The sequence below is a fragment of the Bufo bufo genome, chromosome 5 (genome assembly GCF_905171765.1).
Source record: "Bufo bufo chromosome 5, aBufBuf1.1, whole genome shotgun sequence".
Lineage (NCBI taxonomy): Eukaryota > Metazoa > Chordata > Amphibia > Anura > Bufonidae > Bufo > Bufo bufo.
This window is the reverse complement of record NC_053393.1, coordinates 44,266,754-44,380,263: the sequence shown is the minus strand read 5'-3', so window position 1 is coordinate 44,380,263 and position 113,510 is coordinate 44,266,754. Positions and strand designations below refer to the sequence as shown.

The window sequence follows — 113,510 nt, the reverse complement described above, 5'->3', positions numbered from 1 at the left end:
CCTGAAGATGTCACGGCAGAGAGTGGGGGAAACCCCCCGCCGTGCGATGTTAAAGGGATAATGGGAAGCTGCTAGGCCAGGACAGGAATTAGGGAGCAGGTCACCTCCTAATGCGTCCCTAACTCTGACCCTGACTCCTAACCGTATGAGCCAACCCAGATGGTAGGCGGGCTCATACTCCAGAACCTCGGGTCCCTACTATCCCTCAGGAGATCCCTGGACTAGGAGTAGGGTAAGACGACCTGTTCCTCCTAGACACGGACGAACAGGAGTCTCACTGGCCAAGCTGCAAGGAAAGGGAAACATGTACAACATATGGATATGGCAGGTGAGTGAAACAACTTCCACACCTACCTGCCACAGACACAGTGACTGGAACCCGTGCTCAAATGCTGATGTCCACACCAAACATAGAGGGAGACAGCACACACATTAAACACACAGGAAGCCAGATCCATAGCTGCAATAAGGTTAGACACCACACAAACAAAGCTTAACATCAATACATGTTTTATGACCACAAGGGTGGCCCTCACTGGACAGATGGTATAAGACCAGGAGGATGCCTCCAGCATAAGGCATGGCTGGAGTACCCCTCAGCTTCAGGGATCCAGCAGAGGCTAAATAGCCCAAGTAGCCACACCCACACAAACTAGGAAAGGAGTTAACTCTTCCAACACCAGACAAGGTAAGTGTCACTAAAAGGGGAAGTGAACACATACAAATGTTGCTAGAAGCAACCGCATGCCTTTACAGCGAGCCGCCTAGCAACCAACTCGGGCTGCTACACTGCCAAACATAGTTATGTTGCCAGCGGCAACCACACGTGAGACAAACATACAAAGTGTTCTAACCTGCGGTAGACAACAAGCAGACCGCTGACCACTGCATGCGACACAAAGAGCCACGACCATGGGCTGTGACAGAAGACTACAGAGGTGCCATTTCTGGAGCGAGAACAGTTTTTTCCCAGTCCTTGGACAAGTTGGAGTTTTTTCAGATGTTTTCCCTTAGACTTCTCTACTGTAAAATTGTATTCAAAAGTATGTGTGAAGGAATCCTTAAAGGGGTATTCCTGTTAGATCAGTGGTTCTCAACCTTTCTAAAGCCGTGACCCCTTAATACAGTTCCTCATGTTGTGGTGACCCCCAACCATTACATTTTTTTCCTTGCTACGTCATAACTAATTTTGCTACTGTTATGATGACCCACCAACAACACGCACAGACACCAATACACCAAATGTTAATTCGAATACACAAGTATTCATTCATAACCACAGAACTTTAGCATAAATACAAAATATTTGTAAACCAAATAAATAACTTAAAAATAAATAATAAACAACAAATACCCCCTAAAAAATAAATCGGTGGTGCGCACAGTACCCCTCAAATAAATAACTCAGTGATGCTCACAGTACCCCCCCCCAAAAAAATAAAATAAATAAGTGGTGCTCAGGGTACCCCTCAAATAAATAAATCAGTGGTGCTTCAGGTCTCCCCCAAATAAATAAATCAGTGGTGCTCAGGGTCCACCAAATAAATAAATCAGAAGTGCTCAGGGTCCCCCAAATAAATAAATCAGCGGTGCTTCATGTCCCCCCAAATAAATTAAGCCTTGCTCAGCCAAATAATTAAAATAAAATTAGCCAGGCTCAATTAAATCATTGGTGGCAGTGGTGCTCAGCGGTGGTGTCATTAACGAAAAAACTCGGACCTCAGCAGACAGGCGGCCCGACTTACCCGTCCAGACGTCAGGCTCCTTCAAGCACAGGCAGTGATAGGACATCACTTCCTGTGCGCGAGGATAAGGGGCCGCTGCCGTTGTGCGGGCGACCCACAATAGGAAGCCTCAGGCGACCCCCCGGAAAGGGCCGATCGACCCCCAGGTTGAGAACCGCTGTGTTAGATTAAGTTCTCCCCTATCCACCCCATAGGGGATAACAATTTGCTCAGTGGGGGTCCTACCACAGGGGTCCCGTACACCCTGCAGCCCTGTGTGGCCGGTCGCTGTAGGCGTTACGGGGCCCCATTCTCATGATTGGTGGTGGTCCCAGTGGTAGGATCCCCCTTCCCCCTCCATCCTAATCTAATAGTTATACTCTATAAAATAACTTAATTTACCCGGCAAAGGGGTCGTCTCCCTTCAGCACATGGCATCTATCATGTAAAGAAAGTTAATACAAGGCAATTACTAATGTATTGTGATTGTCCATGTTGCCTCCTTTGCTGGCTGGATTCATTTTTCCATCACATTAGACACTGCTCGTATCCAGAGATTCTGACCACCATATAATCCAGAAGCGGTGGTCGTGCTTGCACACTATAGGAAAAGGCGCCAACCTCTCTAGTGGCTGGGATTGCGGGTGTATACATAGGCACGCAAGCACAGTGGCTCTGATCCTGGCTGCTGCGGTGGTCGTAACCCTTGGAAATGACCCCGTGAAAGGTAATCTGTTACCAGTTTTATGCTGCCCTCGTCGGAGACCCTGAAGAAACACCAGCACCTAAAGGGGTTGTGTTATCTCAGACATTGGTGGCATATCCTAGCAATAAGCCACTAATGTCAGATAGGTGCGGGTACCAGAGATGGGGCCTGCACCTATCTCTAGAACAGGGCCCCCAAAGTGAACAAAAGCACACACTGCATGTGTGGGACGGTCTCCATTCACTTCTATGGGAGTTCACAAAATAGCCAAGCAAGCCATAGAAACATAGAATGTGTCGGCAGATAAGAACCATTTGGCCCATCTAGTCTGCCCAATATATCTGAATACTATGGATAGCCCCTGGCCCTATCTTATATGAAGGATAGCCATATGCCTATCCCATGCATGCTTAAACCCCTTCACTGTATTTGCAGCTGCCACTTCTGCAGGAAGGCTATTCCATGCATCCACTACTCTCTCAGTAAAGTAATACTTCCTTATATTACTTTTAAACCTTTGCCCCTCTAATTTAAAACTGTGTCCTCTTGTAGCAGTTTTTCTTCTTTTAAATATTCTCTCCTCCTTTACCGAGTTGATTCCCTTTATGTATTTAACCACCTCAGCCCCCAGTGCTTAAACACCCTGAAAGACCAGGCCACTTTTTACACTTCTGACCTACACTACTTTCACCGTTTATTGCTCGGTCATGCAACTTACCACCCAAATGAATTTTACCTCCTTTTCTTCTCACTAATAGAGCTTTCATTTGGTGGTATTTCATTGCTGCTGACATTTTTACTTTTTTTGTTATTAATCAAAATTTAACTATTTTTTTGCAAAAAAATGACATTTTTCACTTTCAGTTGTAAAATTTTGCAAAAAAAACGACATCCATATAGAAATTTTGCTCTAAATTTATAGTTCTACATGTCTTTGATAAAAAAAAAATGTTTGGGTAGAAAAAAAATGGTTTGGGTAAAAGTTATAGCGTTTACAAACTATGGTACAAAAATGTGAATTTCCGCTTTTTGAAGCAGCTCTGACTTTCTGAGCACCTGTCATGTTTCGTGAGGTTCTACAATGGCCAGACAGTACAAACACCCCACAAATGACCCCATTTCGGAAAGTACACACCCTAAGGTATTCGCTGATGGGCATAGTGAGTTCATAGAACTTTTTATTTTTTGTCACAAGTTAGCGGAAAATGATGATTTTTTTTTTTTTTTTTTTTTTCTTACAAAGTCTCATATTTCACTAACTTGTGACAAAAAATAAAAACTTCTATGAACTCACTATGCCCATCACGAAATACCTTGGGGTCTCTTCTTTCCAAAATGGGGTCACTTGTGGGGTAGTTATACTGCCCTGGCATTCTAGGGGCCCAAATGTGTGGTAAGGAGTTTGAAATCAAATTCAGTAAAAAATGACCTGTGAAATCCGAAAGGTGCTCTTTGGAATATGGGCCCCTTTGCCCACCTAGGCTGCAAAAAAGTGTCACACATCTGGTATCCCCGTACTCAGGAGAAGTTGAGGAATGTGTTTTGGGGTGTCTTTTTACATATACCCATGCTGGGTGAGATAAATATCTTGGTCAAATGACAACTTTGTATAAAAAAATGGGAAAAGTTGTCTTTTGCCAAGATATTTCTCTCACCCAGCATGGGTATATATAAAATGACACCCCAAAACACATTCCCCACCTTCTCCTGAGTACGGAGATACCAGATGTGTGACACTTTTTTGCAGCCTAGGTGGGCAAAGGGGCCCATATTCCAAAGAGCACCTTTCGGATTTCACTCGTCATTTTTTACTGAATTTGATTTCAAACTCCTTACCACACATTTGGGCCCCTAGAATGCCAGGGCAGTATAACTACCCCACAAGTGACCCCATTTTGGAAAGAAGACACCCCAAGGTATTCCGTGAGGGGCATGGCGAGTTCCTAGAATTTTTTATTTTTTGTCACAAGTTAGTGGAAAATGATGATTTTTTTTTTTTTTTTTTTTTTCATACAAAGTCTCATATTCCACTAACTTGTGACAAAAAATAAAAACTTCCATGAACTCACTATGCCCATCAGCGAATACCTTGGGGTCTCTTCTTTCCAAAATGGGGTCACTTGTGGGGTAGTTATACTGCCCTGGCATTCTAGGGGCCCAAATGTGTGGTAAGGAGTTTGAAATCAAATTCTGTAAAAATTGACCTGTGAAATCCGAAAGGTGCTCTTTGGAATGTGGGCCCCTTTGCCCACCTAGGCTGCAAAAAAGTGTCACACATCTGGTATCTCTGTATTCAGGAGAAGTTGAGGAATGTGTTTTGGGGTGTCTTTTTACATATACCCATGCTGGGTGAGATAAATATCTTGGTCAAATGCCAACTTTGTATAGAAAAATGGGAAAAGTTGTCGTTTGCCAAGATATTTCTCTCACCCAGCATGGGTATATGTAAAATGACACCCCAAAACACATTCCCCACCTTCTCCTGAGTACGGCAATACCAGATGTGTGACACTTTTTTGCAGCCTAGGTGGGCAAAGGGGCCCATATTCCAAAGAGCACCTTTCGGATTTCACAGGTCATTTTTTACAGAATTTGATTTCAAACTCCTTACCACACATTTGGGCCCCTAGAATGCCAGGGCAGTATAACTACCCCACAAGTGACCCCATTTTGGAAAGAAGAGACCCCAAGGTATTCGCTGATGGGCATAGTGAGTTCATGGAAGTTTTTATTTTTTGTCACAAGTTAGTGGAATATGAGACTTTGTATAAAAAAAAAAAATTAAAAAAAAAATCAGCATTTTCCACTAACTTGTGACAAAAAATAAAAAAATTCTAGGAACTCGCCATGCCCCTCACGGAATACCTTGGGGTGTCTTCTTTCCAAAATGGGGTCACTTGTGTGGTAGTTATACTGCCCTGGCATTTTCCAGGGGCCCTAATGTGTGTTAGGTAGGTAAATGACCTGTGAAATCCTAAAGGTGCTCTTTGGAATATGGGCCCCTTTGCCCACCTAGGCTGCAAAAAAGTGTCACACATGTGGTATCTCCGTATTCAGGAGAAGTTGGGGAATGTGTTTTGGGGTGTCATTTTACATATACCCTTGCTGGGTGAGAGAAATATCTTGGCAAAAGACAACTTTTCCCATTTTTTTATACAAAGTTGGCATTTGACCAAGATATTTCTCTCACCCAGCATGGGTATATGTAAAATGACACCCCAAAACACATTCCCCAACTTCTCCTGAGTACGGCGATACCAGATGTGTGACACTTTTTTGCAGCCTAGATGCGCAAAGGTGCCCAAATTCCTTTTAGGAGGGCATTTTTAGACATTTGGATACCAGACTTCTTCTCACGCTTTGGGGCCCCTAGAATGCCAGGGCAGTATAAATACCCCACATGTGACCCCATTTTGGAAAGAAGACACCCCAAGGTATTCAATGAGGGGCATGGCGAGTTCATAGAAATTTTTTTTTTTTGGCACAAGTTAGCGGAAATTGATATTTTTTATTTTTTTCTCACAAAGTCTCCCGTTACGCTAACTTGGGACAAAAATTTCAATCTTTCATGGACTCAATATGCCCCTCACGGAATACCTGGGGGTGTCTTCTTTCCGAAATGGGGTCACATGTGGGGTATTTATACTGCCCTGGCATTCTAGGGGCCCTAAAGCGTGAGAAGAAGTCTGGAATATACATGTCTAAAAAATTTTACGCATTTGGATTCCGTGAGGGGTATGGTGAGTTCATGTGAGATTTTATTTTTTGACACAAGTTAGTGGAATATGAGACTTTGTAAGAAAAATAAATAAAAATTCCGCTAACTTGGGCCAAAAAAATGTCTGAATGGAGCCTTACAGAGGGTGATCAATGACAGGGGGGGGTGATCAATGACAGGGGGGGTGATCAATGACAGGGGGTTGATCAATGACAGGGGGGTGATCAATGACAGGGGGGTGATCAGGGAGTCTATATGGGGTGATCACCACAGTCATTGATCACGCCCCTGTAAGGCTTCATTCAGACGTCCGGATGCGTTTTGCGGATCCGATCCATCTATCAGTGCATCCGTAAAAATCATGCGGACGTCTGAATGGAGCTTTACAGGGGGTTGATCAATGACAGGGGGGTAATCAATGACAGGGGGGTGATCAGGGAGTCTATATGGGGTGATCAGGGGCTAATAGGGGGTTAATAAGTGACGGGGGGGGGGGGGGGTGTAGTGTAGTGTAGTGGTGCTTGGTGGGACTTTACTGAGCTACCTGTGTCCTCTGGTGGTCGATCCAAACAAAGGGGACCACCAGAGGACCAGGTAGCAGGTATATTAGACGCTGTTATCAAAACAGCGTCTAATATACCTGTTAGGGGTTAAAAAAAACACATCTCCAGCCTGCCAGCGAACGATCGCCGCTGGCAGGCTGGAGATCAACTCTCTTACCTTCCGTTCCTGTGAGCGCGCGCGCCTGTGTGCGCGCGTTCACAGGAAATCTCGCGTCTCGCGAGAGGACGCGCCGGCGCGTCCACCCAGAAGAGCAGGGCCGCCGCAAAGACGCAATCCTGCGTACGGCGGTCCTGAGGAGGTTAAAAGTTTCTATCATATCCCCTCTGTCTCGTCTTTCTTCCAAGCTATACATGTTAAGGTCCATTGGAATGGAGAGTGCACCGCGCATACATGGCACCCCTCCATTCACCTTTGAGACTGCTGGAAATGGCCGAGCTAGCACCCACTTTTTTTCAGGACTCCTATAAAAATTAAGGGAGTGTGGCTTTTCTAGAGATAGATGGGGTCCCACCTTTCTGACATGGCGATATGCAACCAATGTCTGACGTGAGACAATCCCTTTAAAGGGGTTATGCCATTTCTGACATTGGGGGCATATCGCTAGGATATGCCCCCAATGTCTGATGGGTGCAGACCCATTCATTCTCAATGGGGCAGAACAGGATGCGGAGAGCACACTATGTGCTCTCCGCATTTCCGGAGCACGGCCCTGAACCTCTGGGACGCAATTGCGGACAAGAATAGGCAGTTCTATGGGGGGGGGGGGGAGCACAGGGCCAACATATGCACTACCACCCGATGACACATTGGGGCTCCCAGCACCTCCATAAAAATCTGATATTTATAACCTATTCAGTGAATAGGTGAATTTTTTTTATTTTTATGGAATAACCCCTTTTAAAGCTGGACAAAAAAGGCAAAAAAAAAAATTACATTTCATCTGACAAAGAGAATTAATTTTTGTAGTTCTTAAAGTTCCCACTTGGTGGCACTGTTGTCAGTGTTTTTTTTTTATATAATGAATTTGTTCTCTAGTTTCCTAATTTTCAAAGAAAGGTGTGTGTATAGAGCGATCAGCCCTGATATTAAAACCACTGACGGAGAAGTGAATATCACTGACCTTCTGGTGACAATGGCTCCTGTCAAGTGGTGGGATGCATAAGGCAGCAAGCGAACAGTCAGTTCTTGAAGGAGGAGAAAAAAAAACAGATAAGGGTAACCTGCACAGATCCCATCCAACAGGCTCCGTAGCACAAACTGGAAACGTTAAAGGGGTTGTCTCATCTCAGACAATGGGGGCATATCGCTAGCATGTGCCCCCATTGTCTTATAGGTGCGGACCTGCACCTACATCGGGAATAGAGCACCGTAAGGGGGTGGCTGGAGGACGCCGGTCTGGGCACCACCAAGCGCACTCCCCATAAAAGTGAATGGGAGCGCACCGCGCATTACCGGCCACCTCTCCCATTCACTTCTATGGGGTTCAGCTATTTTCGGCGGCCCCATAGAAAATAAATGGACGACGGCTGCGCATGCACAGTGCGTCTCCACCACTTTCGGGGCTCCATTCTTGATATAGGTACGGGTCCCACCGCTGGGATACGTATCTATAAGACAGTGGGGGCATATCCTAGCGATATGCCCCCATTGTCTCTGATGAAACAACAAAGGGGTTTTCAAAGACCTATATACTGATGACCTATCCTCTAGATTCGTCATCAGTATCTGATCTGTGGGGGGTCCGACACACAGGACCTCTGGTCTGATCAGCTGCCTTCTCAAATAGCTGATCAGAGGCGTCGGACCCCCACCCATCAGATATTGATGACCTATCCAGAGGAGAAGTCATCCGTATATATATCTTGGAAAAGCCCTTTAAGGTTGGCTATGATAGAATGTTGTCAGAACACTCAGGGCATTGCAGCTTGTCCATGCTTATCTCTTTCCTCTTCCAAAAGTGCCTACAATGGACATGTGAGCAATGGAAGAAGGCGGCCTGGTCTGAGGAATCAGGTTACATGTTGAGGGTAGCCGGGTGCTAGTGCATCGCTTACTTGGTGAATAGATTGCACCAGGATGCACTATGGGAAGAAGACAAGCCGGTGGAGGGAGTGTAATGCTCTGGGCAATGTTCTGCTGGGAACCTTGGGCCCCGATATCATGTGGATATGACACGTACCACCAGGGCCGGCTCAAGGTTCATGTGGGCCCTTGGGCGATAAATCCCAGTGGGCACCCATGAGGCATTTTTTTACATTTACATGTCCCCCTGTGGCTCCCACACGATATAATGACCCCCAGTGGCCCCTATACAGTATAATGACCACTAGTGGCCCTTCACACAGTATAATGACCCCCAGTGGCCCTGCATTCAGAATAATAACTCCCATTCGCCCCCCATTCAGAATAATGACCCCCCAGTAGCCCCCACACTGGGGGAATACTGTATGGAGGGGGCTCTGGGGGTCATTATACTGAATGGAGGGTCATTGGGGATCATTATACTAAATGGGGGACACTGGGGGTCATTATACTATGTAAAGGGCCTTCACAGTATAATGACCCCACAGTGGCCCTCCATTCAGAATAATGACCCCCCAGTCGCCCCCACACTGGGGGTTATAATGTATGGAGGGGGCACTCGGGGTCATTATATTGAATGGGGGCTCTGGTGGTCATTATACTAAATGGAGGGTCAATAGGGATCATTATACTAAATGGGGGGCACTGGGAGTCATTATACTAAATGGGGGGCACTGGGAGTCATTATACTGTGTAAGGGGCCCTCACAGTGTAATGAATGACCCCCCAGTGGCAGAAATCGCAGCAAACCGCAGGTCTGAATTGACCTGCGGTTTGCCGCGATCGCCGACATGGGGGGGTCACGGGACCCCCCCACGCATTTAGCCTAGGTGCCTGCTCAATGATTTGAGCAGGCACCAGGTTCCGATCACTGCCAGCCGCACGGCAGTGATCGAAAATACACAGGGCGTACATGTACGCCCTGTGTCCTTAAGTACCAGGGCACAAGGGCGTACCTGTACGCCCTATGTCCTTAAGAGGTTAATAGAGTTCCTATGTTTGTGTGTTAAAGACAAAAGCAGAGTTATTTACAGTGACTTCATGTTTGCATGTCATATAACTGTTATATATATTGTGTTCACAGAAGCAGAAAAGATAATGTGACTTTAAGATTCATTATATAAGGTAAGCTCAATGACACAGCAGAAACAACAGAAAGCATAGAGTTAAACTGTTGTTGCTGGGCAGGAGTCTTAACCAATTACAGCCAGCCTCACACACAGCCTGTGTGGGAAATCCCACTAGCAGGAGCTGCTAGAATCATTACACCAGAGGAGAGAAGCTTAACAGACATTCACTCCACTAAGAGCTGTGTTTTATGGAAGCAGAGAGGCCAAAATAGGTATTTAAAACAGTTATATAATGTTACTACTGTTAATATAGTGATTAGAACTGTATACTGAACTGGTTATATGTATGTTTACTTACAGTTCCACCATACAAACGAACTACTGAGCCATACAATCATTTATCATTTACTGCCCACTCAGATCCAAACTCTATAGTTTTTCTAGATCTCCACCTCTAAATTAATGAGGGCCGTATTACGACAAGGACACACTTCAAGGAAGTGGATTCAAATAGCTTTCTGGATTTCAGTAGCTGCCATTTCCACAAATGTAAAATGAACATCCCCTACGGACAGATAAGACAGGTCCACAGGAACTGTTCAGACAACAAAATCCTGGCTGATCAATTAGACACATTACAAAAGAGATTCAGGGATAAGGGGTACCCAGAAAAATCTTATACGAGACTCAAGATCTCGAATTTTAAAAGATAGTCGGGTAGACTGCTTGAGACCCCGTACCACTACCCCTGGAACTGAACCACGGAATATACAGTTCAATTTTTTCACCAGGTATAATTCTTTCCACAATTCCATAAAACTGATATTTCAAAAACATTGGGAAAAAATCATTGGGAAAATTATCCCAACTAAACCTAGCATCACTTTCCGACGTGCCCACACCCTAATAAACATACTGGAACCCTCCTCTCCCAAACTTACCACTCGTAACCAGGGCTCCAATACTAACAATCTTATAGATCTACTCGAAGGGTCTTTCAGGTGTGGGTCTAAACGTTGCTTGTGTTGTCGTAGTATTTCTGATTATAATAATGTAGTGACCGTCTCCAACACTGGAGAATCCATTCCCCTTAAACACCATATGGACTGCAACTCCAGGTATGTTATATATATGTTGGAGTGCCCCTGTGGCCTACAGTACATAGGCAGAACAACACAAACAATGAGGGAAAGACTCAATAACCACCGTTCTAATATTCAGCGGCAGTACTTGAAACACGGGGTGTCCAAACATTTCTCTGAAGCACACGCGGGTAACTTCTCGGGCCTGAAATTAACCCCTATAGATATGGACCTTCAACTCTATACCCAGTTGTGCAGATGAGAAATGTATTGATTCTACAGGTTTAACACGCTTTCCCCATTTGGTTTGAATGAAACCTTAGAGTACAGTCACTACTAAACAAGTACGAAACGATCCGAACCCCATCTGATGGGAATATAAGTGATAATGGGGTGAATAGTACGAACTGGTTGAATCCATGAGAATTACTCCCCTAAGAAAATCTCTTTCCTGATGAAGTGATCCAGAACAATCTATACTAACTATATATTGACACCTTGTATACATGATTTTATATTTTATATTTGATTGTACTTTTATCTTTTTTATATTTGATGTTTATTGTCATGTACTGTTGTCATTTACTTGAGGCGGTCTCAGTGGAGGAAGGGATGGCATTCACATCTATTGATGTGGAGGCGCTCTATTAATCCATACCCCACCACTTGGGGCTCAAAGCTGTCGAGGTATTCCTTACCATGAGAGGCTGTCAATATTAAGCTCACAACAAATTGGTATTACAGCTCTTACACTTTAGCCTTACGTCTAACTACTTTGTTTTCGATGGTACCTTCTACCACCAGCTCAGGGGCATGGTGATGGGGAGTTTGTGTGCCCCGTCATACGCCAACTTGTTCCTGGGCTGGTGGGAGAGGAATATGATCTTTGAGGATATACCCAATACTTTTACCACTGATGTAGTCACCTGGAACAGGTTTATCGATGATATCTTCCTCGTTTGGAAGGGCAGTAGACACGATTTAACTGAATTTGTGCAGGAACGTAGTATTAATGAAATTGGCATGAGATTAACCTTTGACTTCCAGAGTAATGCCCTCCTTTTCCTGGATATCGAGATCAGTAGGGATCCAGGGGAGTGGGGGGCACCAATCAGAATGTTTAATAAGCCAATGGCCACTAATTCACTTTTAAATTGGAGGAGTCATCATTCTTTGCCCCTTAATCGAGGTATTCCGGTGGGGCAATACCTTAGGGTGCACAGAAATTGCTCCATAATAAGGTATTTTAAAGAACAAGCCGATGACTTGCGAAACAGGTTCTTGGAAAAAGGCTACCCAGACCCGGTACTGAGGACAGCCTACAGGAGAGCACGACAAAGTAATAGGACAGAGTTGCTGCATCCCAAAAACGGATGAAATTAGAGACTAAACAAATTTGTTTAATAGGGACTTATGATTCAGCAGGGAAAGAGGTTAGACTGATCCTTAATAAATATTGGGGTATTTTACAGCTGGATCCGGATATGAAGCTCAACAGAAGATGGGTGTTGCAACAGGACAACGACCCAAAGCATAGAAGTAAATCAACAACAGAATGGCTTAAACAGAGGAAAATACGCCTTTTGGAGTGGCCCAGTCAGAGTCCTGACCTCAACCCGATTGAGATGCTGTGGCATGACCTCAAGAAAGCGATTCACACCAGACATCCCAAGAATATTGCGGAACTGAAACAGTTCTGTAAAGAGGAATGGTCAAGAATTACTCCTGACCGTTGTGCACGTCTGATCTGCAACTACAGGAAACGCTTGGTTGAAGTTATTGCTGCCAAAGGAGGTTCAACCAGTTATTAAATCCAAGGGTTCACATACTTTTTCCACCTGCACTGTGAATGTTTACATGGTGTGTTCAATAAAAACATGGTAACAATTCTTTGTGTGTTATTAGTTTAAGCAGACTGTGATTGTCTATTGTTGTGACTTAGATGAAGATCACATTTTATGACCAATTTGTGCAGAAATCCATATCATTCCAAAGGGTTCATATACTTTTTCTTGCAACTTTATGTATAAATATATTCTTATCATTTTACATTATGTGTTTTGCCAGTGTAGGGAGAGGTTGCATTTTGGATCAGGGTCAGGCTGTTAGGGACACCAAAACCTAGGGCCACAAAAGTCTTTTTAAGGACCTGTATAGGTGTGCTATCGATAGGTGTGATATAGTGGGGTGTGATATACTTAGAATATACTTTCTAACATAGAAATTATATTATAGTGCATTTGTATTGTGCAGCAGTTGTGTGCGGTTCTGCTGCGATACCGCAGCTAGATAGAGGGACAAACGCTATTGGAGTAACTAATTACAACGGGTGTGATATCCTGTTGCCCCCCAAAAAACTGCTTGAGGGCTGTAATATACCTTCTTCCACAAAATCCTGATTGAGGGGTGCTATATACCTGTTTCCGCCAAATACTGATTGAGGGGTGCTATATACCTTCTTCCACAAAATACTGATTGAGGGGTGCCATATACCTTCTTCCACTAAATACTGATTGAGGGGTGCTATTGCTATATACCTTCTTCCACCAAATACTGATTGAGCTCTGCAATACACCTGCTTCCACAAAATACTGATTGAGGGGTGAGATATACCGGTTTCCGCCAAATACTGATTGAGGGGTGTTATTGCTATATACCTTTTTCCACCAAATACTAATTGAGGGCTGCGATATACCTTCTTCAACAAATACTGCTTTTCTCTACGGACTTAGGCAGAGGGTCATTTAGAAAATGACCTGCAGAGGAAGAGGCAGACCGTTCTTCACGGATGGTAGGGGTCGGGCAGGTGCACCAGGCCAGAGGCTAAGTGGGAAGTTGGAGAAGGCGCGTGCGATTGCTTCAAAGGACGCACCAGAGTTGGTTGAGTGGCTCACTCAGCCTTCCGCTTCTGCACCCTCCTCACTCTCTGCTGTGTGCACCCCCAAAGACACCACCACCACCATAGCCCCTCCACTCGAGTTAGAGGAATTATTTTCCCATCCATTCCCTGACCTTACCGATGCGCAGCCATTCTTGGCATCGGATAAGGAAGAGGAGGTAACAACGGCCGCCATCCAGCGGTCTGACGACAGTACCCAGATCAGCCCACGGAGGGTGGTCCCCGCTCTTGCTGCCTACTCCGAGATCTCTAATGTCAGTGGTGGGGAAGGTGACCATGATGACGTGTCGATGGACGTCACGTGGGTGCCCACAACGGCTGACCGCTGGCTTGTCGGAACTGCTACCCCGCCAACTACTGCCATATAAATTGGTGGACTTGGAGGCCTTTAGAAAATTTGTGGCCATTGGCACACCACAATGGAAGGTCCTCGGAAGGAAATATTTCTCCCAGAAGGGCATCCCTGAACTATATGGCCACGTTCAGTGGCAAGTTAATATATCTCTGGCACACAGTGTCAGCGCCAAGATACATCTGACCACAGACACATGGTCTAGCAAACACGGGCAGGGAAGGTACATAACTTTTACTGCCCACTGGGTGAACATTCTGACGGTCACAGGCCGATCAGTGGCTAACCCCGCTCAATTTCACAGTTGGTAAAGTGGTGTGCGACAATGGTGCCAATCTTCTAAATGCGTTGAAACAGGGCAAAATGACACACGTGCTGTGCATGGCACACGTCCTGAACTTAGTCGTGCAGCGATTCGTTGCCAAAGAATGGTCCTTGCCTTATGTATATACAGCGGCATAAAAGGCCTTTTATGTCAGGTGAATGCCTAATTTTTGGGGCCTCTAGTGGCCGACAGTTACATATTTATCATGTGACCGCCTAATGTACCTCCAGCCACAGAATCCAAAGTTCTTTGCTGTCAGGTGAATGCCTATTGCCTAATTTTTGGGCCTGTACTGGCCGACAGTTACATTTTTTATCTCTAGCCACATAACCACACCCTTGTCTCCCTCTCATTATGGTGGCGTATGAACCGCAATCACCATAAGGACCTTCTAATGTCACAGGGTCATGTGACTGTGCCCCCTTATTCCCTGCACTGTGCCCTCTTACCACACCCTGTGCAGTGCACCTAGTCATTACCTGTGCTGTGCCCTCTTATACTCTTTTATCCGGTCACTGTATGGCGGTGTTATCCGGTCACTCTACAGAGGTGTTATCCGGTCACTGTACAGAGGTGTTATCCGGTCACTGTACAGAGGTGTTATCCGGTCACTGTATGGCGGTGTTATCCGGTCACTGTACGGCGGTGTTATCCGGTCAATGTATGGCGATGGTATCCAATAACTGTATGGCCATAACTGTATCCCTTTCCCTGCCCACGCCATCCTTTTTTAGACCTGGCATGAGCCGGAAAAATATGCAGATTGCGGTGCTAAGGATCTTTGCGCCACAGTCTGTGTCAGAAATAAGCCTAACATAGACGTATTTCTATATAATAAATGACTAATTGTATTATCATTCAGGGGTAGGGCTAATATCTTTATATTATATAGATTATAGTGTATTATACTGTGTCCTGTATTTCCCAGTAGAAAATGATCCTTGGGAAACATAGTCCTCATCCGCGACCACCAGGACCAGTTAGCGCTCTGTCAGTACATGGCGGCCTCCCCTCTCCGCCACGCTGCTCCGATGTTATTCTGATACTAGGGCTGGGTTCACATCCTATTTTTGCCATCCATTTAATGCATACCAAAAATGTCTGCGTTAACAGATGCATCAGACTGATGCCGTACAGTGGCGTCCGTTCACCATACAGTTCCATGGTAGAAATAAAATTTACATTAACGTATGCATTTTTTTAATGGACTCTGCAGGATACAAAAACGGAGAGTGCTGCACATTTGGATACATCAAATTGATAGGAAATAAAAAATTTCTAGGCTCCAGCAGGGCACATTTTTGAGCGTTTCCCTTTAAGACGCATAAAAATGGCCCCTGATTAAAATACATATTTTTTGTGGGAATTTTTGCCAATGATCCCCCTCTGGTATGTCACTGTCCATGTTGTGGGACTATTTGTGTACTCATAGTTTGATTTGGTGGCTGCAAATATGACCTGAAGGTTTTTCAGGTTCGCCTGCTATTAAAGTCAATGGGCACGATGTAAACACGCGGTTCGTGAACATTTGAACGCAAATTGTCCTGGCTCATGTTCGTCCATCACTACCCACAACCTCCCCCAATGAAATTTAATGCTGCAGCTCGGACATTATGCGTTCCACCGGTGGAGCGCACATCCGTTCCCCGAGGTCACGTGACCGGAAGTTCCTATCCGATACGTAGCTATAGGCTCTGAAGCCGCCGGAGAAGGTGGGGGCCCAGCGAACAACGGAATAGGACCACTATCTTTGAGCCATATATCAAGATTCATGTACATACTTCAGCCTAATGTTTAATACAATAATAATAAAAATGGACATGGACCGGTGGATGCGCGTTCCATGGGTGGAACGCACTTCCGGTTTCAGGTCACATGATAGGGAGGAAGCGGTCCATCACGGCCTCCCTTGTGTGCTTACCTATAAAATGCTGCTTATTATCTGTTTTATTGTTATGGCAATATGCTCCTGAGGAAGGGGTTTTTATACACCCCGAAACGCATCGCGCTTACCCAATAAAGGATACCTTGTGCAACGTCTGGAGTCCACCCGGTCATCTATTTAGAGAACGACAAGGGGATCTAACACTCTACAGGCAATCTCGGCGAGGGGGGGGTCTGGCTTCAAGTGTCTTGAGTTTATCTTGCTCCACCTCCCCCTGGTGAAGTGAGTAAAAACATACGACTGTACGCATTATTCTATTTCTAGCCCTAAAACGTTTAAACGCTTTTTACCCCTTAATTACACTGGGCTGCAATACATATGGCCACACTTCCAAATACGTTTTAGGAGGGCCCTATAAGTCGCTATTTGATATATAGATCAAATATTCCTCACATTTCCTTTTACTACTTGGCGCCCCGCTGGTCTTCTTTCTTTTCTTGCATCTATTACTCGCCGCGGCATGCTAGTCAGGCCGTTTGAACTTTGATTCTATTTGGTTCGAGCAGCCTCACAACTTTGCTTCTTCCTACGGTTTAACCACAGAAGAAAAAAAAAAAAAGAGAGCAGTTCTGCGCAGTCTCTACTTCTGGTTAGTCCGTCCTTGCATGTGATGTGCAATCGCACAGAAATCCTTCCTCCTCTGCGTCTGTGAGATTGCACGGTTTTTCTTTAGCCCTCGGGATACTTCAGACCCAAATGTTATAGCCTTTCCTCAATGCCGAGTGATCCTCTAGGTGTTCAATACTTTTCTTCACTTCAGCAAGAGGTCCTATAAAAGGATATACGCATAGTGCTCGCCGTGTTTATGATACACGATTTAAGACTTGCTTCATTCACGTAAAATTTCATAAAAACTCATAGCCCGACCCGGGTTTCGCACCGCTTCACCATCCGTGCTTGTAAACCTTCTGCTTGCGGCATCGTACCCACCTACTTCCTTCCTAGTCACATGATGCACTTTATATGTTTACAAATATACACTTCATTTAAAGGGAGTCTGTCACCTACCTGACCGGTTTCAAATAGGTGACATTGTTTAGTGGGGCACAAAGACATGAGACAGATGTTACCCGTGTTTAGTCCTTCAGATGCTTCAAATTGCCCAAAAAGTCGTTTTTATCATATGCTAATGAGCCGTCGCAAGTGCCCAGGGGCGGAGAGTTTTCTGAAAGTGCCCAAGTTCCTCCGCCTCACTCGCGCCTAACTCCGCCCCTCAGTAAGCTCAGGCCAGCTCTGTGGCTCTGTGACATCATATTTCCCTATAGGCTGTTCGCGTATCACTGCTGGGCCCGGGCATGCGCAGTGTTCTGCCCACTGTGGTCAGAGGCACGGAGATATGCAGTGCGCATTCGCCAATTTCACGCCAGTGCATGCGCACTCCATATCCCTGTCCCACCATGGTGATCGATCATGTGACGGACCATGTGATGAGCACAGTGACGTCACCACAGGTCCTTTTCCTCACAGATGAAGACAGAAGAGAAGCCGGGCTGTGCGCACAAGTGGATTAAGGAGAGTTAAATTATTATTAATTATTATTTTTTTTTTTAACCCCTCCAGCCCTACTGTACTATGCATTCTGTATTAAGAATGCTATTATTTTCCCTTATAACCATGTTAGAAGGGAAAATAATATAATGATCGGGTCCCCATCCCGATCGTCTCCTAGCAACAGTGCGTGAAAATCGCACCGCATCCGCACTTGCTTGCGGATGCTTGAGATTTTCACGCAGCCCCATTCACTTCTATGGGGCCTGCGTTGCGTGAAAAACGCACAAAGAGGAGCATGCTGCGATTTTCACGCAACGCACAAGTGATGCGTGAAAATCACCGCTCATGTGAACAGCCCCATAGAAATGAATGGGTCAGGATTCAGTGCGGGTGCAAAGCGTTCACCTCACGCATTGCACCCGCGCGGAAATCTCGCCCGTGTGAAAGGGGGCCTAAGCCTTTCCTTATATTTCTAAGATGTTCCCCTATCCTTACTTTTAATTTCCTCAGAGTTCTACCCATGTATTGTAATTTACAGGGACATTCAAGCACATACTGTATATTACGCCTATGTTTTCACAGGATATGTGTCCTTTTATCTTAGTCTTAAAAAAAAAAAAATTCTCTACGGCGTGAGCTGTGGACTAATTTGTCCTTAATAAATCGGTGCTCTTCTAAATATAAACTGAGGATTATTTGGAAGGATATTGCCCAATATTGGATCGTTGTGCAATATTCTCCAATTTTTTCGAATAATTTGCTTTAGCGATGGACAAAGACTCAAATACTGGGTAGAGAAGGCAATCTTCTAGCCTTCAAAATAAAATGTTTTTGTTCATTCTCCATTCCTATATCTCTATCCAAATAAAACTTCACTGCCTGTACGCCCATGTCTTTGGGAATAATGGTGTACAGGGAAGCGACATCGGCCGTAGCAAGTATCATATCTTCCTCAAAGATTTCGTTCTCCCTTAAGAACTTCAAGACAGCACTAGTATCTTTGAGGAAGGAAGGCGTTTCTCTCACGTATTTCTGCAGGAACACATCAATGTATTCAGAGACTCTACTGGTGATAGATTCTATACCAGAGACTATTGGGATGAAAAACCTAGTATTTAAGATTTTCAACATTTCTATTTCATAATGCTGTCTGTCATATACCACAATGCCCCCACCCTTATCTGCCGGCTTAATTACGATTTCGTCATTCTGTGGGATGTGAAAGCGGTTTCTATGTATCAAACACAGTGTCCCAATACAGAAGTATTTCCCGTGGCAACGCTAACTGTAAGAGGCAATACCTTATATCGTAGCATAGGTTCGGATTAATACATATAGATTTAGGGAGCACATGCAATTTCCATGTATTGGAGGAGTGTCAAGTAGTAGTTAGAATAGGAAGAGATTGTGAGAGTAGTCACTCCCTGTCCAGGAAACACAAGGTTAATGAGCTGCCTGTTGAAAAGACTACACAATAGTTTTTGAATCAGTCATTCCCTGTCCAGGAAACAAAAGGTTAATGAGCTGCCTGTTGAAGGGATACTCCCTGTCCAGGAAACAAAGGGTGAATGAGTCTGTTGAAAGGACTATGTACATGACCGTTTTAAAATCAGTGATGAGTTCATGGTGGCAAACTCTGTTTGAATGTTTTAGTATTTAAATGAAGTGTATATTTGTAAACATATAAAGTGCATCATGTGACTAGGAAGGAAGTAGGCGGATGCGACGCCGCAAGCAGGAGGTTTACAAGCACTTACACCAGACACGGATGGTGAAGCGGTGCGAAACCCGGGTCGGGCTATGAGTTTTTATGAAATTTTACGTGAATGAAGCAAGTCTTAAATCGTGTATCATATACACGGCGAGCACTATGCGTATATCCTTTTATAGGACCTCTTGCTGAAGTGAAGAAAAGTATTGAACACCTAGAGGATCACTCGGCATTGAGGAAAGGCTATAACATTTGGGTCTGAAGTATCCCGAGGGCTAAAGAAAAACCGTGCAATCTCACAGACGCAGAGGAGGAAGGATATCTGTGCGATTGCACATCACATGCAAGGACGGACTAACCAGAAGTAGAGACTGCGCAGAACTGCTCTCTTTTTCTGTGATTTTACAAGTGGAGTTTCGGGATTACTCTTTATAGTTCCCGCTGCATTTCACAGATACTGGATTGGATATCCGACTTCTTTATTTGTATTCCTACGGTTTAAGCTTTTGGAATCCCTTGGCGCCCCCTTTCCCTCTTCATCCCTTCCTTCTAAACCCCCCTCTCCTCTTTTTCCACCCATTCTAGCCCCCCTCCTTCCAATCTTCCCTCTCTCTCTCCCCCCATCTCTTCCTCCCATTCTTTCACCCTCCTTGTCCCATCACTCAACCAATTCCCCCATTTACGCTCCCCTTTTTTCTATTTTATTGCAATGTATTTAAATGCAACTCTAAAACGCTGACAGCGGGAGAACGGGGAGCAGTAAGAAAATCGTGATCTGGACTCCGTATCTGCAGGACTACTCATGTGTTACTGTAGATAATGGTTCAAAATTGGAGTAACAAGATTCTCTTTAAAGCAGGGATGCCCAACCCGCGGCCCTCCAGCTGTTGCAAAACTACAACTTCCTTCCTGCCTGAACAGCCTACAGAACAATTGGAGCTGAGGTACCAGGCTGGTTCCAAATTTCATACTACAGGTGAAACTCTAAAAATTAGAATGTCGCGCAAAAGTCCATTTATTTCAGTAATGCAAATTAAATGGAATTGCATTAATGCAGCTTAAAATTAGAATTTTGTGAAAAGGTTCAGTATTCTAGGCTCAAAGTGTCACACTCTAGTCAGCTAATTAATCCATATCCCCTGAGAAAAGGGGACCTCAAAATTGTGACTTTGGGGTTTCATAAGCTGTAAGCCGTAATCATCCAAATTATAACAAATAAAGGCTTGAAATATCTCGCTCTGCCTGTAATGAGTCTCATATTAGTTTCACCTTTTAAGTTGCATTACTGAAATAAATGAACTTTTGCACAATATTCAAATTTTTCGAGTTTCACCTGTATATGACCTCTGATTATTATTATTTTTTTACATCAGTCCTGGCATAACCCCTTCAATGATAGGTCATCAATATCTGATCAGCGGGTCCAACACCCCACACCGCCACTGATCAGCTTTTTGATTGCAGCTCTGGAGCCCCACCGCCCCAGTCATTGTTTAGCGGATACAGCTAGTAACAGCAGCACTGCTCCCACTGAGGTGAATGGGAACTACATCCACTCCGTCCAGAACTACAATGAAACTGCTGATGTGGGGTGTGGGACCTGGGGAAAGGCCATCAATATCAATTCCTAGACAACCCTCCCTTTAAGCGGTTAAAAGGATTTGTCCTGTTTTTCCAGTCCTTTCTGTTGGAAGACCCTTCCCACCCAAAATGAGCTGCATGCAAGTCCCAACAACAGATGCCTCCTGATCATCACTCTCCCGGACCTCCATACCGTCGACCATGTCTGCCAAAACGCCACATTTTTTACCTAAACGCACCAAACTGGTACACGGACAAGTCTCCTAGTAAAACATTTTTATAAATAATTGTAAATCTAGCTCAGTTCTGGTTCTCAATCTGCACCTGAGGGAGAACATGGAAGCGGTGACTTGAATTGATGTTGTGGGCAACACCTTCGTTGCATCACTTTTGATGCATCTCCTCCGAAGTTCTCATTATGATGACTTCCTTGGGTTCTGACGCTTTTGAATATCTTTATAGCTTAAAGAGGTTGCCCCAAGAAAAGAAACATATCCACTATCCATGTATCTGTGGAGGTCCTTCTTCATTCCCTATGGGACTGCCTAACATGGCTGACGACTGTACACGGCTAGTTCCGGCAGTGTCCTAGGGTGAGAAGCTTTAAACCGACACAGATTAACCATAACATTAGAACCACCTGAAGATTATTGCTGCCCAAACAGCTCTGACCAATCGAGGCATAGACTCCTCAAGACCTCTGAAGGTGCCCTGTGGTATCTGGCACACGACAGTAGCAGCAGATCCCATAAGTTGTGAGGTAGGGCCTCCATGGATTGGACTGTTTTTTTTTTTTAAGCACATCCAGCAGATGTTGATGATGATTATGATGATGATCGGACTGAGATGGGAATTTGGAGACAAGTCCCCACCTTGAACTCTTTGTCATGTTCCTCGTTCCTGGACAGTTCTTGCAGTGCAGCTGGAGCATTATCCTACCTAAAGAGGACACTGCTACGATGGGGGTACTTGTCTGTACAGTGTTTAGGTGGGTGGTATGTGTCACGTCCACATAAAACCAGTACCCAAGGTTTCCAGCAGAACATTTCCCCGGGCATCAGACTGCCTCCACCAGCTTGTCTTCTTTCCATGGTGCATCCTGGTGCCAACTCTTCACCAGGTAAGGGATGAACACACACACGATGTAACCTGATTCATCAGACCAGGCCGCCTTCTTCCACTGTTTCATCATGTGCCCATCGTGGACACTTTTAGTGGTGGACAGTGGTCAGCATGGACTTTTAGACCGCAAGCTGCGTGTTTTAACACTGCTTGTCCGTCCTTGGACCACTTCTGGTAGGTACTAATCAATGGATACCAACTCCACCACACCCAGTTATGGAGATGTTCTGACCTGTTGTTACATTTGCTCATTTTTCCTGCTTCCAACAAATGAACTTCAAGAACTGACTCTTCACTTGCTGCCTAAAATATCCCCCCCACCCCTGGACAGGCGCCATTGTCACCAGATCATCAATGCTCTTCATGTTTTAATGTAACGCCCGACCGCCGTACATACACCACCGAACAGTGCTGCATATAATCTGGGTGATCTGGTGCTGCATCCTGATTCATACTCAAGTCAGATTCAAAGCTGCAAAAAAAAATAAAAAAATGTTGCTGTCCTCAGGCGGGTTCTTTGGCTGCAGCCTCCTGGTTCAATGTATAGGACTCTTCGGTAATCTCAGAGAACAGCCACAGCGACAAGCCTCTCCGTAGGAATCGTCAGAACTATAATGAACAGGCAAGTTCTGTTCGAGCCAAAAGCAACAGAGCTCTAAATGCAGCTCTGGATGTGACTAGAGTAGAAGACAAGATGTAAGACAAGGGTTCTTCATGCAGAGATCCTCCATCCCCCCCCCCCCCCCCCCTCAAAGAAAGAAAAATAATATATCCTATAGTTGAAAAAATGGTAAAGAGGTGCGATAAGCTGCAGAGCCCGACCGGCCTCAACTACAGACAGCACCAAAGAATCCAATTAAATACATTTTAATAAACAAATTTCAGTTTGTCTTTCCTCCTTACAACAATGGAAGGAACATTTTATCTTCAGTCCATCCCATCTGCTGACACAGGAGCCCGCAGAGCATTGCACCGGGGTGCATCCACCCTGTGCGCAAATGTGGTATCAGAAGGAAATGTAAATGATCGAAGCCCCTTAACAACACTTTGTTGATCTCTTTTGCATTTCCCCAAAGACAGGAGAAGTTTTCAGCATAGAAAGAAGTGGCGGATGTGCCGTCCAGCCCGTGGGAGGCGCCAGTGCCGTGTCAGCGGTCTCCTGCGCTTCCCGCCTTCTTGCGCAAGTTCTTTACGGGTTAAAGTTCAAAAGTTACAGAAATAAGACATAAAAAAGATAAGTTCTGTGTAGCACGTGGCTTGCGAGTCCTCACTAGTCTCCCAGCCGAAATCCTTGACCCCAGTTGTGCCGTCCTCCGCCTCCTGCTTGATCGTCTGCTGCTCGTCTGGCACTTGCAGGTGGGACGCCAAATCCTGATACTCCGCCTCTTCGGCTTGGAAACCAACGGTACCTGACGAGAAGAACAAATGCTATGGATACTGATAATCCGGAGCAGGCCGGGATCGCCACGCCGTCAGGTTGCATCCACTACGCTGGCCACTGGGACATCATACATTCTAGCTGAGGGTTTGCTACAATTGTGTACAGTCTTCTGGTGGGACAACCCTATGAAGCTCACAGAGGATTGCCCAGACTGGGTGTGATTTTAGCAAACTCTCAGCTGCGAGATTGATTAGGCTTGCACAGGTCTCAGATGCAGGATTAGAATAATTTTCATTCACTGACAGCAAGCTGATCTGAATAATAATAAAAAGGATGGAAAATTAAAACGATACACTGCCTGGGAAGGTGAGGAGCTACTCACAGGATCTGAGGTGTGGAGAGGAAACTCCTGCCCCCGAGGTCCATTGGATATTTGAACATTAGGAAGAAGTAAAGATGTCCGACCAAATTCCCGATCAGCTCATTGACGATCCTGAAAGAAGGAAACACGACTGACGATTTGGACAAGACACGACACTTCATCTTTTCACAATTGAGACAGTCCTAAGTCTACCAGATACAGTCATATTTTTAAGAGATGTGGAATTTTAATATTGAAACCTTAAAGAGGTTTTTACGGATGATCTATCCTCTAAATAGGCCATCAGTATCTCACTGGTGGGAGTCCGACACCAAGCTCAGCGCCATACATTATGTAGTGGCTGTGCTTGGTATTGCAGCCCAGACTCTTACTTGAATAGGACTGAGTTGCGCCTGGGTCATGTGACTGATGTATGTGATGTCACTGACCTGGGTAAAGGCTACTGCGATTGTGGCTGCCTTCTCAAAGAGCTGATTGGTGGCGGTCCGGGGTTTCGGACCTCCACCGATCAAATACTGATCAGTAAAAAAAAAAAAAGTCTCGGAAAAGGTGTAATGTGTAATGGTAACGCCCCCGTTGCTCCAAGAGGCTCAATTGCATATGTTAAAACATCAGTCTTCTCAGAAATGCGGACACATCTGAACATGGGACATGTAACAGGTCAGCCAGTGTCATAGGGACAAAACTGCTGACAGATGCCATTTAAGGACCTAGCGGATGGCACATTTTCAAAAACTCTACATTACTGGACAGTGGGTTGAAGGAGCATCTCTGTGTAAAATGTAATGTGATGCTGATGGCTGCTCTGTAGTGAAGTCCCAATGTCAGCACATTTAGCGCTAGAACCCGTTTGACTGTCGGCCATTCACCTTCACACCAGACCAGTACATAAGGACAGCATAACCAGTTTCTTCTCCGATACTTACGATCCTCCGATAATGTAGTTGAATCCGAGAATGACCCAGGGCAGATAGCACGCCTAATGTACGGGAGACAGGAGACAAGACTGAGCAGTGCTGATTGTACGTACTAGATCCATCATCACAAACCCCAGCGCACACTAAGGACCCTCAGTCAAAAGCTTCCGTCATGCTCTCACCTGAGCCCCTAGCATGGCAAGTAAATTTGGCTAAACCAAATATGAGCGCGATACCAAGCACAGCTGCTATACAATGGACGGCGCTGGTAAGCACAGAGAAGGCTGCAGGCTCTCAAACATCTAATCGGCGGGGGTCCGGAGTGTCGGACCCCACCGATCAGTATCAAAATCCCAGAAAACCCCTTTAACTTTTCCATAAACTTTTTTTGATATATCAAAAGTTTAGATCGGTGGGGGTCTGTGCGCTGTGACCCTCGCGATCTCTAGAACAAGGGGAGATATGGCGCTCTCTGTCCTCGCTGCGGACCGGTCTCGAGTCCATCCTCTGCAGCGAGTAAAGGGTGCGACATGTGTGCACTTCTCTCCCCTCGTTCTAGAGATCTGCGAGGGTCTCGGTGCTCCCAGCAGTAGCACAAGAACGGGGACCTCCCACTGAACGCAGCACCACCAGGCTCTGCCTCTCCATTATTTTCTATGGGAATAGTTGAGTAATAGTAACTTCAAATTACCGAAATACCCCTTTAGGGTTAAAGAGCATGCCCCTACAGCTTGACAGTGGCTCGTATTATTACCATATATTGCTGCACAGGTATTATGTTGTCCGATTATTTTTCAATAATCTCTCACTGTGATGGGCACTACAATCAGTACACTAGTGCGATACTTTACCATTACACCCACCCCTCAAACAGGTGCTAAAGAATAGGCTTCCTGGTTCTGTAGGGACAAATGGTACCTCCTAGGGCACCTAGGAGAAGGGGATCATGTGATGCAGGTTTGGATTCCTACTTCTGCAGCTGATCGGAGGGGGTGCTGGGTGTCGTTCCCCCACAGATGTGAGAATGACGACTTATCCTGAGTATAGGTCATCAGTATCCAAGCACTGGAAAGCGCCTTTTAGGCTCCATTCAGACGTACGTAGTGCATGGCGGATCCGCAATACACCCGGCCGGCACCCCCATAGAAATGCCTATTCTTGTCCGCAATTGGAGAGGCTCTATTTTTTTCCGGAGCTGCGGACCGGAAGATTGGGGGCGCGCTCCGGTAATGCGGATGCGGACAGCACACTGTGTGCTGTTCACATCTCTTCCGGCCCCGTAGAGAATGAATGGGCCCGCACACGTTCCGCGCAATTGCGGAACGGATGCGGACCCATTCTACGGACGTCTGAATGGAGCCTAAGAGCGATCACTCCAGAGAACTGCATCCTTTGCACTATGGTGGCTATTCACACTGACAAGTGACAGAATGACAGCCCTTATACGGACAGGTCCTCTGAATTCCACGACCGTAGCACCTCTGTATCCACTGGCGAAACCTCCTTCCATTAGTAAGAGTCGTCTCAGCATAGATGGATGACCCACGTACCTTAAATCTTGTTCCGAACCAAAAGGACACGATCATGTCCCTGTTCAGCTGGGACCAGACGTACAGAACCGACATGATCAGCGGGATCATCAAAAGCTGCAAGACACGGATGTAACAGAACACCATGAGTCTGACATAAATCACAGGCACACAAGTAGGGGTGCAAAGCTTTCTCATTATGGGGCTTCAGTCACAACTTTTCAGGGGCTCCCCCGGCTTAGAGGGGTTGTCCAGTTTAGAAAAACCATTTTCATACACCCTATTAGGTAATTCTTGCACTCAGTGGAGAGCGGTTGTAAAGAGTGCCTCTTGCTTTGGAGGACCTGTCCTGTGTGTGGACAGGCAATGCTTCATTTCCCCTGCGGAGGCGCTGCAGGGAAATTGAGCACTTATAATTAGGATTGCTGGGGGTCCCAGCAGGATACTCCATCACTGTCCGATCAGTAAGACTGCTGTGATCCAACCAACCAGAACACGGAGAGTTGGACTGCCGGGAGCGGAGATCTCTCTGAGCTCAGCAGTTGTAGCAGAAGCCTAGCTATGTGCATCAGCCACTGATCTAGCGGGTACTATGGCAGCACGACATCGGTATGACAAACATATCCGGAATAGACCCTCGATCATGACGGATTTATATGTCAACACACAACACACTAATCTTACCTGCATATCCATTATAACGCCCGTTATCTACCATGGCAAAGTCAAGGAAATCCTGCTAAAAGGGACGGTAAATCAGGTAGTTCCCCTTTAAAAGGAACCCTTCGCTTGCTTTTGGGTTGCTAAACCACCAGTATGTCTAAAGATGCTCCTGTGAAACCAGGACATTGCGGCATTACCTAGAAAAAGGTGCCCCCAGATCTTCCTAGGCCAGCGACATCTCATCCATCGGTCACATGGCCTAGGTGCAACTCTGTCCCATTGAAGTGAATGGGGCTGAGCTGCAATACCAAGCAAAGCCACTATACAATGTACGGCGCTGTGTTTGGTAAGCTGTGAGGAGACCAGAGCGATCCCCTATTCTGAGGCTAGGCCGTCAAATTGCAAATATATAGGCCCACAGCCTGAGGCTGCACTACTGAGAGACTACAGACATACTGAGATATTATCATGGAGACGTCACCAGACACACCAGTGTCACCGCTATTCCAATCAGAGTGGACATAGGATACTGCTTTATTAACTGGTGGGGACCCAGTAGGAGTGTCCAGGGAGGGGGTATTCCTCCTACACAACTAGGGGGTCCCTCATAAGTAAGGTGCAGTGGGATGTGCCATATATGTCTGATCTGTAAGGTCGCCATATGTACAGAGGAATCATAAAGCTTTGCTTCTAGGAGGGAAATATCTCCGCACATAAGAAGTCTGACCCAGCCTGTACGGCAGAGCACGGAGAACGTAAACTACAGCAAAGGCTCCGAGTGCATGGAGGCTTAATGGAGGCTCATCTTGCATGAATCCGGACGGAATGACGGGTTTTCCTACAAAACGATTACCGGCAGCACCCTATAGACAGACGTCAGACTGGGCACACCAATGGTGTACTGTGCCTTTAAAGGATACAACGATGCAGATCCAGTTGAAGAGGAGCATGAACAAATAATCAGCAGGTCGTCCATCAAACGCCCCTGCAAGACAGAAGTGAAAATGGAGATCGAGACATTAGATAAAGGTAGTTCCACCAAAAGGGCAACTAATATAGAGGGGAAGTGCATATATAGCAATTCCCTAATACCCCTGTATCACTCCTCCTCACCTTTGCCCCCACAGATGCAGATGACAGCAGCCTGCATTCTGTGCACCCTATACATACACTTATTGGTTCCTATAGATACTGTGTCAGGTGCAAAATGTGCAGCAGAACATTATGAGAATCCCCCCTCCCCCGATTTAATCTGCTCGTGAGCTACAACCCCTGGACCCTCTATGGAGATCTAGGGGTCCAGATGTTGCAGCCACAATACAGACCCTAAACCACAGTTCTGCTGCATATGAACTCGAGCCTACGAGTGACTTCTGGTCCGGTTCTAGTTCTTTACCTGTTTCCAGTCTCGATGAATACTGATATAGGAAATACAGATTCACCATGTAGAGAAATCCCGAGCCGGGTCCAACCGGGAAATAAAACGTAGAGGTGATCGGTCTCCATATCTGTTCAATAAAGAGAAGAATAACACATTACATGACAGGTCTGGTCTTGAATGACGTCAAACTGTGGACTTCCTCATGTGGTCAGTTTTCAGTGGTCACTACTCAAGTAATCACAGCAGTCCTCTCTCCTGACTACTACCCCAGTAATCACAGCTGGCCTCTCTCCTGACTACTACCCCAGTAATCACAGCTGGCCTCTCTCCTGACTACTACCCCAGTAATCACAGCAGTCCTCTCTCCTGACTACTACCCCAGTAATCACAGCGGGCCTCTCTCCTGACTACTACCCCAGTAATCACAGAGATCCTCTCTTGTTACTACTACCCCAGTAATCACAGCGGTCCTCTCTCCTTACTACTACCCCAGTAATCACAGCTGGCCTCTCTCCTGACTACTACCCCAGTAATCACAGCGGTCCTCTCTCCTTACTACTACCCCAGTAATCACAGCGGTCCTCTCTCCTTACTACTACCCCAGTAATCACAGCGGTCCTCTCTCCTTACTACTACCCCAGTAATCACAGAGATCCTCTCTCCTTACTACTACCCCAGTAATCACAGAGATCCTCTCTCCTTACTACTACCCCAGTAATCACAAAGATCCTCTCTCCTTACTACTACCCCAGTAATCACAGCGGTCCTCTCTCCTTACTACTACCCCAGTAATCACAGAGATCCTCTCTCCTTACTACTACCCCAGTAATCACAGAGATCCTCTCTCCTTACTACTACCCCAGTAATCTCAGCAGGCCTCTCTCCTTACTACTACCCCAGTAATCACAGCGGTCCTCTCTCCTTACTACTACCCCAGTAATAACAGCGGTCCTCTCTCCTTACTACTACCCCAGTAATCACAGCAGGCCTCTCTTCTTACTACTACCCCAGTAATCACAGGAGGTCTCTCCTTACTACTACCCCAGTAATCACAGCGGGCCTCTCTCCTTACTACTACCCCAGTAATCACAGCGGTCCTCTCTCCTTACTACTACCCCAGTAATCACAGCCGTCCTCTCTCGTTACTACTACCCCAGTAATCACAGCGGTCCTCTCTCGTTACTACTACCCCAGTAATCACAGCGGTCCTCTCTCCTTACTACTACCCCAGTAATCACAGCCGTCCTCTCTCCTTACTACTACCCCAGTAATCACAGCCGTCCTCTCTCCTTACTACTATCCCAGTAATCACAGCGGTCCTCTCTCGTTACTACTACACCAGTAATCACAGCGGTCCTCTCTCCTTACTACTACCCCAGTAATCACAGCCTTCCTCTCTCCTTACTACTACCCCAGTAATCACAGCCGTCCTCTCTCCTTACTACTACCCCAGTAATCATAGCAGGCCTCTCTTCTTACTACTACCCCAGTAATCACAGGAGGTCTCTCCTTACTACTACCCCAGTAATCACAGCGGGCCTCTCTCCTTACTACTACCCCAGTAATCACAGCGGGCCTCTCTCCTTACTACTACCCCAGTAATCACAGCGGGCATTTCCCCACTTTCCCAGTAGTCAGAGCAGGTGCCCAACCCCTTAAGAAAAGTAGCCCCCCAGCAGCCATAGACCCATCCCACCCTCCCTCCCTTCCAAATGCAGCAGTTTTTGTCTGGCCAAAATCCGTCACTCATGCCTGAAACCGGTCGAATCCAATTATAGTCTGTGGGGTCCTGTGGTGAACGGCAGTAACTGGCTATACCGAATACAGTGAAATCCGGTAGTCTCTTCTTCTGCCAAAACAGACTACCGGATCAGGCAGCACAGATGTGAACGCACCCTACTACTTCTACTTGGGAAGGTGGATCTACAACTTTCTAATTTATTATGCATTTTAGATCCTCACCATTTTCAAACTCTATTCTTGCTGTCAGTGAACAAGAACTTTTATGTTTAAATCCAGAGGCTGAAAACCTGTCCTGACAAATGCCCTATGTCAGCTGAGCAGGTAACCGCCACAGCAATGGCGCATGTAACTACACCGGGGGGGCTTCTCCTCCGCTCACTGTCAGTGTATGACTACTTATCTAGGCTCCATCTCTCCAGAAGACCTTTCACTCCATCTGCAAGTGAAAGTTAGAAGACACTGGGGTAGATTTTTCAAAACTGGTTTAAAGGTAAACTGGCTTAGTTGCCCATAGCAACCAGATTCCACCTTTCAGCGCTCCTTTGGAAAATAAAAGGTGGAATTTGATCCGTTGCTATGGGCAACTAAGCCAGTTTTCCTAGCTAGCTTGATAAATCTCCCCCGTTGGCTTCACAACAAGTAGTAAAGCAAGCCTATCTTCTCCAGTCAAAACACGGCTGCCACACTGACATCTAGTGGCCAATATAAAAACTGCACTACATCACAAAAACACTGAAAAGTATGTTTTTCACCATTTTTTTTTTTAAGTAATCAGCTTCCTTTAAACAAAGCATGAACGTCACTTTTCTTCACTGCTTTCGATAATTGTACAGTAGGCGACATTTCACCTGCTGCTCTGTCCCCAGGGAAGTGTATGGCATCCGTCTGCTTCCTGACATGTAAATTACAGGGGGCAGAAAGTTTCAGATGTTCTCATATAGAACGGATGGCGACGAGCAGTCATGGCGCAGTCTTCTACATGTCTGGTGCCACCTGCTTAGGGTCCATTCACACGTCCACAAATGGGTACGCAATATCGGGAACGGGTGCGGACCCATTCATTCTCAATGAGGCAGGAATGGATGCGGAGCGCACACTATGTGCTCTCCGCATCTCCATTTCCGGAGCGTGGCCCCGAATTTCTGGCCCGTGGCTCCGCAAAAAAAATAGAACATGTCCTATTCTTGTCCGCAATTGCAGACAAGAATAGGCGGTTCTATGGGGGTGCCGGCCGGGTGTGTTGTGGATCCACAATACACTACGGACGTGTGAATGGACCCTTACACCGAGGGCTGCAGTGGAAGGAGGTTGGCTTATATATGTCACCATGAACCTGTCACAATGGCGCCATTCTTCTGCCCACCCAATGATCGGGCTGAGTAGCAGGCCACTATGGCTGCCCCCTTACATAGCAGAGGGGTCTTTGTGTTACTGCAACCTCTGTACCCGCTAGAGATAAACCCCCATGATAGTGCGTCTTGGGAGACATCACCGAGAAGGTCGCACATGCTCAGTTCCATCCTTCAACTGTCTCCTGAGCTGTGATAGGGAGAGCTGAGACACGCCCCCTTAGCTGCAGCAGAAAGGACACTCCCCTTGAGCTGCCAGCTTGGTATAAATCTAGCAGAGCAATGAATGGGGAGATCTCTGGATCCATGTGAGGTACAGGGCTGGTTCTAGCTTTGTTAGAAAGAGATTGTCATGTACTATATGATTTCTGATTCTCATTTGCTATATTAATCATGGGATAGGCCCTTCAAGAAGCAAAATGCACCCCCCCCCCTCCACTAAGGATTTCTGCCTCTGACGTACACCATATACAATATGTGTACATTTCCAGAGAAGAAAGTGATGGGGCAGAGCCACAGGCGGTACAGAATAGGTGACAAATGTATGATCGCTAGGGGCCCAACCTCCGAATCCCGAAAACATAAAATAAAATTGTGATTGCCCCATGAAATTACCTACAGTAAAATATACTAGCAAGTTGAAGGATAATTAGGAGACATACTGATAGACTAAATAATAAATCAGAAAGAACAATATAAGATGTCCAGTAAAATGGGATGATATATGAGAGAAGGAGACTAAGTCTCTAGACATGATGTGCAATAGATAGAAATGGTAACCCAGCAGACTAAGTTGTAGCGCATGCGCGGCCAGCGGAGATGACATATACAGACTCCGACAAATAGAGGAGGTGACGAAAGAGGGGGATGTACTCCGCTGCCACCAATGATATTGGAGGATCCCTGACGTCACACATCCCTATTGGACATGACGCGGACAGGCCCCCACTGATGACACGTCAACAGAGGTTATATAACCTGCCGATAAACGAGCGCGCTCACCCACTGCCCTAACCCCTGAAGACGCTGGTACTCGGCGAAACATGTCAGGGGGGCAGCGCAGCTTATTCGTTTTAATACAGCAAAGCACTCAGTGAAGCCTCTATGAATAGTAACTGGAATAGTAAATGCTGAAACATTGTACCCGATGAGAACGGGCAGCGCAGCGAGTAGAGAAACAATGTATTCATCCCGGCTATGAATGAATAGCAGGAACATACAGGAATACTGAATGGTGAGAACTGAGGGACTAGCTTGAAATTTTAAAATCACTTATTTTATTAAAACTGTTTATTAATAGGAGACTAATAAAAGTTAAAGGGCTTCTGTCACCCCACTAAACAGTTTTTTTTTTTTTTGGTTACTTATTATGCCTATACTGCGATTTATGCATACATACTGTAATTAATCATTTCTGTTCAGTAGATTATGTTAAAAACGTATTTTTTAAATATGCAAATTACCTCTCTACCAGCAAGTAGGGCGGTTACTTGCTGGTAGCAGCCGCATCCTCCTATTCTAAAGACGCCCCCTCCGCATGCTGATTGACAGGCCCAGCGGACGGGATCTCTCTCTGCTGGCCCTGTTTGTATTCAAAATTTGGCGCCTGCGCCGTACCCGTCTTCAGTCGGCGCAGGCGCACTGAGAGGCGGACGCTCGCTCGGTCGCTCCTTCCTCAATGCGCCTGCGCCGGGTGTAGTTGCGACATCATCGGCGCAGGCGCATTGAGGATGGAGCGACCGAGCGAGCGTCCGCCTCTCAGTGCGCCTGCGCCGACTGAAGACCGGTACGGCGCAGGCGCCAAATTTTGAATACAAACAGGGCCAGCAGAGAGAGATCCCGTCCGCTGGCCCTGTCAATCAGCATGCGGAGGGGGCGTCTTTAGGATAGGAGGATGCGGCTGCTACCAGCAAGTAGCCGCCCTACTTGCTGGTAGCAAGGTAATTTGCATATTTTAAAAATACATTTTTAACATAATCTACTGAACAGAAATGATTAATTACAGAATGTATGAAAAAAAAAAAAAAAAAAAAAACGCAGTATAGGGATTATAACTAACCAAAAAAAAAAAAAATGTTTAGTGGGGTGACAGAAGCCCTTTAAGTCTTAGTGTAAATAAAGGTGTAGGAACAAGAGGCGTTAATGTATTAATACTACTGGTGTCCGCCAGGACTAATCAAGTATAAACACTGTATCCTCCACCATTAGGGGAAAAATGAGTGAGCTATTGCAACCTCTGCACCCCTACTCAGGGGCGGAGCATGACAAAGGGACTCAGTGAACACCCCAGCCCCTGTGTCACGCTCCGGCAGGCCTCGTGCTACACGTTTTTTTATTCGTCCTTTAAAGGGGTCGTCCCATAATTTCTATCTGATCAGGAAGGGGGTCCGACTACTGGGGTCCCTGACGATCACTAGCATGGGGACCCATTTCCCCCACTTGAATGGAGCAGTCAGTGATGTCCAGGCACTCCCCTATGTAGTGGCAGCGCACACGTGTCCACGGTCAGACACTTATCTCCTGCTGTAATGGGACATCACCTTTAAGGAAGGGGCATGGGGGGCGATTCAGAGGATGAAGGTGGAGCTCAGCACAGATGCATCAGGCTCTGTTCACACTGTGCTTGCTGTTTCCTGATGTATAGCCATACACTGCCCATAGGTTCCCATGTTAATGACCACACACAGGAGAATGGGACCTATAGATAGGACGTTGTTTCCTTGGAAACCACAGAAGTATCAAAGCAGTTGATACAATGTAACTCAACATGAGGGAGCTCAATCACATGACAAGACAGGCGGGTACACACAGCGGGGGAGGACACTGGTCACCCCCATACAGGAGTGACAATGGTTGCAACCTGTGACTCTCAAGGCATGCTGGGACTTGTAGTTTCCACAAGCTGCAAACCAGTCGGTCTGTGCAGAAGCCAGTGACATTACCTGGAACTTGTGCAGGAAGTTCTCCGGCCACAGGATCAGGTACATGGGATTTATAAGGCCCAGCTTCCCCAGTAAGGGGACAGCGATAGAGCTGGCGAACCAGTACCGGGTAATGAACGGGATGCTGCGGAACCAGTCCCCGAGGTCCGACATGGTGAGAATGGCGGCGGCGGCAGCAGCAGACACACCGGGCCCGGCACCTGCGCCCAGCACTGACGTGTCAGCTCAGAATTCGACTGTCGTGCTACGTCACCGCCGTTTCCGGTCAGCTGTCATCGGCAGACCCCGCCCATACAGGATGGTATCCTGTCTGTGGGAGGCGTGGCTGTGACGAGCAGGTCATGTGGTGTATTCGAAGACAGCGTATCACGTGTTTTGACTAGAGCGCGCGATGAAAAGTCACGTGGTGTTCTGTAGCAAAAATCCTTACTTCGTGAAAATACCTTACCCCTCGTGACTTCCGGGGGTTTGGTGTGCGGAGGGAACGCCGGGAGTTGTAGTTTTACTCCTTGGACGCGCTCTGTCTGGTATTGCTGAAGAATGATAGTATTCCTGGTGGTCTACAGTGATTAATAAGTGCTTTCCCTGGGGTGGTCCAGGTTGTAACTGCTCTTTTAGGGCTCTTTCACACCTGCGTCCTTGTCTTCCGGCATAGAGTTCCGTCATCGGGGCTCTATGCCGGAAGAATCCTGATCAGTTTTATCCTAATGCATTCTGAATGGAGAGAAATCCGTTCAGGATGCATCAGGATGTCTTCAGTTCCGGAACGGAACGTTTTTTGGCCGGAGAAAATACCGCAGCATGCTGCGCTTTTTGCTCCGGCCAAAAATCCTAAAGACTTGCCGCAAGGCCGGATCCGGAATTAATGCCCATTGGAAGGCATTGATCCGGATCCGGCCTTAAGCTAAACCTCGTTTCGGCGCATTACCGGAGCCGACATTTAGCTTTTTCAGAGTGGTTACCATGGCTGCCGGGACGCTAAAGTCCTGGCAGCCATGGTAAAGGGGAGCGGGGGAGCAGTATACTTACCGTCCGTGCGGCTCCCCGGGCGCTCCAGAGTGACGTCAGGGCGCCCCAAGCGCATGGATCATGTGATCGCATTGGACACGTCATCCATGCGCATGGGGCGCTCTGACGTCACTCTGGAGCGCCCCGGGAGCCGCACGGACGGTAAGTATACTGCTCCCTCGCTCCCCACTACTACTATGGCAACCAGGACTTTAATAGCGTCCTGGCTGCCATAGTAACACTGAAAGCATTTGGAAGACGGTACACTTGCGTTTTTCCGGATCCGGAGTGTAATTCCGGCAAGTGGAGTACATGCCGGATCCGGACAACGCAAGTGTGAAAGAGGCCTTAGTAGGTTTGTTTCTACTGTTGTGTTTTTCTTAAACCCATTGCATACCGGAGCTTTTTTTTCATTTTCTTCCCCATCTTCCTTATGCCATAACGTTTTTAATTTTTCGGTTCACAGAGCCGTAGGAGGGCTTATTTTTTTCGGGACAAGTTGTACTTTCTAATGCCGCCATTTAATGTGGGAATCGGGGGAGAAAAATCCAAATGTCGTGGAAATGATAAAATATATATATATATTATTCCACCGTTATTACAGGTATTGTCCCTCTGGTGTTCCCTTTGCGGTAGGGCTGCAACGATTAATCAAAGTTATCGATAATATTCGATAACGGGATGCGTTGTCGATGAATCCCGTTATCGAATAATCAGCCGATTCGTTGCTATGCGGGCGGTTTACATTAACTTTAAATCAGCGCATCTTTATTACCTTACAAATACAATGAAGCTCCAGTAACAGGCAGAGCGGGCGGCGGCGTAACGTCACTTACTCATGTCATGCGCCTGCTTCATTCATAAAGTGGGCAGAGCAGGCGCGTCACATGAGTGAGTGACGTTACGCCGCCGCCTGCTCTGCCTGTTACTGGAGCTTCATTGTAAGGTAATAAAGATGCGCTGATTTTAAAGTTAACGTAAAAGTTACTCCCGGGCCAGGGCTGTTATGGAGGGGATCTGTGGATGGCACTGTTATGGGGGGATCTGTGGATGGCACTGTTATGGGGGGGATCTGTGGATGGCACTGTTATGGGGGGGATCTGTGGATGGCACTGTTATGGGGGGGATCTGTGGATGGCACTGTTATGGGGGATCTGTGGATGGCACTGTTATGGAGGGGATCTGTGGATGGCACTGTTATGGGGGATCTGTGGATGGCGCTGTTATGGAGGGGATCTGTGGATGGCACTGTTATGGAGGGGATCTGTGGATGGCACTGTTATGGAGGGGATCTGTGGATGGCACTGTTATGGAGGGGATCTGTGGATGGCACTGTTATGGAGGGGATCTGGGGATGGCACTGTTATGGAGGGGATCTGTGGATGGCACTGTTATGGAGGGGATCTGTGGATGGCGCTGTTATGGGGGATCTGTGGATGGCGCTGTTATGGGGGATCTGTGGATGGCACTGTTATGGGGGGGATCTGTGGATGGCACTGTTATGGGGGGGATCTGTGGATGGCACTGTTATGGAGGGGATCTGTGGATGGCACCGTTATGGAGGGGATCTGTGGATGGCACTGTTATGGAGGGGATCTGTGGATGGCACTGTTATGGAGGGCTGACCCATGCCCTTCATTCTCTGGTCAGTACGATTATAACGATACCCCGTATGTGTAGGTTTTTTATATATACATAGTGTAAAAATAAATTCTAACTTTGAAAAAACACTCACATTTTTTTTTTAATGCTGTACCATTATTTTTCATATACAGTGCCTTGCAAAAGTATTCACCCCCCTCGACTTTTTTCGTATTTTGGTGTCACAACCTGGAACTAACATGGAATGTTTGAGGATTTGCATCATTTAGTTTACAGAACATGCCAACAACTTTGAAGATGTTTTTTTTTTATTGTGAAGCAAACAAATAGGTCAAAATAACAGAAAAGGTCAATGTGCATAACTATTCACCCCCCTAAAGTCAATACTTTGTAGAGCCATCTGTAACGGTCACGTACACACACACACAGGGGGAAGGATAGTGACCACTGCGCTCCACCCTCACCCCTGGCCCTGCCTACTTGCCTCACGAGTCCTGATGACAGGGGACAACTGGACGACAGTCCCTAACTTAGGATATGTGCAGGGAAGACAGACAAGACAAAATACGGAACATGAACGGACCGGGTCAGAACCAAGAGAGCTACGCAGTACAAAGGATTAAGCAAAGAATGGTCAGGAGAAGCCGGGGTCAAATACCAGGAGAGCAGAGAAGTACAAGAGGAGTCCTAAGAGAGTAGTCAGGTGGGAGCCGAGGTCACAATACCAGGACGGATGCGCAGTACAGGAGGAGCAGGCAAAAGGATGGTCAGGGAACAGGATCAGGTAAGTATTCAGCAGTCCAACAAATAGCCAGGAACCTAGAAATTAACAGGCAACCTGTAGCCAGCAGGCTGCCTGTATTTATAGTGGGGAGTGAGGGTCATGTGACGTGGCCAGCGTCACATGACCGACAGACCAACCAGTCGAGCACCGAGTGATCAGCTCGGCGCTCAAGGCAGACTTAGGAGCAAGGAGCCACCCAGCTAGTAAAGCCGCCCTGGGAATGAGGTCAAACACAGATCCTCATTCCCAAAGCTAAGCAACAGGTCTGCGGGCAATGGGGGACCGAGTGCACCTTCGGAACCCCGTGACAGTACCCCCCCTTTTACGAGGGGCCACCGGACCCAAGACTTCAGGCGATGGCTTTTCAGGGTGTTCTAAATGAAATTTACGAACAAGTCTAGGAGCATGAACCTCCCTGGCAGGTACCCAAGATCTCTCTTCAGGTCCATACCCCTTCCAGTGAATCAGGTACTGCAAGGAATTACGCACTTTCCTGACATCCACTATTTTAGACACCACATACTCGACAGCATCATTAACAAGAACTGGCGGAGGTGAGGCTTTTGATGGTACTACCGGTTCAAAATATTTTTTAAGCAGCGATTTATGGAACACATTATGAATGTGGAATGACTCGGGCAGCTCCAACCTAAAAAATACCGGGTTAATCACTTCCGTGATCTTATATGGTCCAATAAAACGAGGAGCAAATTTTTTAGAAGTTACCTTGAGAGATAGATTCTTGGAGGACAACCATACTTTATCCCCAACCTGAAAGTTTACCCCCCTTGAACGTCTCCTATCGGCCTTGAGTTTTTGAGAACATTGAGCCTTTTCTAGGTTCGATTGAACCCGGGCCCAAACTGTGCACAGTTCGGAGGAGAGTTTATCAGCTTCAGGGTTAGAGGAGGAGACGGACGACCCAGAATGAAAACGGGGATGAAAACCATGGTTACAAAAGAAAGGGGAGACCCCAGCAGAAGAATTGACACGGTTATTCAGAGCAAATTCAGCCAACGGAAGGAATTTGACCCATAATTGCTGGTCATCAGCAACATACAACCTCAGGAATTGTTCCACAGACTGATTAAGGCGTTCAGTCTGCCCATGTCAGGATGGTAGGCGGAAGAAAAAGACAATAAAATTTTACATCTTTGACAGGAGGCCCTCCAGAATTTAGACACAAACTGCACACCCCTGTCAGAAACAATATTTTCCGGGATGCCATGTAAATGAACAATCTCTCTCACAAAAATAGACGCCAGGGTTTTAGCATTCGGAAGTTTAGACAGGGGAATGAAATGAACCATCTTGCTAAACCTATCGACCACTACCCAAACCACAGTCTTACCCTCTGCCAGCGGTAGGTCAGTTATAAAGTCCACCGAGATATGGGACCAGGGTCTACTGGGAATGGGTAGGGGTCGTAGGTTACCAGCAGGGCGAGTCCTAGGTGTCTTAGACCTGGCACAAACCTCACAGGCTGACACGTAGGACTTAACATCCCTGGTCAGAGTGGACCACCAATAAGATCTAGAAACCAGATCCTTAGTGCCCTCAACACCCGGATGTCCACAAAACGCAAAATCGTGACACTCCCCCAACAGCTGGAGACGAAATTGTACGGGAACAAACAACTTATCTGTTGGGGTGGATACCGGTGCCAGATGTTGTTCAGCCTTAATGCGAGCCGAGATATCCTGGGTTAGAGCTGCTAAGAAGATGTTTGTTGGTAGGATGGATTCAGGCGGCGTCTCAGTGGGTTGAAAAGCATGGAAGCTCCGAAATAATGCGTCTGCTTTCACATTTTTACTTCCCGGCCTGAACGTAATGGAGAAATCAAAACGGGTAAAAAAACAGAGCCCATCGGGCTTGTCGGGGATTCAACCTCTTAGCTGACTCGAGAAACATTAGGTTTTTATGATCAGTGACAACAGTTACTTGATGCCTTGCCCCCTCCAAAAAATGCCTCCACTCCTCAAATGCCCATTTAATAGCCAGCAGCTCCCTATTCCCTATGTCGTAGTTTCTCTCCGTGGGAGAGAATTTCCTGGAGAAGAAGGCACACGGTCTTAGGTTAGTGAGGCTAGCAGGACCTTGTGAAAGGACTGCTCCTGCGCCATCCTCGGACGCATCCACCTCCACAATAAAAGGTTTCTCCTGATCAGGCTGGATCAGAATGGGAGCGCTACTAAATGCCTTTTTTAAGGTTTCAAATGAAGAGATGGCCTTGGTAGACCAATTCTCCAAATCCGCCCCTTTCTTCGTAAGGTCGGTCAATGGCTTAGCGATTACAGAAAAATTCATGATAAATTTACGATAGTAATTAGCGAAACCCAAAAACCGTTGTAAAGCCTTTAAGGATGAAGGCCTTACACATTCCTTAATTGCTAAAACCTTACCAGGATCCATCTTAAAGGCGTGAGGAGTCAAAACATGCCCTAGAAACAGTATCTCCTGAACACCAAAGACACATTTCTCTTGCTTAGCGGATAGCTGGTTCTCCCTCAACACCTCTAATACTTGTTTGACATGAGACACATGAGATTCGAAATCTGGAGAGAATATCAAAATGTTGTCAAGATAGACAATAATAAATTTACCTAAGAACTCCCTGAGAATATCGTTCATTAAGTTTTGGAACACAGCTGGGGCATTGCTGAGTCCAAAAGGCATCACCTGATATTCAAAGTGTCCTATCGGAGTATTGAACGCTGTCTTCCATTCGTCTCCCTCCTTGATTCGGATTAGATTGTATGCCCCTTTCAGGTCAATCTTGGAAAACCAGGTTGCCCCCAGAACCTGGTTAAATAAATCCGGAATCAATGGGAGAGAGTATCTATTTTGGACAGTGATCTTATTCAATCTCTGGTAATCAATACAAGGCCTAACACCACCATCCTTCTTTTTAACAAAGAAATTTAAATAATTTGTGTGTTGCCACCGGCAAAGGCATTTTTAGGAGATCCGGTGACGTACCGGGGCTCTCCATGGGGCTGCCAGGAAGCCCGGTGAGGTCACCAGCACTGATGGGCGGGATTTAGCTCTGCCCTAGCCAGTAAAACGGCTAGGGCAGAGCTAAAGCCCGCCCCTCAGAGCCGGGGACATCACCGGACAAACGGTGTTATTGAAAACAAAAAAGCCCGTGCCCGGCGCGATTTAGCGCAGGGCACAGGAGCGTATCGGAGCATGAGATGCTCTGATGCTAGCCTCAGGGGGGCTGTCTGGGTGAAAAAAAGGGTATGTCCGGGTTCAGCTCTGAACCCGGACAACCCCTTTAAGTCTGACCACAGACTTTCTATTAGATTGAGATCTGGGCTTTGACGAGGCCATTCCAACACATTTACATGTTTCCCCTTAAATCAAGTGTTGCTTTAGCCGTGTATTTGGGGTCATTGTCCTGCTGGAAGGTGAACCTCCGTCCTAGCCTCAAATCACACACAGAGTGGTACAGGTTTTGCTCAAGAATATCCCTGTATTTAGCACCATCCATCTTTCCCGCCACTCTGACCAGTTTCCCAGTCCCCCCAGCATGATTCTGCCACTGCCATGTCTCACTCAGGGGATGGTGTTCTTTGGGTGATGTGATGTGTTGGGTTTGCACCAGACATAGCGTTTTCTTTGATGGCCGAAAAGTTCAGTTTTTGTCTCATCAGACCAGAGCCCCTTCCTCCATACATTTTGGGAGTCTCCCACATGCCTTCTCGCAAACTCACAACGTGCCTTTTTGTATTTTGCTGACAGTAATGGCTTTCTTCTGGCCGCTCTGCCATAAAGCCCAACTCTATGGAGAGTACGGCTTATTGTGGTCCTATGTACAGATACTCCAGTCTCTGCTGTGGAACTCTGCAGCTCCTCCAGGGTTACCTTAGGTCTCTGTGCTGCCTCTCTGATTAATGCCCTCCTTGCCCGGTCCGTCAGTTTTGGTGGGCGGCCGTCTCTTGGCAGGTTTGCTGTTGTGCCATGTTCTTTCCATTTAGTTATGATAGATCTGATGCTGCTCCTGGGGATCATCAAAGATTTGGATATTTTTTTATAACCTAACCCTGACTTGTCCTTCTCAACAACATTGTCCCTTACTTGTTTGGAGAGTTCCTTGGTCTTCATGGCAGTGTTTGGTCAGTGATGTCTCTTGCTTAGGTGTTGCAGCCTTTGGAGCCTTTCAAAAAAAGGTGTGTATATGTAATGAAATATCATGTGACACTTAGATTGCACACAGGTGGATATCATTTCACTAATTATGTGACTTCTGAAAGCAGGGTGGATTTGATTTAAATCAAACCGATTTAAATCACTAGTCAGTAAGGCTTGATTTAAATCATAGTTTTTTTACATAAAGATTCATATTTGGACAATTTTTCTGTTGTACTTAGGAAGGAGAAAAATAATCATTACCTTAATAATAATAATTTAAATAGGATTTATTCAACTGAAACAATAACATTACAGCATGTTATTTGCTTAAACATCCATGTTTGTTAACTAATTTGGCTAAAGAAAATATATATATTTTAAGAAACTTAGACTGTCAGCCTAGCCTACACGAGAAAAGCTTAATAATGTCCTCTGTAGCTCACTCGTCATCTTTATCTTCTTCTTTGTTCATAATCTGGAAAATAAAAACAAGCTTTCCTGCTTTAATCGGGACCCAAACGATTTCTCAATTTAGAATGAACGAGTCCAAAGGAAGAGAATATTCTTTCAACGCCCGCAGAAGAAGCTACTGCTGTTAAAAGTGAAATCATTACTTGAACAGTCTCTAAATCCAAGTGCTTAAAGGGAACCTGTCATGTGGATATTTGATTATAATCTAACTACCTCATAATATACACACAAAGATGCCATATGCTAATGAGCTGATTCGAGTCCGGCGTGATGTCATTGAGTCCAGCGTATATTTAATTCAGAGCTATAGCCACTCCCCTGCCCACCTGCTGCTGATTCATATGGAAAATAACTGTCATTCAGCAGCAGGTGGGCAGGGAGAGTCAGAAGCTCATGAATATTCATGACTCATCATTATCAGCTGGAGGTTTTCAATACAAGATGTTGGCAGATTGACTGGGTCAATTAAAGAAAGTGACCCAGCATTGTGCTAAGAGAATCAATCACTTATTTATGTTGCCCTTAGTTAGGACACCATAAAACTGGTGACAGGTTCCCTTTAAGTGACTTCCACCAGTTCACTGGTGTGACTTTCTTTAAAATATCTTCAGCAAACATATATATCTTGAATGGTTCCCTCTTGGCTTTGAAGTTCATTATAGTTGGCATTACAGATGGATGATTGCTGGATACCCATGTCATGGCTAACTCCTCTTCCTCAGGACTTAAGTTTTGACCCTGATACTGGATATTGACAATATTATATATATAATATTCTCAACTCTTTTCATGTTATAAATTCAGTTTTGAGAACTGCAAAAGTAAACCAAGCATCTGTGATAATATCTTGTAGGCAGAGAAACTACCCAGTAATCTTACAAAAACCTCTGGAAGAGCATTGTGAATGGATTTATGGAATTTAACAAAAAATTAAACATATACAGCCTTATTCTACATAATTAAAAAAGTAATCTTTATTTCATAATGAAATAACCTTTTCGATGGTAATATATTTTCCTCAAAAAGCATTTTATATAAAAAAATCTGATTTAAATAAAAAAAATCTGATTTTTTCGATTTTTTTAAAAAAATCATAGATTTTTATCCACCCTGTCTGAAAGTAATTGGTTGCACCAGAGCTTTTTATGGACTTCCTAACAAAGGGGGTGAATACATACGCACATGCCAATTTTTTGTTTTCTATTTCTAAGCAATACTTTTATTTATATATTTTTCTCATTTCACTTCACCGACTTAGACAATTGTGTTCTGATCCATCACATGAAATTCAGATTAACAAAACATTGAACTTAAGGCTGTAATGTAACAAAACATGAAAAAAGTCAAGGGGGTGAATACTTTTGCAAGGCACTGTAGATCATTAATGGTACTAGAACTGCTTATTTCTTTCCCACCTGCTGGCCGAAATAAGAATTGCAGCTCCAATACCCTGGGTCTCTTCAGAGAGACCCAGCATATTGAATTCAGTCACTGGCATCCTCATTGGCCGTAGAGTATGCCTGTAAGAAGCCCACACTAGATCATGGAATCTAAAGGCTTTAATAACTGTGATGGGCATTATTTCCAGTTGTGGTCATTAGCCATGGGTCTCTGCTGTTTGAAACAGTGGAGACCCGCCAGCCATGGGCCCACTGCATGCATGAGCAGGCGTCATATTTGCCCATGGCTCGAGCGCTGTACATGTACGGTGCAGGTAGCAAAGATTTAAAGGGGTTGTCCAAGCTATATTTATTGATGACCTATCCTCAGGATAGGTCATCAATATCAGTTTGGCTGGAGACCGCCGATCAGCTTTTTGAAGAGAAGGCACACGCCGTGCCAGCGCGCCTCCTCTTCACTGTTTACCTTCGCGCTGTTTTTACACCTAGCCATCCCATTCATTGCAATGGGACGGATCATTCCCATACACTTGTATAGGAGTGATCTGTCCCATTGAAATGAATGGGATGGCTTGGGTTTAATTACACCTGCTCACCGCAGCAGATGCAACGGCGAGAAGGTGAACAGTAATGAGAAGACGGCGCGCGCCTTCTCTTCAAACAGCTGATCGGGGGTGCCAGGTGCCGGACCCCAGCCGATCTGATATTGATGACCTATCCTGAGGATAGGTCATCAATAAATATAACTTGGACAACCTCTTTAAAGGGGTTGTTTGAGTGTTTACTACTGATGACCTCTCCTCAGGATAGGTCAGTAGTAGCCGATTGGTGGGGGTCTGACTCCCAGGACCCCTGTTGATCAGCTGTTAGGCCACATTCATCGGTCACATGACAAAGGTGCAGTTCATCCCATAGAGGTGAATGGGGCGGAGCTGTAATACAAAGCACAGCCACTATACAATGTGTGGCGCTGTGCTTGGCGAGCTGTGAGTGGCTGGGGTGCCAGGTCTGGGACCCCCACTGATCACATATTGATGACCTATTCTGAGGACACGTCATCCACTCTCTCTTCAGCTGCCCCTCCAGTCCAGGCACTAGCACACCCTCTCTACCATATGTTCCCTTTATGACGCTGACACAGCTGCTGCTTTCTCCAGCACCACCATTACTTCAGCCCTTGCCTCAGTCGCCTCTCTCACACAGATTCCCTTCTTGCAGGCTACTTCGGTATCTCCGGGTAAAGACCCTGTGTGCTGCAGTCGTGTACTATGGCGATGGCGGTTTTTCTCTAGCCTTTGTCACGGTCAATCTCAGGCTACTTTCACACTAGCGTATTTTGCGGATCCATCATGGATCTGCAAAAACGCTTCCGTTATAATAATACAACCGCCTGCATCCGTCATGAACGGATCCGGTTGTATTATGTCTAATATAGCAGTGATGGATCCGTCTTGAACACCACTGAAAGTGAATGGGTGACAGATCCGTTTCCTACTGTGGCAGAGAAAACGGATCCGTCCCCATTGACTTACATCCTTTTATATTCAGAATGCATTAGGGCAAAACTGATCCATTTTGGACCGCTGGTGAGAGCCCTGAAACAGATCTCACAAACGGAAACCAAAACGTCAGTGTCACAGTAGCCTTAGCGGACAGTCCAGCAGTGTCCTCACCGATGGCTGCAGAGATTTTTTCCCATCACCCTCAGCCTCCATCAACCCTTTCACGACTGGATGCTTGATGGTGGGTGCCATATTCAGTGCCTGGGTTTAACCGAGTTTTTACCGCAGTAGGTCTCACGTAGTCCAAGTCCTTGGAACATGGTCTTAGCTTTTACAGGAATAAAGGCGAGTCAGGTTTTTTAAATTTTTTTGTGCAGTTCTAATCCCCAATTCGGACATTATCTTTCTTCCACAAGCTCTGGATTACCCCTGACGGGACCACTGAGCCTTGCCTGATCATCTTCTTTACTTTGCAGGCCCTTTCCTTCTCAGGAACCTTGCTTCACTCCCCATCCGTCTTAGCTGCCCTAGTACTTCTCTGACTTAGGGCTCATGCACACAAACGTATTTTCTTTCCATGTCTGTTCCATGAATGGTTCCATGTCGTATGTGGAACCATTCATTTCAATGGGTCCGCAAAAAAATAAACGTAAATTACTCAGCGTGCATTCAGTTTCCATATGTCCATTCCGCAAAAAATAAATAAAAAAATAGAACATGTCCTATTATTGTCCGAATTACGGACAAGGATAGGACTGTTCTATTAGGGGCTAGCTGTTCCGTAAAATACAGAATGCAAACGGACGTCATCCGTATTTTTTGCGGATCCGTGTTATAATATAATACGGTCGTGTGCATGTGCTTAGCCTGCTGTTTGTTCTCCAGTCTCCCAGGACCATCTCTCTCTCTCTCTTCTTGTGATTTTCCTGTTTTTTAGTGCAACTACCAATGTGGACTCCGTTCAGTAATACTATCAAGCCACAGATGGAGGAGGAGCTCTCTGCAAAACCCCTATCTGGTGTGGTCTGCTTGGTGACTGTTTCCTCCTTGCAGTACCATTTTCACTGGATGCCCCTTTGTCCTGGGTTTTTTCTCCGAGAGTTTCCCACCTGGTGGATTGATTCATTTCCACAGCCCTGACCATCTAGGTCCCTTTGCGGTCGATCCACTTCTCATTGGAATCTGTACTGCAGTCTTTTCTTTGGTGACCCGTTTGGTCTCCTCCATTTGACAGTTACCTTTGTGGCAGTGTGTTGTCTTCTTGTTCATCCTGGGACATGTTCTGAGCACTGTTTGTTCTCCACCCAGACCAACCTCCTTCAGCCGGTCTGACTCTACTTCTACTTGCCCTCCTTGGCATCCATCCTCTCTACTGGCGGTCTGTCTGGTGCCATGCGCTATGTGTGGGAGCCCTCATGTAACCGCTGCTTCCAACACCTGGTCAGAATGGCCTAGATGGAAAAATGATCTTCCTGCTTCTTTTAGTTTAATGCTGCACCTCTCAAAGTCTGCCTGTCTTGGAGTGCGTAGTAGACGCATGGCTAGCAATCAACAATTTCTTACCAAGAGGTACACTACCCAAAAGTAGCTTCTGAGAGTTTTTATTTTACCCTCTTGCAGTGAGATCCAGTGTCTAAGCAGACCACAACTGTAATCATTTACATATCTGCCTGAGATATAACTGCATGCAGAGTTCTGCAGCAATCTGACATTTCTGTCCGTGTGTGGGTATATATATATATGTGGAGAGGCAAAAAGGAAAAAATAGCTTTGTCATTTAGGGCACAAAAATATTTCAAGCATTCTAGATGGCTAGCCCCAAAATAAGCCTCTCAGGGCATCCGCTGCTGGGAACGACCAGCAGTAATCTTCCAGAGACCCAGGCAGCAAGTGTTCAATCTCCCTACAGCACCACCGCAGGGGAACTGAAGTATTACACTGTTCATTCAAGTCACTGGGTTGTGCATATAATTCAGGGACATGCTGGGCCCTCCAGAGACGCTCTCCTCTCCGGCTACTAGATGAAGGGTCTTAATAGCGAATCCCCCCCCCCCCCCCCCTTCCCAATTCTCTAACAGGGTACATGAAAATGTGTTTGTCAATCAGGATCCCCCATCTGCTAAAACAAATAGACACAATGCTCGCTCCCCCTTCACAAAACACAACCGAGCCGCTCCTCCTTTATACAGGGTCAATTTAATAAACTATTATACTTTTTTTTAGATTTACAGCGTTAATTTGATAAAAAGAATGTGCCTTCTGTGTACGCGACTCGAGGCCTCCAAGGATGGAAGGGGTCATATTGTACAGAAAACCATATGAAGAGGGGAGGCGCAATTTCACAAATACTGGTAATAAAATTACAAAATCAGACAAACGGTCACATAGATGTAATATACACTGCAGGCTCTGGTGCCAAATGCCTAAAAATATTAATAGTAATAATGCAGAGTTTAGTTTTTTTGTGCAGAGATAATTTTTCTTTTAAACTTTTTGCACCTCAATAAATAACGAGTTGAGAGTCTCACAAAATCTTCCTTTAAGGTTTAAAAAACAAAAAAGGGGAGGGGGAATACATTTTTGGTCCCTGATAAAGTGGCATCTCCTTAAAGGGGTTAAGGGGAGATTTTGTTTCTTAAAAAAATTAAAGGGCATCTGTCAGCAGTTTTGTGCCTATGACACTGGCTGACCTGTTCCATGTGCGCTTGGCAGCTGAAGACATCTGTGTTGGTCCCATGTTCATATGTGCCCGCATTGGTGAGGAAAATTATGTTTAAATATATGCAAATGAGCCTCTAGGAGCAACGGGGGCGTTACCATTACACCTCGAGGCTCTGCTCTCTCTGCAACTGCTGCGCCCTCTGCACTTTAATTTACAGCACCAGACAGTGAAAACATCATCACACCTGGTCCTGTCAATCAAAGTGCAGAGGATGCGGCAGCTGCAGAGAGAGCCGATCCTCTAGGTGTAATGGTAACGCCCCCGTTGCTCCTAGAGGCTCATTTGCATATATTAAAACATCATTTTTATCAGCAATGCGGGCACATATGAACATGGGACCAACACAGACGCCTTCAGCTGCCAAGCGCACATGTACCAGGTCAGCCAGTGTCATAGGTACAAATCTGCTGACAGATGCCCTTTAAAGGGTCAGAATGGCATGAAAAAACATCACCAATTCTCGACGTGCCCATTCCAATGCTTACCATGTACCCTGCTGGTCTCTACGTCCTCATCTCTATTGACACACAGGAAATGCCTGATCAGTCCAAGGCTGAGGCAAGTCCCCCCCCAGTGATTGGCAAAGCAGACATTTATTTCCTTTGTGTCAAGAGGGACCAGGAAGCAGAGACCGGCGGGGGGACCTGGGAGTGACAAGGGATCGGCGATTCATTTTGTTATGCCATTCCTTCCATTTAACAAAATGAAATTTATAGGTCAGACAACCCCTTGAAGGGGTATATCCAGTAATAAAGTCTATGGGACTGACGGATTTAACACTGATCACTTACCCGGTGGATAGGTGAAAATCGCTAATAACGCAATATAACTGGACTACCCCTTTAACTAAGTGGTTCTTAATAATTATTTTTTTTTTTTTTCAGAAACTGAAAAAAATAAAGTCTATCAAAAAGTCTAAGAACCTGAAAGAAATAGCTGTGTTGTGTACTAAGGTCACGTGATTGTATCTGTCCAATGGCAGTGGCTATGGGAATAAAAACGCCACAGTAACGTGAAGCCATTGGACTATGCAGTCACCCCGGAGCATGGGGACCATGAAGATTTTTTTTTTTAAACCCCATATTTCTTGCAGGTTCCTGATGGTTTTTGAAAAACAGACAAAAATCACAATAACCCATGGGCGGGTTTGATCATTTCTTGCTTACGCTCGCCTCTAAATCTACAAAAGGCGCACTAGGAATGTACAAGGAAATGCAGGATATTTGTCACAGGGCACAAGAGTGACCAGCCGCAGACTCTACGCTGCAAAAACATAACCCACACAGCAGCAATAAATACGAACACCGACGGGGCAGGAGATTCACAGGTAGCTGGGGATCATGCCGAGTGTCAGGCCTGCTCGCTTGGTATGTGCACGTGGTGAGCGGAGACCCGCGCCCGACCGTTCCACTCAGAAAGGATGCCATCTTGAAATATCAGATTCTTCGAAGGCAGGGGAACACCAATGTCTGACGAGCCCGCCTGTGCCAGGACGTTGGAGGTGCCAGTCTCAAACATGTTTTCACCTGCAGAGTTGCTTTCCTATAAAAAGATCGGTGAGATGGTGACACAGGAAATGGAACGCTTTCCCCGTTATTAGTTTTAACTTTGCCTTTAATAAAAATTCACATTGCACACATTGGATTGTGGCCTTGACGAGCCCTGAAGGACATCACCTCAGTAGCACACAGCAGCTCCTATCTTCTTAGTAATCACTGGGGCGGGGGGGGATCTTGGCACCGGGACCCCCCTTTACAATATAAATACGTATAAATGTTACCTGGAATGATTGAACAAAGCTGAGAACCTGGAGGGAAAGTTTCCGGCTGGAGTGAAGGAGATGTTGAAGACTATGGGAGGAAAGCGAGAAGAGAGAGAATGACCGGTCAGTGGGGACTTCCTCCACAGATTGGGGTCTAATCCTAACCTGTTTTGTGGAGCCATATCAGTTACCTATAGACTAGGGCCTGAATATGGAGGCAATGTCATCCACCTTTCTATATCTACACACATTCCATATGTAACAGTACTGGGCAGCACTGGTGCCCTGCAGCGCTGGGGTAGTGGGTTTAAATTCAACCAAGGACAACATCTGGATGGAGTTTGCATGTTCTCCCCGTGTTTGTGTGGATTTGTATGCACAATGATACAGATGGCGCCAGTGACCGTATTACGGTATGTGTGTCCACAGTGATACAGATGGCGCCAGTTACAGTATGTGTGTCCACAGTGATACAGATGGCGGCAGTTACAGTATGTGTGTACAATGATACAGATGGCGGCAGTAACGGTATGTGTGTACAATGATACAGATGGCGGCAGTAACGGTATGTGTGTACAATGATACAGATGGCGGCAGTAACGGTATGTGTGTACAATGATACAGATGGCGGCAGTAACGGTATGTGTGTACAATGATACAGATGGCGGCAGTAACGGTATGTGTGTACAATGATACAGATGGCGGCAGTAACGGTATGTGTGTACAATGATACAGATGGCGCCAGTTACGGTATGTGTGTACAATGATACAGATGGCGGCAGTTAGGGTATGTGTGTACACAGTGATACAGATGGCACCAGTTAGGGTATGTGTGTACAATGATACAGATGGCGCCAGTTACGGTATGTGTGTACACAGTGATACAGATGGCGCCAGTTACAGTATGTGTGTACACAGTGATACAGATGGCGCCATTTAGGGTATGTGTGTACAATGATACAGATGGCACCAGTTACGGTATGTGTGTACACAGTGATACAGATGGCGCCAGTTACGGTATGTGTGTACACAGTGATACAGATGGCGCCAGTTACGGTATGTGTGTACAATGATACAGATGGCGGCAGTTACGGTATGTGTGTACAATGATACAGATGGCGGCAGTTACGGTATGTGTGTACATAGTGATACAGATGGCGCCAGTTACGGTATGTGTGTACAATGATACAGATGGCGGCAGTTACGGTATGTGTGTACATAGTGATACAGATGGCGCCAGTTACGGTATGTGTGTACAATGATACAGATGGCGGCAGTTAGGGTATGTGTGTACACAGTGATACAGATGGCGCCAGTTAGGGTATGTGTGTACAATGATACAGATGGCACCAGTTACGGTATGTGTGTACACAGTGATACAGATGGCGCCAGTTACGGTATGTGTGTACACAGTGATACAGATGGCGCCAGTTACAGTATGCGTGTACACAGTGATACAGATGGTGCCAGTTACGGTATGTGTGTACACAGTGATACAGATGGCACCAGTTACGGTATGCGTGTACAATGATACAGATGGTGCCAGTTACAGTATGTGTGTACACAGTGATACAGATGTTTGCAGTATAGAGGGCACTGTCACAGGACAGTGATGGCGGCTCTGGGGTGATCACCTCTCTTTTCCGCACAGTCCATGGGCAGCGATCTTTTTGCACACGGTCTGGTTGAGTTCGGAGCTGAACAGCGGGATTCCATAGCAAAGTTCCAGGGGCACCCAGTCTTTCTCCACTGCCGGTGCTGTAACATGCATTCAAGACATGAGATTAATGCAGTCTCCCTATACCATAGCAATGCAAAGCAAATCTAACTCAAATCCTCCAGGCCGGGCACAGATTCTGATGACATGCAGCTACCTAAACCAAAGAGAATGGAGTAAACCGCTGGAGATCAATGAGTCTTCCACATTTTGCTTCTCCAGTCTTAATAAAAAACGGCTTCAAATTTTTAATATCCTTTGAATTTCAGATTTAAATCATCTACAAGATCACAGTTTGCTTTCAGTGAATGTAAACATTCTGGATTAAATCTAGGGGCCAAAAGCTATATAGTCCCAAAACTTCTCACAGCTCTAAAGTAAATACACCAAAAGTGCAATCTGACCAGTTTGCTACAATGTATCAGTGCAGGTGAAATGTATCAGTCCAGAGTTCACACTGCTTAGCAGAGGACTGTCCAGATTTTGATACAATGGTAGCAAACTCTCAGATGTGAGAAGTATCAGATCTGCACTAGCTTCCCACCAATGGATCTAAACATTTCTATTCATCGGCAGCAAGCAGAAATTAAAAGGCTGAATTGAAAGTAAAAAAGTATACGAGAACGTTTCATTATAAAACATCATTAGACAAAACCAGAAACCCTGAACTCTGATTTCACTAATAACCAGTGAACAATCAAAAAAACATCTGCATAGTTTAGGATTAATATGGCGGCCAGTAAGCTGTACAGGCACAAACACATCATAGATTTAGGTCAGGGGTGTCCAACCTGCGGCCCTCCAGCTGTTGCAAAACTACAACTCCCAGTATGCCCAGACAGCCTCCAGCTATCAGTCGACATCAGGGCACGGTGGGATTTGTAGTTTTACAACAGCTGGAGGGCCGCAGGTTGAGCATCCCTGATTTAGGTCATAAAATGCGAATGGCCACGTTGTATTTAGATCTGACATAATATAACACACATCTTCCTGACATAAAGCTCCAAATCCCTTGTATAGATATAAAGTTACGTGATCAAATTCTGTCTACCTGCAGCCACCACTAGAGGGAGCTGACTGCATACAGTTCATACATTAAACCGAAGTATAAACTGTATACATCCAAACAAAATGTCTGTGGATGACTACAGCGGAGTAATCAGGATAAGGTGACCCAGTCACAGAAAACTGTTTATGCAGCATTAGAAATAACACCAGGCACTCAAATATGGAATCAGATAAGATATCTATTTAAATGGAGATTATACTCCCTAAAATAGCAGTGTAAAATTGAATAAAATGGCAAATATCATTACATCCACACAATAACAGCAAAAAAATATATAAAACCGCATTAATAGCAGCAATGGATACAGCATAGGAGACCACAATCAATGGATAAACATCAGAAGGTCCAAATATGTAAAACCGCAATTCATATATTGGTATATTACTTGTTAATATCACCCTTTCAAATGGTTGCGTTCAGCTTCAGTAGGGTGGTCCGTCCCGTATATTGCTCCTCCCAAGGGTTTCAGGCAAACAAAACGTAAGCAGATAATGGCAGGAACTCGGGGTATCAAACAGACACCGTGCGATAGTGTAACAAGGTGGCGTCCCACCTATTAACGCAACTGTATCAACTTTACCGAAGTCCAGCCGGTGTCTTCTTATCCTTACAGGAACTTGAAATGTTCGCAATGAACCAGACGCCAACTAAATGTCCGCTCACATGACTTGTTAGAGCTTCGTATGACCGGAGCTTTTGGGCAAAGATTCCTCCAGTAATCGCCGGTCTCTAACACGGCCGTTGAGCTTTTAAAGTCCAGGGAAACTACTGTCCCGGCAGTACAAGGTCTGAACTATACGCGGTTCAGTTTTTTTTTTAAATAACCCGTTCCTCAGTGGTAACCTTGAAATGTTTCCCCACATCCTTTTAAATTGGATTATGGCAGACGCTAAAATCCGAACCGGAATCACATCATCCCAAAGAGATATAGAAGACCCAGATTTTTCAATATTTAAATGTTTCCTTAATGATGCGGTTTCTGTGCGTTTACTGCACGATTTTTTTCTCTCATTGCGTTTTATATGCTATTGCTGCTTAAAGTATAACTGTCGTATTATTATTTTTTTGGAGTATTGGATTGTGGTGATTAATATCCCCTTGGTGACCCTATTTCAACTTTTCACTGTGTATTCAATTACCTCTTAATTCCACATTTTTGTTCCCTGTTCTGCCTACTTTTACCTGTGCTTAAATAGGGTTGCTAGGCATGGTCCGTCTATCCGCTGCGTGCAAGGTCACATTACTGACAGCCAGGGACTGTAAGTAAATGATTAAAGCCAGGTCCTCCCCAGCAGCTGATAACAGTGCCTGGGCTGTGTGCACTTCTCCCTGTCCCTGCGCTTGGCAGACGCTCCCTCACTCAGCAGAGCTGGAGAATGCAGAGTTGGAGCAGCGCAGAGCAGGGAAGGGAGATCTGCCATCTGCTCAGTGTATAAATGAAAGCAACATGTGGTAAGAGGACCCCTTTGTGCTGCAGGAGATTAACCCTTTAGGGGGGAGGGCTCTGGTTACTGACACTTTTGGGGGGCTATTGTTACTGGCTAGTGAGGGCAGGCGGGATTAGCCTCAGGGTGAGGGCAGTGGCGGCCATCTTAACTGAATAGTGAAATTGCAGTTTTATGCAGACTGGTTACTAAGGGCTGAATCTTATTAAATATGAGGTAAGTCAGTCTAATAGGAACTGATTCTGGAATATCATGTTATTAGTAACTACATATATGAAAATTGAGATTAGGGTCTAAATGTGACAGTTATCCTTTAAATACAATACAGATAATATTCAATATAAAATTTAATTTAAAAACAAACTCATATTCCGTGATATAGCCAATCAGCATCCATATTTAATATGCAACTGTCAATCCAACAAAGGCAATAATTCACTTATATTGCGGCTAATATTCATATCCTCAACAAATGTATTCCCACATTATATATATTATATATATAAAAAAACATATAATATATAGGGAAAGCCCATTGACACAAGGAGACCAAAAAGTGTTTCATGAGTCTTCCATTATCTCAAGGGGCACCCAATCACAGGAAGCCATAAAACTCCCAATCTGCATTTAACCCATTAGGAATTAATGAGCCAAAATCAACAGCTAGATTATATTGCAGAGGCAGTGAATTTTATTTTCAAGCATAATTATTTTGTATTTAATTCAGAGTTTTTTTTTGCAGAAGTCTGGTACCGCTATGGGCACCAGATTCGCCCCCAGTTAGGCAAATCTTTTAATGTCAGATTGGGAGGATGAAGTCATCCTGCCAATGTTGGGGGCGGATCTGGTGCTCTGGAAGCGGTACATAGACGATGTTATTTTTATTTGGAAGGGGATCAGAATTGACATTGAGTTCCTTTTTATGTAATATAAATTCGAATGACCTGAATCTCCATTTTACAGCAAATATCAGCAAGACCAGCATTGATTTTGTTAGAGACCGGCGATTACTGGAGGAATCTTTGCCCAAAAGCTCCGGTCATACGAAGCTCTAACAAGTCATGTGAGCGGACATTTAGTTGGCGTCTGGTTCATTGCGAACATTTCAAGTTCCTGTAAGGATAAGACGACACCGGCTGGACTTAGGTAAAGTTGATACAGTTGCGTTAATAGGTGGGGCGCCACCTTGTTACACTATCGCACGGTGTCTGTTTGATACCCCGAGTTCCTGCCATTATCTGCTTACATTTGTTTGCCTGAAACCCTTGGTAGGAGCAATATACGGGACGGACCACCCTACTGAAGCTGAACGCAACCATTTGAAAGGGTGATATTAACAAGTAATATACCAATATATGAATTGCGGTTTTACGTATTTGGACCTTCTGATGTTTATCCATTGATTGTGGTCTCCTATGCTGTATCCATTGCTGCTATTAACGCGATTTTATATATTTTTTTGCTGTTATTGTGTGGATGTAATGATATTTGCCATTTTATTCAAGTTTACACTGCTATTTTAGGGAGTATAATCTCCATTAATTAGATATCTTATCTGATTCCATATTTCAGTGCCTGGTGTTATTTCTAATACTGCATAAACTGTATACAGTTAGCGCCCCCTAAAGGTGTGTGCAGACAGCCAAAATTGTATTATTTAATCAGAGATTTGGAGCTCTGTATTAGAAAAACAAAGCGATATAATGTTCATGGGAGGCTATAATATTAGGCCACTTGTATCAGGCCGGATGGGACTATATTGAGGACTGTACCTTCGCTGACTTTCTGTCCTGGTTCCACTGCAAACTCTTCAACAACGAGCTCGAAAGACTCTGTGCTGCCGTCGACTTCAGAGGCGAGTGCTAAACAAGACTCATCTGTAAGACCAAAGAACGGTACATGAACCCTCTGCATGAGGGATGCCCAACCTGCGCCCCTCCGGCTGTTGCAATAGTTAGAGGCTGTCCAAGCATGCTGGGAGTTGTAGTTTTGCAACAGCTGGAGGGCCGCAGGTTGGGCATCCCTGCTCTGCATCATCATTATTTCACACTCTCCGTGAGGAAAGATGTATTATACACTCAACAGGATCGGCAATCACTCTAAAAGGTGTCAGAAGTGAGCGGCCCTGCCATCTACCCCCTAATGGGTCAATTCTGACACCCATAATAAATAAAATATGTATGTGTATATATATATATTTTTTTTTTTTTGTGTCCACCAAATTTGCAAATCCTCTCTTCACATATTATGTAATGATTTTAAGTTCTTCTCTGTTCACATCTAAAGTTAAATCCTGATTCTTGTTACTGAAGAGCAATGCATTGTGGGGGCTCAGATCACAGTTTACATAGTTGAGAGCTAGGCTGTTAGGTCTCGTGTTTTGGACACAAAATGGCGAAAATTCTATTTAAAAAAAAAACGTAAAATAAAAAATAAATAAAAACATTGAACTAAAGTATCTTTATAACATTTGGTTAATCTTAATAAAATCTACAATCTTAAATCTTACAAAAAAATAAAAAAATAAATAAATCACTTCTCTTATTGAAAAAGCTCTACTCAGCCATTCCATGGTAACATCTGTTTCAGGAAAAGCTGCCATTGTTTATTTTTAACGAATTCCGCTCATTTTTGTAAAAAAAAATCTAAAATAAAAAATCCGGTGGAAAACCCTTTTTAAATGGTAAAAGGGGTTTGTCCAAGATCTAAAAAGAAGTTATCGTTGGCCGAACATGGGCTGAAAATTGAGAGAAAAAAAACCCACTACTCACTGGATGGAAGGTGCAGCACTGGAACTGGCCGGCGCCGACAAGGGGTGTATTTTTACACTTTTTTTTATTTATTTATTACCCACGCTTGGCCAACCCATCGATTTTTTTTTAAATTTTTTTATAATCGGACAACCCCTTTAAGATTTATTTATATAAATCCTTCAAGTACCTTGTACAGAGAGATGTTGATGCAAGAGTTAAGCGGTTACCTTTTTCGTCAGAGGCATCGCTCAGTCTCCTCTGGCTGACGTGATGGCTGCTGGGGTTCAGCATTGTGACGTACCCACAGAAATGCTCCAGATCCATCCTCTCCCTTAAGACTTGTAGAGCTCTGTGGACGCCCATATTGTGACTGGAGAACTCTGCAGACAGACAACGTGTTGGCATTTTATAGATGCCCTGAAAACACTGGGGGTCATTTATTAAAACCGGGGTCTAACCCCTTTAGCTGGCGGTGGATCCGCCGAAGTTGTGTAGAGGCGCCAACCTCTACATAACTTCGGCTTATCCACTGCCGGTCTAATGGTAAGCCAGCTCCCGTCCCGCCCCCCTTTTTTAGACCTGGAAAAGTCGCAGATTGTAGCGCAAATAACCTGCACCTAATATAGGCAAATTTCTTATAGTAAATGACCCCCCCCCCCCCCCCCACACACACTATTTCTAGCACAAAGGAGTCTAAAATACGAGTGATGGTCTCCTCCTTGCCCCAAGCTCTTTCCCCCATCCTGCATGCCAAGATGATTCAAACTTACAGACCTGATGAAAATGCAACAGAAGAGTCAGAGGTGGTGAGATTAAAGGGGTATTCCGACTGGTATAAGTTCTATCCTATTTGCGGGATAGGGAATAACTGTTAGATTGGTGGAGGTCCTACTGCAGGGACCACCATCGTTTAATGAGAATGGGACCATGAAATAGATGGAGCAGCGGATCCCACTCCATTTCTACAAGAGTTTCAGCTCCACTATTTCTGGAGCTCCCATAGAGATGAATGGGACGGAAGTTGGCATATCTGACCTGCGGCTCTGTTCATTTCAGGGAGCTCCGTGGGGTACAGGATCCCCGTTCTCTTGATTTTTGGGGGTCGTGTGGATAGGGGATAACTTGTAAGAATGGAATAGCCCTTTAACTTCTGTGGGCCCTGACTGGCATTGAGGATGTATAGCAATGTATGAGGATGTAAAGGCAATGTATCCTGGTGATCAATCTCCTTTTTAGCTCTAACATTAGGAAATACCTACTACAAAAACACAGCATCAGAGGTGAGATCTAATGTGGATATCAACATTGTCCAGTCTTTTCATTCTCATGGAGACATGGTGTCTGGCAGCAGTTTGCTCCCTTCTTCCCATTCAGAACACATGCAAGCTCAGTAGAGCCAAGCATGCAAGTGTGTGTGTCAACTGGTTGACAGTGTAAGACATGTCCACTAAGGTAAATCACTGCTGCACATCGATATTATAGTATGCATATGCACATACAAATATCTTCTTACCTCCACGCAGTTCTGATTCATCGAAGGGGAAAGGAACATGCGCGGTCTCTCCCATTCCATGCATCCCATGACCCTGAGCCGAAAGAAATATAAATGTACAATTAGCCAACTAAGGCTACGTTCAGACATGGTGGGCTTCAGTGTGGTTACAGTACAATACACAGCAATGCAGTTTTACAAACTACCCCCCCCCCCCCCCCATACGCTGAAAACAGAAAAAAAATCTGCACACCATGGACTTTCACACTGAAAGCACATCAGACGTGGCATGGACTAACCATTAAATTACCATTTTATACACCACATTTGAATGGAGCCAGAGCTTTTTCATTACCAATATTTATCATCTACCCACAGGATAGGCCACAAATGTACGATTACTGGGGGTCCAGGCACAGGGACAATGGGGAGTCCACAGTGAGAACGGTGCTGCAGTGCACATACGTGACCTCCATTCCATTAATTGTCTATAGGACTGCAGAGTATCGCACTTTGCCATCTCAGTCCATCCGACAGGAAATGGAATGGCGGTCACACACGTGCTCTCCTGCTCCCTTCACACCCCAGACCGCAGTTAACATGATCGGTGGCGGTCCTGGGAAACATGCATTTACCACCTAATCTGAGGATAGAAGATAACTGTTGTTAATGGGGAGAAAAAACATTTAAAGGGGTTCTCCAGGATTATATTAATAGCCTATCCTCAGGCTAGGTCATCAATATCAGATGGGCGGTGGTCTGACTACCAGCACTGTTGGAAGAGGCTGCTGTGTTCACCATGCTGCTTATACATCCTCCATAATACAGTATTCTCCAAAGCTCCCTCTAGTGGTGGCTGCAAGAAGCTAGGCACATATTTAAAGCGACAGTCCAGCTCAAAAATGTTCTGTAAGTCAGGATCTAGAGGCCGATTATCTGCTGTTTTCTTCTGATCTCACTCCATGGCTGCTTTCTAGCTTGGCTCCATTAGGGCAGAGCTGTGAACGGTGACTACAGATTAGTGAACGGTGACTACAGAAGCTGTGAACGGTGACTACAGTGCCCAACGGGAGTCTGAGGCACACCACCTGTCTCCTGATTGGTTCTGGAGGCTGCTCTCCCTCCCCTTGGCAGCTGTGTATAATGGAGAGCAGATTCACTTTACATCCAGGGCAAACTGAACATAAAAAAGGTACATAATACTAAATCAGGCTACTTTCACATTTGCGTTGTTAATTCCGGCAGAGGATCTCAATACCGGAATTAAATGGATCGGTTTTGATTTTGCACATCAGGAGGCTTCCCTTTCGTTAGGATGCAGTTGTGTGAAATCAAAACTGAAAAAAACAGATCCGCCACTAAATACATTAAAAGTCAATGGGTGATGGATCCGTTTTTTTAGGGTCCTCAAAAAACGTATCAGTCACTACTGACTTACATTGTTTTCAGTGCTGGATCAATTTTTTTCCCCCCTTTTCATGGACGGACACAAAACGGAATGCTGCCAGAACGGAAGACATCCTGAACGTTCCATTCAGAATGCATGAGGAGTAAACGGAAAAGTTCCCAGCATTCCCCCCCGGTATTGAGATTCTCTGCCTGATCTCAATACCGGAAAACAACAACGCAAGTGTGAAAGTGGCCTCACCCTGGTGAATGAGACTGTAAGGTCTATTTAATGCTATGTCTATGTAGAGGATTCGGAACTCTGTTTTAGGAAAACTGCATTCTCCCCCTATAAAAGATATTTAAATGATCAATGAAGGAGAAGTAAACCCAGCGGACGTACCTGAATGAGAACAGCGGAGTGAGTGAGTGCATCATTCAGCATCACCAGGACATTAGACGTAGGGACCACGCCGGGATCATGTCCCCAAGACGTTATCAATAGCCGGTCATAGGCCTATAAAATACATCTGTTCAGATCAATCACATGACAGGAATTAGACAGGAAAAAGCGCCACAGGGGACGGACATTTGTGAGAGTCAGTGTCACCCACCAGAATGATGGACATAGAGGATATGGAGTCACATTCACACTGCTTACCAGGAAAACATCTGGTAACTTGCGGAGTCTGGTTCCCTTAGACAGCAAGAGGGATGGCGGCCCATAGCCAGAAACGTGGTATATGTAGAGCTTAAACCATATGGAGCTGACTTCAGGGATGGCCGGCCCAATGTGCTGGGAAAAAAAATCGAAATAAGGCCCCAATCACATGAACATCCCCTGTACTGTTCTTCAAAGAAGAAGCATCTCTCAGAACGCAAGGCCGCACATCTCAATCCCTGAATCACCAGGGTGAAGCCTACCTGGGGTGTGCAGCTGCTGATCGGCCGGATCTCGTTGGTGAGGGGCGCCATAGACACCAGAAGGGAGTAGTTTTTGTTTAAGACTCGACTGCAGGTGGCCGGGTCCAGACCGAGAAGACTTTCACATCGCAGCAGATCCAGTGGTAGACCTGCACTTACAAAACAGACATCTGCTGAAGGCCGTACATACACTAGGATATGCCATCAACGTCAAATAGGAATGGGTCCGAGACGTGGGACCTGCACCTATCTCCAGAGCGGGAACCCCAAAGTGAGCGGAGAGCAGCTGTGCATGTGCGTCCACCCTCTGTTCACCACTATGGGTGTTCCTAGCAATATGCCATCAATGTGAAAACCACTTTAATAATCATTTTACAACACTTAAAATTTAAACCTGGGAGCTATAGGGCAATAACTTAAGGGGGGAAGGGGGTTTGGTGATAATTTTTATTTAAAAAATTGGGTCATAACATGTTGAAAATAAAAGAGAACCATAACTCTGACAATCGCCGCCGCTGTTCTGCACTTCCTGCAGCGGCTCAACACAGGTGGGTCACCCCTAAGGCCGGCAGCTAGTGATTGGTAAAGGTTCCTTGTAATTTTCAACAGGTTCTGGCACCTTTTTATTTTTTTTATTCAAAATTCTCCTAGGAAACTTTTTTAAAACTCTATGGCCCCTTTCAGACGAGCGAGTCCCACACTCTGGACTCACAGCGTGAGAATGCAGCCGCTCCCATCCTGACCTCCCAGCAGTGATCGGTCGCATAGCATTATATTGCTTTAAGATGCAGCATTATGTCCGTGTCATCCAATACATTCCAGAACTGCAAGGGTTACACAGAACCATAAATCAATATAATGCTATGCAACCCCGTCAGGACAGGAGCTGCTGCATACTCACACTGCGAGGGACTCGCTCGTCTGAAAGGGGCCTAAAAGGGAATCGGTAACCAGCTTTATGGCGCCCTAAGGATAAATTCATTAGAGTTACCAGCCTCAGAAACTGCAAATTAACATCACCTCAAATAAGAGCCTTCATAAATGCTTTACAGAGATAGTACCAGACACATCTCATCTTTAACTGTACAGAGAAGACTGCGAGAATCAGGTGTTTATGGTCCAGATGCTGCAAAGAAGCTACTACTGAGGAACAAGAAGAATTGCTTGGGCCAAAAAACACAAGGATGGACATCACTCCAGTGGAAATCTGTACTTTGGTAAGATGAGTGATGAGAGAATTTTGGTCCCAACCACCATGTCTGTCCGAGACACAAAAAGTGAGCGGATGCTTTCTCCATGTGTGGTTCCCACTGTGAAGCATGGAGGAGGAGGTGTGATGGTGTGGGGGTGCTTGGCAGGTGACACTGGTGGTTATTTATTCAAACTTCAAGGAACACGTAGTCTGCAGCCATGTCATGACATCTGGTCTGTGCTTAATGGGACCATCATTTGTTTTTCAACAGGAAAATGACCCCATAGTCACACCTCTGTGCTATGTAGGGGCTATTTGACCAAGAAGGAGCGGACGGAATGCTGTGTCAGAAGACATGGCCTCCACAATAATCCGACCCCAACCCAATTGAGATGATATGAGATCAGTTGGTTTGCATTGTGAAAGACTGTAAAGACTTTGCGAAGGAAAAGCAGCCAACAAGCACTCAGCACCCCGGGAACTCCTTCAAGACCCTTCCAGGAGACCACCTTATGAAGCTGATTGAGAGAATGGCAAGTGTGTACAAAGCTGTCACCAAAGCAAAAGGGAGCGACTGCGAATAATCTAAACTATAAAACATATTGTGGTTTAACACTTTATTGTTAGTACGGAATTCCATGTGAATTCTGTTATCGTTTTTATGTCTTCAATATGAATGTACAATGTAGGAAAAAATAATGGTACTGAATTGACCTTTTTCTTTTTTACACTATATACATATATATTTTTATTTTATGAAACTTTATCTAGCCTAATGTACTTTCTGTCCCGCTAAGGGACTAAATGTGGCAGTCCTCTCCCTCTGTGAAACTCCTTAAGTGCTACTATTAACAGTGTCATCTAGGGGGTTAACTAAGCCCTGCTCATGGCATGGCACAGACGATGGCATAAATGGCGGCAGCGGGGAGAAGGATAGACCATGCAGGGTCGCCTGCACTCTGGAAAGTTTTCCCCGAATGTCCATGTGTATATTCCTATATTGCTGAGGAATCAATAGTTTTAAAATCCTGATAATTAGGCATCAGTGGACCAGACCATACTAACGAAGCAGAATTTTACTGCATTGTCACGAGCAGATAAGACCAGATGCGTTTTCTTACCTGTACTGGACTGTTCGGAAAGCGTAATAAGTTCCTTGTTGTGACGCAGGAACAGGATGGTATTTCGTAAAGTGAGTGCATGATCAAAGTACCTCTGAGCCTCTCCTTCCCCTGTGCTTTGTACCTGCAAGGGACAGACAACGACATTATCTACCGTCCAAGGCATGCGGCTAAGGCCCTAATGCACACAGCCGTTGCTCTTTGCAATCTGCGGTCCCCGATGCACGGGCACTATCCGTGCGGCTGCCGCGACAGATCCAGACCCATTCAACTTGAATTGGTCCGTGATCTGTATGCAAGTTCTATTATTTTGCCGTACGGAGGCACGGAGAGGAACACGTAATGCTTCCATGCCTCCGTTCCACACTGCACCTTCTGGATTGCGGACTCATTCAAGTGAATGGGTCGGCATCCATGATGGGGTGAGCACACGGCCGGTGACGGCATATTGCGGACCCGCTGTTTGCAGGAAGCAATACGGGCCACGCCTGGCAAGGATAATGTGTATCATTTTGTGTATGAAGCTCCTGTGCGTATCTATGTGTCACTATGGTTAGAGGGGTTGTCCAAGATAATTACAAATTCTAGTAATGCCCCGATATGATGTAAAACTAAAAAAATAATGACATACTTTTTCCTTTCTCCTGCACCGTTGGTCTGGTCCTCCTCCTGCTGTCCGTTTACAGGCTGCAGTAATGATGTGCAGATACAGTCATGTGAAAAAATTAGGACACCCTTTGAAAGCATGTGGTTTTTTGTAACATTTTTAATAAAAGGTTATTTCATCTCCGTTTCAACAATACAGAGAGATTAAAGTAATCCAACTAAACAAAGAAAACTGAAGAAAAGTCTTTTCAAGATCTTCTGTAAATGTCATTCTACAAAAATGCCTATTCTAACTGAGGAAAAAGATAGGACACCCTCACATGTATTCCCTCTTAAATTGGCTCAGATCTCACACCAGGTGCACATAATTAGTAGATCGTTACTCTGCATGTTGAATGAGGCTTGCCCTATTTAAACCTCAGACATTTAGTTTGGTGTGCTCCTGACTGTTGAAGTGAGAGTGAGCACCATGGTGAGAGCAAAAGAGCTGTCAGAGGACTTCAGAAAAAAGATTGTAGCAGCCTATGAGTCTGGGAAGGGATTTAAAAAGATCTCAAAAGATTTTGAAATCAGCCATTCCACTGTCCGGAAGATAGTCTACAAGTGGAGGGCTTTCAAAACAACTGCCAACATGCCCAGGACTGGTCGCCCCAGCAAGTTCACCCCAAGAGCAGACCGCAAGATGCTAAAAGAGGTCTCCAAAAACCCTAAAGTGTCATCTCGAGAACTACAGCAGGCTCTGGCTACTGTTGATGTAGAAGTACATGCCTCTACAATCAGAAAGAGACTGTACAAGTTTAACTTGCATGGGAGGTGTGCAAGGAGGAAACCTTTGCTTTCCAGGAGAAACATCGAGGCCAGACTGACATTTGCCAGAGATAAAGTTGACAAAGACCAGGACTTCTGGAATAATGTTCTTTGGACAGATGAGTCCAAAATTGAATTATTTGGACACAACAGCAGAGGACATGTTTGGCGTAAACCAAACACAGCATTCCAAGAAAAGAACCTCATACCAACTGTGAAGCATGGAGGTGGAAGTGTCATGGTTTGGGGCTGCTTTGCTGCAGCAGGACCTGGTCAGCTCACCATCATAGAATCCACGATGAATTCTACTGTGTATCAGAAGGTGCTTGAAGAACATGTGAGACCATCAGTTAGAAAATTAAAGCTGAAGCGGAACTGGACCATGCAACATGACAATGACCCAAAACATACTAGTAAATCAACCAAAGATTGGCTGAAAAAGAAGAAATGGAGAGTCCTGGAATGGCCAAGTCAAAGTCCAGATTTGAATCCCATTGAGATGCTGTGGGGTGACTTGAAAAGGGCTGTACGTGCAAGAAACCCCTCAAACATCTCACAGCTGAAAAAGTTCTGCATTGAGGAGTGGGGTAAAATTTCCTCAGACCGATGTCGAAGACTGGTAGATGGCTACAAGAACCGTCTCACTGCAGTTATTTCAGCCAAAGGAGGTAACACTCGCTATTAGGGGCAAGGGTGTCCTATCTTTTTCCTCAGTTAGAATAGGCATTTTTGTAGAATGACATTTACAGAAGATCTTGAAAAGACTTTTCTTCAGTTTTCTTTGTTTAGTTGGATTACTTTAATCTCTCTGTATTGTTGAAACGGAGATGAAATAACCATTTATTAAAAATGTTACAAAAAACCACATGCTTTCAAAGGGTGTCCTAATTTTTTCACATGACTGTATACAGCGTGTGACCGCTGCGGCCATATACCTGCATATCACTTGGTCACTTGAATTTTTAATTATTAAAAGGGAAATGTTTTATCAGAAAATGACCTATTGTTTAACAAGTAGGATACATTTACGGCGCTGGAAAGTTGGTCAGAAATCCCAGCGCCAATTCCTTGCTCGGTGACCGGGGTACGATGGCTGCTCTGCACGGCAGGCAGCCATCTTTCCTACGGGCACAGGGGGGTGGTACAGGGGTTGCACAAGGGGTGACTGGTGCTGCACCAGTCTCCCCCGAGGTCAGGCAGGGGACTCCAGTGTTTGGCGTCCCCTGCCAGCGCTGCGATTGGCTGGAACAATGCTCCAGCCAAAGGCAGCACTACAAGAAAGGGCTGAACCTGTCTGCAGGCAGCCATTCTAGCTCGTGACTGCGTGCAAAGAGGTTCTGTCCTTTTCTGTGCTGCTGTTGGCTTGCTGGGACTTGTGGTACACCACCACTGCGATTTAACCCTTTCATTTGCAGCAGTTCCAGATCCCTAAACCACCCTCCGTCCCTGTTATATATATATATATATATATTTATTTCAGTTAGTATCAGTTTAGATTTTTGCATGAATGCACCATCAGCGTGTGTGCATTTTGCAACCACTGAGCACCGATCAGTAGTGTCTGTTACTGAATGTGTCTGCTCAGTTTGCACTGCAAGTTTTTTTTTTTTTATGCATAAAAGCCTTTTTTTTTTTTTTTTGCAGAAAGAACTTTTTGGTATTTTTTTTTTTTTTTATAATTTTTTCTCCTAAATTAAATTTCAAATTTTCTACAAGCCCCTTCACGTGTGAAAACACAACATACACACCCCTCACACTAAATAAAGGTTTACACATTTCACACAAAACACCCCAATAAAATAAAAATGGCCCGTCCGTCCCAACGACTATACTCAGCTGAAGAGGCATACACCATGCTTGCCTCCGATACTGAGTCTGCCAGTGAGGGAGAAGAGGATGCCACTTTCCTTTACTCCTCTACCCCATCATCATCATCATCATCATCATCTGCTGATGAGCGACCCTCTAGAAGACGCCCCAGGGTATCAGCGGAGGCAGCCCCCTCCCAGAGTGAGCCCACTTGGATCCCCACCCCCTGACAATTATCAGCCCCAAATTCCTGAGTTTGTGGGAAACTCAGGAATTCAGATCGATTGTTCGGGCTTCACAGATATAATTTTTTTTTAAAAATCTTTTTCTCTGAAGATTTTATACATTTGATGGTGGCCCAAACCAATTTATACGCCCAGCAATTCATTTCCCAGAACCTCACAACACCATACACGAGACCACAAGGTTGGACCCCAGTAAATGCAGCAGAGATAATGACCTTTTGGGGGCTCTTGCTGCATATGGGCCTTATCAAAAAAACTAAGATTAATCAGTATTGGAGTGCGGATGTCTTGTACCACACTCCAATTTACAGTAATGCCATGGCCCGAAATTGATTCCAATCAATACTTACGTTTTTGCATTACAACGATAATGCACAGTGCCCACCCCAGAATGACCCCGCATTTAACCATCTGTTCAAAATTAGACCCGTCCTTGACCACTTCAACGCAAAGTTTTCACACCGTAGAACACAATGTCTGCGTAGACGAATCCCTATTATTTTTCAAAGGGAGGGTAAGATTCCGCCAGTACATGCCCAGCAAGCGGGCAAGGTATGGCATAAAACTGTATAAAGTCTGTGAGAGTAGCTCTGGGTACACTCACAAGTTCTGGGTTTACTAAGGGAGGGACACCCGGATTGAACCCCCAGAATCACCCCCCCCCCCCCATCCTAGGAGTTAGTGGGAAGATAGTGTGGGACTTACTGCACCCACTGCTGGATAAGGGTTACCACCTCTACGTGGATAATTACTGAACCAGTCTACCACTGTTCCGGTCACTAGCGTGTGGCACAGTACGCAAAAATCAGAGAGGCAACCACTAAGAAAAGGAGACAGCCGTGCTCTCCTCAATCTAGACTACAACAGGCACATGAGGAGGGTGGATCTTTCAGATCAAGTTCTGAAGCCCTACAATGCCACAGAAAAAACAAAAAAGTGTGGTATAAAAAGCTGGCCGTACACATTGTACAGATGGCGCTGTACAATGTGTTCGTGTTATTTAGATCTAGAGGCCAGACAAGAACATTCCTACAATTTCAAGAGGTGGTGATAAAGGCCCTAATTCTTCCAAACCAAGCAATTGAGGGCCCCAGTACTTCTGTAAGTTACCGTGCCCGAGTTGTACCAGGGCAACATTTCCCTGGTGAAGTCCCCCAAACAGCGAGAACGGGAAGGACCCAAAAAAGATGCAGGGTGTGTTCCAAAAGGGGGGATAAAGAAAGACACCATTTACCACTGCGAAACCTGCCCTGAAAAACCTGGCCTGTGCATCAAAGGTTATTTTAGAATCTACCACTCATCCATGGAATAATTTCATCCTTGATGTACCCTGTGATTTTACCACCTTATATCTCTGATTTAGTTTGCATAGCTTACATATCCACTTCTCACCAACCACTACATATTCATTTCTGTAATACACCTGTTTGGTCAAAAGTGCCCTTTCCACCACTTAAAATGTTCGTACGGGGGTGCTCTTTCCAAAATGGGGTCACTTCTTGGGCTTTTTCATTTCTGGGGACCTCAGGAATTTTTTTAACATGCGACATGGCAGCTTATTCAAGCCTGCAAAAACCATATATTGCACTTTGCCTCTAGAGCCCTGCTGTGCGCCCATACAGCAGGCTACAAGCACATGTGGGGTGTTGCCGTATTCAGGGGGAAATGGGTAACAAAATGTGGGGTGCATTTTATCCTGTTACCCCTTGTGAAAGTGAAAAATGTGGGTGTAAAGCAACTTTTTCTGGATTTTTTTTTTTACATTTTTCATTTTCACAGCCAAGTGTTTCCTAATTCTCCCGGCACCCCCGTCGATCAGCTGTTTGAGGAGAAGGTCGAACTCTGTGCGAGCCCAGCATTCTCTTCATCGTTTACCTGCTCACCGTCGCAACCGCAGCGGTGAGCAGGTGTAATAACAAGCTGTCCCATTCACTTCTATGGGACAGCTCTGTAGTATTCACTTGAACAGGAAGGACAGCTTGTTATTACACCAGCTCACTGCTGCAGTTGCGACGGCGAGCAGGTAAGCGATGAAGAGAAGGCAGAGCTCGCTCTTCAAACAGCGGATAGGCAAGAGGTGTCAGGAGTCGCCCCCCCGTCGATCTGATATTGATGACCTATCCTGAGGATAGGTCGTCAATATAGATAAAGCGGACAACCCCTTTAAGCATGACTACTCAATGCAGTGGAGCAATGAAAAGAGTTGGTCGTAAAACATACACACCCTTTAAATGTGTTTCTATTGGGTTTAATAAATATTCGATATTAGATCGTGAACAACTGAAGCATAATGGTCAGCAGACGGAGGCTCTGGATAATGATTTTGCTAACGGTCGGATTAGCCATATACCGTAAGCAGCGCACCTTTTCTAGTTCCACAAGGAAACTGTCTAGAGTCTCATCTGACAACTTGCCCACTTCAAACATGGTTACCGCGTGGCTCTTTAGGTTCTGTAACACAAGAGGAAAGTCAGCGGATCAGTAAAGAGGAAAATGACACAAAATGTTGTGCAAAACCTACATGAGTGAAATGCGAGTAATTAAAAATGTCTATACCCGTAATGTAGGTCCCACCAGAGTAAATACATCCATAGGACGTGTCCGTTACATGCTGTCAAAATACAATACAATTAGGGTTCATTTACACGACCGTATCGGTTTTGTGCTCCGCAAATCGTGGATCTGCAGAATACATCTGCAGGATGACATCTGCGTGCTGTCCGAATTTTTGCAGCCCCACAGAAATGAATCGGTCCACATGCGACCCACAAAAAATGCATATCAGACATGGACTGAAAATGCGGTTATGTAAATGCATCCTTAAAAGGATATTCCAGATTCCCCCAACTCCACAAAATAAAAAAGGAAGTCACATGATTATGTCACGTGACCGCATGGACCAGATATCACAAGGACGGCTCTTCTCAACACACACAGCATTTACACTGTACGCTGCACATGAAGTGGGATCTATATGGGTAATGAACTAAGGCTAGTTTCACACTAGCGGCAGGGGAGTCCGGCAGGCTGTTCCGGTGGATGGTTTATTGGGGGAAGGCAATGGTTAGAAAGATGCTTGCAAAGGTCTGCAGCAAAAAGGGCCCGGGATACCACGGACTGTACCTGGGTAAGAAAACATCATCATAGTAATCAAAAGAAATGGGGCTCCATAGTAAGAAATTAGTGCATCAACTAAGCTCTAGTGAAGCAAATTTTCTAAGTTTCCCCCATCTTCCAACGATGTATCAGCCGGCGGAGTGGCTGGGTGACACATCAACACAGAACGTAAACCTTACCGGTGATAAATTGCCCATCATGAGGAAGGCTGTGAGAGTGGAATCGAACAAGAAGGCGATGCGCTTGGTGTGACCGCTTGTTAGGTTCAGGCTGCTCACGCTGGAGGTCTCTGCTATTAAAGAAGGGAACAAAATCATTTGGTAAAACCGCAGGATAAACCTTCAGTGATGTTGAGCTTTCCCCATGGGAACAAAATTATCAGAAGTTATCCATCGTCTTTTACTAGAACCGTATCACTGTTTATCTAAGTTAGGCTACTTTCGAACTCGCGTTTGGTGCGGATCCGTCATGGATCTGCACAGACGGATCCGTTTGTGTTATCTTTAACATAGCCAATACGGATCCGTCTTGAACACCATTGAAAGTCAATGGAGGACGGATCCGTTTTCTATTGTGCCAGATTATGTCAGAGAAAACGTATCCGTCCCCATTGACTTACACTGTGCGTTTGGCTCAGTTTCGTCAGACGGACACCAAAAAGCTGCAAGCAGCGTTTTGGTGTTCGCCTCCAGAGCGGAATGGAGACTGATCGGAGGTAAACTGATGCATTCTGAGCGGATCCTTTTCCATTCAGAATGCATTAGGGCAAAACTGATCCGTTTTGGACCGCGTGTGAGAGCCCTGAGCGGATCTCACAAACGGAAAGCCAATACGCCAGTGTGAAAGTAGCCTTAGGAAACTATCTAATATATGGGTTACAATTCCTTCAAGTTCTTGGCCTGATGGAGTGGCGGGCCGCGGGTGTTCCCTGCTGCTCCATTCATTCTCTATAGGGCTCGTGGAAATAGTCAAGCGCTGTACTCGGCTATCTCTAGGCACAACCACTTTAAACCCGTCGGCGCAGGTTTACAGTAGGTGGTCCTAAGCAGGGCAAAGAGGGAACACAACTACCTTTTATCTTAAGGCAGGATTACCTGCGTCTTCCTGGCTGTTTGTGTCGGTGTCAGTAGCTGAAGAAGCCACATCTTGTACAGGACTCTTGCTTTCCGTGCTCTCCCAGGAGAGAAGCATTTTCTGGGGATCCAGGGTGCCCCTGCACATCAGAGAGCGCACATATCAGTACAGAATAAGAAGGTTCAGGATGGCATCACTTCATAACATGCTCTTTATGAGAACCCTAATTTATGGACACAACAGTCTGCGATACTTTTATTTTCTATTACAGCATTCCTAATCCGCTGCTTCCTTTCACTTGGCATTAAAGGGGTTTAAAAAATTACCGGAGAGCAGGTGACTATATGAATCAAAGAAAAAAAAAAAAAAAAAACTCACGCACCTTTCAAAGGTCCTGCAGCTTCCCAGCATCACGGCACATGAGCACTGAGGCCAATGGCTGGCTGCAGCAGTACATGAACAAGAAACAGAACATGACTGCTGGAGGTACGACGAGGATCCAGGGGACACTTAAAAGGTGGGTGAGGATTTTTGCTTTATTTCATACATCCCTCTGCTCTCTGGTGATCTTTAAAACCCTTTTAAAGAGCATCTGTAAGCAGGATCAACCCTATTAAACCAGATAATGCTGAAAGTAATGAGACATTACCCTTAGTAATCCATTGCTTCATTCTGGAGAAAAAGTACTTTCAATCCATTTGCAATCCAGTGCACCTAATGTGGGCCCAAGTCACTCTGCCCGCTCTTCCTAAAGCAGGGTGCACAGAGTGGCTTTGGTGCATATAGATTAAAAGTATGGTTTCTCCAAAATGAAGCAACTTTTCAGCTTTTAAGCAGCAGGGTCAGCTCTGTCAGGCCGGCTGATTCTACAGACCGATGCTCTTTAAATTCTTGTATGTTTGCAGTCACCACTAGAGGGAGCTCATTACAAACGGATTTACATAGATCCCACTGAATGCAATGATAAATCCCTCTAGCGGTGGTTGCAGGGAGACATCATTTTACCACTTCGCTCTTTGCTTGTGTGAAGGGAAAGTACCTGAAACCAAAGCTCTGACAGATATAAAATATATTCTAAAATGAATCAGCACAAATTTGGACCTAAATTGAAATTGTTGACATTCCCCTTCAGTCCAAACTGGCAATGGCTCAGGCCCATTTAAATCAATGGGGCTGAGCTGCAACACCGGGAAACCCATGGACAAGGAGGGGGGGGGCGGTAATAGTAGATATTTTTTTTTCTTCTAATCCTGGACAATCCCTAATGTAACTTTCCGAAACAATAGATTCTCCCACCGCACAAGAAACCAGCCACGGTCCAGACTTCTGAAGGTTGAAGTCTTTATTGCAGACACACGGAAAGTTTTCATCTTCTTAGGGATTTCAGGCATCTCCGATAAGACGACCTCCATCCGTGGCTGCAGACCAACCGCCCCCTAGGATTCCAGTATACATCTTGATGAGCCCCATCTAGAGTTGTGCCTACAGGTAGCACAACCGCTCAAGGTGAGCCGTATCCTGGAATCAATACTTACCCGATTTACACGGTATTACCCTAGGGTGCGCCTGTGGATCTAATTCCTAATATAACGCCATCTCGGGCCACAGTAAACAGCAGCACTGTACAGCTTAACGTGAAGAGATAGGCCTGAGAATACTTACTTCAGCCGGTTTACAGAAGGGGCATTCCTCCATGACGGGTGCAGCTGATCGGGATTAATCACCTGTCCCTTTTTAATTGCAAACCCCAAGCGGCAATACATGGACACCGCGTTCTGGGGACACACAAAAAAATAAAATCTATGTATTTCACGCATCTGTTAGAAAATGATACTTTTCATTCATCAGAATTTCATGTCTTGCTCTATTTTGTTGAACGCCACAGAAATGAATAGAAACCATTAGAGGAAGCAATCAGTGGGCCATCTTGCGGCTGTGTCTACATCAGAAGAGCCTTTCTTCTGTACACTAATCCGTGCGAGCACAGGGGGGCGACTAATTACGTAACATACTTATTGAGAGAGGTGCTAAGAAAATGAAGATATGTGACTCTGAATATTTGTGGGCACCTGTAAACTCCGCTCCGTAGCTATAAAGCAGGCATCCTCAAACTGCGGCCCTCCAGCTGTTGTAAAACTACAACTCCCACAATGCCCTGCTGTAGGCTGATACCTGTATTCGGGCATGCTGGGAGTTGTAGTTTTGCAACAGCTGGAGGGCCGCAGTTTGAGGATGCCTGCTATAAAGTGTCTGACAACAGTTGTGACATCTCCTCAGCTGCAGTAATAAGAGAAGCTGTTGATGTAATCCGACTAGGAGGACAGATAACACCGTCTGGGCTTAATGCGTAGGCTGCAGTTCTCGTACCTTTACTAAAGACAAGTCGATCTCCAATACATTTGCAAGCTGTAGAAAGAAAAAATAAAAAAATTTAAAATCAGTAAGACCGATAGAAGCTTGGATAATGCTAATGTCTGAAGACTACACTTAGGTTTCTATGGCTGTCTTAGTTCCAGCACTGAAAACAATGTAAGGCCTCTTGAACACGAACGTTCCCCCCCCCCCCCCCCCCCCCCCCCCCCCCCCGTTTACGTTCCGTATAGAGAACCATTCATTTCAATGGATCAGCAAATCAGTATGCCTTCCGTTTCCGTATTTCCGTTCAAAGATAGAACACGTCCTATTATTGTCCGCATAACGGACAAGGATAGTACTGTTCTATCAGGGGCCAGCTGTTCCGTTCCGCAAAAAACAGAATGCACACGGACGTCATCTGTATTTTTTGCGGACTGAAAAAGCCATACGGTCGTGTGCAAGAGGCCTAAGTCAATGGTGACGGATCCATTTTTTTGGAGCCTAAAAAACCGGATCCGTCACCCATCTACTTTCAATGTATTTAGTGACGGATTCATTTTTTTCCGTTTGGATTTCTCACAACCGCATCCTAACGGAACGGATGCCTCCTGATGGGCAAAATCCAAACGGATCCGTTTAATTTCAGCATGGAGATCCTCTGACGGATCTCAAGACCGGAATTAACAACGCAAGTGTGAAAGTAGCCTTACATTTCTCAATACTTGAAAACTCCTGGCTTGCTGTCAGTGAATGGGGGCACTCTTGTTTACAAGGAGAAGAGTTGATAGGGTAATCGCTGCGGGTGTGCGCCAGATTTCACCCTCTGCTATGCAAAGGGTGAAAAACGAGATTTTTGTATAACTTACCAGTAAAATCTCTTTCTCGCTCTTTCCTTGGGGGACACAGAAGACCTTGGTATAGCTCATCTCTATAGGAGGCGTGACACTAAGTGAAGACTGTTAAGCCCCTCCTCCACAGCTATACCCTCAGCCTGGAGAGAGAGACTGCCAGTTGCGTGTCCAAGCAGTGAGAAAAGGCAAAGTCCAACAAGGAACCAACAAGCCAACTACCCAACGGGTAACACAAACTCGGAAACCGTGTAGAGAAAAACAACGAATGGGTGGGTGCTGTGTCCCCCAAGGAAAGAGCGAGAAAGAGATTTTACTGGTAAGTTATACAAAAATCTCGTTTTCTCGCCCAGTTTCCTTGGGGGACACAGAAGACCTTGGGACGTTCAAAAGCAGTCCAAAAGGGGAGGGACCACAGCTCCAAGGCGAAGCACCCGAAGGCATCAAGGAACCGCCGCCTGCAGACCCAGGCGGACCAAGGCAGCATACGCCGAAGCCAGAGTATGCACCCTGTAGAACTCTGTAAAGCGTGCAAGGAAGACCTGTGGCCGCCTTGCTCAAATGCATGGCCGAAGCCCAAAGCCTCCGGCCCAGGAGGCACCGACCGCTCTGGTGAAATGAACGGTGACAGTAAAGGCAGAATCCTGCCCTCGGTGCGGTAACCTCAGCAATAGCCAATCTGATAAAGCGGAGGAAAACCACCCTGGAGTCCGTCAACTCTAAGCGCGGACCTCCAGGAAACCCAAGAGACCGAACGTCGACAAGAGTCGGAGATCTCCAAGTAAAAACTGCAAGGCCCAAACAACATCCCAATTGGTGAAGTGTTGAAGCGAAAGGCAAACACCACCTTCAGAAGGAAGGAACGGGATGTAGAACAGCCCTGTCCTGGGAAAAGACAGAAGGCTCAGAACAAAAAGGGGCCATTCAGGCACCCGTCAGAGACACGACTGATACGGAAACACAACCGTACAGGACAGGAGGGGTAGAGAGAACTTCTGTAACGGCTCCAAGGACAAGATTGGAGCGCCGAGAACTCAGTATGTAGTTCCCAGGGCGGTACCGAAGGACAGTACAGAGGAACCAAAGAGCCATTTCGAGTAAGAAGGTCTTGACAGGCCCAGAGGGCTGGGGAACGCTGGAAGAGGAAGAACAGCGCTGACACTGATACCTCAAGTAAAGGAATCCCAGTCCCAGGTCCAGGCCGGACTGGAAAAAAGACAGAACCATGGGGAGAGAAAAGTCAGAGTGGGGAATGCACAGCTTCCCACAGAACCCCAGACAAAAAAACCATAAGTCTTACGACAGATCCTGGACGAAATACAGCCAGGAGCGGGCAGTAGCGAACCCGCTGGAGTCGCCTGGCAAGCGGGCGAAAAACCAAATGTGATCAGGCGCAGACCAGTAACACGGGCAGAAGTTGACAAACTGGTCCCGTCGGCCCCCGAGCAACGTTGTCCCGTATCCACCCGAGTGGGGGAGCAGAAGGACAGACGGAAAGGAACCAAAAGGGTCCGCCCAGCATCCGCCAGATGCCAGGACAAGACAGGCTATAGTCCATGCTGATGTAGCCATGTTCTACAGTCCCGGTGTAGGAGATCAAAGGACAATCTGGACCGAAAGGTAGTCCCCCCAAGTTACCGAGAAGGTAAGTCTACAGCAGGACCATTGTCTTAGAATGGACCACACAATCTGCACTCAGCGGGAGGACAGAACGCGGTAGACTCGATAAATCGGCACAGCTAATACAGCCAGTGTGAACAAGGGAGACAGTACGAGGCCAAAAGGAACACCGGAACCATCCACATGACAACCATGCTCTCCCCAGAGGGGAGGACAGTGAAGGAACAGCCTCTGAAGTCTGGCGGGACAGAAGCCACATCAGAGTGATCTGTACCGAGCGGGGGCCAAACAGAGCCGGCGAGATAAGGTAGTCGAGACAGAGGCCGGCATAACACCCTCCAACCGAACGGAGGAGTGGGCAACAGGGAAGCCATAGGACAGCTCAAAAGCAGAACCCCGCTACACTGTGAGACGCCTGGTTCACCGCATCGCAGAAGGCGAATACCCTGAGGAACCCAAGGCGGAGGTCCTCCGGACCTGGGTAATCGAGCACCCAAGAGAATTTGGGTGACCTTCCCGAGAAAAGCGGCCCGCACCTGGTAGCAGATCAGACTGTAGCGTAGAGGCGCCAAGAGGAAGGACTCATACCACACTACATCCGAAGAGGAGGAAATTGCAGCAGGCAAGGGAACCGCAGTCCTGCCAGAGCCAACGAAGAATTCGAGGGGCGCTCCAGACAACCGCACTCTCGACCATGTGACCACTAGCGCAGGGAAGCAATACCGCGGAAGGACGAATGGGCACGCATCTAGGAACCACGAACATTCCCTGGGATGAAGGGCCAACTAAATGAATGAGTACCACCCAGCTCCGTGCAGCAGAGAGCAAGTAGAACCCGTCCGGGTCAGGTGGACAGAATGAACTCCTTAGAGACGAGTGCAAGGTTTGTGGCAGGCATCGTATCCCAAGAAAACAAAAGTATGCCGCAGGAAGTAGATGAGGCATACGTACGAGCAGCCCGTAAGCAGTGAGAAGGCCAACCCACCTACAGGAGGAGAAGGCATAAACGGCCCAAACAACGCACAAGAACGTCCGCTCACTGCAAAAGGTTAATTTAGCGAGAAAGGGGGGCTCGCCACAGAGTGCCACAGCATGTACGGAATTGCAAAGTGCAACCTGAAAGGGAGTTATGCACAAGCCTAGTATAGCATGCGATGGAACGCAAGCAGTCCGCCCCGAAAAAGGGGGGAAATTGTATCTGGCAAACTGCAGTCGGCAAGAGTGCAAAGGCAGGTCCCAAAAGGGAGTGATGCCTAAGGCCGTACCTACTTCAGAGAAGCAGGACATACCCTATAATCCAGCATGAACGCAGGAGGTCCACCTAGTGAAAGGGGAACATGCACAGGGTTATCCTAGCATTAAGTGAGTGTGCAATAATACACCCAACACTGATTTAGCGAGAGTGCAACTACTCTGCCAATGAAGGGGGACATGTACAAGTCCAGCACAGTCATACAAGGACAGCCGTGAATCTCATGAGCGTGCCAAATTCTGCCCATGGAATGAGGGGTGGCCACGCACAAGGCCAGCACCGTATCCAATGGGAGTGCAAGCGTTCCACCCATGTTAGAGGGCAATGCTCATGGCCAGCAAGGTATCCGGTGAGAGTGTAGCATGCCGCCCAGAAAAAAAGGGGGGGGGTAATGCACATGGCCAGCATCTCATCCAGGGAGAGTGCGTGCACCCGCCATATATGGAAGTCATACACATGGCCAGCAACGTACCGGCGAGAGACAAACACAGTCAGTGAGAATGTGTGTATGTCACCTGAGGAAGGAAGGCATGCCCATGGCAGGCAGCGAATCCAGCGAGAGTGCAAGCACCCCGCCATGTATGGGGTACATGCACATGGCCAGCAACGTACCTGCGAGAAAACAACCACAGACGGAGGGATGTATGTATGCTGCCTGAGTCATGCCTATGGCCGGCAGCGAAACCAGTGAGAGTGCAGCATAGCAACATAGTACATAAGTACATCATAGCACATGAGAGAGAGTGCAGCGTTCCGCCTATGGAAGGGGGTCGTGCACATAGCCAGTACCGTATCCGGTGAGAGTGCAGTATTCCGCCTAAAAAGGGGGGTCATGCACATGATCGGCAACAGATCCAGTGAGAGTGTAGCGTTCCGCCTAAAAAGGGGGTCACGCACATGGCCGACAGCGAATCCAGTGAGAGCGCTGCGTTCCGCCCATGGAAGGGGGTCACGCACATGGCCGGCAGTGAAACCAGTGAGAGTGCAGCGTTCCGCCTAGAGAAGGGGGTCACGTACATGGCCGACAGCGAATCCAGTGAGAACGCTGCGTTCCGCCCATGGAAGGGGGTCACGCACATGGCCGGCAGCAAATCCATAGAGAGTGCAGCATTCCGCCTATGGAAGGGGGGTCATGCACATGGCCAGCACCGTATCCGGTGAAGGTGCAGTATTCCGCCTAAAAGGGGGTCATGCACCTGGCCAGCCGGCAGCCAGGGAGAGTGCAGTATCCCGCCTAGGAGGGGGGGGATGCACATGGCAGGCACCATAACTGGAGAGATGATGAATGCCGCCTACGGAAGGGCCGCATGCACTTGGCCAGCGCCGTATCCTGGAAGAGGGCAGGAAAACCACCTAAAAAGGGAAATGCCCTAGCACCTACGCAGGTTGGGAGCGCAACACTGTGCCACCTGTGGAAAGAGGGCATGCAGACATGCAGCACTACTGATGAGGCTGCAGCGTCCTGCGCAGTCCAATAGAAATCTGTTGTTATTATTATTATTATTTTTTATTTTATTTTTTTATTTTATTAAAAACACAGCTTCTCTGAGGCTAAAGGGGGGCCACCTATAGGGGCACAGATAGTCAGGAAAAGGGGGGCCAGCCATACAGGCCCATTGGGAGCCGGCCTGTACCCAAAGGGTTAACATGGATCCGGCCTGGAGGGCGGCGCTGCGATCCCCTGGGGGCGGAGGAACCTCCCGGCGGGAAGAATTCGCGCCTGGAGAAGTTCCCGCCCCCTCCACCAGAGGCCGGAATTTTGCGGCCTAGTAGGCCGTGAAGCCGGGGTCTAAATTTGCGGCGCCCGGTATGTACCGCCGGACCTGAGGCGGAGTGGCGCATCAAAACCGGCCGCGGGAGCCCACCCCGCGGGCCGGTCGGAATTGCGGCCCAGCAGGCCGCGAAACCTGGGCTAAAATTAGCGGAGCCCCACCGACCGGCACCAACGGTCAGCCGGGGCCTGCTGGGCATAGACGTCAAGCCCAAAGCCGGCCGCGGGAGCCCACCCCGCCGGCCGGAGTGTCAGGGGCTCGGAATGGCGGCTTGCCGGCCGCGGGAGCCCACCCCGCCGGCCGGAAGAGTCAGGGGCTCGGAATGGCGGCTTGCCGGCCGCGGGAGCCCACCCCGCCGGTCGGAAGAGTCAGGGACCCGGAATGGCGGCCTAGCAGGCCGCGGAGCCTGGGCTACCAATGTCGGCCGGAGGCGAGGCCTTACTCCACAGCCGTCAGGAGCCTCAGGCCTTGAGCAACACTCCGGTAGGAGATGCCTGTGCTGATTTTCACCCATGTTAGTTGCCGCTTCTGTAGCTGGCTGTGGAGACAGCCACTGGCTGCATGTCTATGGGAGCCAGGCAGGGGGAGGCAGAAGGAAATTGCCGCTCTGCGGCACCCCAGGGGCCAGCATAGATCCAGCAGGGGACTAGAGACCCAGTATGGGGGTCAGGCACGCAGGAGACCAGGGTGGGGGGCGTGGGGGACGTAGGGCTGGAGAAGCCTCTTTCTTACCACAGCCGTCTTCACCCTCGGTCCGTTCCAGCAGGGTCGCCCCTTCAGCTACTGGCACCGTAGTGGCAGGACGCTGGAAGAGGGACTTGGCGTGCGGGCGACCCTTGCGCTGGCGGGATGTAGGGGAGCTGGGCTGCCCTGATCCACCTTGCCTTCTGTGGGGGAGGCAGCAGTGCGGGTGACCGGCACTGGCGCAGCTCAACCCCGGGAGAACAGAGAGGTCTAGTGCGTCTCTGTTATCCCTGATGATCTGGAACAAAAAGAAAAGAAAAAAGTAAAAATCTAAAATTGAAACAAGGAGAAACCAGCCCTGCAGAGCAGGGAGTGTCTTGCCTCCTTGGACACTAAGCAAAAACTGGCAGTCTCTCTCTCCAGGCTGAGGGTATAGCTGTGGAGGAGGGGCTTAACAGTCTTCACTTAGTGTCACGCCTCCTATGGAGATGAGCTATACCCAAGGTCTTCTGTGTCCCCCAAGGAAACTGGGCGAGAAAGCTGAAACACAAATTCACAGGCCATGGATTTACAATCAGATCTCACTCTATGTCCCACAGCAGGTGGATAAGACTTTTAGAAATACCACTTTACAAGGTTTGTATTATGTATCATGCAATTTCCCTGTGGAAACTCGCCCTATGTGGCTATACCTTAATTAAAGGGGTTGTCCAGCTTTTTTTGTTTTTTGCACCCCAGCCTGGAATACCCGTGGAGAAATCCATACTCGCATGTGCTTCCACGCTACTTACTCCATTCTGGGTCTCTCCACTGGTCATCCAGCCTCAGTGGTTATGTCCTCACATCAATGCTGTGTCTTGTGCTGCTTGAGGACACGTCACCGCTGAAGCCAGTAATTGGCTGCAGCAGTGCAGGTGACCCCGTCTGTGTGGAAGTTGACAGATGGGACTTGAAGACCAGTTATGGATACTGCTTGCCAGACCCCGGGCAAAACGACTTACAGCCGCCAAAAGGGAACTGTAGCGTTTCCCATGGCCATAAAGTCCTGGACAGTTTCCTAACTTACCTCTGCCACGTTGGTGTGCTCATCTATAGAGACAAATATCTTGTACAGCAGTGTCTCAAAGTAGTCTCCTTGTAGCCGGTTCATCACAAAACCTTCCAGGGGCGGCACTGAGAATTGCAAAATTATTATTTTTCCAATTTGCTGCCGGTAACAGGCAATTAATACCCTCAATAATGGCTGAAATATAATCTGATTAGATGGATCACTAAATAATACCATGGCAGGAATATACTCAAATGTAAAGCTCATTCCCAGATCTCTAAATACTCGGGGCCTCCCTGATGTTGGATTTCCAAACCATTACATTTCGCCTTTAGGGTTTGTCGCTCAGCTTTCCTGAAAATCCAAAATAATGGAATAGTTAGACATGGCACGTACCTGCTATGCAGCTGTCATCCGAGATTGGTACATCCAGATATATAAAGCCTTTATTATAAAGGCCTAAAAGAGAAGAAATCCATGTTACAGACCAGTATTTATAAAGTAATGACGTGGTATCTCCGGGACATGCCATCACCTTATGATCAGTGGGGGTCCCAGTCACTGCTTCTCCCTTTACGGTGATCCCCTGACCACTTACTGTGAAAAGGAACTACAGTAAGTGAACGGGGCCAGCGGTACAATCCCATGATTACCTGGGAGCGCTGCTGTGCAAGGAAAAACAGTGAAGGGGCAAAAGAGCTAAATGAAGGCTGTGACAACCTCATTCTCAAGATCGGTGGGAGTCCCAGAGGTCGGATCCCTACTGATCGTACGGTGATGACAGGTCCATGAGATATGATGGGAATATGTTATAAAAGGTCATTGAGTAGTGGAAAGGCTATGGACGCCATAGACATTTATATATCAGTGACTACTCTGCAATATTCATTCCTTCATTCATTTCCAGACCTTCTGATATTCAGTTTGTAACCTGCTCTTAGTTTTAAACTTTTCTCACACAATCGCATCCATCCCAGTAATACCGTACATGCTGGATCTGCATGTCCAGGAGGCTGCTGTCTTCCACTGCAAACCGCCCAATGTCTACAGCCTGTGTGAGCCGCCCTCCTTGGATCCTCCCTCCTCCTTCCCCAAACATACATTGACCTGTACAAGCTCATGCTGCCATCTCTAAGGGCTCATGCACACAACCGAATGCCCTCCGTGAGCGGGCCATATGTCCTGGAGCGGCATACATGGTGCGCACAGCATCATAGGTTACTATGATACTGTGCGCATCATATGATCTTATGAGTGCAGGACAGTAGTCCCGCAGGCGGCCCGATGCACACAGTATCATAGTAACCTGTGATGCTGTGCGCTCCCGTGCGCATGATGTATGCTGCCCTGGGACATATAGCCCGCTCACGGACCGTATGTCTCGGAGGGCATACAATCGTGTGCATGAGCCCTAACACTGAGAAAAGGGAGGAGAAGAGCAGAGAGAGCCATCAGACATAGAAGCAGAACCCAGAGCGCTGACGACAGTATGTCAGATTCAGCAGCACTAGCAGCTAGGTGGAGAACTTCCACACATTCTGCAAAAGCAAAATGGTAGGAAATCTTTTAATGAAGACTAAGGGGCCCATTTATTAAGAGCGACATTTTAGAACCTGTGTCAAGACTTATACCTGGCGGTAGATCCGCCGGAATTATGTAGAGGCGCTGCCTCATTCTCCTCTCTGCTCTGCTTGTCAGGGATTATGATCCTGAATACAGTTGATGAGATCTTCAGCTGAATTTCTGTAGGAATGGAGTTCATGAGGAGACATGAAGGACAGAGAGGACGGACAGGACAGACTGTGGTAATGGAGACTGCATACAAGAGCTGCTGCTCATCAGCCACATCCCCATCTCCTCTCTGTCCTTCATGTCTCCTCATGAACTCCATTCCTACAGAGATTCAGCTGAAGATCATATTAAACTGTATTCAGGATCATTATCCCTGACAAGCAAAGCAGAGAGGAGGATGAGGCAGCTCTTTAGCGTTGAGAAGTAACTTGTCCTCCTATGTGATTAGGACAGGTTTTGTTTGTACTAATAGGACGGCGGCCATTTTATTTCTCCTAATGATTGTTCCCTAGACAAGAGACACATTATAACTAATGAAAGGTATTTGGGAATATATTTATAATAAAGTAATATTTAAGTATTTTCATCTTCTTAATTCCTGGAGAACCCTTTTATGCCTTCCTGTTACTTACTATGGACAACATTGTGCTCCAGAGAACCTGCCAGCTGAGGCCCGGAATCAATAATTTTATCAATCATCTTCTTTTCCACATTGCTGCAAATCTAAAGAGAAGAAAGAAAAACGGAAACTCTTCACTAGAAGTCAATGAAATGATAAACGATAACTAGATAAAAATGATAATAGCACACCAGGAACATGCTATTTAAAAGAGGTGATAAACCTAGAAATGGACAAGGGAAAAAAAAAAAAAGAACGCCTGTTCTGTAAACCACTGACACGGACTCCACACAAAGTCTATGGGACTCACAGGGATAAGGCTGCTTTCACATCTGCATTTTCCTTTCCTTTCTCCGTTATAGGAGCAGAAGAACAGAAAGGATGGATTTGGCACAACTGAGCCGAACGGAGCCTGTGGACCCCATAGACCAGGGGTACTCAACTACTGGTTGTAAAGGTCCACATACCCGAGTCTGCTCGAAGGTCCAAGCTGAAAAAAAAATTTAAGCAGGGACAACACCAGTGGCGTGTAGCACTACATTCATTTTTTTTTAGCCATACCGCCAAGTCCTCCTAATCTCCTTTCTGCCAACCAAACAGTAAGAATGCCCTGTCAGAGCCCCAACTAAACAATAACAAGACCCCATCTAAGTCTTCAACACATTTAGTGTCTGCATGTGGAATCTTCCATGGCGAAATAGATAGTACGATACTACATGTGTCTGTGAATACAGCAATATAGTGAGTGAATGGGATGTGCACCTCAGGCTCACATGCTAGCTAGGACATTACTGCTGAAGTACTGGCAGGACATAACTTCGTAGTGCTCACATTTATTTCCCTCAGGAATCTTAGTAGACTTAATAAAAGTTGCGTTTTATTATCTGGGATAAGAGAGGTCATTAGCCTTAACAGGTTTGAATTGTTTGTTTTCTTTCAGAGCCCCCTAACAATAATGATGCCCCTTAGTGCCCCTCAGACAGTGTGATATCCCTTAAGTGCCCCACAAAGTATGTTACCCCTAAGTGCCCCCTCACAGCAGGGCAATCCATTAGGTGCCCCTCGCACTGAATGAGGCCCTCTTAAAAGCCCCCCCCCCCCCCACACAAACAGTATGATGCACTCTTAAAGCTCCCCTCGGAAAGTGATGCCCCTCATATGTCCCCCCCACAGTATGATGCCCCCTTAAGTAGACTTCACACAATATAATGCCCTGTTAAGTCTGCTTCCCCCTCAAGTCCCCCCCCACACAGTATGATGCCCCCTTAAGTAGCCCACACACAGTGATGTCCCCCATAATAATTTTACACCCTTTAGGGTCCCTCGCCACAGAGTTATGCCCAGCTCCCCACCCAGTTTTGCTCCCTTTAGTGAACCACCATAGAGTTATGGACCTATGGACGCCCTCCCACAAAGTTATGCCCCCTCAAGTGCCTCCACACATAGTGATGCCCCTTTAGGTGGCCCCCAAACACAGTAAAGCCCCCTTATGGATTATGACTGCCACACACACAGTTATGCTTCCTTTAGTGGCACCCACACCATTATACCACCTTAGATGTCCCCCTCAAAGGGTCATGCCCCATTAGATGGCCCCCCTGCACACAGTTATGTCCCCTTTACTGGCCCCCACAGGGTTATGCTCTGCCTCCGGTGTAAAAACTCACCTACCCCACGTTCCACTGACGAACAGAGCCGCTCTACTGTCTGTGGCTGAGCGCAGCAGGCGTGATGAGGTCAGGACATGGCACCTGCATGCGCTGGACTGCTGGCAGCACGGAATGGTGAATCGGGGCGCTGACGGCTCCCTGCTTCACTATTCTATTCAAGTGGATCTGTGTCCTCAGGACTCAGATTGAGATGAATGCGTAATATGCAGGGGTCTGCACAGCTGGTAACCGCGGTCCGCCAGTTGAGTACCCGTGCCATAGACTATAATGGGATATGTTAGATTTCCGTGCAGCCAATGACTGGCTTTGCAGTGATGTGTCCCCCTGCAGCATGTGACCCAGCAGTTACGTGACACATGACCGCTAAAGCCAGTCATTGGTTGCAGCGGCACATGTGACCACGTCTGTACCCCAGCAGGAGGTAAAGAAGCTGGGTACCAAAAGATGCCAAACTGGAGCCATGGCGGAGGACGCATGGCGGGAAGCAGATGGGTAGGACACTTTCATTAGGTCATACACTAAGCGGTACATAATTACAAATAGAAGACTACCCAGGAAAAAAAAAAAAAAAACTTTTAAAAAGGACTGTACATTGGAATTCTGGAGGGAAAGAAGTTACAAATTTTGGCAAATTTTCTTTTTTTTCTTTTCACATGTACTCGCCACTTCATTGTCAAGTTCCACTTCTAAAAGGTAAGTGGAACTTGACAAAAGGGAGTTTGGCTTCTCGCAGCCCGACAAATGTAGTATTATTTAGGCTACAAAGAAACATAATCTATGGCAAAGCTGTGAGCTGCTACAGACTTGACTTTCTGGCACACGAGCAACTGGAGATGCAACCAATTTATGGTTCGGCGCACACCTCTAAGGTGCATTCTATTCCAGTGCACAAAATGTCAAGGCTTAATACATTTTCCCCTATGAACGTTGTGGAAACGCGCATATGTGAGCGCCTGCAACTCCTCTGTGAAACTCCTGTCCTGAGGGTTTGCTACAATGTATCAGTCTGGAGTCCAGAGCATTGCTTAGACTGGATACATTATAGCAGAAACTTACACAACAAAATTTAAATTCACTGACAGCAAACATATGTTAAAAAAAAGGGCAGGGAACTTGACTAGAAGAGAAGTGCTGGTGTGAAGTTCTGGGCTGGTACCTTGATGTCATCTTCAGTGATGTACCCGGCCTGCACCACCCACCAGGCCTCCACTGCTATGTCCACTGGTTTCACTGGCAGTAAGTCACGGGCCGTTTTCCTTCGGAAAAATTTCTAAGGAGGAAGAAAATGTCAGACGATTATCACCACGCAGACAGAAAAGCAGTTTGCATGGAAGCTTAGGCAATGTGGTGCCTTCATAGACACTTGTTACTTTAGACTGGTGTTCCCATTTAAAAGGGAACGTCACGAATTTAAATTCAGCGTCAGTCATTAGAGGTAAGCCTGTGGATGAGAAATCACCTGTTTGTCCTTTCACTGAAATGTTGTACCTATTTATTTTTAAACCTTGCCTGGGGGCAGCCATATTGGATGCACACACATCCTACCTGTGCTTTTCTGTACAGACAGTGCCACAGGTTGAAGGTGCTCTATGACAGCTGCAGTGGATAAGAGTTGAAGGGGTTAACCAGAACTTTCATATTGAAGGCCAAGTATCTGATGGACGGGGGTGCGACACCCCACACACCAGCCGATAAGCTTTTCCAAAGCAGATCTGGCACTGGAACTACACAGATCTGCCCATTGTATAGTGGAAGGAGCGGGTCACTGCAGCATTGCTCCTATTTACTTAAAGGGCCTATCCCATGATTAATGTGAAAAATGAAGATCAGACATCATATAGCACGTGACCATCTCTTTCTAACAAAGAACCAGCCCTGTACCTCACATGGGACCAGAGATCTCCCCGTTCATTGCTCTGCTAGATTTATATCAAGCCGACAGCTCAAGGGGAGTGTCTTATCTGCTGCAGCTCTGGGGGCGTGTCCATGCTCTCCCTATCACAGCTCAGGGGGCGTGTCCATGTGCTCACCCTATCACAGCTAAAGCGGCGTGTCCATGTGCTCACCCCATCACATCTCAGGGGGGGGAAGGGGGTGTCCATGCTCTCCCTATCACAGCTCAGGGGGGGGAAGGGGGTGTCCATGCTCTCCCTATCACAGCTCAGGGCTCAGGGGGGGTGTCCATGCTCTCACCCTATCACAGCTAAGGCGGCGTGTCCATGCTCTCCCTATCACAGCTCAGGGGGGTGTCCATGCTCTCCCTATCACAGCTCAGGGGGGTGTCCATGCTCTCCCTATCACAGCTCAGGGGGGTGTCCATGCTCTCCCTATCACAGCTCAGGGGGGGGGAAGGGGGTGTCCATGCTCTCCCTATCACAGCTCAGGGCTCAGGGGGGGTGTCCATGCTCTCACCCTATCACAGCTAAGGCGGCGTGTCCATGCTCTCCCTATCACAGCTCAGGGGGGTGTCCATGCTCTCCCTATCACAGCTCGGGGGGGTGTCCATGCTCTCCCTATCACAGCTCAGGGGGGGGGGGGGTGTCCATGCTCTCCCTATCACAGATCGGGGGGGGGGGGGGTGTCCATGCTCTCCCTATCACAGCTCAGGGGGGGGTGTCCATGCTCTCCCTATCACAGCTCAGGGGGGGGTGTGTCCATGCTCTCACTATCACAGCTCAGGGGGGGTGTCCATGGTCTCCCTATCACAGCTCGGGGGGGGGGGGGGGGGGGAGTGTCCATGCTCTCCCTATCACAGCTAAGGCAGCGTGTCCCTTTAAAGGGCAGATAGAGGACTATATATTAGTCTCCAAAAAGTGAGAAAATTCAACCCCTCCTTCAGAGACCAAAATGTGACAGGGAAGGAGCAAACAGATGCATGACAAGTCAGACCCCTCAATATCGCAGTGCTATAGCAGAGACTACTAACATGCCGTACCATTACTGGACTGGAAATACCCCTTTCAGAACAATGTGGTGTGTAGCAGATCCCAATAGAACCCATTAAAAGGAAAGTCACATCTCACAATATGACTGGTGGGGGTCTGACCCGTGGGACCCTTCTCTGATGCCGAGAACGAAGGGGCTGCAGCTCTGATTCAGCATTGCGGCCCCTTCGTTGCTTTTCCCTCAGGCCACTCACTGCGCAGGGATTGAAGTGAATGGAGCCGCACTTCAGTTCTCTGCAGGAAAAAGACACAGTGCTAAATCGGCGCTGCGGAACCTTCCTTAAAGGGATTCTGTCACCTCGTTTTCGGTTATAGAGATGCGGACATGCACGGCTAGATCGCCCGCTAGCATGTCCGCAATATACCAGTCCTATAGGGCTGTGTGCTTTTATTGTGTTTAAAAAATGATTTTATAGATATGTGAATGACCCTGGTAAGGAGCCCAAGAGCTGTACTAACCTTCCTGGTGCCCAGCCTCGCCCCCTGTGAAGGAGCCCAGCACCGCCTGCGTCCTCCGAATCTCCTACTTGCTCACAGTTAGATTGCCACGAGCTCACGCATGCGCAGTGCCGGTATAGTGGCTGGGCACCAGGAAGGTTCGTACTGCCCCTTGGGCTCCTTACCAGGGTCATTTACATATCTATAAAATCATTTTTTAAACACAAAAAAGGACACAGCCCTATAGGACTGGTATATTGCGGACATGCTAGCGGGCGATCTAGCCGTGCATGTCCGCATCTCTATAACCTAATACGAGGTGACAGAATCCCTTTAAAGAATGTAGGGGCCTCCGAAGTCCCCCCCCCCCCCCCCCCCCCACACTAATTATAAAATGATGGCATATCCTAGCAATATAGCATTTTATAATATGCCCTTTAACATACACATGGTGCCTTTTGTACATTTCTTCTGGCGTGTCCTCTTTAAGTGAAGTAAATGACTAAACTACGGCCTATTAGGCCCCTTTCACACGAGCAAGTTTTCTGCGCGGGTGCAACGCGTGACGTGAACGCATAGCACCCGCACTGAACCCTGACCTATTCATTTCAATGGGTCTGTGTAGAGGAGCGTTTTTTTACATGCATCAGTTCTGCGTTGCGTGAAAATCACAGCATGTTCTATATTCTGTGTTTTTCACAGCCCTGGCCCCATAGAAGTGAATGGGGCTTCAGTGAAAAACGCATTGCATCCGGAAGCAAGTGCAGATGCAATACGTTTTTCACTGATGGCTGCTAGGAGATGTTGTTTGTAAACCTTCAGTTTTTTATCACACGCGTGAAAAACGCATTGCACCCGCGCTGAAAAAACTGAACAACTGAACGCAATCGCAGACAAAACTGACTGAACTTGCTTGCAAAATGGTGCGAGTTTCACTGAACGCATCCGGACCTAATCCGTCACGCTCGTGTAAAAGAGGCCTAGGGCAGAGCAGGACTCTTCACTGTAATCTGTACATCAGAGAAAGATTCCAAAGGGAATTAGAAGCCAAGGGAATTTCCATTCCTTCCAAGTCAATGAATGGGGACTGGACTGTAAACTAAACAGAAACATCTCAGAGCGCTCGCACCTCGTCACCATCATTTACGGGATATCCCTGGGAGCGGCTGTGAAAAACAAAGGATGAAAAAGGAGGTGACCTCAACAAAAAACGACATTAACCATACGTCAAAGGGTTGTCAAGCCTCATCTAAATAAAGCTTGAAGGGGTTATCTGGGAAATCATTTCGATGACCTATCCACAGTCCCAGCACCCCACGGATCAGCAGTTTCAGGATTCTGCGTCGCTCATCAGAGCTCCCAGTAGCGCAACGGCCTCCCAAGCACAGCGCCGTACATTGTATAATGGTTGTGATTGGTATTGCAGCTCAGCCCTAATGACTTGAATGGGGCTGAACTGCAACTAGGCCATGTGACTGAGGTACGCTGACGTCACATGGTCTTGGAAGAGGCCAGCTGATCGGCGGGGGGCCCGGGTGTCGGACCTCTGCTAATTGCATATTGATGACCTATGCGGAGGATAGGTCATCAATATTAATTCCTTTAAAGGGGTAATCCAGGATTTTATTATTGATGGTCTATGAGTGTGGTGGTGAACCATTTAGAGGCCGGGTGCCTAAACTGCAACGCAAAACCCACTTATTTATTGCAAAGTGCCAACAAAGCAATTTAACCTGAATACTTCGGTCCAATATAGTATATCTTCCATGTACTTTATCATTTAGCTATAATAGCCGGCCTACATTCAGTGCGCTGCCCGTGCCGTTCATAGTGCGCCCTGCGCTGATGAATAGAAGGAAAAGTCTAAGGCGTATTGGTACACCATAGACTTTTTCCAGGGCGCGGGTGCCCACAGAGAGGGCTCTGAGCGACGCCTTGGGCACCCGTGCCATAGGTTCACCACCACTGGTCTATGATGTGGTGTGTCCAAAATACTGTGTGTAGTGGACCGAGCGGGTTACTGCAGCATTCACTTCAATGGGAGCAGCGTGCAATTCCATTATAGATGGTACCAACCAAACCCCGTAGAAAAGAGGACACTTAGGATCAGTGTTAGAAAATCCTGCTACTTACCTTAGATGATCGACACTGGTTCATCAGATCAATGTACTGGTTTCTTCCTATACCAAGGAGTCTTAGGCCTGAAAAAAAGAATCAAATAAAGCATATCATATATACACATATACATACACTGACCAAAAATATAAACGCAACGCCCGGCTGCCTCTCGCCGTGCCGCCGCCGGAACTCTGCCCCTGCCCCAATTATAGTCAATGGGGACAGAGCGGCAGTCCGGGGGCACACGTGAACTAGCGGCAGGATGGATCTGACAGGCTGTTCACCCGCCAGAACAGCCTGCCGGAGTCCCCTGCCGCTAGTGTGAAACTAGCCTAACACAGATTTAGACAGATTTGTGAATATTTGAGGGTAATGGGTCTTTTGTGTATGTAGAAAATGTTTCAAATCTTTGAGTTCAGCTCATGCAAAATGGGACTGGCTGAAGGACCCGGCTTCGCTCGGGTATATTTAATCTATTTCATTTAATGTTTGTGTGTGTCGTTAAAAGTAGGGATCGACCGATATAGATTTTTTAGGGCCGATACCGATAATTTATGCCGATATTCTGTGAATTTTCATTTTTGAAAAAAAATAAAAAATCCTACACAAATCTGCTGAAAATGAATATGTTTATTGTTAATGTGTATTTATTTATTTTTTTTGTAAATCTTTCTTTTTCATTTATACTTAATATTTTGGTGTTGTTTTTTTTACTAACTTTTAGCCCCCTTAGGGACTAGAACCCTTGTCCTATTCACCCTGATAGATCTCTATCAGGGTGTAGATCTCTATCAGGGTGAATAGGACCTCACACTCTCCCTGCTGCTCTGTGCTTTGTGCACACAGCAGCATGGAGCCGACTATGGCAGCCAGGGCTTCAATAGTGTCCTGGCTGCCATGGTAACCGATCAGAGCCCCAGGCTTACACTGCTGGGGCTCCGATCGGAGGAGGAGGGGACCCTGTGGCCACTGCCACCAATGATTAATGGTGGGGGGGGGGCGCACTGCGCCACCAATGTTTTTAATACGGGGGTGGGGGGCGCACTGCGCCACCAATGATTAATACTGGGGGGCTTGGGGGGGCGCACTGCGCCACCAATGATTAATACTGGGGGGCTTGGGGGGGGGGGGGCACACTGCGCCACCAATGAAGATAAATCTCTCATTCATTCATATACAGGAGGCGGGAGCTGGCTGCAGAATCACATAGCCGGCTCCCGACCTCTATGAGCGGTAGCTGCGATCTGCGGCACCTGAGGGGTTAACTACCGTGGATCGCAGCTACCACTCATAGAGGTCGGGAGCCGGCTATGTGATTCTGCAGCCAGCTCCCGCCTCCTGTTCAATTTGAATGAATGAGTAAGATAACATCATTGGTGGCGCAGTGGCCAAAGCCCCTCCTCTTCCCATCTGTCTCTTCATTGGCGGCAGCGGCAGCACAGGGGGAGGAGACACTACTTCCTTCTCCCCTGTGCTGCTGAGGGAACGCGGAGAGCGCTGAGAGCAGCGCGATCCGTGTTCCCCATACGTTATCGGAATATCTGCAAAATAGATGCCGATAACTGTCAAAATCCTGAATATCGGCCGATAATATCGGTAAAACCAATAATCGGTCGATCCCTAGTTAAAAGATATCAACACTATCCACTATAACAATGACATCTACAGCACCCCGCCCCCTTAACAGTGACCTCCGCAGCCCCCCAACCCTTAACACTGACCCCCCCCCCCCACAGTGCTCCGTCCCTTAAAATTGGACCTCCACAGCAGCTCAACCAGTTAACTTTGACCTTTACAGCAGCCTTCCCCTTTAACAGTGACTTTCACAGCATACCATCCACTTGACAATGACCTCCACAGGGGCCTTTACTGGATCGGGGGCGTGTGCTTTTGAACAGCTCACTCTCAGACAGCAGCACAGTACTGTCTGAGTGTGAGCTGCAGGGACAAAGTCACCCTCCCTCCCACCTCTGCAGCTGACAGAAGTTTATTTTTACCTTCATTTTTTCAATCCCCCCGTCGACTCAGGGTTGTTGCGGGGGCGTGGCCTAACCAGATCAAGGGCGTGGCTTAGTGGGGCATGGGCGGAGTTTAAAGTCTTTTGAGGGTGGACACATTGTGGCAGGGGGCGTGTCTGGGCTCCTTCCTGCAAGAGTGACACCCCTCTGGGCACCTTACTGGCTCATTTGCATACCAAATAAACTGGATTTTCAGAGAATAAAAACATCTATTGCTGGAACAAAGGCACATCTGGAAATAAGGTACTCAGTGCTATTAGGCCATGGCTTTACTTCAATAGCTATTATCCTGGTGACAGATTTCCTTTAAAGCTCACCTACAGCAGTGAAGATAAATGGCTGGGTTGTTATGGAAACCTGGAGTAAAACTGTGTATGTGGAGGCTAACGGCCTGCGAGCTTCTATTGGATGATAAGGGTCATGTGACCAAGCTTCTATTGGCTAATGCATTTATTGGGAATATCTCAGGAACGGTACGTATTAGAGAGCTGAGACCAGGTCTAAAACCTTCCCGGACACCTGATGTACCTGTGTGCCAAATTTCGTGATTGTAAATGCGACGGTGCGGATTCCTTGGTGGACATACATACACACACACACATACACTCAGCTTTATTTATTAGATATATATATCTTCTATCATATCCAATATTTTTTTGGCCTAATAAATCTAAAATAAAAAATGGAGCATGGCAATAGGTGTTCATTAAAAATGTCCTATCGATTTGTTTCTACAGCAGCTGTGCGGACTAGGCATCTCCATGGTAACAGACAACAACCTCTGTGTAGTCTGATGCTGCAGTCATACTCCCTTCTAGCTGTCTTCTACCATTTTTAATGATGTCCAATTGCAGCGTTGCTTTAGCATCCCTCTTGGCCAGTCAGCAGCTCTGAAAGGCATCTTGTGACCTACGCTGCAGGACTCCTCAGTCCCCGAATTCGCAGATTACTAAGGCCCAGAAGGATAATATGATACAACCCATGACCAGGATGGCCATTCTTTTTCAGCTGTTTTGGATGGCAGTTTATAAGTGAGGGTAATTATACCAACTAGTATAACGCTAGAGGTGCCGTACTGATTCCGTTATTGTAATTTTCAGGGTCTGGCTCTATTAGACTGAATACTCATACTCACAGTCTGCCGCAGTGAAGTTCGGAAGGGAGTCATAACTTTTTTCACTATTCATTATGTCCTGTAAAAGAAGAAAGAAAAAAATAATAATAATAATTTGCAGCCATATCTGCCAGAGAATCCTCAGTGCAATAACTGGCAGGCGGGACTGGATTCCTTCAGCACAAACAACCAATTATTCACAGTTCATGAAGGATCCTATTCAATGACAGCAAGCAGAGATAAAGAAAACTGTGAGGACCTGATACAGAAAGTACAGCATGGTAGTGGTGCTGTAGTTACCAGCTCTGTCCACTACACAATTGAGGGAGCTGTCCAACAGAGCAACAGTGGATCAGCTTAAGTTTTTAAACCATTTAGGCTACTTTCACACTAGTGTTTTTACCGGATCCGGCAGGGTCCAGCAAAAACGCTTCAGTTACTGATAATACAGCCATCTGTATTATGAACGGATCCGGTTGTATTATCTTTAACATAGCCAGGACGGATCAGTCATGAACACTACTGAAAGTCAATGGGGGACGGATCCGTTTTCTATTGTGTCACGGATGCGTCCCCATTGACTGCATTGTGGGTCATGACGCATCCCAGGACGGAAAGGAAACCGCAGCATGCTGCTCTCCAGTATGGGAACGCAACTAAACGGAACGGAATGCATTTTGGAGCTTTCCGTTCTGTTCAGTTACGTTTTGCCCCCATTGACAATGAATGAGGACAAAACTGAAGCGTTTTTCTCCGGTATTGAGCCCCTGTGACGGATCTCAATACCGGAAAATAGAAACGCTAGTGGGAAAGTAGCCAAAAAAACTAAAAATAAATTTAAAGTTGGGGGGGAAAAAACTTTTCCCATTGACAATGTGAAAAAATCTAAGCAATTTTAAAAAGTGAAACGACATTATAAGGACAAAATATTAGATTATTTATCACAAGGGGTGAACACTGTGTATGTGTGTATATATATATATATATATATATATATATAATAAAATAAAAATCAAGAACTGTTGTTTCATGGTCTCTATACCGTCCAAAGAAAATTGAATACAAATTGATCAAAACAGAAGCCAATAAGAACTACGGCTCACGCTGCAAAAAAAACTTCACGTGTCCATTGACAGAAAAGGCAGTGTTTGGTATTGCATCTTGACCCTGAGGCAATATTAAGGAGATTTATCAAACTGGTGTAAAGTAGAATTGGCTCAGTTGCCCATAGCAACCCATCAGATTCGACCTTTCATTTTTGACAGCTCCTTTGGAAAATTAAAGGTGGAATCTGATTGGTTGCTATGGGCAATACTTTACACCAGTCTGATAAATCTCCCCCTATGCATCTCCATAGTAACAGACTGCAAAAAGTCTGTGACCGGTTATCCTGCAGGCACGCTCCCTTCTATCTGCCCCCTTCCAAACAGATGTAAGAGACAATAGAGGACAGAGGAAAGGGAATGTGACTGCACAGAATTTATCTGTTACCATGGAAACACATTGGTGAAGTAGAAACAAAATGGTAAAAAAATAAAAAAAATAAAAAATCTTTTATCAAGTCAGTGATGCCCTATTTAAATGGAGCAGTCATACTTGTCCTTCAACTCTGTGGGGCTTCCAGAGACAGGGGAGCGCTGTACTTGGCCATCTCTGGCAGTCTCAGAGAGCTGAAAGGAGCAGCACGAATGACCGCCACTCCACTCAAACATGGGACCAAGGTAGGTTTTCGTCATCTACGACGGCCCCAGAGGTCCAAACCCCTCCTCCAGCCCCCGATCAGACACTTACACCCTATCCCAGGGGTCAGCAACCTCCAGCTGTTCAGAAACTACAACCCCCAGAGTGCTTCATTCACTTTTATGGGAGTTAGAATAACAGCCGAGCATGTTTGCATGCTGGGAGTTGTAGTTTCACAGCAGCTGGAGTGCCGAAGGTTGCTGATCACTGGCCTATCCCCTTTAACCCCTTAACGCATTCTGCCGTACATGCACGGAGGGCTGATCGCACTGACCGCGACATAGAAGTGGTTTGCGGCGGGTGAAGGAGCGCATCGGGTCCCCCGACCTGCTATGGCAGGGACCCGATGTGCCCTATACCTTCCACGGCATCGGGAACTGCCTTCTACGGGTGCCCAGGAGATCCAGCCCCAGGCTCGGTCTACTAGGCAACCTGTTAGTGTATGACACTGAGTCATACACTAACAGGCAATGCATTACAATACAGATGTATAGTAATGCATTGCAGAGGGGATCAGTCTCCCAAAAGTAAAAAAAAAAAAAGTGTTTTCAATAAAAAAAAAAAAAAAGTTTCACGTTAAAAAAAATAAAAATAAAAATAAAAATTAACACGCCCCTTTCCCGATTTTATAATATTTTTTTTTACCCACATTAGTTATCGCCGGGTCCGTAACGACCAGCTCTATAAATATAGCACATGATCCACCCCGTCCAATAGACACCTTAAAAAAATAAAATAAAAAAACTGTCAAAAAAAGCAATTTTTGTCACCTTACATCACTAAAAGTGCAACACCAAGCGATCAAAAAGCCGTATGCCCCCCAAAATAGTACCAAACAGTCACCTCATCCCGCAAAAAATGAGCCCCTACATAGGACAATCGCCCATAAAATAAAAACTATGGCTCTCAGACTATGGAGACACTAAAACAGGATTTTTTTTTTGGTTTAAAAAATATTAGTGTATAAAACTTAAATAAATAAAAAAAGTATACATATTAGGTATCGCTGCATCCGTAACGACCTGCTATATAAAAATATCACATGATTTAACCTCTCAGGTGAGCACCGTAAAAAAAAAATCTAATAAAAATGGTATCAAAAAGCCATTTTGTCACCTAACATCACAAAAAGTGTAATACCAAATTATCAAAAAGTCCCCCCCCGCTAAAATAGTGCCAATCAAACTAACTGTCACCTCATCCCGCAAAAATGAGACTCTACCTAAGACAATCGCTCATAAAATAAAAAAATCTATGACTCTCAGAATATGGAGATACTAAAACATATTTTTTATTTAAAAAATGCTGTTATTGAGTAAAACTTAAATAAAAAAATTTAAAAAAAGTATACATATTAGGTATTGCCACATCCGTAACGACCTGCTCTATAAAAATATCACATAACCTAACCCCTCAGGTGAACACCTTAAAAAATAAAATAAAACAGTGTAAAAAAGGAGATTTTTGTAAAACTTACCAGTAAAATCTCTTTCTCGCTCTTCATTGGGGGACACAGAGACCGTGGGTATAGCTATGTCCTCTAGGAGGCGTTGACACTAGTAAAAGCAGTTAGCTTCTCCCCTGGCAGCTATACCCCCTCCAGCCTGGAGAGAGAGCTTCAGTTTGTGTACAAGCAGTAGGAGAAGCAAGCCAACCAAGAAAAACACGTGGAACACCAACCATGTCAAAAGACCCAACAGGGTCCTAACCAGCAACAGCCACAACTGTGGTCGAACAACAATACTGGGTGGGTGCTGTGTCCCAATGAAGAGCGAGAAAGAGATTTTACTGGTAAGTTATACAAAAATCTCCTTTTCTCGCCCAAATTCATTGGGGGACACAGGAACCGTGGGATGTCCAAAAGCAGTCCACAGGGAGGGAAAAAACCACAGACCCATGGAAGCAAGCGTCCCTGCAGGCATCTAAGAACCGTCGCCTGCAAGACCACGCTGCCCAGGGCAGCGACCACCGATGCATAAGTATGCACCGGGTAAATTTTTGTGAACGTGTGTAAGGAGGACCAAGTAGCCGCCTTACACAACTGAGCAGCCGAAGCGCGATTCCTCCGAGCCCAAGAAGCGCCTACTGCTCTGTGGAGTGAGCCGTGACACCTAAGGGCGGAACCCTGCTCCGGGCGCGGTATGTTTCAGCAGTTGCAGACCGAATCCAACGTGCAATCGCCACCTCAGAGGTCGCCAATTGCTAGCGAGGACCCTTCGGAAGACAAAAAGGGGTTCCCCCAACTCGGACTCCTTTCTGATGGATGTGATAGCCACAAGAAAAGACTACCTTCTAGGACAAGAGCCGGAGTGAGATCTCCCGCAAGGGCTCAAAGGGAGAAGACTGGAACGCTGAGAGAACTATATTCGGATCCCAAGGCGGTAAAGGACGGTATGGGAAACCAGAGTACACTGGAAGCTGCCCCAGGATAGAAGCACCAACACCGGACCCATCAAGGACTAAGGGCTAAACCAGGTCCAACCCTGATTGTAGAAAGGATAGGACAGTGGGGAGAGAAAAAAAACGGAGTGAGGGGATGTCCTGGCTTTCACAGAAGCCCAGGAAGGACCTCCAGGTCCGAATAGTGCCTGGGCGATGCAGGATTCCTGGCCTGAATCATAGTGCGGATGACGTCCGCCGAAAATCCTCTCCACATCAGAATCGCGGTTTTAACAGCCACGCCGTCAACCAAAGACCCTAAATGCTGATGTAAGACCGAACCCTGTGAAAGAAGGTCGTCTGAGTGGCAGTAACCAAGGAGAACGAGAAGAACCTGGGTAGGAGGGCCAGGTGAACAAAAACACGTAAGGAGGGAACTCCCGCAAAGGAGATATCAGGGCGTCCACGCTGCATGCCTCCGGAACTCTTGCTCGGGATAGAAAGGTAGGAAGCTTCGAGTAGATACCGTTAGCACACCCGGACCAATGGAAGAAGTCCCTGTAGAAGGAGGGCGCCACAGCCAACCAGTCGGAGGGTTCCCTGTATTGCGCTGGTGCACGCAGAAGAATCAACCAAGCGGCCGAGTAGGGCGGATTGGGACTATGAGAGGTGCTCCTGAGTCCTGACCGGAACAGGGTACGGGCCCAGTCAGTACCGCACGGTCATGATATGTGCTGAGGGGGGCAGGGGCCTGTATTAAATGCTCCCTTTTGGGTTTTTTTTGTATGGAGAAGTATGAAGGGTTACTTCTACAGTAAGAGACCACACTAATATCCAACCCTAAGTTGACCTGGCGCCGGCCTAAGAAAGGGCTGGCCAGGAAGGATTAAAAAAGTGCCTAAGACAGGGGCGGTGCTCAGCTGGCTTCTGGGGGAGGGGAGCAGCTAGGCGGGAGAATTTGCGCCAGTCCGCTGCGCTCCTCTCTCTCTCCCGCTGTAGTTTGAATTGAAGCATCAGAGGTCCCCTCGATTCCTGATTTTCCCCAGTGCCTATTAACCTCCTATGAGCCGTACTGTCGGTCCAGAGGGGGAGTGAGAGGGATAGATTTAGGGGTGATGTGCTCCCTTTTCCAAGATAAGCAGGCAGCCTTGTGCCTTGCTGTGTCCCCCTCAGAAAATCCTGAGCTGTATTTTTAGCTCCATTGGCCCCAGGGAAGAACAATGCCAAGAGGGAGGGAGGGGGAAGAGGTCAATACTTACCTAGTCCCATGTACTCACCTCATCTTCTGTCCCGCCATCTTCACCCTTCCGCTGTTCCAGCAGGGTCACCCCTTCAGCTACTGGCACCGTAGTGGCAGGACGCTGGAAAAAAGGGGCTTGGATGGGTGACCCTTCTGCTGGCGGGATGCAGAGGAGCGAGGCTGCCCTGGTCCACCTTGTCTTCTTGTGGAGGAGGAGGAGGCAGCGTGGCGGACCAACGCTGGTGTGCTCCCCCAGGAGAACAGGGAGGCAAGGCGACCGCTGTTTCCCACCTGAAAGAATAAAAAATAAAAAAAGCTTCTGGAGCTACCCTGAAAAAAAACTGAAGCTCTCTCTCCAGGCTGGAGGGGGTATAGCTGCCAGGGGAGGAGCTAACAGCTTTTACTAGTGTCAACGCCTCCTAGAGGACATAGCTATACCCACGGTTCCTGTGTCCCCAATGAATATGGGCGAGAAAAAGCTATTTTTTTGTCACCTTACATCACAAAAAGTGTAATACCAAGCGATCAAAAAGTCATATGCACCCTAAAATAGTACCAATCAAACCATCATCTCATACCGAAAAAAATTAGCCCCTACATAATACAGTCGCCCAAAAAAATATAAATAATATGGCTTTCAGAATATGGAGACACAAAAAAATCTTTTTTTTCCAAAATGATTTATTATGTAAAACTGAAAAAAAAAAGTAGGCATATTTGGTATTGTCGCGTCCGTAACAACCTGCTTTATAAAAATAGCTCATGATATAACCTGTCAGATGAACATTGCAAATAGCAAAAAATAAAAACAGTGCCAAAACAGCAATTTTTTTGTTACCTTGCCTCACAAAAAGTGTAATATAGAGCAACCAAAAATTATCTGTACCCTAAAATAGTACCAACAAAACTGACACCTTATCCTGTAGTTTCCAAAATGGGGTAACTTTTTTGGGAGTTTCTACTCTAGGGGTGCATCAGGGGGGCTTCAAATGTGACATGGCAAGTTAAAATTATCCCAGTGAAATCTGCCCCTGGCATTCCTTTCCTTCTGTGCCCTGCCGTGTGCCCGTACAGCAGTTTTTGACCACATATGGGGCGTTTCTATAAACTACAGAATCAGAGCCATATATATTGAGTTTTGTTTGGCTGTTAACCTTTGCTTTGTTAGCGGAAAAAAAATGATTAAAATGGAAAATATGCCCAAAAAGTTAAATTCTGAAATTTCATCTCCATTTTCCATTAATTCTTGTGGAACACCTAAAGGGTTAACAACGTTTGTAAAATCAGTTTTGAATAACCGGAGGAGTGTAGTTTCTAAAATGGGGCCATTTTTGGGTGGTTTCTATTATTTAAGCCTCACAAAGTGACTCCAGACCTGAACTGGTCCTTAAAAAGTGGGTTTCGGAAATTTTCTGAAAAATTTCAAGATTTGCTTCTAAACTTCTAAGCCTTGTAACATCCCCCAAAAAACAAAATGGCGTTCACAAAATGATCCAAAATGAAGTAGACATATGGGGAATGTAAAGTAATAACTATTATATGAGGTATCACTATCTGTTTTAAAAGCAGAGAAATTGAGATTTGGAAAGTTGCAAATTTTTTTTTTTTTATAAATACAGTATTTTTCACCCTATAAGACAAACTGGCCCATAAGACGCACCTAGGTTTTTGAGGAGGAAAATAAGAAAAAATATATTTTGAACCAAAAGGTGTGCTTTTGGTGGGTTTTGAACATGGGGTCGCCTGTGGATGGCACACTGTTATGGGGTCGCCTGTGGATGGCACACTGTTATGGGGTCGCCTGTGGATGGCACACTGTTATGGGGTCGCCTGTGGATGGCACACTGTTATGGGGTCGCCTGTGGATGGCACACTGTTATGGGGTCGCCTGTGGATGGCACACTGTTATGGGGTCGCCTGTGGATGGCACACTGTTATGGGGTCGCCTGTGGATGGCACACTGTTATGGGGTCGCCTGTGGATGGCACACTGTTATGGGGTCGCCTGTGGATGGCACACTGTTATGGGGTCGCCTGTGGATGGCACACTGTTATGGGGTCGCCTGTGGATGGCACACTGTTATGGGGTCGCCTGTGGATGGCACACTGTTATGGGGTCGCCTGTGGATGGCACACTGTTATGGGGTCATCTGTGGATGGCACACTGTTATGGGGTCATCTGTGGATGGCACACTGTTATGGGGTCATCTGTGGATGGCACACTGTTATGGGGTCATCTGTGGATGGCACACTGTTATGGGGTCATCTGTGGATGGCACACTGTTATGGGGTCATCTGTGGATGGCACACTGTTATGGGGTCATCTGTGGATGGCACACTGTTATGGGGTCATCTGTGGATGGCACTGTTATGAGGTCATTTGTGGATGGCACTGTTATGGGGGATCATTGTGGATGACACATATATAGCATCTTATCTAATGTGTCATCCACAGATCCCCGATAACAGTGTCCCTGTGTAGTGAATGGGGGCCGGCATCTGGTTCTGTAATGGCAGCGGGGCCCGATGCAGTCACTGTATTCTACTACACCGGGCCCCGCTCACTGTAGTATAATCATATCTAACTTGTGGGTATTGTTAAAGTATTCAAATCATCTTTAATCCAGCGCTTGTAGTACTTACTACTAACTTCTTAGCAGTCAGGAGGCCAGGCGGGCGGGCGCAGCGTAGCTCAATACGTCATGCACTTGCGCCGCCTGCTTCATTCATAAAGTGGGCGGAGCAGGCGCGTGACGTAGTGAGTTACGCTACGCTGCGCCCGACCTCCTGACTGCCAAGAAGTTAGTAGTAAGTAGTACAGCGCTGGATTTAAGATGATTTGAATACTTTAACAATACCCACAAGTTAGATATGATAATACTACAGTGAGCGGGGCCCGGTAGTAGAGTCACTGTGACTGCATCGGGCCCCGCTGCCATTACAGAACCAGACGCGGGCCCCCAGCCCCTCCTCCCTCTCAGCCGATACACCCGACGGTCGCAGCATTCGCCCTATAAGACGCACTGCTATTTTTCCCCCACTTTTATATACGGTAAAAATGAAATATTTTGACTCAAATTTACCACTGTCATGAAGTACAATATGTGACGAGAAAACAATCTCAGACTGGCTTGGATAAGTAAAAGCGTTTTAAAGTTATCACCACATAACAAAGTGACACTGGTCAGATTTGCAAAAATCAGTCTGGTCCTTAAGGTGAAAAATGGTCCGGTCCTTAAGCGGTTAAAATAGCAAAAAATTGGACATTTACTATACGCCAACACTAGGGGGTGACCTGGCTTATAACGAAGTTCACTCACTCTTATTTCTAGGACCTTGGTGGCGACAATAGATTGCAAGCTTCATGGGTAGGCCTGCAGCAGAACACCAACGTATCGGTCATCCTACAAACCACAGCTCCTGACCGTCAGCCACTGCGAGGTCATATAAAGGTACACATAGACTTCTTACCTCCATTATGCCGACATAGTAGGAGAAGGGGGTTATCCGGAGCCCTTTCACCATGATATCGGACAGGTGGTAGGGGTACAGCATCAGATGCTCCCTGCTGTACTTCAGGAGATCCTCGTAATATCTGCGCTCGTCCTTCTTCACATGTTTCACTGGACAGAGAATAAATACGTCATCAGGTATACAAGGGGTGACGTCTAAGGCTACTTTCACACTGGCGTTTCTGGGTCTCACAAGCGGACCATGTATTTTCTGCGGATCCATACGGTCGTGTGCATGAGGCCTAAGGCCGAGTTCACATCACTCTTTAGATATCAGTTCTTCTGATCTGTCAGAAGAAAAACAAAAACAGGATCCTGTAAAAAAAAAAAAAAAACGGATCCTGTTGCACGAGTTGGCATCCGTTGCAGCCATTTCTGTCTGAGATCCGTTTTTCTAGATGGAAAAAAAAAAAGTCCAGCATTCAGGAATTCCCCCCCCCCCCCCCCCCCCCCCCCTCATCTAAAAAAAACTCTCAGGTGGAAATGCCTCAAGCGGATGCCAATTGATGCAACAGGATCTGTTTTCTTTTTTTTACAGGATCCTGTTTATTTTTCCCTCTTCTCTTGATGGTCGCAAACTGTGATGTGAACTCAGCCTTAGGGCTCATTCAGACGGCCGTACGCCATCTGCAAAAATGCGGATCAGTTTTTTTTTGCGGATTAGATGCGGACCCATTCACTTCTATGGGGGGCCCTTTTCTTCCATTCTACGGCTCAGCAAAACAAATAAAACATGTCCTCAGTGAAAATCAGGACGTGGCCCCATTGAAGTCTATGGGTCCGCAAAAATGCAATCCGATTTTTTTGCGAACATGCTGAACTGTCTGCAAAAAAATAAATAAAATGGATCTGCATTTTTGCGGACAGCATATGGCCGTCTGAATGAGCCCTTAGGGATAAGTTTTAATCTTGCTACAGCCCCTTTAAAGTGTAAAGTGTATTCTGATGAGACATTTATGGCGCATCCGCAGGATATGAAGCACCGCTATGGAGGGACAGCACCTCTGGAAATCTGGAGGGAGATTTAAAGGGGGTTTCCGACATTTTTTTTTTTTTTATTTACGGATCACCTGTCCTCTGGATAGGTCATCGGTTTTTGGTACGGGACCCCTGTCAATCAGCTGTTAGAGAAGGCACTGTTGCTCGCAGTACCGTTTTCCCTAGGCCATGTGACAACGCGTTTATTGGGCGCATCGCCTAGGAGCAGCTCGGCTACATAGAAGTGAATGAGCCTGAGCGGCGAAATCAATCACAGCCGCTATACAATGTACAGTGCTGTGCTTAGTGACCAATGCTTCTCAAACAGCTGATCGGCGGGGGTCCTGGGTGTCGGACCCTCACTGATCCGATACTGATGACCTATTCAGAGGATAGCGTCATCAGTAGAACAAAACTGTTGGAAAACCCCTTTAACGTCTATGCCACCTTCACATTCATTTTTTTTTAAAATGAAGCAATTTTAGATATAGTCTTGACTTTAAAAAAAAATTTTTTTTTAAATACAACCTTTGACTCCTATGTACAGCTATGCATTTCCATGGTAACAGACTACACAATTCCTCTGCAGTCTGCTCCTGAAGAGATCGTGACGGCAGCAGCTCCACAGGGTTTGTTACCACGGAGACAAACAAGGGTCGCAAAAAGGTTTTCCAGGAAGTATAATATTGATGACCTATCAATATCTGATTGGTGGGGGGGGGGGGGTCCGACCCTCCCGCCGATCAGCTGTTTGAACAGACTGCAAGGCTCCTCGCAGCACAGCGCCCTAGATTACATAGTGGCTGCGCTTGGTATTGCAGGCCGGGCCCAATCAGTTGAATGACACCGAGCTGCACCAGTGAATGTGAGGTCACTGGGCTAGGAAGAGGCCGCAGCAAACAGCTGATCAGCGGCGATGTGGAAAGTCAGACCGCCACAGTTCAGATACTGAGGACAGGTCATCAATATTTTACTCCTGAAATACCCGTTATTGCAGGGAAGAGTAAGGCAAGTCTCTGTTCACATCACATTCATGTACACACTGGACGTATCACCCATAGGGTCCCACTGTAACATGTTTTTGTACTGCACACCGCTGTATGGAATGGCGCCAAGGACAGGCTATTGGTCAGAGTCTGACTATAGTAACCCTACGGACGTTCCCCATGTATATCAGGGCGACACGTGCTAAACGTACATCAGACAAGTCCTGCAGATCCGGTCTGAGACCGCGGGAGGAGAGGAGACTTTATACGTCAGATCAAATCCAACGCCGTAGTGAAAATCGCTATCTTCATTGTCTGAGCATATTGGGGGTAGTACTCCTGAGGTCGGCTGCTTCCTCCACAGCAGAAGTAACCTGCAGATAACCCCCCGGCTGCCGCCCGGAGAGCTGGCACATGTATAGGACAAGCGCCTGGCATCCCTGTGTAATGGAGCTCGGGGACTAATCCGCCGGCAGGTGGCACATTACATGCATTTCCCGTGTGCGAGAACACAGAACGTACTATAATGCACAGAGTCAATAAGCTGGAGGACAGCTGCTGCAGGAGAACGCGAGGCCAACCATAGCTAACCCTGGTGTATCAGCCGACCAACGCGGCAGCTTTCATCTAAAGAAGAGGCCAGCTTTTTCAAACCAATCCCTTGATGGACTTTGCAGTACTTTCCCAGGGACACCAAGTTCTCTTCTACTATCACATTCAAAGCTAAGAGTAAAACTTCTGCTGACTGAGCCCCCGGACTCACACTGCACAGTCATGGGCACTGACAGCTCTCATGGAGTCACTGTCATCTCAGAGAATAAAAGGCACAAACCAGCATCTTTGGATATGAATGGAGAACAAGGTGAAAAAAAGAAGCTGCTCAGCAGAGCGACGCCAGCCTCGGCCTAACTCCCTTCACAGACGGAGGCATTCGCTCCTGGCAAAGAGTGCGCAGAGTTATAGCCTCCTCCAGCAGAGGGCGCATGATGGGAGGGTTTCAGAAATATGACCACCACTGAGGAAACAATGATGACCTGGCGGCAGCTGCTACTACTAATGGGGTGAAGAGGACATCCTTACCGCTGCTACTACTGGGGGGAAGGGGGAACTGCACTGCTGCTGCTACTACTAATGGGGGGACTGCACTGCTGCTACTACTACTGGGGATGAAGGGGGGACTGCACTGCTGCTGCTAATACTGGGGGAAGGGGGACTGCACTGCTGCTACTACTACTGGGGGAAGGGGGACTGCACTGCTGCTACTACTACTGGGGGAAGGGGGGACTGCACTGCTGCTACTACTGGGGGAAGGGGGGACTGCACTGCTGCTGCTACTACTGGGGGTGAAGGGGGGACTGCACTGCTGCTGCTACTACTGGGGGAAGGGGGGACTGCACTGCTGCTACTACTGGGGGAAGGGGGGACTGCACTGCTGCTGCTAATACTGGGGGAAGGGGGACTGCACTGCTGCTACTACTACTGGGGGAAGGGGGGACTGCACTGCTGCTACTACTGGGGGAAGGGGGGACTGCACTGCTGCTGCTACTACTGGGGGTGAAGGGGGGACTGCACTGCTGCTGCTACTGGGGGTGAAGGGGGGACTGCACTGCTGCTGCTGCTACTACTACTGGGGGTGAAGGGGGGACTGCACTGCTGCTGCTGCTACTACTACTGGGGGTGAAGGGGGGACTGCACTGTTGCTGCTACTACTACTGGGACAAGGGGGGACTGTACTACTGCTGCTGCTACTACTGGGGGGAAGGGGGGACTGTACTACTGCTGCTGCTACTACTACTGGGGGGAAGGGGGGACTGTACTACTGCTGCTGCTACTACTGGGGGGAAGGGGGGACTGTACTACTGCTGCTGCTACTACTGGGGGGAAGGGGGGACTGTACTACTGCTGCTGCTACTACTGGGGGGAAGGGGGGACTGTACTACTGCTGCTGCTACTACTGGGGGGAAGGGGGGACTGTACTACTGCTGCTGCAACTACTGGGGGGAAGGGTACTACTACTACTACTACTGCTGCTGCTACTACTACTGGGGGGAAAGGTTGGACCCCACTGCTGATTCTTCTAATGAGGGGAAAGGAAAGATCTTACTGCTGCAATGATTACTGGGGGAAAGGGAAGACCTGACAGAGTAGGGGAAGACCCTACTGTTCTTACTACGGCTGGTGAATAGGGAGGGCCCCTGCTACTGCTAACACTGGGGAAAGGTGGGAGGGCCATGCTTCAGTTACTACAGGGGTAAAGGGGGAACGCTTTTGCTGCTGCTACTATTATTGGGGAAAAGCAGAGAGATTGATACTACCACTATGGGACCCTGCTGTTATTACTACTGGGGGGAGGGGCTTGTGCTACTATGATGGGGGGGAAGGTGGAGCCCCACTGTGACCACATTCTGGTTGTAAAGTATTTGTAGTACAGATCCACCAGGAAGGAGATACATGACAGCCCCCCTCACACTGCTCTCCCACTTTGGATGTTGTGGGAGAAGTGCTTATGATACGTTCCACGGTTGGGCTGTGTGAACTCTGCCTGACAGTCTGCAGAGCACGCCATTGCTGGCTGCTATTAGGAGAATTTAGAGACAAGGATTGAGGATCTGGAGACGTCTTCCGGGCTATGAACGGCCATGCTTGGTATGAGCGGAGTGTGGCTTGTCCGCAGGGTTTGCCCTTGACCATGTTGTCCTATGTAAACTTCTCATATCATTACGACGACGGCGTCTCCTTCACGTGACCGTCCAGCTCATGTCTGCTGTGGCCGAGCCCTCCTCATACAGCAAGACCCCCCAGACCAGCAGTCAATGCCCTGGATAATAGTTGGGGGTCTCGTCCCCAAAACGATTCCTAATAAACTAGCACAAGATTGATTAAAGGGGTTTTCCCATGTGGGACAATGGGGGCATATTGCTAGGATGTCTGATAGGTGCAGGTCTGACCTCTGGGACTCACACCTACACCGAGAACGGAGCCCTGAAAGTGGTGGAGGGCGCACCGCGCATGCGTAGCCGCCCTCCATTAATTTCTATGAGGTCATCGAAAATAGCTGAGCACTGGCTCAGCTATTTCCATCTGGCCCATAGAAGTTAATGGGGGGGGCGGTGGCAGTGCATGCGCGGTGCGCTCCCATTCACGTCTATGGGGAGAGCGCTTGGTGGTGGCTGGACCGGAGTCCTCCAACCACCACTTTTTGCCGGCTCCGTTCTCGATATAGGTGCAGGTCCCAGAGGTGGGACCCACACCTATCAGACAATGGGGACACAACCAGGGTTGTGCAGTATTAGGCCGGGTTCATGTCAGAAGAACAGAAAAATAAAGAAAAAAAAACGGATCCTGTTAAAAAAAAAAAAAAAAAAAAAAACAGCTCCTGAGCATCAGTTCTGCACATTTGGTACCCGTTTGAGCCATTTCCGTTTGAGATCCGTTATTTTAGACGGGAAAAAAAAGTCCTGTATGGAGGAAAAATAAACAGTGATGTGAACTCGTCTTTAGAAAAATATAGCTGCCAACTTCCAAAAACTGTGCCACACCTCCCTATAGGTAGTATGTGGTATTACAGCTCGGCCTCATTCAGTATAATGGAGCTGAGCTGCAATACCAGACACAACCTGTGGACAGGTGAGGCGCTGTTTCTGGGAGAAAGCAGCCATGTTTTTCTAATCCTGTGCAACTCTGGTGATGAATCCCTACCTGCAATCTATGGGGGGCCCGCCTTGTGCCACTTAGGGCCTTTACGACCAGAACATGGTTATTACTATTTATTTTTTCACATGATACTGAACTCATGTTTTTCTACGGGCACGGGCACACATGTACGGGCACTGCTCTATGCTGTTGCAATGCATTGTGTGTGGTGGGCACAATGGTCCGGGTTGGCTTTGTGGAGGTGAAGGGTTACTTTTGAAAAATTGGCACCAGCCTGTGCTTTTTTTCTGGCCTCCTGAGCAGCCGCTAACCTTTATTATGGCTCCCACAAAGCATTTCGCCAACTGTCTGTGTAAAAGGGTCGGAGAAACCCCGGCAGCCACGGGCCTGGAAATCTCCTGGTGTCCTCAGAATTTTTGGGTTGTTTCTACTGAGCTCTATGCAAGTTTTTGTGTCTATGTCTACAGCAGTGATCACAACCCTGACTATCAACCTGTTGCACAACTACAACTCCCAGCATGCCCCGACAGGAGTAGTTGTGTGTCCCCTTACCCAAATTACTCCGGTAGCGCAGCTGGTTCCGGATGCTGTAGAGCACAACCTGCTTCTCATATTCCTTCTGCGAGTTTCCCAGACTCTAAGGAGAAGAAGATTTCCAGGAGTTACAGGAGAAATGTCCTACCACAGGAGAAGACTTCTATCACACAGGAGGTGGGAACGTTTACTTTACAACGTAGTAAAGGCTGGCAGGCTGACCGGCGGGCAGGACAGGCTGAAAGGCTGGACACTGGGCAGGTGACAGATGACAGGCAGGACAAGGGGCAGGTGACAGGCAGGACAAGGAGCAGGTGACAGATGACAGGCAGGACACTAAGCAGGTGACAGATGACAGGCAGGACAAGGGGCAGGTGACAGGCAGGACAAGGAGCAGGTGACAGGCAGGACAAGGAGCAGGTGACAGATGACAGGCAGGACACTAAGCAGGTGACAGATGACAGGCAGGACACTAAGCAGGTGACAGATGACAGGCAGGACACTGGGCAGGTGACAGGCAGGACACTGGGCAGGTGACAGGCAGGACACTGGGCAGGTGACAGGCAGGACACTGGGCAGGTGACAGGCAGGACACTGGGCAGGTGACAGGCAGGACACTGGGCAGGTGACAGGCAGGACAAGGAGCAGGTGACAGATGACAGGCAGGACACTAAGCAGGTGACAGATGACAGGCAGGACACTGGGCAGATGACAGGCAGGACACTGGGCAGATGACAGGCAGGACACTGGGCAGGTGACAGGCAGGACACTGGGCAGGTGACAGGCAGGACATGGAGCAGGTGTCAGGCAGGACACGGGGCAGGTGACCATTACCTGCTTGATGTTGGCCGGTAGTTTGGCCCATGGGTAGTTGTGTCGGATGTGGAACTCCACGTCAGTGTTCATGGTGCCGCTATAACCGCACCTCAGAGCGGAGCGTGCACATAGCGCGTTACCGCCTCATGGCTCCCGGTGTCAGCTGCCCCGCTCTCCAGTCCCCTCTATCTACTGGAACTTCTCGGTAGGAAGTTACTTCCTCATTGGAGAGCGACCGGGTTGACGAGCGTGACGTCACTTCCCATAGGGGCAGGGTTTCCAACATTTACGTCACACATTTTCTACCACTAGAGGTCCAGTTGTCCCTGGTTTTCCTGTCTCTGATCACAGAGGAGGCCATGTTACTGTATACTGATGTTATCTTGTAGAATTGTTGGTAGGTGTTCAGGTCATCAGGAGATGACCATGTAGACGGCAGGACAAGTTTATAAAACGTCCAAAAATAAGTTCTTTGTTGCCATTGGCAACCAATCAAAGTGCAGCTTATATTTCCTATTCTGGGTTTGAAAAATTAAAGCCGAGACCAGAAGTGGTTGGAAACAGTGGCGCGGGCTGTGGTACGGTATTTCCATAGCTCCCATTCACTTGTAGTGGAGATGCGACACCGCCCGCTCCACTGTTTCTCAGAGGTGGTTACAGTCTAGAGATTAGATATCGGTGGGATTCCCAGAAGTGGGACTGGCCCTTCTGCATCCAGTTGGAATGTATCATTCCCCTTAAAACTTTTTATTTTGGCTTTAAAAAAGTCGCCAGACTCCGATGCCATTGTGACTTTTTTTAGTTGCAACTAGCACTGTTACGCTGCTCTCGCCAGTTTTCTCAAAAGAGAGCTAGGTTATGGTTGGGACCATCAGCCCCAACACCTTCATCATTATTTATGCCAGAAACTGGGGTAAATAATGGCTGAAATCTACGGCGGCTCCGAGCTCCTCCGGACTGCGGACTGCCGGAGGAGGCAGGTAATTGCCTGCGCCTCATTATAAAAGGCAGGCCTCCTACTGCAGCACAGGGCCCGTTGTCCTTGATAAATCAGGGACTTTGTGTTTGCTAATTTTTTAAAGGGCTTATCCAGTTATAGATAATAATGACCTATCAGGGTTGCCAACCATCCAGAAATTTCTAGACAGTCCGTAAATACAGGCGACTTTTTTCCTATGTCTTCGTTGTAATACTGTATGGAGTTCCCGTTCCGTACAGTATTAGAATGTATTAGCTCCCATGAGCCGAAGTTATTACTTTGCGAAGTCTTGCGAGACTTTGTGTAATAATTTCGGGTATTATTACTGAAAAAAACCTTAATACCGAACTCAGGTTCGGTTCCTAGTGGTACCTTGGAACGGAACCAGAGTTTGGTACCAAGTTTTTTTTTTACAGTAATAATTAATTCCCACAGTTACACTCGTGCGACTTCGTGAAGTAATAACTTCGGCTCATCGGAGCCAATACATTCTACTACTGTACGGAGCAGGATCTTCGTACAGTATTACAAAGAAGTTTTTAGCGTTTCGACTTCGGATGTACCATCCAAAGTCGATTCGCTCATCCCTACTGGTGACCTGTCCTTAGGCTTATATTAGACGAGTAGATCACACAGGCTATTGTCGGGGGCGAAGCGTTCCTTCCCGGCAATCGCCTTCTCTTCAGTGGAGGAGACCGCTGCTATTACATGCAGCGGTCTCCTCCACATTGAGGGGAAGAGCGATTGCTAATGCCATCGCTCGTCGCCATACTGAATCTGCTGGCAGCAGACTGGGATTACGCAACGCCATCTGCCGCCGGAAAACAATGATTTTACCGACTGCCAGATGAACGAGTGTTTGCTTATTCATCAGGTAATCAGCGGCAGAATTACACTGCCAGATCATGGCTAACGATTATCTACCCGTCTAATATAAGCTTTAGGCCTCTTGCACACAACCGTATGGCTTTTTCAGTATTTTGCGGTCCGCCAGAAATACGGATGACGTCCGTGTGCATTCAGTTTTTTGCGGAACGGAACAGCTGGCCCCTAACAGAACAGTCCTATCCTTGTCCGTTATGCGGACAATAATAAGACTTGTTCTATGTTTGAACGGAGCTAAATTGTTGAAACGGAAGGCATACGGAGTACCTTCCGTTTTTTTTTGCGGAGCCATTGAAATAAATGGTTCTGTATACAGTCCGTATACGGAACGCAAAAAAAGGAACGTAAACGGGGGAAAAAAACGTTCGTGTGCAAGAGGCCTTAAGATAGATCATCATTATCAGATCGGCAGGGGTCCGAGTCCCGTCACCACCGCCGATCAGCTGTTTCAGGGAGCCCCCGCTTAACGGGCTTACCAAGCACAGCGCCGTACATTGTATAGTGGCAGTGCTTAGTATTGCAGCTCAGCCCCATTCACTTCAATGGGACTGAGCTGTGACTAGGCCATGTGACTGATGCAAGGTGATGTCACATGGCCTAGGAAGAGGCTGCATGCTCATGGAGCACCCGACCTCTTCTAACAGCTGGTGTTGGACCCCTGCAAATCTGATATTGATGACCTATCCTGAGAATTGGTCATCTATATAAATTATCAGAGAAACCCCTTTAATTTCTTTTCTCATTTCAAAAAATTGGACATTGTGATTTTGGCCCAAAAGACATAAAACACTGTGCTCTGCCGCTAAATGAATACACCTGGAGTCTGTGTAAGGCCTTGTTCACATGTATGTCGTGGGTCACCTCCATAACAAGCCAGGATGTTGTGACGCCGGACAATGGCGCCCTATGGACTCCATTAACTTGGGGATAAGGATGGATCGCCGTGCTTCGAAGACAAGATCCTCCACCAGCAGTGTGAACACAGCCTTACACTTTTAGAGACATTTTGGGGGCACACCACTGTTTCTTCTGTCTTGTTAGGTCTCATTGGACTTCATGTTCACCCGTTCTGGGTTGGCACAAGTTTTGGGCAGACGTTGTTCATGTAAAGCTATATTAATGGCGGCCAGACGACAGAAGAGAGTTAGTATGTCATCTCCAGACTTATCCTATAGCGCCCCTCTGTGGGGGACCGAGCTGATATCTTGCAGCCTGTGTTTCCATTACCAGCCTGTAGAGGGTGACATTATCACGCTCATACTTTGAACTTCCTCTATTAGAAGATATTCATTTTGCATATCCTCATTATATCACATTTTACGCATCCTCTATTCAGTTGCAAAGGTCTCTGAGGCATAATTTCTGATTCCAAGTAGAAACAGCAGCCCCAATATGAAGAGAGGACGTTCGACTGTGCAGAGTCCTTGATGCAGCTGCTGCCATACAAAACACGTGCACATTTATACACCACCGGGTGTGTAATGTCACAGTCTAGGGCGGGAGTGGTGGCAAGTACTTGTGGAGCAGGATGACCACATGGCATAGGTTGTGTCACAATCGGTCAGTCATGGTAGAAAGGTCTATGGAGAGGCTGGGTGCCATCCTTTTCTCTGTGTTCATCCAACATAAAGGAAAATCCCTGAGCCTGATAATAGGTTTCTCTGACTCAGTATCTTCCCCATTTATTGTCCAATTGTCCTTCCTCCTCTTTTCTTTTGTTCTCTTTCTACTCCTTCCTTTCTTCACTACCTTCTCCTTCCATCCTCCTTTCTCTTCCAACTCCTTCCTTCAGTCTCCTCCTCCTCCCTTTGTATTGTTCTCTTCTAAGTCGTTCCATTCTTCCTTCTTTGATTTCAACTATTTTCTTTCTTCACTGCCCACTTGTCACCGCCAGCACTCTGAGAAGGTCTGGCAGATGTTCTTCTGTACCTCTTGCATGATGTTCTTTGTTTTGGTTTCACTTTCTCATCTCCTTTCCTTCTCCCAGCTGTCACCTATTTACACTAATTGCCTCCCTTTATATTCCCTCCCATACTGCCTCACTTTGCGGTTTATACTACTTCCTGGATTGAAGTTTTCACTGCTGGAGTCTTCTGCTGCTGCTTGTTCAGATAAGTCCTTTCATGTAATGTGTTTCCTTGCTGGCTTGATTCTAGGTGACCCTGACTCCCTCAGTATTAAGTGCAGGGAGCCGGTGGTCGTGTCCCCTCACTATTATAGGGTTTTCAGGTGTCACACAGTCTAGGTACGAGGGCATGCAATCGTCTACTTCTGAGACCCTTGTATGTGCTTAGCAGTCAGGATGAGCTCTTAGGGTTTTATAGGGGTCACCTTTATGCTCCTTAGTTTGGGATCAAGCCAGTCGGATGTTTATCCATAACTTCCAGCTATCTGCAACATCATCCGTGACACCACTCCTTCCTTCCTCTCCTATCTTTCTACTCCTTCATTCCATCATCCCTTCTCTTCCTACTTCTTCCTTGTATTCCTAGTGCTTTCTCCCTTCTCTTCCTACTCCTTTCTATCTCTTAGTACTTCTTCCTTCTCTTTCTGCTTCTCTCCTACTTGTTCCTTATTTTCTACTGTTTCTACTCCTCCTAAGTCCTTTGTTTTCCACTTCTTCCGTTCTACGCTACTCACACATTTTGCTTTTTCCCCTTCCCTACTTTCCATTCTGAATCTTAATTTGCTCACCTCTCCTTTCTTTATTTCTTCCTTCATTCTTCCTTCCTGTAATATGCATTGGGTGTGGACCCAATTAACCGGTCTGACTTTGGGCTAGCCCTGAGGACGTTCTCCTGGTGAACCTCTGATATTCACTCTTTAACCCCTATACTGGGATCAAGTCTTCACTGCAGGGGACCTGCAGCAGCCCAGGAGATGCTGGAGCGCAGAATGGGAGTGGCTCCTGTTATAACACAGTCTGTCACAGTG

General features: G+C 46.7%; 2 protein-coding genes across 3 annotated transcripts; both read right to left on the bottom strand.

Annotated features, from left to right (window-relative positions):
- Positions 1 to 23,223: 23,223 nt before the first annotated feature.
- DERL1 (derlin 1) lies at positions 23,224 to 34,812 on the bottom strand. Its single transcript, XM_040432295.1, has 8 exons — positions 34,660 to 34,812; positions 28,641 to 28,752; positions 28,165 to 28,229; positions 27,266 to 27,292; positions 26,603 to 26,698; positions 25,062 to 25,114; positions 24,136 to 24,246; positions 23,224 to 23,781 (listed from the first exon to the last, which is right to left on the bottom strand). The coding sequence occupies exons 1-8, from the start codon at positions 34,810 to 34,812 to the stop codon at positions 23,643 to 23,645; spliced, it is 756 nt and encodes a 251-aa protein (XP_040288229.1). The 3' UTR covers positions 23,224 to 23,642.
- Positions 34,813 to 49,361: 14,549 nt separating this feature from the next.
- Positions 49,362 to 108,959, bottom strand: FAM91A1 (family with sequence similarity 91 member A1). Of its 2 annotated transcripts, none has more exons than XM_040432342.1 (24): positions 108,731 to 108,959; positions 107,915 to 107,999; positions 101,704 to 101,855; positions 92,896 to 92,953; positions 89,758 to 89,825; positions 85,398 to 85,511; positions 82,585 to 82,675; positions 80,777 to 80,839; positions 80,399 to 80,505; positions 73,169 to 73,207; positions 72,464 to 72,576; positions 70,822 to 70,940; positions 69,907 to 70,019; positions 68,975 to 69,061; positions 63,144 to 63,267; positions 60,831 to 60,979; positions 60,568 to 60,702; positions 60,310 to 60,423; positions 58,542 to 58,614; positions 57,256 to 57,408; positions 56,048 to 56,152; positions 51,679 to 51,802; positions 50,063 to 50,132; positions 49,362 to 49,824 (listed from the first exon to the last, which is right to left on the bottom strand). In XM_040432342.1, exons 1-24 carry the CDS (start codon positions 108,800 to 108,802, stop codon positions 49,633 to 49,635), a joined length of 2,520 nt encoding a protein of 839 aa, XP_040288276.1. In that variant the 5' UTR covers positions 108,803 to 108,959; the 3' UTR covers positions 49,362 to 49,632. The 2 variants fall into 2 exon arrangements, with proteins under 2 accessions (XP_040288276.1, XP_040288277.1); XM_040432343.1 differs by having other exon boundaries at positions 69,907 to 70,016.
- Between the last annotated feature and the right edge of the window lie 4,551 nt (positions 108,960 to 113,510).

Bases quoted from the DNA above. Each gene is read 5' to 3' on its own strand.
- DERL1 (XM_040432295.1), bottom strand. From the start codon at position 34,812: ATGTCGGACCTCGGGGACTGGTTCCGCAGCATCCCGTTCATTACCCGG. The intron at 28,753-34,659 runs GTAATGTCACTG...TTTATTGAACAG, and splicing joins ACTTCCTGCACAAGTTCCAG to ATATGGAGACCGATCACCTC. The intron at 24,247-25,061 runs GTAAGTATCGGA...TCCTTCTTTCAG, and splicing joins AACTACATTATCGGAGGATC to GATCGTCAATGAGCTGATCG.
- FAM91A1 (XM_040432342.1), bottom strand. From the start codon at position 108,802: ATGAACACTGACGTGGAGTTCCACATCCGACACAACTACCCATGGGCC. The intron at 72,577-73,168 runs GTACGAGAACTG...GTGTGTCCCCAG, and splicing joins TCGACTTGTCTTTAGTAAAG to AACGCGGTGTCCATGTATTG. The intron at 70,941-72,463 runs GTAAGTATTCTC...TCTGATGTGCAG, and splicing joins CCTTCTGTAAACCGGCTGAA to GGGCACCCTGGATCCCCAGA.